Source organism: Taudactylus pleione, unplaced genomic scaffold, assembly GCF_031769625.1.
Source record: "Taudactylus pleione unplaced genomic scaffold, aTauple2 ptg001965l, whole genome shotgun sequence".
Lineage (NCBI taxonomy): Eukaryota > Metazoa > Chordata > Amphibia > Anura > Myobatrachidae > Taudactylus > Taudactylus pleione.
In genome coordinates, this window is record NW_028286361.1 from 592802 (window position 1) to 736980 (window position 144179).

A 144179-nucleotide genomic window follows, 5' to 3' on the forward strand; every position below is an offset into this window, starting at 1 on the left:
GTAGGACACAGTAATGTATGACACAAGTGAGCAGAGCAGTGATGATATTTGTGATACAGCTGTCACTAGTGTATAGAGCATGTGTGGAGGAAAAATTAAGTGTAGGACACAGTAATGTATGACACAAGGGAGCAGAGCAGTGATGATATTAGTGATGTAGCTGTCACTAGTGTATAGAGCATGTGTGGAGGAAGGATTAGGTGTAGGACACAGTAATTTATGACACAAGGGATCAGAGCAGTGATGATATTAGTGATGTAGATATATCTAATGTATAGAGTATGTGTGGAGGAAGGATTAGGTGTATGACACAGTAATGTATGACACAAGGAAGCAGAGTAGTGATGATATTAGTGATGTAGCTGTCACTAGTGTATAGAGCATGTGTGGAGGAAGGATTAGGTGTAGGACACAGTAATATATGACACAAGGGAGCAGAGCAGTGATGATATTAGTGATACAGCTGTCACTAGTGTATAGAGCATGTTTGGAGGAAGGATTAGGTGTAGGACACAGTAATGTATGACACAAGGGAGCAGAGCAGTGATGATATTAGTGATGTAGCTGTCACTAGTGTATAGAGAATGTGTGGAGGAAGGATTAGGTGTAGGACACAGTAATGTAAGACACCAGGGAGCAGAGCAGTGATGATAGTGATGTATCTGTCACTAGTGTTTAGAGCATGTCTGGAGGAAGGATTAGGTGTATGACAGTAATGTATGACACAAGGGAGCTGAGCGGTGATGATATTAGTGATGTAGCTGTCACTAGTGTATAGAGCATGTGTGGAGGAAGGATTAGGTGTAGGACACAGTAATATATGACACAAGGGAGCAGAGCAGTGATGATATTAGTGATACAGCTGTCACTAGTGTATAGAGCATGTTTGGAGGAAGGATTAGGTGTATGACACCATAATGTATGACACAAGGAAGCAGAGTAGTGATGATATTAGTGATGTAGCTGTCACTAGTGTATAGAGCATGTGTGGAGGAAGGATTAGGTGTAGGACACAGTAATATATGACACAAGGGAGCAGAGCAGTGATGATATTAGTGATACAGCTGTCACTAGTGTATAGAGCATGTTTGGAGGAAGGATTAGGTGTAGGACACAGTAATGTATGACACAAGGGAGCAGAGCAGTGATGATATTAGTGATGTAGCTGTCACTAGTGTATAGAGCATGTGTGGAGGAAGGATTAGGTGTAGGACACAGTAATGTAAGACACCAGGGAGCAGAGCAGTGATGATAGTGATGTATCTGTCACTAGTGTTTAGAGCATGTCTGGAGGAAGGATTAGGTGTATGACAGTAATGTATGACACAAGGGAGCTGAGCGGTGATGATATTAGTGATGTAGCTGTCACTAGTGTATAGAGCATGTGTGGAGGAAGGATTAGGTGTGGGACACAGTAATGTATGACACAAGGGAGCAGAGCAGTGCTGATATTAGTGATGTAGCTGTCACTAGTGTATAGAGCATGTGTGGGGGAAGGATTACGTGTAGGACACAGTAATGTATGACACAAGGGAGCAGAGCAGTGATGATATTAGTGATACAGCTGTCACTAGTGTATAGAACATGTGTGGAGGAAGGATTAGGTGTAGGACACAGTAATATATGACACAAGGGAGCAGAGCAGTGATGATATTAGTGATACAGCTGTCACTAGTGTATAGAGCATGTTTGGAGGAAGGATTAGGTGTAGGACACAGTAATGTATGACACAAGGGAGCAGAGCAGTGATGATATTAGTGATGTAGCTGTCACTAGTGTATAGAGCATGTGTGGAGGAAGGATTAGGTGTAGGACACAGTAATGGAAGACACCAGGGAGCAGAGCTGTGATGATAGTGATGTATCTGTCACTAGTGTTTACAGCATGTCTGGAGGAAGGATTAGGTGTATGACAGTAATGTATGACACAAGGGAGCTGAGGGGTGATGATATTAGTGATGTAGCTGTCACTAGTGTATAGAGCATGTGTGGAGGAAGGATTAGGTGTAGGACACAGTAATATATGACACAAGGGAGCAGAGCAGTGATGATATTAGTGATAGAGCTGTCACTAGTGTATAGAGCATGTTTGGAGGAAGGATTAGGTGTATGACACAGTAATGTATGACACAAGGAAGCAGAGTAGTGATGATATTAGTGATGTAGCTGTCACTAGTGTATAGAGCATGTGTGGAGGGAGGATTAGGTGTAGGATACAGTAATATATGACACAAGGGAGCAGAGCAGTGATGATATTAGTGATACAGCTGTCACTAGTGTATAGAGCATGTTTGGAGGAAGGATTAGGTGTAGGACACAGTAATGTATGACACAAGGGAGCAGAGCAGTGATGATATTAGTGATGTAGCTGTCACTAGTGTATAGAGCATGTGTGGAGGAAGGATTAGGTGTAGGACACAGTAATGTAAGACACCAGGGAGCAGAGCAGTGATGATAGTGATGTATCTGTCACTAGTGTTTAGAGCATGTGTGGGGGAAGGATTACGTGTAGGACACAGTAATGTATGACACAAGGGAGCAGAGCAGTGATGATATTAGTGATACAGCTGTCACTAGTGTATAGAGCATGTTTGGAGGAAGGATTAGGTGTATGACAATAATGTATGACACAAGGGAGCTGAGCGGTGATGATATTAGTGATGTAGCTGTCACTAGTGTATAGAGCATGTGTGGAGGAAGGATTAGGTGTAGGACACAGTAATGTATGACACAAGGGAGCAGAGCAGTGCTGATATTAGTGATGTAGCTGTCACTAGTGTATAGAGCATGTGTGGGGGAAGGATTACGTGTAGGACACAGTAATGTATGACACAAGGGAGCAGAGCAGTGATGATATTAGTGATACAGCTGTCACTAGTGTATAGAACATGTGTGGAGGAAGGATTAGATGTAGGACACAGTAATGTATCACACAAGGGAGCAGAGCAGTGATGATATTAGTGATGTAGCTGTCAGTATTGCATAGAGCATGTGTGGAGGAAAGATTAGGTGTAGGACACAGTAATGTATGACAATAGGGAGCAGAGCAGTGATGATATTAGTGATGTAGCTGTCTCTAGTATATAGAGCATGTGTGGAGGAAGGATTAGGTGTAGGACACAGTAATGTATGACACAAGGGACCAGAGCAGTGATGATATTAGTGATACAGCTGTCACTAGTGTATAGAGCATGTGTGGGGGAAGGATTAGGTGTAGGACACAGTAATGTATGACAATAGGGAGCAGAGCAGTGATGATATTAGTGATGTAGCTGTCACTAGTATATAGAGCATGTGTGGAGGAAGGATTAGGTGTAGGACACAGTAATGTATGACACGAGGGACCAGAGCAGTGATGATATTAGTGATACAGCTGTCACTAGTGTATAGAGCATGTGTGGAGGAAGGATTAGGTGTAGGACACAGTAATGTATGACAATAGGGAGCAGAGCAGTGATGATATTAGTGATGTAGCTGTCACTAGTATATAGAGCATGTGTGGAGGAAGGATTAGGTGTAGGACACAGTAATGTATGACACAAGGGACCAGAGCAGTGATGATATTAGTGATACAGCTGTCACTAGTGTATAGAGCATGTGTGGGGGAAGGATTAGGTGTAGGACACAGTAATGTATGACACAAGGGAGCAGAGCAGTGATGATATTAGTGATGTAGATGACACTAGTGTATAGAGCATGTGTGGAGGAAGGATTAGGTGTATGACATAGTAATGTATGACACAAGGGAGCAGAGCAGTGATGATATTAGTGATGTAGCTGTAATTAGTGTATAGAGCATGTGTGGAGGAAGGATTAGGTGTAGGACACTAATGTATGACACAAGGGAGCAGAGCAGTGATGATATTAGTGATGTAGCTGTCACTAGTGTATAGAGCATGTGTGGAGGAAGGATTAGGTGTAGGACACAGTAATGTATGACACAAGGGAGCAGAGCAGTGATGATATTAGTGATATAGACGACACTAGTGTATAGAGCATGTGTGGAGGAAGGATTAGGTGTAGGACACTAATGTATGACACAAGGGAGCAGAGCAGTGATGATATTAGTGATGTAGCTGTCACTAGTGTATAGAGAATGTGTGGAGGAAGGATTAGGTGTAGGACACAGTAATGTATGACACAAGGGAGCAGAGCAGTGATGATATTAGTGATATTGCCTGACACTAGTGTATAGAGCATGTGTGGAGGAAGGATTAGGTGTAGGACACAGTAATGTATGACACAAGGGAGCAGAGCAGTGATGATATTAGTCATACAGCTGTCACTAGTGTATAGAGCATGTGTGGAGGAAGGATTAGGTGTAGGACACAGTAATGTAGGACACAAGGGAGCAGAGCAGTGATGATATTAGTGATGTAGCTGTCACTAGTGTATAGAGCATGTGTCGAGGAAGGATTAGGTGTAGGACACAGTAATGTAGGACAAAAGGGAGCAGAGCAGAGATTATATTAGTGATACAGCTGTCACTAGTATATAGAGCATGTGTGGAGGAAGGATTAGGTGTAGGACACAGTAATGTATGACACAAGGGAGCAGAGCAGAGATGATATTAGTGATACAGCGATTAACTAGTGAAAAGAGCCTGTGCAGGTGAAGGATTAGGTGTAGGACACAGTAATGTATGACACAAGGGAGCAGGGCAGTGATGATATTAGTGATGTAGCTGTCACCAGTGTATAGAGCATGTGTGGAGGAAGGATTAGGTGTAGGACACAGTAATGTATGACACAAGGGAGCAGAGCAGTGATGATATTAGTGATACAGCTATCACTAGTGTATAGAGCATGAGTGGAGGAAGGATTAGGTGTAGAACACAAGGTAGCAGAGCAGTGATGATATTAGTGATGTAGCTGTCACTAGTGTATAGAGCATGTGTGGAGGAAGGATTAGCTGCAGGACACAGTAATGTATGACACAAGGGAGCAGAGCAGTGATGATATTAGTGATTCAGAGATTAACTAGTGAAAAGAGCCTGTGCAGGTGAAGGATTAGGTGTAGGACACAGTAATGTATGACACAAGGGAGCAGGGCAGTGATGATATTAGTGATGTAGCTGTCACCAGTGTATAGAGCATGTGTGGAGGAAGGATTAGGTGTAGGACACAGTAATGTATGACACAAGGGAGCAGAGCAGTGATGATATTAGTGATACAGCTGTCACTAGTGTATAGAGCATGAGTGGAGGAAGGATTAGGTGTAGAACACAAGGGAGCAGAGCAGTGATGATATTAGTGATACAGCTGTCACTAGTGTATAGAGCATGTGTGAAGGAAGGACTAGGTGTAGGACACAGTAATGTATGACACAAGGGAGCAGAGCAGTGATGATATTAGTGATGTAGCTGTCACTAGTGTATAGAGCACGTGTGGAGGAAGGGTTAGGTGTATGACACAATAATGTATGACACAAGGGAGCAGAGCAGTTATATTAGTGATGTAGGTGTCACTAGTGTATACATCATGTGTGGAGGAAGGATTAGGTGTAGGACACAGTAATGTATGACACAAGGGAGCAGAGCAGTGATGATATTAGTGATGGAGCTGTCACTAGTATATAGAGCATGTGTGGAGGAAGGATTAGGTGTAGTACACAGTAATGTATGACACAAGGGAGCAGAGCAGTGATGATATTAGTGATGTAGCTGTCACTAGTGTATAGAGCATGTGTGGAGTAAGTATTAGGTGTATGACACAGTAATGTCTGACACAACGGAGCAGAGCAGTGATGATATTAGTGATACAGCTGTCACTAGTGTATAGAGCATGTGTGGGGGAAAAATTAAGTGTAGGACACAGTAATGTATGACACAAGGGAGCAGAGCAGTGATGATATTAGTGATGTAACTGTCACTAGTGTATAGAGCATGTGTGGAGGACGGATTAGGTGTAGGCCACAGTAATGTATGACACAAGTGAGCAGAGCAGTGATGATATTTGTGATACAGCTGTCACTATTGTATAGAGCTTGTGTGGAGGAAAAATTAAGTGTAGGACACAGTAATGTATGACACAAGGGAGCAGAGCAGTGATGATATTAGTGATGTTGCTGTCACTAGTGTATAGAGCATGTGTGGAGGAAGGATTAGGTGTAGGACACAGTAATGTATGACACAAGGGAGCAGAGCAGTGATGATATTAGTGATGTACCTGTCACTAGTGTATAGAGCATGTGTGGAGGAAGGATTAGGTGTAGGACACAGTAATGTATGACACAAGGGAGCAGAGCAGTGATGATATTAGTCATACAGCTGTCACTAGTGTATAGAGCATGTGTGGAGGAAGGATTAGGTGTAGGACACAGTAATGTAGGACACAAGGGAGCAGAGCAGTGATGATATTAGTGATGTAGCTGTCACTAGTGTATAGAGCATGTGTCGAGGAAGGATTAGGTGTAGGACACAGTAATGTAGGACAAAAGGGAGCAGAGCAGAGATTATATTAGTGATACAGCTGTCACTAGTATATAGAGCATGTGTGGAGGAAGGATTAGGTGTAGGATACAGTAATGTATGACACAAGGGAGCAGAGCAGAGATGATATTAGTGATACAGCTGTCACTAGTGTATAGAGCATGTGTGGAGGAAGGATTAGCTGTAGGACACAGTAATGTATGACACAAGGGAGCAGAGCAGTGATGATATTAGTGATTCAGCGATTAACTAGTGAAAAGAGCCTGTGCAGGTGAAGGATTAGGTGTAGGACACAGTAATGTATGACACAAGGGAGCAGGGCAGTGATGATATTAGTGATGTAGCTGTCACCAGTGTATAGAGCATGTGTGGAGGAAGGATTAGGTGTAGGACACAGTAATGTATGACACAAGGGAGCAGAGCAGTGATGATATTAGTGATACAGCTGTCACTAGTGTATAGAGCATGAGAGGAGGAAGGATTAGGTGTAGAACACAAGGGAGCAGAGCAGTGATGATATTAGTGATACAGCTGTCACTAGTGTATAGAGCATGTGTGAAGGAAGGACTAGGTGTAGGACACAGTAATGTATGACACAAGGGAGCAGAGCAGTGATGATATTAGTGATGTAGCTGTCACTAGTGTATAGAGCACGTGTGGAGGAAGGGTTAGGTGTATGACACAGTAATGTATGACACAAGGGAGCAGAGCAGTTATATTAGTGATGTAGGTGTCACTAGTGTATACATCATGTGTGGAGGAAGGATTAGGTGTAGGACACAGTAATGTATGACACAAGGGAGCAGAGCAGTGATGATATTAGTGATGGAGCTGTCACTAGTGTATAGAGCATGTGTGGAGGAAGGATTAGGTGTAGTACACAGTAATGTATGACACAAGGGAGCAGAGCAGTGATGATATTAGTGATGTAGCTGTCACTAGTGTATAGAGCATGTGAGGAGGAAGGATTAGGTGTAGGACACAGTAATGTAGGACACAAGGGAGCAGAGCGTTGATGATATTACTGATGTAGCTGTCACTAGTGTATAGAGCATGTGTCGAGGAAGGATTAGGTGTAGGACACAGTAATGTAGGACAAAAGGGAGCAGAGCAGAGATTATATTAGTGATACAGCTGTCACTAGTATATAGAGCATGTGTGGAAGAAGGATTAGGTGTAGGACACAGTAATGTATGACACAAGGGAGCAGAGCAGTGATGATATTAGTGATGTAGATGTCACAAGTGTACAGAGCATGTGTGGAGGAAGGATTAGGTGTAGGACACAGTAATGTATGACATAAGGGAGCAGAGCAGTGATGATATTAGTGATGTAGCTGTCACTAGTGTATAGAGCATGTGTGGAGGAAGGATTAGGTGTAGGACACAGTAATGTATGACACAAGGGAGCAGGGCAGTGATGATATTAGTGATGTAGCTGTCACTAGTGTATAGAGCATGTGTGGAGGAAGGATTATGTGTAGGACACAGTAATGTATGACACAAGGGAGCAGAGCAGAGATGATATTAGTGATACAGCTGTCACTAGTGTATAGAGCATGTGTAGGAAGGATTAGGTGTAGGACACAGTAATGTATGACACAAGGGAGCAGAGCAGAGATTATATTAGTGATACAGCTGTCACTAGTATATAGAGCATGTGTGGAAGAAGGATTTGGTGTAGGACACAGTAATGTATGACACAAGGGAGCAGAGCAGTGATGATATTAGTGATGTAGATGTCACTAGTGTACAGAGCATGTGTGGAGGAAGGATTAGGTGTAGGACACAGTAATGTATGACACAAGGGAGCAGAGCAGTGATGATATTAGTGATATAGACGACACTAGTGTATAGAGCATGTGTGGAGGAAGGATTAGGTGTAGGACACTAATGTATGACACAAGGGAGCAGAGCAGTGATGATATTAGTGATGTAGCTGTCACTAGTGTATAGAGAATGTGTGGAGGAAGGATTAGGTGTATGACACATTAATGTATGACACAAGGGAGCAGAGCAGTGATGATATTAGTGATATTGCTGTCACTAGTGTATAGAGCATGTGTGGAGGAAGGATTAGGTGTAGGACACAGTAATGTATGACACAAGGGAGCAGAGCAGTGATGATATTAGTCATACAGCTGTCACTAGTGTATAGAGCATGTGTGGAGGAAGGATTAGGTGTAGGACACAGTAATGTAGGACACAAGGGAGCAGAGCAGTGATGATATTAGTGATGTAGCTGTCACTAGTGTATAGAGCATGTGTCGAGGAAGGATTAGGTGTAGGACACAGTAATGTAGGACAAAAGGGAGCAGAGCAGAGATTATATTAGTGATACAGCTGTCACTAGTATATAGAGCATGTGTGGAGGAAGGATTAGGTGTAGGACACAGTAATGTATGACACAAGGGAGCAGAGCAGAGATGATATTAGTGATACAGTGATTAACTAGTGAAAAGAGCCTGTGCAGGTGAAGGATTAGGTGTAGGACACAGTAATGTATGACACAAGGGAGCAGGGCAGTGATGATATTAGTGATGTAGCTGTCACCAGTGTATAGAGCATGTGTGGAGGAAGGATTAGGTGTAGGACACAGTAATGTATGACACAAGGGAGCAGAGCAGTGATGATATTAGTGATACAGCTATCACTAGTGTATAGAGCATGAGTGGAGGAAGGATTAGGTGTAGAACACAAGGGAGCAGAGCAGTGATGATATTAGTGATGTAGCTGTCACTAGTGTATAGAGCATGTGTGGAGGAAGGATTAGCTGCAGGACACAGTAATGTATGACACAAGGGAGCAGAGCAGTGATGATATTAGTGATTCAGAGATTAACTAGTGAAAAGAGCCTGTGCAGGTGAAGGATTAGGTGTAGGACACAGTAATGTATGACACAAGGGAGCAGGGCAGTGATGATATTAGTGATGTAGCTGTCACCAGTGTATAGAGCATGTGTGGAGGAAGGATTAGGTGTAGGACACAGTAATGTATGACACAAGGGAGCAGAGCAGTGATGATATTAGTGATACAGCTGTCACTAGTGTATAGAGCATGAGTGGAGGAAGGATTAGGTGTAGAACACAAGGGAGCAGAGCAGTGATGATATTAGTGATACAGCTGTCACTAGTGTATAGAGCATGTGTGAAGGAAGGACTAGGTGTAGGACACAGTAATGTATGACACATGGGAGCAGAGCAGTGATGATATTAGTGATGTAGCTGTCACTAGTGTATAGAGCACGTGTGGAGGAAGGGTTAGGTGTATGACACAGTAATGTATGACACAAGGGAGCAGAGCAGTTATATTAGTGATGTAGGTGTCACTAGTGTATACATCATGTGTGGAGGAAGGATTAGGTGTAGGACACAGTAATGTATGACACAAGGGAGCAGAGCAGTGATGATATTAGTGATGGAGCTGTCACTAGTGTATAGAGCATGTGTGGAGGAAGGATTAGGTGTAGTACACAGTAATGTATGACACAAGGGAGCAGAGCAGTGATGATATTAGTGATGTAGCTGTCACTAGTGTATAGAGCATGTGTGGAGTAAGTATTAGGTGTATGACACAGTAATGTCTGACACAACGGAGCAGAGCAGTGATGATATTAGTGATACAGCTGTCACTAGTGTATAGAGCATGTGTGGGGGAAGGATTAGGTGTTGGACACAGTAATGTATGAAACAAGGGAGCAGAGCAGTGATGATATTAGTGATGTAACTGTCACTAGTGTATAGAGCATGTGTGGAGGACGGATTAGGTGTAGGCCACAGTAATGTATGACACAAGTGAGCAGAGCAGTGATGATATTTGTGATACAGCTGTCACTATTGTATAGAGCTTGTGTGGAGGAAAAATTAAGTGTAGGACACAGTAATGTATGACACAAGGGAGCAGAGCAGTGATGATATTAGTGATGTTGCTGTCACTAGTGTATAGAGCATGTGTGGAGGAAGGATTAGGTGTAGGACACAGTAATGTATGACACAAGGGAGCAGAGCAGTGATGATATTAGTGATGTACCTGTCACTAGTGTATAGAGCATGTGTGGAGGAAGGATTAGGTGTAGGACACAGTAATGTATGACACAAGGGAGCAGAGCAGTGATGATATTAGTGATGTAGCTGTCACTAGTGTATAGAGAATGTGTGGAGGAAGGATTAGGTGTATGACACATTAATGTATGACACAAGGGAGCAGAGCAGTGATGATATTAGTGATATTGCTGTCACTAGTGTATAGAGCATGTGTGGAGGAAGGATTAGGTGTAGGACACAGTAATGTATGACACAAGGGAGCAGAGCAGTGATGATATTAGTCATACAGCTGTCACTAGTGTATAGAGCATGTGTGGAGGAAGGATTAGGTGTAGGACACAGTAATGTAGGACACAAGGGAGCAGAGCAGTGATGATATTAGTGATGTAGCTGTCACTAGTGTATAGAGCATGTGTCGAGGAAGGATTAGGTGTAGGACACAGTAATGTAGGACAAAAGGGAGCAGAGCAGAGATTATATTAGTGATACAGCTGTCACTAGTATATAGAGCATGTGTGGAGGAAGGATTAGGTGTAGGACACAGTAATGTATGACACAAGGGAGCAGAGCAGAGATGATATTAGTGATACAGTGATTAACTAGTGAAAAGAGCCTGTGCAGGTGAAGGATTAGGTGTAGGACACAGTAATGTATGACACAAGGGAGCAGGGCAGTGATGATATTAGTGATGTAGCTGTCACCAGTGTATAGAGCATGTGTGGAGGAAGGATTAGGTGTAGGACACAGTAATGTATGACACAAGGGAGCAGAGCAGTGATGATATTAGTGATACAGCTATCACTAGTGTATAGAGCATGAGTGGAGGAAGGATTAGGTGTAGAACACAAGGGAGCAGAGCAGTGATGATATTAGTGATGTAGCTGTCACTAGTGTATAGAGCATGTGTGGAGGAAGGATTAGCTGCAGGACACAGTAATGTATGACACAAGGGAGCAGAGCAGTGATGATATTAGTGATTCAGAGATTAACTAGTGAAAAGAGCCTGTGCAGGTGAAGGATTAGGTGTAGGACACAGTAATGTATGACACAAGGGAGCAGGGCAGTGATGATATTAGTGATGTAGCTGTCACCAGTGTATAGAGCATGTGTGGAGGAAGGATTAGGTGTAGGACACAGTAATGTATGACACAAGGTAGCAGAGCAGTGATGATATTAGTGATACAGCTGTCACTAGTGTATAGAGCATGAGTGGAGGAAGGATTAGGTGTAGAACACAAGGGAGCAGAGCAGTGATGATATTAGTGATACAGCTGTCACTAGTGTATAGAGCATGTGTGAAGGAAGGACTAGGTGTAGGACACAGTAATGTATGACACAAGGGAGCAGAGCAGTGATGATATTAGTGATGTAGCTGTCACTAGTGTATAGAGCACGTGTGGAGGAAGGGTTAGGTGTATGACACAGTAATGTATGACACAAGGGAGCAGAGCAGTTATATTAGTGATGTAGGTGTCACTAGTGTATACATCATGTGTGGAGGAAGGATTAGGTGTAGGACACAGTAATGTATGACACAAGGGAGCAGAGCAGTGATGATATTAGTGATGGAGCTGTCACTAGTGTATAGAGCATGTGTGAAGGAAGGATTAGGTGTAGTACACAGTAATGTATGACACAAGGGAGCAGAGCAGTGATGATATTAGTGATGTAGCTGTCACTAGTGTATAGAGCATGTGTGGAGTAAGTATTAGGTGTATGACACAGTAATGTCTGACACAACGGAGCAGAGCAGTGATGATATTAGTGATACAGCTGTCACTAGTGTATAGAGCATGTGTGGGGGAAGGATTAGGTGTTGGACACAGTAATGTATGAAACAAGGGAGCAGAGCAGTGATGATATTAGTGATGTAACTGTCACTAGTGTATAGAGCATGTGTGGAGTAAGTATTAGGTGTATGACACAGTAATGTCTGACACAACGGAGCAGAGCAGTGATGATATTAGTGATACAGCTGTCACTAGTGTATAGAGCATGTGTGGGGGAAGGATTAGGTGTAGGACACAGTAATGTATGACACAAGGGAGCAGAGCAGTGATGATATTAGTGATGTAGCTGTCACTAGTGTATAGAGCATGTGTGGAGGACGGATTAGGTGTAGGCCACAGTAATGTATGACACAAGTGAGCAGAGCAGTGATGATATTTGTGATACAGCTGTCACTATTGTATAGAGCTTGTGTGGAGGAAAAATTAAGTGTAGGACACAGTAATGTATGACACAAGGGAGCAGAGCAGTGATGATATTAGTGATGTTGCTGTCACTAGTGTATAGAGCATGTGTGGAGGAAGGATTAGGTGTAGGACACAGTAATGTATGACACAAGGGAGCAGAGCAGTGATGATATTAGTGATGTACCTGTCACTAGTGTATAGAGCATGTGTGGAGGAAGGATTAGGTGTAGGACACAGTAATGTATGACACAAGGGATCAGAGCAGTGATGATATTAGTCATACAGCTGTCACTAGTGTATAGAGCATGTGTGGAGGAAGGATTAGGTGTAGGACACAGTAATGTAGGACACAAGGGAGCAGAGCAGTGATGATATTAGTGATGTAGATGTCACTAGTGTATAGAGCATGTGTGGGGGAAGGATTAGGTGTAGGACACAGTAATGTAGGACACAAGGGAGCAGAGCAGAGATTATATTAGTGATACAGCTGTCACTAGTATATAGAGCATGTGTGGAGGAAGGATTAGGTGTAGGATACAGTAATGTATGACACAAGGGAGCAGAGCAGAGATGATATTAGTGATACAGCTGTCACTAGTGTATAGAGCATGTGTGGAGGAAGGATTAGCTGTAGGACACAGTAATGTATGACACAAGGGAGCAGAGCAGTGATGATATTAGTGATTCAGCGATTAACTAGTGAAAAGAGCCTGTGCAGGTGAAGGATTAGGTGTAGGACACAGTAATGTATGACACAAGGGAGCAGAGCAGTGATGATATTAGAGATGTAGATGTCACTAGTGTATAGAGCATGTGTGGGGGAAGGATTAGGTGTAGGACACAGTAATGTATGACACAATGGAGCAGAGCAGTGATGATATTAGTGATGTAGCTGTCACTAGTGTATAGAGCATGTGTGGGGGAAGGATCAGGTGTAGGACACAGTAATGTATGACACAAGGGAGCAGAGCAGTGATGATATTAGTGATGTAGCTGTCACTAGTGTATAGAGCATGTGTGGAGGAAGGATTAGGTGTAGGACACAGTAATGTATGACACAAGGGAGCAGAGCAGTGATGATATTAGTGATACAGCTGTCACTAGTGTATAGAGCATGAGTGGAGGAAGGATTAGGTGTAGAACACAAGGGAGCAGAGCAGTGATGATATTAGTGATACAGCTGTCACTAGTGTATAGAGCATGTGTGAAGGAAGGACTAGGTGTAGGACACAGTAATGTATGACACAAGGGAGCAGAGCAGTGATGATATTAGTGATGTAGCTGTCACTAGTGTATAGAGCACGTGTGGAGGAAGGGTTAGGTGTATGACACAGTAATGTATGACACAAGGGAGCAGAGCAGTTATATTAGTGATGTAGGTGTCACTAGTGTATACATCATGTGTGGAGGAAGGATTAGGTGTAGGACACAGTAATGTATGACACAAGGGAGCAGAGCAGTGATGATATTAGTGATGGAGCTGTCACTAGTGTATAGAGCATGTGTGGAGGAAGGATTAGGTGTAGTACACAGTAATGTATGACACAAGGGAGCAGAGCAGTGATGATATTAGTGATGTAGCTGTCACTAGTGTATAGAGCATGTGAGGAGGAAGGATTAGGTGTAGGACACAGTAATGTAGGACACAAGGGAGCAGAGCGTTGATGATATTACTGATGTAGCTGTCACTAGTGTATAGAGCATGTGTCGAGGAAGGATTAGGTGTAGGACACAGTAATGTAGGACAAAAGGGAGCAGAGCAGAGATTATATTAGTGATACAGCTGTCACTAGTATATAGAGCATGTGTGGAAGAAGGATTAGGTGTAGGACACAGTAATGTATGACACAAGGGAGCAGAGCAGTGATGATATTAGTGATGTAGATGTCACTAGTGTACAGAGCATGTGTGGAGGAAGGATTAGGTGTAGGACACAGTAATGTATGACACAAGGGAGCAGGGCAGTGATGATATTAGTGATGTAGCTGTCACTAGTGTATAGAGCATGTGTGGAGGAAGGATTATGTGTAGGACACAGTAATGTATGACACAAGGGAGCAGAGCAGAGATGATATTAGTGATACAGCTGTCACTAGTGTATAGAGCATGTGTAGGAAGGATTAGGTGTAGGACACAGTAATGTATGACACAAGGGAGCAGAGCAGTGATGATATTAGTGATACAGCTATCACTAGTGTATAGAGCATGTGTGGAGGAAGGATTAGGTGTAGGACACAGTGATGTATGACACAAGGGAGCAGAGCAGTGATGATATTAGTGATGTAGCTGTCACTATTGTATAGAGCATGTGTGGAGGAAGGATTAGGTGTAGGACACAGTAATGTATGACACAAGGGAGCAGAGCACTGATTATATTAGTGATGTAGCTGTCACTCGTGTATAGAGCATGTGTGGAGTAAGTATTAGGTGTATGACACAGTAATGTCTGACACAACGGAGCAGAGCAGTGATGATATTAGTGATACAGCTGTCACTAGTGTATAGAGCATGTGTGGGGGAAGGATTAGGTGTTGGACACAGTAATGTATGAAACAAGGGAGCAGAGCAGTGATGATATTAGTGATGTAACTGTCACTAGTGTATAGAGCATGTGTGGGGGAAGGATTAGGTGTAGGACACAGTAATGTATGACACAAGGGAGCAGAGCAGTGATGATATTAGTGATGTAGATGCACTAGTGTATAGAGCATGTGTGGAGGAAGGATTAGGTGTAGGACACAGTAATGTATGACACAAGTGAGCAGAGCAGTGATGATATTTGTGATACAGCTGTCACTAGTGTATAGAGCATGTGTGGAGGAAAAATTAAGTGTAGGACACAGTAATGTATGACACAAGGGAGCAGAGCAGTGATGATATTAGTGATGTAGCTGTCACTAGTGTATAGAGCATGTGTGGAGGAAGGATTAGGTGTAGGACACAGTAATTTATGACACAAGGGATCAGAGCAGTGATGATATTAGTGATGTAGATATATCTAATGTATAGAGTATGTGTCGAGGAAGGATTAGGTGTATGACACAGTAATGTATGACACAAGGAAGCAGAGTAGTGATGATATTAGTGATGTAGCTGTCACTAGTGTATAGAGCATGTGTGGAGGAAGGATTAGGTGTAGGACACAGTAATATATGACACAAGGGAGCAGAGCAGTGATGATATTAGTGATACAGCTGTCACTAGTGTATAGAGCATGTTTGGAGGAAGGATTAGGTGTAGGACACAGTAATGTATGACACAAGGGAGCAGAGCAGTGATGATATTAGTGATGTAGCTGTCACTAGTGTATAGAGCATGTGTGGAGGAAGGATTAGGTGTAGGACACAGTAATGTAAGACACCAGGGAGCAGAGCAGTGATGATAGTGATGTATCTGTCACTAGTGTTTAGAGCATGTCTGGAGGAAGGATTAGGTGTATGACAGTAATGTATGACACAAGGGAGCTGAGCGGTGATGATATTAGTGATGTAGCTGTCACTAGTGTATAGAGCATGTGTGGAGGAAGGATTAGGTGTAGGACACAGTAATATATGACACAAGGGAGCAGAGCAGTGATGATATTAGTGATACAGCTGTCACTAGTGTATAGAGCATGTTTGGAGGAAGGATTAGGTGTATGACACCGTAATGTATGACACAAGGAAGCAGAGTAGTGATGATATTAGTGATGTAGCTGTCACTAGTGTATAGAGCATGTGTGGAGGAAGGATTAGGTGTAGGACACAGTAATATATGACACAAGGGAGCAGAGCAGTGATGATATTAGTGATACAGCTGTCACTAGTGTATAGAGCATGTTTGGAGGAAGGATTAGGTGTAGGACACAGTAATGTATGACACAAGGGAGCAGAGCAGTGATGATATTAGTGATGTAGCTGTCACTAGTGTATAGAGCATGTGTGGAGGAAGGATTAGGTGTAGGACACAGTAATGTAAGACACCAGGGAGCAGAGCAGTGATGATAGTGATGTATCTGTCACTAGTGTTTAGAGCATGTCTGGAGGAAGGATTAGGTGTATGACAGTAATGTATGACACAAGGGAGCTGAGCGGTGATGATATTAGTGATGTAGCTGTCACTAGTGTATAGAGCATGTGTGGAGGAAGGATTAGGTGTGGGACACAGTAATGTATGACACAAGGGAGCAGAGCAGTGCTGATATTAGTGATGTAGCTGTCACTAGTGTATAGAGCATGTGTGGGGGAAGGATTACGTGTAGGACACAGTAATGTATGACACAAGGGAGCAGAGCAGTGATGATATTAGTGATACAGCTGTCACTAGTGTATAGAACATGTGTGGAGGAAGGATTAGGTGTAGGACACAGTAATATATGACACAAGGGAGCAGAGCAGTGATGATATTAGTGATACAGCTGTCACTAGTGTATAGAGCATGTTTGGAGGAAGGATTAGGTGTAGGACACAGTAATGTATGACACAAGGGAGCAGAGCAGTGATGATATTAGTGATGTAGCTGTCACTAGTGTATAGAGCATGTGTGGAGGAAGGATTAGGTGTAGGACACAGTAATGTAAGACACCAGGGAGCAGAGCAGTGATGATAGTGATGTATCTGTCACTAGTGTTTAGAGGATGTCTGGAGGAAGGATTAGGTGTATGACAGTAATGTATGACACAAGGGAGCTGAGGGGTGATGATATTAGTGATGTAGCTGTCACTAGTGTATAGAGCATGTGTGGAGGAAGGATTAGGTGTAGGACACAGTAATGTATGACACAATGGAGCAGAGCAGTGATGATATTAGTGATGTAGCTGTCACTAGTGTATAGAGCATGTGTGGGGGAAGGATCAGGTGTAGGACACAGTAATGTATGACACAGGGGAGCAGAGCAGTGATGATATTAGTGATGTAGCTGTCACTAGTGTATAGAGCATGTGTGGAGGAAGGATCAGGTGTAGGACACAGTAATGTATGACACAAGGGAGCAGAGCAGTGATGATATTAGTGATGTAACTGTCACTAGTGTATAGAGCATGTGTGGAGGAAGGATCAGGTGTAGGACACAGTAATGTATGACACAAGGGAGCAGAGCAGTGATGATATTAGTGATGTAGCTGTCACTAGTGTATAGAGCATGTGTGGAGGAAGGATTAGGTGTAGGACACAGTAATGTATGACACAAGGGAGCAGAGCAGTGATGATATTAGAGATGTAGATGTCACTAGTGTATAGAGCATGTGTGGGGGAAGGATTAGGTGTAGGACACAGTAATGTATGACACAAGGGAGCAGAGCAGTGATGACAATAGTGATGTAGCTGTCACTAGTGTATAGAGCATGTGTGGAGGAAGGATTAGGTGTAGGACACAGTAATGTATGACACAAGGGAGCAGAGCAGTGATGATATTAGTGATGTAGCTGTCACTAGTGTATAGAGCATGTGTGGGGGAAGGATTAGGTGTAGGACACAGTAATGTATGACACAAGGGAGCAGAGCAGTGATGATATTAGTGATGTAGCTGTCACTAGTGTATAGAGCATGTGTGGGGGAAGGATTAGGTGTAGGACACAGTAATGTATGACACAAGGGAGCAGAGCAGTGATAATAATAGTGATGTAGGTGTCACTAGTGTATAGAGCATGTGTGGAGGAAGGATTAGGTGTAGGACACAGTAATGTATGACACAAGGGAGCAGAGCAGTGATGATATTAGAGATGTAGATGTCACTAGTGTATAGAGCATGTGTGGGGGAAGGATTAGGTGTAGGACACAGTAATGTATGACACAATGGAGCAGAGCAGTGATGATATTAGTGATGTAGCTGTCACTAGTGTATAGAGCATGTGTGGGGGAAGGATCAGGTGTAGGACACAGTAATGTATGACACAAGGGAGCAGAGCAGTGATGATATTAGTGATGTAGCTGTCACTAGTGTATAGAGCATGTGTGGGGGAAGGATCAGGTGTAGGACACAGTAATGTATGACACAAGGGAGCAGAGCAGTGATGATATTAGTGATGTAGCTGTCACTAGTGTATAGAGCATGTGTGGAGGAAGGATTAGGTGTAGGACACAGTAATGTATGACACAAGGGAGCAGAGCAGTGATGATATTAGTGATACAGCTGTCACTAGTGTATAGAGCATGTGTGTAGGAAGGATTAGGTGTATTACACAGTAATGTATGACACAAGGGAGCAGAGCAGTGATGATATTAGAGATGTAGATGTCACTAGTGTATAGAGCATGTGTGGGGGAAGGATTAGGTGTAGGACACAGTAATGTATGACAGAAGGGAGCAGAGCAGTGATGATATTAGTGATGTAGCTGTCACTAGTGTATAGAGCATGTGTGGAGGAAGGATTAGGTGTAGGACACAGTAATGTATGACACAAGGGAGCAGAGCAGTGATGATATTAGTGATGTAGCTGTCACTAGTGTATAGAGCATGTGTGGGGGAAGGATTAGGTGTAGGACACAGTAATGTAAGACACAAGGGAGCAGAGCAGTGATGATATTAGTGATACAGCTGTCACTAGTGTATAGAGCATGTGTGGGGGAAGGATTAGGTGTAGGACACAGTAATGTAAGACACAAGGGAGCAGAGCAGTGATGATATTAGTGATGTAGCTGTCACTAGTATATAGAGCATGTGTGGAGGAAGGATTAGGTGTAGTACACAGTAATCTATGACACAAGGGAGCAGAGCAGTGATGATATTAGTGATGTAGCTGTCACTAGTGTGTAGAGCATGTGTGGAGGAAGGATTAGGTGTAGGACACAGTAATGTATGACACAAGGGAGCAGAGCAGTGATGATATTAGTGATGTAGCTGTCACTAGTGTATAGAGCATGTGTGGGGGAAGGATTAGGTGTAGGACACAGTAATGTATGACACAAGGGAGCAGAGCAGTGATGATATTAGTGATGTAGCTGTCACTAGTGTATAGAGCATGTGTGGAGGAAGGATTAGGTGTAGGACACAGTAATGTATGACACAAGGGAGCAGAGCAGCGATGATATTAGTGATGTAGATGTCACTAGTGTATAGAGCATGTGTGGAGGAAGGATTAGGTGTAGGACACAGTCATGTATGACACAAGGGAGCAGAGCAGTGATGATATTAGTGATGGAGCTGTCACTAGTATATAGAGCATGTGTGGAGGAAGGATTAGGTGTAGGACACAGTAATGTATGACAATAGGGAGCAGAGCAGTGATGATATTAGTGATGTAGCTGTCACTAGTGTATAGAACATGTGTGGAGGAAGGATTAGGTGTAGGACACAGTAATGTATGACACAAGGGAGCAGAGCAGTGATGATATTAGAGATGTAGATGTCACTAGTGTATAGAGCATGTGTGGGGGAAGGATTAGGTGTAGGACACAGTAATGTATGACACAAGGGAGCAGAGCAGTGATGATATTAGAGATGTAGATGTCACTAGTGTATAGAGCATGTGTGGGGGAAGGATTAGGTGTAGGACACAATAATGCAGCTGCTCCTAACTATCTCTTTCACAGTGCACTTTTCTTACTATGGTGGTGCCTGGGGCGGCTTAGCTGGGCCGGTTGTGGGGTGTCCTGCACTCTGGATTTGAACCTTAGTATGTTTGGGACCTACCCGAAAGAGGTTACCTGGATATGGTGGGTAGGCCCATAACCTTGGCCATGATTATGCTAAAAACCTCTATTGATTGCAAAATGTTATTGCATTTATATATATTATTAATAATTTGGAGTTGTGCACCTGCAAATTTGTCTGTTTCTGTGCCTGCAATTAGTCTCATCAGGTAGCACCTCCCATCATATATATAGTCAGGTTGTGCAGTCCAGAAATCTTTTCCATATACTCCATTTAATGTGCTTTATTGCACAACTGAGGGAAAGGAGATGCCCTCATTCTGGACTAGCACCCTTCCTTATTGGTTTAAAAGCATGGAGTATGGTAATGTATATGCACACTGTATTAGGCACAATTCTAGGTAAGTCCTACAAGTTATATACTGTAGTGCAATTTTGGTTCATTTTTGGGGCGTGGGTCCCCCCTGGATTGCGTTGGTTGGTCTGTCTCAGGGCACTGCATTATAACACATTTTCCTTTATAACACATTTCAACCCTTCACTGTGTGTTAAATATATATGTATTTCACCCTTTTTTTATTTTCATTCCTTATATGAAGCTGTAGCTTCTCCTAACTATCTCTTTACACTGCACTTTTCTTACTATGCTGGTCCCCTTGGGCGGCTTAGCTGGGCCGGTTTTAGGGGGTCCTGCGCTCTGGATTTGAACTTTAGTATGTTAGGGACCTACCCGAAAGAGGTTACCTGGATATGGTGGATAGGCCCATAACCTTGGCCATGATTATGCTAAAAACCTCTATTGATTGCAAAATTTTATTGCATTTATTTATATTACTAATAATTTGGAGTTGTGCACCTGAGAATTTGTCTGTTTCTGTCCATGTATGTGGACACATCTTTAGGCCACAACTGACACCTGAAATCTTGCATAACACACTACTGAATTGATAGAATTTATACGATGCTTCCAATGCACCTTTAAGTTAATTAACTAGACTTATTGTAGGTGATCTCAGAGTAAATAGAATAGAAGTCACCAGTTATTGGTTTCTTAACCACTCTAAATAAAAAATAATCACCAATTCTCTCCTCCTAATATTTCAAAAAGTCTTACTTATAATACAGTGTGAACGTAGCCCTGGATTTGTTGGTGCACATGAATGACGGATAATGTTATCCCTAACCCATGGGAGCTCTTACCTCTTGGTCTTGAAAGGACCAGTCGTTACTCCCCTGAGCAGCACCGTGAGTGACATGTAGGGAAAGAAGAAATAAGAATCACGTATGCGCAGAACCCTGGCATAAAGGGGCTGCATTGGCACATTACGGCAAAACATCCACGTCTCCCCTGCGGTGCCTAGGGACTGCATCAGCTGCAGCCCCTAGAAGCATATTAAAGCTGGCAGGAAGACAAGGGAGACACTTCCCATTGGTAGGTATGCAGTCGGGAAGCCGGCGGACCTAATCACGACAGCGGCTTCCTGACTGTCATATCCCGGCAAGGGTCTAAAGACAGGCATCGATATGCTGATGCCTGTCATTAGATATACGCCAGGAGCCCGACGCCCAGCATCCCGATCGAAGGGATGCTGGGCGCCGAGCGCGGGAGGGGAGGGTTAGGTTTAGGGTTCGGCACCCCCCCGTGAGGTTAGGGTTAGGCTAGGGGAAGGGGAGGTTAGGGTTAGGCACTGGGGGGAAAAGGTCAGGGATAGGCACCCCCCCGGGGGATTTAGGATTAGGCGGCAGGGAAGGGGGGGTTAGGTTTAGGCAAAAGGAGGAGGGATTAGGGTTAGGCACTGGAGGGGATGTTAGACACCCCTAAGGGAGGGTTAGGGGGTAGAAATAGGTTAGTATATACTTACCATAAAATTACCAGGATTTCCTCCTCTGACGGGATGCCACTGTCGGGATTCCAAACGCCGGGCATGGGTCTGGTAGTAAATCATACCGATTCCTATTGGTAGAACTATCTGCCAAATGCAATCCTATCCAGCATGTGATTAGCAGACAGTCCTTACAATGGGACTGCAGCCTCTGCAATTACTATGGAATCACTGGTGGTGGTGCATTATTACTGGGGGGACTGCAGCCACTGCAATTACTGGGGATTCACTGCTGGTGGAGGATTATTACTGTGGGGACTGCAGCCACTGCAATTACTGGGGATTCACTGGTGGTGGTGCATTATTACTGGGGGGACTGCAGCCACTGCAATTACTGGGGAATCACTGGTGGTAATGCATTATTACTGGGGGGACTGCAGCCACTGCAATTACTGGGGAATCACTGGTGGTAATGCATTATTACTGGGGGGACTGCCGCCACTGCAATTACTGGGGATTCACTGGTGGTGGTGGATTATTACTGGGGGGACTGCAGCCACTGCAATTACTGGGGATTCACTGGTGCTGGTGGATTATTACAGGGGGGCTGCAGCCACTGCAATTACTGGGGAATCACTGGTGGTGGTGCATTATTACTGGGGGGACTGCAGCCACTGCAATTACTGGGGAATCACTGATGGTGGTGGATTATTACTGGGGTGACTGCAGCCACTGCAATTACTGGGGATTCACTGGTGGTGGTGGTGGATTATTACAGGGGGGGCTGCAGCCTCTGCAATTACTGGGGAATCACTGCTGGTGGTGGTGCATTATTACTGGGGGGACTGCAGCCACTGCAATTACTGGGGATTCACTGGTGGTGGTGCATTATTACTGGGGGCTGCAGCCACTGCAATTACTGGGGAATCACTGGTGGTGGTGCATTATTACTGGGGGGACTGCAGCCACTGTAATTACTGGGGAATCACTGGTGGTGGTGGATTATTACTGGGGGGACTGCAGCCACTGCTATTACTGGGGAATCACTGGTGGTGGTGGATTATTACAGGGGGGTTGCAGCCTCTGCAATTACTGGGGAATCACTGGTGGTGGTGGATTATTACTGGGGGGCTGCAGCCACTGCAATTACTGGGGAATCACTGGTGGTGATGGATTATTACTGGGGGACTGCTGCCACTGCAATTACTGGGGATTCACTGGTGGTGGTGGATTATTACTAGGGGGACTGCAGCCACTGCAATTACTGGGGATTCACTGGTGGTGGTGGATTATTACTGGGGGACTGCAGCCACTGCAATTACTGGGGAATCACTGGTGGTGGTGGATTATTACTTGGGGGACTGCAGCCACTGCAATTACTGGGGATTCACTGGTGGTGGAGGATTACTACTGGGGGGCTGCAGCCACTGCAATTACTGGGGAATCACAGGGTGGTGCATTATTACTGGGGGGACTGCAGCCACTGCGATTACTGGGGAATCACAGGGTGGTGCATTATTACTGGGGGGTCTGCAGCCACTGCAATTACTGGGGAATCACTGGTGGTGGTGGATTATTACTGGGGGGACTGCAGCCACTGCAATTACTGGGGATTCACTGGTGGTGGTGGATTATTACTGGGGGGGCTGCAGCCTCTGCAATTACTGGGGAATCACTGCTGGTGGTGGTGCATTATTACTGGGGGACTGCAGCCACTGCAATTACTGGGGATTCACTGGTGGTGGTGCATTATTACTGGGGTGCTGCAGCCACTGCAATTACTGGGGAATCACTGGTGGTGGTGCATTATTACTGGGGGGACTGCAGCCACTGCAATTACTTGGGAATCACTGGTGGTGGTGGATTATTACTGGGGGGACTGCAGCCACTGCTATTACTGGGGAATCACTGGTGGTGGTGGATTATTACTGCGGGGTTGCAGCCTCTGCAATTACTGGGGAATCACTGGTGGTGGTGGATTATTACTGGGGGGCTGCAGCATCTGCAATTACTGGGGAATAACTGGTGGTGGTGGATTATTACTTGGAGGACAGCAGCCTCTGCAATTACTGGGGATTCACTGGTGGTGGTGGATTATTACTGGGGGGTTGCAGCCTCTGCAATTACTGGGGAATCACTGGTGGTGGTGGATTATTACTGGGGGGCTGCAGCCACTGCAATTACTGGGGAATCACTGGTGGTGATGGATTATTACTGGGGGACTGCTGCCACTGCAATTACTGGGGATTCACTGTTGGTGGTGGATTATTACTAGGGGGACTGCAGCCACTGCAATTACTGGGGATTACCTGGTGGTGGTGGATTATTACTGGGGAGACTGAAGCCACTGCAATTACTGGGGAATCACTGCTGGTGGTGGATTTTTACAGGGGGGGCTGCAGCCTCTGCAATTACTGGGGATTCACTGGTGGTGGTGGATTATTACTGGGGGGGCTGCAGCGACTGCTATTACTGGGGAATCACTGGTGGTGGTGGATTTTTACTGGGGGACTGCAGCCAATGCAATCACTGGGGATTCACTGGTGGTGGTGGATAATTACTGGGGGGCTGCAGCCACTGCAATTACTGGGGATTCTCTGCTGGTGGTGGTGGATTATTACTGGGGGGACTGCAGCCACTGCAATTACTGGGGATTCATTGGTGGTGGTGGATTATTACTGGGGGGACTGCAGCCACTGCATTTACTGGGGAATCACTGGTGGTAATGCATTATTACTGGGGGGACTGCCGCCACTGCAATTACTGGGGATTCACTGGTGGTGGTGGATTATTACTGGGGGGACTGCAGCCACTGCAATTACTGGGGATTCACTGGTGCTGGTGGATTATTACAGGGGGGCTGCAGCCACTGCAATTACTGGGGAATCACTGGTGGTGGTGCGTTATTACTGGGGGGACTGCAGCCACTGCAATTACTGGGGAATCACTGATGGTGGTGGATTATTACTGGGGGGACTGCAGCCACTGCAATTACTGGGGATTCACTGGTGGTGGTGGATTATTACAGGGGGGGGCTGCAGCCTCTGCAATTACTGGGGAATAACTGCTGGTGGTGGTGCATTATTACTGGGGGGACTGCAGCCACTGCAATTACTGGGGATTCACTGGTGGTGGTGCATTATTACTGGGGGCTGCAGCCACTGCAATTACTGGGGAATCACTGGTGGTGGTGCATTATTACTGGGGGGACAGCAGCCACTGTAATTACTGGGGAATCACTGGTGGTGGTGGATTATTACTGGGGGGACTGCAGCCACTGCTATTACTGGGGAATCACTGGTGGTGGTGGATTATTACAGGGGGGTTGCAGCCTCTGCAATTACTGGGGAATCACTGGTGGTGGTGGATTATTACTGGGGGGCTGCAGCCACTGCAATTACTGGGGAATCACTGGTGGTGATGGATTATTACTCAGGGACTGCTGCCACTGCAATTACTGGGGATTCACTGGTGGTGGTGGATTATTACTAGGGGGACTGCAGCCACTGCAATTACTGGGGATTCACTGGTGGTGGTGGATTATTACTGGGGGACTGCAGCCACTGCAATTACTGGGGATTAACTGGTGGTGGTGGATTATTACTGGGGGGACTGAAGCCACTGCAATTACTGGGGAATCACTGGTGGTGGTGGATTATTACTTGGGGGACTGCAGCCACTGCAATTACTGGGGATTCACTGGTGGTGGTGGATTATTACTGGGGGGCTGCAGCCACTGCAATTACTGGGGAATCCCTGGTGGGGGTGCATTATTACTGGGGGGACTGCAGCCACTGCAATTACTGGGGAATCACTGGTGGTGGTGCATTATTACTGGGGGGACTGCAGCCGCTGCAATTACTGGGGATTCACAGGTGGTGGTGCATTATTACTGGGGGGCTGCAGCCGCTGCAATTACTGGGGATTCACTGGTGGTGGTGGATTATTACTGGGGGGTTGCAGCCTCTGCAATTACTGGGGTATCACTGGTGGTGGTGGATTATTACTGGGGGGCTGCAGACACTGCAATTACTGGGGAATCACTTGTGGTGATGGATTATTACTGGGGGACTGCTGCCACTGCAATTGCTGGGGATTCACTGGTGGTGGTGGAATATTACTGGGTGGACTGCAGCCACTGCAATAACTGGGGATTAACTGGAGGTGGTGGATTATTACTGGGAGGACTGAAGCCACTGCAATTACTGGGGAATCACTGGTGGTGGTGGATTATAACTGGGGGGGCTGCAGCCTCTGCGATTACTGGGGATTCACTGGTGGTGGTGGATTATTACTGGGGGGCTGCAGCCACTGCAATTACTGTGGAATCACTGGTGGTGGTGGATTATTACTGGGGGGCTGCAGCCACTGCAATTACTGCGGAATCACTGGTGGTGGTGGATTTTTACTGGGAGGGCTGCAGCTACTGCAATTACTGGGGATTCACTGGTGGTGGTGGATTATGACTGGGGGGACTGCAGCCACTGCTATTACTGGGGAATCACTGGTGGTAATGCATTATTACTGGGAGGACTGCAGCCACTGCAATTACTGAGGAATCCCTGGTGGTGGTAGATTATTACTGGGGGGACTGCAGCCACTGCAATTACTGGGGATTCACTGGTGGTGGAGGATTATTACTGGGCGGCTGCAGCCACTGCAATTACTGGGGAATCACAGGGTGGTGCATTATTACTGGGGGGTCTGCAGCCACTGCAATTACTGGGGAATCACTGGTGGTGGTGGATTATTACAGGGGGGACTGCAGCCACTGCAATTACTGGGGATTCACTGGTGGTGGTGGATTATTACTGGGGGGGCTGCAGCCTCTGCAATTATTGGGGAATCACTGCTGGTGGTGGTGCATTATTACTGGGGGACTGCAGCCACTGCAATTACTGGGGATTCACTGGTGGTGGTGCATTATTACAGGGGTGCTGCAGCCACTGCAATTACTGGGGAATCACTGGTGGTGGTGCATTATTACTGGGGGGACTGCAGCCACTGCAATTACTTGGGAATCACTGGTGGTGGTGGATTATTACTTGGGGGACTGCAGCCACTGCTATTACTGGGGAATCACTGGTGGTGGTGGATTATTACTGCGGGGTTGCAGCCTCTGCAATTACTGGGGAATCACTGGTGGTGGTGGATTATTACTGGGGGGCTGCAGCCACTGCAATTACTGGGGAATCACTGGTGGTGGTGGATTATTACTGGGAGGACTGCAGCCTCTGCAATTACTGGGGATTCACTGGTGGTGGTGGATTATTACTGGGGGGTTGCAGCCTCTGCAATTACTGGGGAATCACTGGTGGTGGTGGATTATTACTGGGGGGCTGTAGCCACTGCAATTACTGGGGAATCACTGGTGTTGATGGATTATTACTGGGGGACTGCTGCCACTGCAATTACTGGGGATTCACTGGTGGTGGTGGATTATTACTAGGGGGACTGCAGCCACTGCAATTACTGGGGAATCACTGCTGGTGGTGGATTATTACAGGGGGGGCTGCAGCCTCTGCAATTACTGGGGAATCACTGGTGGTAGTGGATTATTACTGGGGGGCTGCAGCCACTGCTATTACTGGGGAATCACTGTTGGTGGTGGATTTTTACTGGGAGGGCTGCAGCTACTGCAATTACTGGGGATTCACTGGTGGTGGTGGATTATTACTGGGGGGCTGCAGCCACTGCAATTACTGGGGAATCACTGGTGGTGGTTGATTATTACTGGGGGACTGCAGCCACTGCAATCACTGGGGATTCACTGGTGGTGGCGGATAATTACTGGGGGGCTGCAGCCACTGCAATTACTGGGGATTCTCTGCTGGTGGTGGTGGATTATTACTGGGGGGCTGCAGCCACTGCAATTACTGGGGAATCACTGGTGGTGGTGGATTTTTACTGGGGGGACTGCAGCCTCCGCAATTACTGGGGATTCTCTGCTGGTGGTGGTGCATTATTACTGGGGGGCTGCAGCCACTGCAATTACTGGGGAATCACTGGTGGTGGTGGATTATTACTGGGGGGACTGCAGCCTCCGCAATTACTGGGGATTCACTGCTGGTGGTATTGCATTATTACTGGGGGGCTGAAGCCACTGCAATTACTGGGGAATCACTGGTGGTGATGGATTATATCTGGGGGGCTGCAGCCACTGCAATTACTGTGGATTCACTGGTGGTGGTGGATTATTACTGGGGGGACTGCAGCCACTGCAATTACTGGGGATTAACTGGTGGTGGTGGATTATTACTGGGGGGACTGAAGCCACTGCAATTACTGGGGAATCACTGGTGGTGGTGGATTATTACTGGGGGGGCTGCAGCCTCTGCAATTACTGGGGATTCACTGGTGGTGGTGGATTTTTACTGGTGGGGCTGCAGCTACTGCAATTACTGGGGATTCACTGGTGGTGGTGGATTATTACTGGGGGGACTGCAGCCTCCACAATTATTGGGGATTCACTGCTGGTGGCTGTGCATTATTACTGGGGGGCTGCAGACACTGCAATTACTGGGGATTCACTGCTGGTGGTGGATTATTACTGGGGGGCTGCAGCCACTGCTATTACTGGGGAATCACAGGTGGTGGTGGATTATTACTGGGGGGACTGCAGCCACTGTAATTACTGGGGATTCACTGCTGGTGGTGGATTATTACTGGGGGGACTGCAGCCTCTGCAATTACTGAGGATTCACTGGTGGTGGTGGATTATAACTGGGGGACTGCAGCAACTGTAATTACTGGGGAATCACTGGTGGTGGTGGTGGATTATTACTGGGAGGACTGCAGCCTCTGCAATTACTGGGGAATCACTGATGGTGGTGGTGCATTATTACTGGGGGGCTGCAGCCACTGTAATTACTGGGGAATCACTGGTGGTTGTGTTGGATTATTACTGGGAGGACTGCAGCCACTGTAATTACTGGGGAATCACTGGTGGTGGTGGTGGATTATTACTGGGAGGACTGCAGCCTCTGCTATTACTGGGGAATCATTGGTGGTGGTGGATTATTACTGGGGGGGCTGCAGCCTCTGCAATTACTGGGGAATCACTGGTGGTGGTGGATTATTACTGGGGGGGACTGCAGCCTCTGCAATTACTGGGGATTCACTGGTGGTGGTGGATTATTACTGGGGGGGCTGCAGCCAGTAGGTAAATCCACCTCTAACCCTTATTGAGATATACAGTAACTTCTGCTTATAAATATTTCTTAAAATAGTATAAAGAAATGTCCTCCGTTTCTGAATAAGATATACTTCTATTATAGGATTTTGTCTCTATGACTTATATTACTTGCAGCATATTGCCCTAGATGTTTTCCTTGGTGAATATGACTTTATTGTTAAGATATAAATGGGCATTTATTAACGTTCATATGCTATTATGCAATGGGACATCACTAACATAAAACAAAGTGTCATTCTACAGTTCATAATAAACATAAATCAGGGCTCTAATCCTATCTCAGGGCTCTAATCCTATCTCAGGGCTCTAATCCGATGTCAGCGCTCTAATCCTGTGAGGTCACGTATATCCATCAATGTGCCCTAAGTTCATCGGTGGCATCGGTTCTCACCGCTAAGCCCACGTCCTCTGCCTTTGGGTTGCTGAAGTACTGTATCATATTAATGAGGACAGTATATAAGATTTTACATGAACAGAATTGTATATTGTATTGTTTTAATGTCTGCACATATTAACTGTTGCATACAAAGTATCTTTTTGATGTGCACAAGTTGAAAGTTATATTGTTAACATATTATTCTATTACATCTAAGTTGTTATTGGAAGAATTTATACTGTACAAACCTATTCAGCGCCACTACCATAAAAATGAAGGGGCATATTTACTAATTATGGGGTCTTAGACCCGATAATTTTAATTTCTTATCACCGCTATTTGTGGCAATAAGAAATGAAAGGAGACCGTCCCTGCGGTGTATAGAAAGTTAATTGAACCCTAATGCGATATAGGGACCCCGCAGAGCTACTCTGCGTGTGTGGCGGCCATTGCTGGGGAGGGTCACCTGCTGGGGCTAAGCTTTGCAATACTTGATAAATCCAGCAGCCTAGCCCATGACTCCCACCATTCAGGACATACTTCACCTTTATTCACAAACCCCCCAGAACATAGAACAATTACTACCCCTTTCACAAAGGGAATGGACCACTCCTCTCCCGACACTCCCATAAGACAGACCATCTCCGTGCGCCTGAATAGTCACCTTCCAGTCACCGCCCAGTCACTTCCCAGTCACCTCCCAGTCATCGCCCAGTCACCTCCCAGCCACTTCCCAGTCACCTCCCAGTCATCACCCAGGAACTTCCAGAACATTTTTGATATACAATAATTCTGTATTTAACTCACCACTGTGCCCAGCTAGTGATTAGTGATGTGTGTACATGCACCCAGCTAGTGATTAGTGATATGTGCACATGCGCCCAGCTAGTGATTAGTGATATGTGTACATGTGCCCAGCTAGTGATTAGGGATATGTGTACATGCGCCCAGCTAGTGATTAGGGATCTGTGTACATGCGCCCAGCTAGTGATTAGGGATATGTGCACATGCGCCCAGCTACTGATTAGTGATATGTGTACATGAGCCCAGCTAGTGATTAGTGATATGTGCACATGCGCCCAGCTACTGATTAGTGATATGTGTACATGTGCCCAGATAGTGATTAGTGATATGTGCACATGCGCCCAGCTACTGATTAGTGATATGTGTACATGCGCCCAGCTACTGATTAGGGATATGTGTACATGTGCCCAGCTAGTGATTAGGTATATGTGTACATGCGCCCAGCTAGTGATTAGGGATATGTGCACATGCGCCCAGCTACTAATTAGTGATATGTGTACATGTGCCCAGCTAGTGATTAGTGATATGTGCACATGCGCCCAGCTACTGATTAGTGATATGTGTACATGTGCCCAGATAGTGATTAGTGATATGTGCACATGCGCCCAGCTACTGATTAGTGATATGTGTACATGCGCCCAGCTACTGATTAGGGATATGTGTACATGTGCCCAGCTAGTGATTAGGTATATGTGTACATGCGCCCAGCTACTGATTAGTGATATGTGTACATGCGCCCAGCTAGTGAGTAGGGATATGTGCACATGCGCCCAGCTAGTGATTAGTGATATGTGTACATGCGCCCAGCTAGTGATAAGTGATATGTGCACATGCGCCCAGCTAGTGATTAGTGATATGTGCACATGCGCCCAGCTAGTGATTAGTGATATGTGCACATGCGCCCAGATAGTGATTAGTGATATGTGCACATGCGCCCAGCTACTCTTTAGTGATATGTGTACATGCGCCCAGCTAGTGATTAGTGATATGTGCACATGCACCCAGCTAGTGATTAGGGATATGTGCACATGCACCCTGCTCGTGATTAATGATATGTGCACATGTGCCCAGCTACTGATTAGTGATATGTGTACATGTGCCCAGCTAGTGATTAGGGATATGTGCACATGCGCCCAGCTAGTGATTAGTGATATGTCCACATGCGCCCAGCTAGTGATTAGTGATATGTGCACATGCGCCCAGCTCGTGACTAGTGATATGTGCACATGTGCCCAGCTAATGATTAGGGATATGTGCACATGCGCCCAGCTCGTGACTAATGATATGTGCACATGTGCCCAGCTAGTGATTAGTGATATGTGTACATGTGCCCAGCTAGTGATTAGTGATATGTGTACATGCGCCCAGCTAGTGATTAGGGATATGTGCACATGCGCCCAGCTAGTGATTAGGGATATGTGCACATGCGCCCAGCTAGTGATTAGGGATATGTGCAAATGCGCCCAGCTAGTGATTAATGATATGTGTACATGCACCCAGCTAGTGATTAGGGATATGTGCACATGCGCCCAGCTAGTGATTAGGGATATGTGCACATGTGCTCAGCTACTGATTAGTGATATGTGTACATGCGCCCAGCTAGTGATTAGGGATATGTGCACATGCGCCCAGCTAGTGATTAGGGATATGCGCACATGTGCTCAGCTACTGATTAGTGATATGTGTACATGCGCCCAGCTAGTGATTAGGGATATGTGCACATGCGCCCAGCTAGTGATTAGTGATATATGCACATGTGCCCAGCTAGTGATTAGGGATATGTGTACATGCGCCCAGCTAGTGATTAGGGATATGTGCACATGTGCCCAGCTAGTGATTAGGGATATGTGTACATGCACCCAGCTAGTGAATAGTGATATGTGCACATGCTCCCAGCTAGTGATTAGGGATATGTGCACATGCACCCAGCTTGTGATTAATGATATGTGCACATGTGCCCAGCTACTGATTAGTGATATGTGTACATGTGCCCAGCTAGTGATTAGGGATATGTGCACATATGCCCAGCTAGTGATTAGTGATATGTGCACATGCGCCCAGCTAGTGATTAGTGATATGTGCACATGCGCCCAGCTAGTGATTAGTGATATGTGCACATGCGCCCAGCTAGTGATTAGTGATATGTGCACATGCGCCCAGCTAGTGATTAGTGATATGTGCACATGCGCCCAGCTAGTGATTAGGGTTATGTGCAAATGCGCCCAGCTAGTGATTAGGGATATACATGTACCCAGCTAGTGATTAGGGATATGTGTACATGCGCCCAGCTAGTGATTAGAGATTATGTGCACATGTACCCAGCTAGTGATTAGTGATATGTGTACATGCGCCCAGCTAGTGATTAGGGAAAAGTGCACATGATTAGGGATATGTGCACATGTTCCCAGCTACTGATTAGTGATATGTGTACATGAGCCAGCTAGTGCTTAGTGATATGTGCACATGCACCCAGCTAGTGATTAGTGATATGTGCACATGCGCCCAGCTAGTGATTAGGGATATGTGCACATGCGCCCAGCTAGTGATTAGTGATATGTGGACATGTGCCCAGCTAGTGATTAGTGATATTGTGCACATGCGCCCAGCTAGTGATTAGCGATATGTGCACATGCGCCCAACTAGTGATTAGTGATATGTGCACATGTGCCCAGCTAGTGATTAGGGATATGCACCCAGCTAGTGATTAGGGATATGTGCACATGCGCCCAGCTAGGGATTAGGGATATGTGCACATGCACCCTGCTAGTGATTAGGGATAAGTGCACATGCGCCCAGCTAGTGATTAGTGATTTGTGCACAAGCTCCCAGATAGTGATTAGGGATATGTGCACATGCTCCCAGCTAGTGATTAGGGATATACATGCGCCCAGCTAGTGATTAGGGATATGTGCACATGCGCCCAGCTACTGATTAGGGATATGTGCACATGCGCCCAGCTAGTGATTAGGGATATGTGCACATGCGCCCAGGTAGTGATTAGTAATATGTGCACATGCGTCCAGCTGCTAGTGATTAGGGATATGTGCACATGCGCCCAGCTAGTGATTAGGGATATGTGCACATGCACCCAGCTAGTGATTAGGGATATGTGCACATGCGCCCAGCTAGTGATCATTAATATGTGCACATGCACCCAGCTAGTGATTAGGGATATGTGCACATTTACCCAGCTAGTGATTAGGGATATGTTTACATGTGCCCAGCTAGTGATTAATGATATGTGCTCATGCGGCCAGCTAGTGATTAGTGATATGTGCGCATGTGCCCAGCTAGTGATTAGGGATATGTGCACAAGAGCCCAGCTAGTGATTAGGGATATGTGCACATGCGCCCAGCTAGTGATTAGGGATATGTGCACAAGCGCTAGTGATTAGTGATATGTGCACATGCGCCCAGCTAGTGATTAGTGATATGTGCACATGCGCCCAGCTAGTGATTAGGGATATCTGCACATGCACCCAGCTAGTGATTAGTGATATGTGCGCATGTGCCCAGCTAGTGATTAGGGATATGTGCACAAGAGCCCAGCTAGTGATTAGGGATATGTGCACATGCGCCCAGCTAGTGATTAGGGATATGTGCACAAGCGCTAGTGATTAGTGATATGTGCACATGCGCCCAGCTAGTGATTAGTGATATGTGCACATGCGCCCAGCTAGTGATTAGGGATATCTGCACATGCACCCAGCTAGTGATTAGGTATATGTGCACATGTGCCCAGCTAGTGATTAGGGATATGCACCCAGCTAGTGTTTAGGGATATGTGCACATGCGCCCAGCTAGTGATTAGGGATATGTGCACATGCGCCCAGCTAGTGATTAGGGATATGTGCACATGCGCCCAGCTAGTGATTAGTGATATGTGCACATGCTCCCAGCTAGTGATTAGGGATATGTGCACATGCGCTAGTGATTAGTGATATGTGCACATGCACCCAGCTAGTGATTAGGGATATGTGCACATGCACCCTTCTAATGATTAGGGCTATGTGCACAGCTAGTGATTAGGGATATGTGCACATGCGCCCAGCTAGTGATTAGTGATATGTGCACATGCACCCAGCTACTGATTAGTGATATGTGTACATGCACCCAGCTAGTGATTAATGATATGTGCACATGCGCCCTGCTAGTGATTAGGGATATGTGCACATGCTCCCAGCTAGTGATTAGGGATATGTACACATGCACCCAGCTAGTGATTAATGATATGTGCACATGCGCCCAGCTAGTGATTAGGGATATGTGTACATATGCCCAGCTAGTGATTAGGGATATGGCACATGCGCCCAGCTAGTGATTAGGGATATGTGTACATGTGCCCAGCTAGTGATTAATGATATGTGCACATGCGCCCAGCTAGTGATTAGTGATATGTGCACATGCGCCCAGCTAGTGATTAGTGATATGTGCACATGTGCCCAGCTAGTGGTTAGGGATATGCACCCAGCTAGTTATTAGGGATATGTGCACATGTGCCCAGCTAGTGATTAGGGATATGTGCACATGCGCCCAGCTAGTGAGTAGGGATATGTGCACATGCGCCCAGCTAGTGATTAGGGATATGTGCACATGCGCCCAGCTAGTGATTAGGGATATGTGTACATGCGCCCAGCTAGTGATTAGGGATATGTGTACATGTGCCCAGCTAATGATTAGGGATATGTGCACATGCGCCCAGCTAGTGATTAGGGATATGTGTACATGCGCCCAGCTAGTGATTAGTGATATGTGCACATGCGCCCAGCTAGTGATTAGGGATATGTGTACATGTACTCAGCTAGTGATTAGGGATATGTGCACATGCGTCCAGCTAGTGATTAGGGATATGTGCACATGTGCAGTAGCAAAAAAAAATCTCTCAACTCTGTGAAGATCGCACTGAGGGCCTGATTCAGACCTGCTCGCGAGCGCTATGAGCTCGCCAGCGGGTTGATGATGGCCCAGTGCGCATGCACGAGACCCGGATAGAGACGGGCAAACTGTTGCTCCGGGTCTCGTACCAAAGGGGGCGTGCTGTCGATGTTGAGTGACAGCAGGCCCCCTTTGGGCGTGCTGGGGGAGTGGCTGCCCAAACGGAGGCGTTCCTATGTGAACGGTCAGAGCCGAAATCTCTCTGGGGCTTGCGGCAACGAGACCCTACCAGGGTCTCGTCGCAAGCCCGATGGTCTCAATGGTCTTGACCATCGTGACCATCTTCCTGGCCGCTTGCTGTAGCTGTGAGTGGTCACCCACAGCTATGCGAGCGGCCCAGAGGCCGCTCTAAAAAACAAGAAGGCCGGCCCTAATTCAGAGCGAGCGCTCTGTCAGAGCGTCCGGCTCTGAATCAGGGCCTGAGTGTGACTGTAATCTTGCCCATCATCTGCAGAGATCATCCACACAAAGCTGGAGTTGGGCATCACTGGTGGCAATCATATTTTTTGCAATGAGCTCTTAAATTGTACCTATAACAGATCCCCCTCCCCCCGCCAGGCTGATCATTCCTGATGGGAAAAGGCTCATTCTACCAGCAGAATGAATATACTGTAGGTTGGGGGAATATTGTATTACAAATAATAGATAGTGAATAGTTGAATACTGTATTTAGTACATGCAAGGTGTGAATACTAGTGTAACCAGTGGTGAAAGATATCGCCCACCTCTGACACTATGGGTAGAGGGAAAGTCAGCACAACAGCCAGAAAGTGCCTTCGACATGGATAGGTGCAGGCATGTCATGGACAGTAATATCGCTGCTTTGTCTGTTCCCCATACAGGTGTGCAGGAAGATTAGAGATGTCTGGTAACCATATTTAGAGGTACTGTGTGCACACGGACATCTCAATGGCATTTTGTGCTGAAATGTATTCTCCCGTGTTAGTCAAAGACAATAATATGTGATACTTTGCTGATCATGTTAGATCACTCCTTACCCTCGCCAGTGACACAATAATGTACGTCACATCTGTTTCCTACTTTCCTGCAATCTACTTTTTATTTCAAATTGTCTTTATATCAGACTCTACATAAAGCACAGCACCAGCCCTGCACTTTACCCTTCTCCAATCCTTCTGTATGCAGTTCCCTACCATAGAACCCCTCCCAGGACACAGCAGTGCCATAGGACACCTCACAAGACACAGCAGTGCCATAGGACACCTCCCAGGACACAGCAGTGACATAGAACCCCTCCCAGGACACAGCAGTGCCATAGGACACCTCATAGGACACAGCAGTGACATAGAACCCCTCACAGGATACAACAGTGCCATAGAACCCCTCACAGGACACAACAGTGCCATAGGACCCCTCCCAGGACACAGCAGTGCCATAGAACCCCTCCCAGGACACAGCAGTGCCATAGGACACCTACCAGGACACAGCAGTGCCATAGGACACCTCCCAGGACACAGCAGTGACATAAAACCCCTCATAGGACACAACAGTGCCATAGGACCCCTCCCAGGACACAGCAGTGCCATAGGACCCCTCCCAGGACACAGCAGTGCCATAGGACACCTCCCAGGACACAGCAGTGCCATAGGACACCTCCCAGGACACAGCAGTGCCATAGGACACCTCCCAGGACACAGCAGTGCCATAGGACACCTCCCAGGACACAGCAGTGCCATAGGACCACTCCCAGGACACAGCTGTGCCATAGGACACCTCCCAGGACACAGCAGTGCCATAGGACCCCTCCCAGGACACAGCAGTGCCATAGGACCCCTCACAGGACATAGCAGTGCCATAGGACCCCTCACAGGATACAGCAGTGCCATAGGACCCCTCCCAGGACACAGCAGTGCCATAGGACCCCACACAGGACACAGCAGTGCCATAGGACCCCTCACAGGATACAGCAGTGCCATAGGACACCTCCCAGGACACAGCAGTGCCATAGGACACCTCCCAGGACACAGCAGTGCCATAGGACCTCTCCCAGGACACAGCAGTGCCATAGAAACCCTCCCAGGACACAGCAGTACCATAGAACCCCTCCCAGGATACAGCAATGCCATAGAACACCTCCCTGGACACAGCAGTGCCAAAGGACCCCTCACAGTACACAGAAGTGCCATAGAACTCCTCCCAGGACACAGCAGTACCATAGGTCACCACATAGAACACAGCAGTGCCATAGAACCCCTCACAGACACAGTAGTGCCATAAGACCCCTCACAGGACACAGCAGTGCCATAGGACCATTCACAGTACACAGCAGTGCCATAGAACCCCTCCCAGGACACAGCAGTGCCATAAGACACCTCACAGGACACAGCAGTGCCATATAACCCCTCCCAGGACAGAGCAGTGCCATCGGGCACCTCACAAAAAACAGCAGTGCCATAGAACCCCTCCCAGGACACAGCAGTGCCATATAACCCCTCCCAGGACACAGCAGTGCCATAGGACCCCTCACAGGACACAGATCTCTATATGAAATCATCATTTAACAAAATGGTGTTTGAATAAAATAAAACATGTTAGGACTTGCCATAACACTACTACCATACTTGCCTACTTTTGAAAACTAGTTTCAGGGAGATTATAGTCGGTCGCAGCGTGCGCAGCGTGACACGATGTTGAGCTGTGTGCCATGCCGGCTGCCCAGCAGCATACCACCTGTACTAGTGTGTCCTTACATATACATATGTTAAAATGGATAATTACTTTAATATATAGTACAGTGGCTGTTCTTGTATAATTTTTATATATACTGTGTTTTGTCCCTGTGCTGAGCCCCCTTCTTTTGTGCAATTTCTCCCCACCCCCGAAGGGGTCAATGATTTTCCCCAGCCAGACTGTTCAGTGTTAATGGGGCTTGTGGAGCAGGGACTCCCTCACCGGACTCAAGATGGGGAGCCCTGTCTGCCCATGAGAGTGGCTGGAGGATGACAGACCATAAGGGGTGAGTGACAGTAGCACGTGGATCTGGCGTGAATAGAGCCAGCGCGCGCCGGGAGCTAAGAGGAAACTGTAAAGGGGACTGCACTGCAGACCTATAGGGAGTCCTGTGGTAATGTTTAGAAAGGGGCGACCTGCACTGAGGGATTGACGGCGGCTGTTTTCGGAGGCAACAGCGGAGCAGTGTGAGGGACCTTCTTCAGAGTTTGAGTGACAGCAGCTGGTGTAGGAGGAGCCGGAGGCAGTTCAGCAGAGGCCAGTGCCAGCCATTCCTTCAATACCTCTATTGGAAGCAGGCAGTGTGTAGGTGGCGCAGGTCATGGCGGACTTTAGGCGGTGGGGGAGACAAGCGGCTGTCTTCACTTCATACCCCTCGGTGCCAGTGGGAGATCCGGAGGCAGAAGCGGAGGTGGAACTAGGCGGACTTCTCCTCTCAGGAGGCGGGGCGGCTTGTATTCAGATTCCAGACGTCACGCATCGTGACGTCCTCTCATCCAGTTCCTGCACCATCCCGACTTGCGCATGCGCAGTCCGGATTCCCTACGGGACAGTAGGGAATCCGGGGTTTTGTTAAACATTCCGGGGTAGCGGGAGATTCTGCAGTGAAGCGTGAGTCTCCCGCAGGAATCGGGAGGGTAGGCAACTCTGCTACTACTCATTTATTACAATGAATAACCCTGTGAAATATAAGAATAGTATTATACCTGCCAACTTTTTAAGCTGGGGAATCAGGACAAATGCTGGGAAGGATCAGATGTGTGGTCAGGTGCCACTGTGGCCAGGCCACATCCCCAGGGGCGTGTCCAGCCACTGCCCATATATAGAAATCGTGTGCACCAGTCAGGGCCGGATTATAGGAGGGGCGAATGGGGCGATCGTCCAGGGGCCCCCACACCTTGGGGGCCCCCACACTGAGGAATATAATGACTGTAACCTGGCCACCCACCCTGGCTGGGTACCGGTCCCAGCAGCATCACAGCAGTCCACTGCCTCAGGCTCTGATTCACCCGACAGTGTCTGTCTAAGGAAGCCCTGTCCCCTTGTTGACAATGCCGCGATTCGCGGTTGCATGGATAGGGGGCGGGGCTTAATGCAGAGAAATGCCTGCCCCATTAGGAGGCTGATGGGTTGCCTGCTGCAGCTGCAAGAGGTTAGTGTGTGCGCTCCCTTCCTCCGTCTTTCTCCCTCTCTGTCCCTTCCTGTCTCTCCCTGTCTTCCTCTATTTCCCTCTTTGTCTCTCACCCCATCCCTCTCTCCTTCCCTCCCCCCTCCCTTTCTCTTTCTCCTAATTCTTTCTCCCCTTCCTCCCTCTCTGTCTCTCTTCCTTCTCTCTCCCTGTCCCTTCCTCCCCCCCACTCTCTATCTATACTGTATATCTATCTAAATCTCAATCTTTATCTATAAATATGTTTATATATATATATATATATATATAAATAATTATATATCTATCCTATCAATCTATATATATCTCCCCACTCTAAATCCTGCGTTTTACCCTGGCAGTGGCCATTTTTTTTAAGGGGCCCCCACAATTTAGTTGCCCTGGGGCCCCCACAATCCTTAACCCGGCCCTGGCACCAGTGGCAGGGGGCGTGGCCGGCTCCATCCACAGCTGCTGTACACAAGGTGCCGACACTACAGACAGCTGCTCCCTTAGGGCTCTATTTACTACAATCTGCATTTACAATGTGGTTGTAGTGTGATATTTCCAACTAAATTCACATTGCGAATGTAGGAAATATCACAGGGATTTATCCCGATCCCCCTGCAGGGACGGAGCTGGCGATAAAGCTCTGACCCTGCGAATCCCCTCCGCACACTTCTCCCAGGGATCCTGTGTCTGCGCATGCACCCGCCACCAGGTACTGAGACCCCCCCAGCTCAGTCACAGATAAACTGATTACTTCACTACTAGGTTATTAACCTGTTAACTGCTAGATTATCCTTTTAACCTGATAATTACTAGAATGATTCTAACATACAATCCAGGTAATATTATATATCTCTCTCAATTTGTTGTCTCATGAAGGACCTTATATTTACCCCAGCAAGTGTATTTGAGCCGTCAGGATACTGACCTGGAGCAGAACTATGGGGGACAATGGAGGCGCCGGGCACCAGCTCTGAAGGGGGCACCTCCTTCATTGTCCACGACATAGTTGTGGTAAGCACTTTTTACTAACGACCCCAAGTGTGGTGTGATACAAAGGGTACCTTACCCGTCTGGTTTATCCCCTGGTTCTTGTCAGTCGTCAGGCATTATTACAGGCAACAAAAGTATTTTCCAAAGGAATTCACAGACAATGCAAGAATTTATTGTCCAATAACAATGTAAATATCAAGTTTTATGACAATTATTATGGTTCAGCAATTAGAAATACAATTCTTATTATACACTTTGAACAAGCAAATGACCTTTGGATCCATAAAGTTTTATTTGAGCGGGAATGCTGGAACTTCAGATCAGACTGCAAAACAAGGGGTTAAATGCAGGCGTACATATCACATAACATTCACACATAGCGGCAAGTGTGACGCAAGAATAACCCTCAGTTAGTTTGTGCACAAACAAGGACAATTGTGCCTACCCTTCTGCTGCATGCAAGAGATTGTCTAATAGAAGTCAATGTTTGCAAACGGTGCCCGGGGTAATTACTGTGGTTGCAGGTTATGAATTCTCCTAGCAGTGCTGCAATTGGACTGTACCAAGTGACAAAGTTCATGTCTCCTGTCTTTTATCTGTCCTTAATGAACTTAGTTGTAGATACTTGAATAAATGGCTGCTGTTTATTCCTGACTCCCTCCAAAAGTCTCACGGATGCTTTACACTGGATTGTGGGTTATAAATGCTTGAACAGCAGCAAAAGATATATACGGACTCTGTGTGTGCTGATATGGGGAGGATGAGTTACTCACTGCAAGGCTTCATATCACCATTATAATCTCTATTGCCTGCAAGGTGTGGTTCAGGGTGCAGTGATCCAAGATTCTGACAGACCTGCTCTACACTTCAGCCATCCGGATAGCAGGCTCAGACTCCTTCAAGTCCCTCCAGGATTGCTGCTATTTCCTATGTGGCTAAAGGACCTCTGTGACGTATCCACCACGTGACCGCTGCAGGAGGCTGGACCGCTCCTGCATTACCATCCACTAGGGCATAGAGGGGGAATAAATATTTGTGCCGAGCGCAGCGAGCCCGCAAGGGGACACTTTTGGACTCCTCTTCATCCCTCATTATCTGCCGTCTCTGACTCCTCTTCATCCCTCATTATCTGCCGTCTCTGACTCCTATTCATCCCTCATTATCTGCCGTCTCTGACTCCTCTTCATCCCTCATTATCCTGCCGTCTCTGACTCCTCTTCATCCCTCATTATCTGCCGTCTCAGACTCCTCTTCATCCCTCATTATCTGCCGTCTCTGACTCCTCTTCATCCCTCATTATCTGCCATCTGAGACTCCTCTTCATGCCACATTATCTGCCGTCTGTGACTCCTCTTCATCCCTCATTATCCTGCCATCTCTGACACCTCTTCATCCCTAATTATCTGTCATCTCTGACACCTCTTCATCCCTCATTATCTGCCGTCTCTGACTCCTCTTCATCCCTCATTATCCTGCCGTCTCTGACTCCTCCTCATCCCTCATTATCCTACCATTTCTGACTCCTCTTCATCCCTCATTACCTGCCGTCTCTGACTCCTCTTCATCCCTCATTATCTGCCGTCTCTGACTCCTATTCATCCCTCATTATCTGCCGTCTCTGACTCCTCTTCATCCCTCATTATCCTGCCGTCTCTGACTCCTCTTCATCCCTCATTATCTGCCGTCTCTGACTCCTATTCATCCCTCATTATCTGCCGTCTCTGACTCCTCTTCATCCCTCATTATCCTGCCGTCTCTGACTCCTCTTCATCCCTCATTATCTGCCGTCTCAGACTCCTCTTCATCCCTCATTATCTGCCATCTTTGACTCCTCTTCTTCCCTCATTATCTGCCATCTCTGACTCCTCTTCATCCCTGATTATCCTGCCGTCTCTGACTCCTCTTCATCCGTCATTATCGGCTGTCTCTGACTCCTCTTCATCCCTCATTATCCGCCGTCTCTGAGTCCTCTTCATCCCTCATTATCTGCCGGTTCTGAGTCCTCTTCATCCCTCATTATCTGCCATTTCTAACTCCTCTTCATCCCTCATTATCTGCCGTCTCTGACTCCTCTTCTTCCCTCATTATCTGCCGTCTCTGAGTCCTCTTCATCCCTCATTATCTGCCGTCTCTGACTCCTCTTCATCCCTCATTATCTGGCTTCTCTGACTCCTCTTCATCCCTCATTATCTGCCGTCTCTAAGTCCTCTTCATCCCTCATTACCTGCCGTCTCTGACTCCTCTTCATCCCACATTATCTGCCGTCTCTGACTCCTCTTCATCCCTCATTATCTGCCGTCTCTGACTCCTCTTCATCCCTCATTATCTGCCTTCTCTGACTCCTCTTCATCCCTCATTTTCCTGCCGTCTCTGACTCCTCTTCATCCCTCATTATCTGCCGTCTCTGACTCCTCTTCATCCCTCATTATCTGCCGTCTCTGACTCCACTTCATCCCTTATTATCTGCCGTCTCTGACTCCTCTTCATCCCTCATTATCTGCCGTCTCTTACTTCTCTTCATCCCTCATTATCCTGCCGTCTCTGACTCCTCTTCAACCCTCATTATCTGCCGTCTCTGACTCCTCTTCATCCCTCATTATCTGCCGTCTCTGACTCCTCTTCATCCCTCATTATCTGCCGACTCTGACTCCTCTTCATCCCTCATTATCTGCCGCCTCTGACTCCTCTTCATCCCTCATTATCTGCCGCCTCTGACTCCTCTTCATCCCTCATTATCTGCCGTCTCTGACTCTTCTTCATCCCTCATTATCTGTCGTCTCTGACTCCTCTTCATCCCTCATTATCTGCCGTCTCTGACTCCTCTTCATCCCTCATTATCTGTCGTCTCTGACTCCTCTTCATCCCTCATTATCTGCCGTCTCTGACTACTCTTCATCCAGCATTATCTGCCGTCTCTGACTCCTCTTCATCCCTCATTATCTGCCGTCTCTGACTCCTCTTCATCCCTCATTATCTGCCGTCTCTGACTCCTCTTCATCCCTCATTATCTGCCGTCTCTGACTCCTCTTCATCCCTCATTATCTGCCGTCTCTGACTCCTCTTCATCCCTCATTATCTGCCGTCTCTGACTCCTCTTCATCCCTCATTATCCTGCTGTCTCTCACTACTCTTCATCCCTCATTATCCTGCCGTCTCTCACTACTCTTCATCCCTCATCATCTGCCGTCCCTCACTCCTCTTCATCCCTCATCATCTGCTGTCTCTGACTCCTCTTCATCCCTCATCATCTGCCGTCTCTGACTCCTCTTCTTCCCTCATTATCTGCCGTCTCTCACTCCTCTTCATCCCTCATTATCTGCCGTCTCTCACTCCTCTTCATCCATCATTATCTGCCATCTCTGACTCCTCTTCATCCCTCATTATCTGCCGTCTCTGACTCCTCTTCATCCCTCATTATCCTGCTGTCTCTCACTACTCTTCATCCCTCATTATCCTGCTGTCTCTCACTACTCTTCATCCCTCATCATCTGCCGTCCCTCACTCCTCTTCATCCCTCATTACCTGCCGTCTCTGACTCCTCTTCATCCCTCATTATCTGCCGTCTCTGACTCCTCTTCTTCCCTCATTATCTGCCGTCTCTCACTCCTCTTCATCCCTCATTATCTGCCATCTCTCACTCCTCTTCATCCCTCATTATCTGCCGTCTCTGACTCCTCTTCATCCCTCATTATCTGCCGTCTCTGACTCCTCTTCATCCCTCATTATCCTGCCGTCTCTGACTCCTCTTCATCCCACATTATCTGCCATCTTTGACTCCTCTTCTTCCCTCATTATCTGCCATCTCTGACTCCTCTTCATCCCTCATTATCGGCTGTCTCTGACTCCTCTTCATCCCTCATTATCCGCCGTCTCTGAGTCCTCTTCATCCCTCATTATCTGCCGGTTCTGAGTCCTCTTCATCCCTCATTATCTGCCGTTTCTAACTCCTCTTCATCCCTCATTATCTGCCGTCTCTGACTCCTCTTCTTCCCTCATTATCTGCCGTCTCTGAGTCCTCTTCATCCCTCATTATCTGCCGTCTCTGACTCCTCTTCATCCCTCATTATCTGGCTTCTCTGACTCCTCTTCATCCCTCATTATCTGCCGTCTCTAAGTCCTCTTCATCCCTCATTATCTGCCGTCTCTCACTCCTCTTCATCCCTCATTATCTGCCGTCTCTCACTCCTCTTCATCCATCATTATCTGCCGTCTCTGACTCCTCTTCATCCCTCATTATCTGCCGTCTCTGACTCCTCTTCATCCCTCATTATCCTGCTGTCTCTCACTACTCTTCATCCCTCATTATCCTGCCGTCTCTCACTACTCTTCATCCCTCATCATCTGCCGTCCCTCACTCCTCTTCATCCCTCATTACCTGCCGTCTCTGACTCCTCTTCATCCCTCATTATCTGCCGTCTCTGACTCCTCTTCTTCCCTCATTATCTGCCGTCTCTCACTCCTCTTCATCCCTCATTATCTGCCATCTCTCACTCCTCTTCATCCCTCATTATCTGCCGTCTCTGACTCCTCTTCATCCCTCATTATCTGCCGTCTCTGACTCCTCTTCATCCCTCATTATCCTGCCGTCTCTGACTCCTCTTCATCCCACATTATCTGCCATCTTTGACTCCTCTTCTTCCCTCATTATCTGCCATCTCTGACTCCTCTTCATCCCTCATTATCGGCTGTCTCTGACTCCTCTTCATCCCTCATTATCCGCCGTCTCTGAGTCCTCTTCATCCCTCATTATCTGCCGGTTCTGAGTCCTCTTCATCCCTCATTATCTGCCGTTTCTAACTCCTCTTCATCCCTCATTATCTGCCGTCTCTGACTCCTCTTCTTCCCTCATTATCTGCCGTCTCTGAGTCCTCTTCATCCCTCATTATCTGCCGTCTCTGACTCCTCTTCATCCCTCATTATCTGGCTTCTCTGACTCCTCTTCATCCCTCATTATCTGCCGTCTCTAAGTCCTCTTCATCCCTCATTACCTGCCGTCTCTGACTCCTCTTCATCCCACATTATCTGCCGTCTCTGACTCCTCTTCATCCCTCATTATCTGCCGTCTCTGATTCCTCTTCATCCTGCATTATCTGCCGTCTCTGACTCCTCTTCATCCCTCATTATCTGCCTTCTCTGACTCCTCTTCATCCCTCATTTTCCTGCCGTCTCTGACTCCTCTTCATCCCTCATTATCTGCCGTCTCTGACTCCTCTTCATCCCTCATTATCTGCCGTCTCTGACTCCACTTCATCCCTTATTATCTGCCGTCTCTGACTCCTCTTCATCCCTCATTATCTGCCGTCTCTTACTCCTCTTCATCCCTCATTATCCTGCCGTCTCTGACTCCTCTTCATCCCTCATTATCTGCCATCTCTGACTCCTCTTCATCCCTCATTATCTGCCGTCTCTGACACCTCTTCATCCCTCATTAGCTGCCGTCTATGACTCCTCTTCATCCCTCATTATCTGCCGTCTCTGACTCCTCTTCATCCCTCATTATCTGCCGTCTCTGACTCCTCTTCATCCCTCATTATCTGCCGACTCTGACTCCTCTTCATCCCTCATTATCTGCCGCCTCTGACTCCTCTTCATCCCTCATTATCTGCCGCCTCTGACTCCTCTTCATCCCTCATTATCTGCCGTCTCTGACTCTTCTTCATCCCTCGTTATCTGCCATCTCTGACTCCTCTTCATCCCTCATTATCTGTCGTCTCTGACTCCTCTTCATCCCTCATTATCTGCCGTCTCTGACTCCTCTTCATCCCTCATTATCTGTCGTCTCTGACTCCTCTTCATCCCTCATTATCTGCCGTCTCTGACTACTCTTCATCCAGCATTATCTGCCGTCTCTGACTCCTCTTCTTCCCTCATTATCTGCCGTCTCTGAGTCCTCTTCATCCCTCATTATCTGCCGTCTCTGACTCCTCTTCATCCCTCATTATCTGGCTTCTCTGACTCCTCTTCATCCCTCATTATCTGCCGTCTCTAAGTCCTCTTCATCCCTCATTACCTGCCGTCTCTGACTCCTCTTCATCCCACATTATCTGCCGTCTCTGACTCCTCTTCATCCCTCATTATCTGCCGTCTCTTACTCCTCTTCATCCCTCATCTGCCGTCTCTGACTCCTCTTCATCCCTCATTATCTGCCGTCTCTGACTCCTCTTCATCCCTCATTATCCTGCTGTCTCTCACTACTCTTCATCCCTCATTATCCTGCCGTCTCTCACTACTCTTCATCCCTCATCATCTGCCGTCCCTCACTCCTCTTCATCCCTCATCATCTGCCGTCTCTGACTCCTCTTCATCCCTCATCATCTGCCGTCTCTGACTCCTCTTCATCCCTCATCATCTGCCGTCTCTGACTCCTCTTCATCCCTCATTATCTGCCGTCTCTGACTCCTCTTCATCCCTCATTATCTGCCGTCTCTTACTCCTCTTCATCCCTCATTATCTGCCGTCTCTCACTCCTCTTCATCCCTCATTATCTGCCGTCTCTCACTCCTCTTCATCCCTCATTATCTGCCGTCTCTGACTCCTCTTCATCCCTCATTATCTGCCATCTCTGACTCCTCTTCATCCCTCATTATCTGCCGTCTCTGACTCCTCTTCATCCCTCATTATCTGCCGTCTCTGACTCCTCTTCATCCCTCATTATCCTGCCGTCTCTGACTCCACTTCATCCCTCATTATCTGCCGTCTCTGACTCCTCTTCATCCCTCATTATCCTGCCATCTTTGACTCCTCTTCATCCCTCATTATCTGCCGTCTCTGACTCCTCTTCATTCCTCATTATCTGCCATTTCTGACACCTCTTCATCCCTCATCATCTGCCGTCTCTGACTCCTCTTCATCCCTCATCATCTGCCGTCTCTGACTCCTCTTCATCCCTCATTGTCCTGCATCTCTGACTCCTCTTCATCCCTCATTATCTGCCATCTCTGACTCCTCTTCATCCCTCATTATCCTGCCGTCTCTGACTCCTCTTCATCCCTCATTATCCTGCCATCTCTGACTCCTCTTCATCCCTCATTATCTGCCGTCTCTGACTCCTCTTCATCCCTCATTATCTGCCGTCTTTGACTCCTCTTCATCCCTCATCATCTGCCGTCTCTGACTCCTCTTCATCCCACATTATCTGCCGTCTTTGACTCCTCTTCTTCCCTCATTATCTGCCATCTTTGACTCCTCTTCTTCCCTCATTATCTGCCATCTCTGACTCCTCTTCATCCCTGATTATCCTGCCGTCTCTGACTCCTCTTCATCCCTCATTATCGGCTGTCTCTGACTCCTCTTCATCCCTCATTATCCGCCATCTCTGAGTCCTCTTCATCCCTCATTATCTGCCGGTTCTGAGTCCTCTTCATCCCTCATTATCTGCCGTTTCTAACTCCTCTTCATCCCTCATTATCTGCCGTCTCTGACTCCTCTTCTTCCCTCATTATCTGCCGTCTCTGAGTCCTCTTCATCCCTCATTATCTGCCGTCTCTGACTCCTCTTCATCCCTCATTATCTGGCTTCTCTGACTCCTCTTCATCCCTCATTATCTGCCGTCTCTAAGTCCTCTTCATCCCTCATTACCTGCCGTCTCTGACTCCTCTTCATCCCACATTATCTGCCGTCTCTGACTCCTCTTCATCCCTCATTATCTGCCGTCTCTGATTCCTCTTCATCCTGCATTATCTGCCGTCTCTGACTCCTCTTCATCCCTCATTATCTGCCTTCTCTGACTCCTCTTCATCCCTCGTTATCTGCCATCTCTGACTCCTCTTCATCCCTCGTTATCTGTCGTCTCTGACTCCTCTTCATCCCTCATTATCTGTCGTCTCTGACTCCTCTTCATCCCTCATTATCTGTCGTCTCTGACTCCTCTTCATCCCTCATTATCTGCCGTCTCTGACTACTCTTCATCCAGCATTATCTGCCGTCTCTGACTCCTCTTCATCCCTCATTATCTGCCGTCTCTGACTCCTCTTCATCCCTCATTATCTGCCGTCTCTGACTCCTCTTCATCCCTCATTATCTGCCGTCTCTGACTCCTCTTCATCCCTCATTATCTGCCGTCTCTGACTCCTCTTCATCCCTCATTATCTGCCGTCTCTGACTCCTCTTCATCCCTCATTATCCTGCTGTCTCTCACTACTCTTCATCCCTCATTATCCTGCCGTCTCTCACTACTCTTCATCCCTCATCATCTGCCGTCCCTCACTCCTCTTCATCCCTCATCATCTGCCGTCTCTGACTCCTCTTCATCCCTCATCATCTGCCGTCTCTGACTCCTCTTCATCCCTCATCATCTGCCGTCTCTGACTCCTCTTCATCCCTCATCATCTGCCGTCTCTGACTCCTCTTCATCCCTCATTATCTGCCGTCTCTTACTCCTCTTCATCCCTCATTATCTGCCGTCTCTCACTCCTCTTCATCCCTCATTATCTGCCGTCTCTCACTCCTCTTCATCCCTCATTATCTGCCGTCTCTGACTCCTCTTCATCCCTCATTATCTGCCGTCTCTGACTCCTCTTCATCCCTCATTATCTGCCGTCTCTGACTCCTCTTCATCCCTCATTATCTGCCGTCTCTGACTCCTCTTCATCCCTCATTATCCTGCCGTCTCTGACTCCACTTCATCCCTCATTATCTGCCGTCTCTGACTCCTCTTCATCCCTCATTATCCTGCCATCTCTGACTCCTCTTCATCCCTCATTATCTGCCGTCTCTGACTCCTCTTCATCCCTCATTATCTGCCATTTCTGACACCTCTTCATCCCTCATCATCTGCCGTCTCTGACTCCTCTTCATCCCTCATCATCTGCCGTCTCTGACTCCTCTTCATCCCTCATTGTCCTGCATCTCTGACTCCTCTTCATCCCTCATTATCTGCCGTCTCTGACTCCTCTTCATCCCTCATTATCCTGCCGTCTCTGACTCCTCTTCATCCCTCATTATCCTGCCATCTCTGACTCCTCTTCATCCCTCATTATCTGCCGTCTCTGACTCCTCTTCATCCCTCATTATCTGCCGTCTTTGACTCCTCTTCATCCCTCATCATCTGCCGTCTCTGACTCCTCTTCATCCCACATTATCTGCCGTCTTTGACTCCTCTTCTTCCCTCATTATCTGCCGTGTCTGACTCCTCTTCATCCCTGATTATCCTGCCGTCTCTGACTCCTCTTCATCCCTCATTATCTGCCATCTCTGACTCCTCTTCATCCCTCATTATCGGCTGTCTCTGACTCCTCTTCATCCCTCATTATCCGCCGTCTCTGAGTCCTCTTCATCCCTCATTATCTGCCGGTTCTGAGTCCTCTTCATCCCTCATTATCTGCCGTTTCTGACTCCTCTTCTTCCCTCATTATCTGCCGTCTCTGAGTCCTCTTCATCCCTCATTATCTGCCATCTCTGACTCCTCTTCATCCCTCATTATCTGCCGTCTCTGACTCTTCTTCATCCCTCGTTATCTGCCTTCTCTGACTCCTCTTCATCCCTCATTATCTGCTGTCTCTAAGTCCTCTTCATCCCTCATTATCCTGCCGTCTCTTACTCCTCTTCATCCCACATTATCTGCCGTCTCTGACACCTCTTCATCCCTCATTATCTGCCGTCTCTGATTCCTCTTCATCCTGCATTATCTGCCGTCTCTGACTCCTCTTCATCCCTCATTATCTGCCTTCTCTGACTCCTCTTCATCCCTCATTATCCTGCCGTCTCTGACTCCTCTTCATCCCTCATTATCTGCCGTCTCTGACTCCTCTTCATCCCTCATTATCTGCCGTCTCTGACTCCTCTTCATCCCTAATTATCTTCCGTCTCTGACTCCTCTTCATCCCTCATTATCTGCCATCTTTGACTCCTCTTCATCCCTCATTATCCTGCCGTCTCTGACTCCTCTTCATCCCTCATTATCTGCCGTCTCTGACTCCTCTTCATCCCTCATTATCTGCCGTCTCTGACTCCTCTTCATCCCTCATTATCCTGCCATCTCTTACTCCTCTTCATCCCTTGTGACCCCTCCTCTCAGGACTAAGGGCTGGGTGTGGGGAGTCTATGCCATTTGGTTCCAGTGACGCCATGTCGTGAGGAAGTCGTGTTTTATAAATGTACTTGTTCACTTTGTTAGTTACCCCCAAGACACCGTGGCTCTGAAGATGAATATAATAAACTGAGGAGTGTAAACCAGTATATATTTCATCACCTTTAGGACAGCAAATGAATGTCTCCAAAATGCAACATGTTAGTAACATACCAATAACCACTAACCACTAATAAAGAAGAGTACAGCAGCAGTGCTGCCAGCTGGCCAAGGGAGCGTCCTTCTGTACCTGCTGGCTGTGTATAAGAATATGCAGGATTATGCGGTACCACAGTACAGCTACAGGGTTATGCGGTTCCGCAGTACAGCTGCAGGGTTATGCGGTGCTGCAGTACAGCTGCAGGGTTATGCGGTGCCGCAGTACAGCTGCAGGGTTATGCGGTCCCGCAGTACAGCTGCAAGGTTATGCGGTGCCACAGTACAGCTGCAGGGTTATGCGGTACCACAGTACAGCTGCAGGGTTATGCAGTCCCGCAGTACAGCTGCAAGGTTATGCGGTGCCACAGTACAGCTGCAGGGTTATGCGGTACCACAGTACAGCTGCAGGGTTATGCGGTGCCACAGTACAGCTGCAGGGTTATGCGGTGCCACAGTACAGCTGCAGGGTTATGCGGTGCCACAGTACAGCTGCAGAGTTAGCGTATATGGTACCACAGTACAGCTGCAGGGTTATGCGGTACCACAGTACAGCTGCAGGGTTATGCGGTACCACAGTACAGCTGCAGGGTTATGCGGTACCACAGTACAGCTGAAGGGTTTTGTGGTACAGTAAAACCCTTAGAATGTAAGCTCCTATGAGCAGGGCCCTCTACCCTCTTGTGCTTCTCTTACTCTACCTTCATCCACTTCTTACTCACCACCAGGGCACCTAACACTTGGTTGCTTTGCATTGTTGCTTATCTGGGTGTTATGGTCGTGAATTTAGCAATGTATATTATCCATGTCCTGTATTGTATTGTATTGTATTGTATTGTACCGTAAGTCACTTTTTAATCAATCTATTTGTTTATGTACTGTGTAAGGCACTGCGGAACACTTGTGGCGCCATATAAATAAATGATAATAATAATAAAGCTGCAGGGTGTTATAATAATACATTCATGAACTTTGTAAATTCCAAACTTACTAATGGATCTGAAGGTTATAAATGACGGATGAACATATGTGTATATAATGCTCCACAGCGCAGTGCTGCCAAACTGAGTTCTTTTCACAGTGTCATAAAGATCTTTATTGCATATATTTAATATAGTTGTTTATGTTTGAGCAGAGGAGAAGGAATCTCAGGGGCTGGGAGCTGACTATGGTACTTGTCAGTGACCTGATCTGTGTTTGTACATAATATATCAGGCGTTCTTGCTGCAGGGATAAGATTCGTCCTATCACAGTAACACGGTAACACGGTCCCCTCAGGGAAACCCGGCATGAAAACAACAACATTCTGCTTATACTACAGAAGATACCTTAGTAAGAGAACGATCGGCTGTAGTAATGTTCTGTTACTATGAGGGCCGCTCACTATGTGAATTACATGCAGCAGAGAAAATAAGGTTTTCATTTGAATTTTAGAAATAATACTTTAATTGAAACTCTTGTTATCACAGTGACACATAAGGGAATGAATCCACCAAAAGTAGAAATCTATTGATCGTCTCTCACTGAATGGAAATCATTCTACTCCCAACAACCTTTCTGGTTTTATGTTCCATTAGTTACTTATCATAGTTATTATTAGCGCACACAACATCAGCCTGGCAATGAGACTACCAGCGGGTTATGAGGGGACTGCCACCGCCGAGAGACACTCACCCTGGCAATGAGACTACCAGCAGGGTATGAGGGGTCCTGCCACCGCCGAGAAACACTCACCCTGGCAATGAGACTACCAGCGGGGTATGAGGGGCCCTGCCACCGCCGAGAGTCACTCACCCTCTCAATGAGACTACCAGCAGGGTATGAGGGATCCTGCTACCGCCGAGAGTCACTCACCCTGGCAATGAGACTACCAGCGGGGTATGAGGGGTCCTGCCACCGCCGAGAGTCACTCACCCTGGCAATGAGACAAACAGCAGGGTATGAGGGGTCCTGCCACCGCCGAGAGTCACTCACCCTGGCAATGAGACTACCAGCGGGGTATGAGGGGTCCTGCCACCGCCGGGAGTCACTCACTCTGGCAATGAGACTACCAGTGGGGTATGAGGGGTCCTGCCACCGTCGAGAGTCACTCACCCTGGAAATGAGACACCAGTGGGGTATGAGGGGGCTGCCACCGCAGAGAGTCACTCACCCTGGCAATGAGAATACCAGCGGGGTATGAGGGGTCCTGCCACCGTCGAGAGTCACTCACCCTGGAAATGAGACACCAGTGGGGTATGAGGGGGCTGCCACCGCAGAGAGTCACTCACTCTGGCAATGAGACTACCAGCGGGGTATGAGGGGGCTGCCACCGTCGAGAGTCACTCACCCTGGCAATGAGATTACCAGCATGGTATGAGGGGTCCTGCCTCCGCCGAGAGTCACTCACCCTGGCAATGAGGCTACCAGCGGGTATGATGGGTCCTGGCACCGCCGAGAGTCACTCACCCTGGCAATGAGACTACCAGCGGGGTATGAGGGGTCCTGCCACTGCTGAGAATCACTCACCCTGGCAATGAGAATACCAGCGGGGTATGAGGGGACTGATACCACCGAGAGTCACTCACCCTGGCAATGAGACTACCAGCAGGGTATGAGGGGTCTGCAAGCACCGAGAATCACTCACCGTGGCAATGAGACTACCAGCAGGGAATGAGGGAGCTGCCACCACCGAGAGTCACTCATCCTGGCAATGAGACTACCAGCAGGGTATGAGGGGACTGCCAAAACAGAGAGTCACTCACCCTGGCACTGAGACTACCAGCAGGGTATGAGGGGTCCTGCCAGCGCCGAGAGTCACTCACTCTGGCAATGAGACTACCAGCAGGGTATGAGGGGTCCTGCCACCGTCGAGAGTCACTCACCCTGGAAATGAGACACCAGTGGGGAATGAGGGGGCTGCCACCGCAGATAGTCACTCACCCTGGCAATGAGATTACCAGCATGGTATGAGGGGTCCTGCCACCGCCGAGAATCACTCTCACCCTGGCAATGAGTCGACCAGCGGGGTGTGAGGGGTCCTGCCAGCACCGAGAGTCACTGACCGTGGCAATGAGACTACTAGCGGAGTATGAAGGTTCCTGCCACCACCAAGAGTCACTCACCCTGGCAATGAGACTCCAGCAGGGTATGAGGGGGCTTCCACCACCGAGAGTCACTCACCCTGGCAACGAGACTAGAAGCTAGGTATGAAAGGTCCGGCCACCGCCGAGAATCACTCACCCTGGCAATGAGACTACCAGCGGGGTATGAGGGGGCTGCCACTGCCTAGAGGTACTCACCCTGGCATTGAGACTACCATCAGGGTATGAGGGGCCCTTACACCGCCGAGAGTCACTCACCCTGGCAATGAGACTACCAGCGGAGTATGAGGGGTCCAACCACCACCGAGAATCACTCTCACCCTGGCAATGAGACTACCAGCGGGGTGTGAGGGGTCCTGCCACCACCAAAAGTCACTCACCCTGGCAATGAGACTAGCAGCAGGGTATGAGGGGTCCTGCCACCACCGAGAATCACTCACCCTGGCAATGAGACTACCAGCAGGGTATGAGGGGTCCTGCCACTGCCAAGAGTCACTCACCCTGGCAATGAGACTACCAGCAGGGTAAGAGGGGTCTGCAAGCGCCGAGAATCACTCACCCTGGCAATGAGACTACCAGTGGGGCATGAGGGGGCTGCACTGCTGAGAATCACTCACCCTGGCAATGAGACTACCAGCAGGGTATGAGGGGGCTGCCACCACTGAGAGTCACTCATCCTGGCAATGAGACTACCAGCAGGGTATGAGGGGTCATGCCAGCGCTGAGAGTCACTCAACCTGGCAATGAGACTACCAGCAGGGTATGAGTGGTGCTGCCACCGCCGAGAGTCACTCAGCATGGCAATGAGACAACCAGCAGGGTATGAAAGGGGCTTCCACCACCGAGAGTCACTCTCCCTTGCAATGAGACTTCCAGCGGGGTATGAGTGGTCCTGCCACCACCGAGAATCACTCACCCTGGCAATGAGACCACCAGTGGGGTAAGAGGGGTCCTGCCACTGCCGGGAGTCACTCAACCTGGCAATGAGACTACCAGCGGGGTGTGAGGGGTCCTGCCACCGCCGAGAGTCACTCATCCTGGCAATGAGACACCAGCAGGGTATGAGGGGTCCTGCCACCACTGAGAGTCACTCTCCCTGGCAATGAGACTACCAGCAGGGTATGAGGGGGCTGCCACCGCTGAGAATCACTCACCCTGGCAATGAGACTACAAGCGGGGTATGAAGGGTCCTGCCACCGCCGAGAGTCACTCATCCTGGCAAAGAGACTACCAGTGGGGCATGAGGGGTCCTGCCACAGCCGAGAGTCACTCACCCTGGCAATGAGTCTACCAACAGGGTATGAGAGGTCCTGCCACCACCAAGAGTCACTGACCCTGGCAATGAGACTACTAGCGGAGTATGAAGGTTCCTGCCACCACCAAGAGTCACTCACCCTGGCAATGAGACTCCAGCAGGGTATGAGGGGGCTTCCACCAATGAGAGTCACTCACCCTGGCAACGAGACTACCAGCTGGGTATGAAAGGTCCTGCCTCCGCCGAGAATCACTCACCCTAGCAATGAGACTACCAGCGGGGTATGAGGGGTCCTGCCACCACCGAGAATCACTCTCCCCCTGGCAATGAGACTACCAGCGGGGTATGAGGGGTCCTGCCACTGCCGAGAGTCACTCACCCTGGCAATGAGAACAGCAGCAGGGTATGAGGGGTCCTGCCACCGCAGAGAGTCACTCACCCTGGAAATGAGACTACCAGCGGGGTATGAGGGGTCCTGCCACTGCCGAGAGTCACTCACCCTGGCAATGAGACTACCAGCAGGGAATGAGGGGTCCTCCCACCACCGAGAGTCACTCACCTTGGAAATGAGACTACCAGCGGGGTATGAGGGGGCTGCCACCGCCGAGAGTCACTCACCCTGGCAATGAGACTACCAGCAGGGTATGAGGGGTCCTGCCACTGCTGAGAGTCACTCACCCTGGCAATGAGACTACCAGCGGGGTATGAGGGGACTGCCAAAACAGAGAGTCACTCACCCTGGCACTGAGACTACCAGCAGGGTATGAAGGGTCCTGCCAGTGCCGAGAGTCACTCACTCTGGCAATGAGACTACCAGCGGGGTATGAGGGGTCCTGCCACCATCGAGAGTCACTCACCCTGGAAATGAGACACCAGTGTGGTATGAGGGGGCTGCCACCGCAGAGAGTCACTCACCCTGGCAATGAGACTACTAGCGGAGTATGAAGGTTCCTGCCACCACCAAGAGTCACTCACCCTGGCAATGAGACTCCAGCAGGGTATGAGGGGGCTTCCACCACCGAGAGTCACTCACCCTGGCAACGAGACTAGAAGCTGGGTATGAAAGGTCCTGCCACCGCCGAGAATCACTCACCCTGGCAATGAGACTACCAGCGGAGTATGAGGGGTCCAGCCACCACCGAGAATCACTCTCACCCTGGCAATGAGACCACCAGCGGGGTGTGAGGGGTCCTGCCACCACCGAAAGTCACTCACCCTGGCAATGAGACTACCAGCGGGGTATGAGGGGTCCTGCCACCACCGAGAATCACTCACCCTGGCAATGAGACTACCAGCAGGGTATGAGGGGTCCTGCCACTGCCAAGAGACACTCACCCTGGCAATGAGACTACCAGCACTGTATGAGGGGTCCTGCCACCCTGGCAATGAGGCTACCAGCAGGGTATGAGGGGTCTGCAAGCGCCGAGAATCACTCACCCTGGCAATGAGACTACCAGTGGGGCATGAGGGGGCTGCACTGCTGAGAATCACTCACCCTGGCAATGAGACTACCAGCAGGGTATGAGGAGTCCTGCCACTGCTGAGAGTCACTCACCCTGGCAATGAGACTACCAGCGGGGTATGAGGGGACTGCCAAAACAGAGAGTCACTCACCCTGGCACTAAGACTACCAGCAGGGTATGAGGGGTCATGCCAGCGCCGAGAGTCTCTCAACCTGGCAATGAGACTACCAGCAGGGTATGAGTGGTGCTGCCTCCGCCGAGAGTCACTTAGCATGGCAATGAGACAACCAGCAGGGTATGAAAGGGGATTCCACCACCGAGAATCACTCTCACCCTGGCAATGAGACCACCAGCGGGGTGTGAGGGGTCCTGCCACCACCGAAAGTCACTCACCCTGGCAATGAGACTACCAGCGGTGTATGAGGGGTCCTGCCACCACCGAGAATCACTCACCCTGGCAATGAGACTACCAGCAGGGTATGAGGGGTCCTGCCACTGCCAAGAGACACTCACCCTGGCAATGAGACTAGCAGCACTGTATGAGGGGTCCTGCCACCACCGAGAGTCACTCACCCTGGCAATGAGACTACCAGCAGGGTATGAGGGGTCTGCAAGCGCCAAGAATCACTCTCCCTGGCAATGAGACTACCAGTGGGGCATGAGGGGGCTGCACTGCTGAGAATCACTCACCCTGGCAATGAGACTACCAGCAGGGAATGAGGAGTCCTGCCACTGCTGAGAGTCACTCACCCTGGCAATGAGACTACCAGCGGGGTATGAGGGGACTGCCAAAACAGAGAGTCACTCACCCTGGCACTGAGACTACCAGCAGGGTATGAGGGGTCCTGCCACCGCCGAGAGTCATTCAGCAAGGCAATGAGACAACCAGCAGGGTATGAAAGGGGATTCCACCACCGAGAGTTACTCTCCCTTGCAATGAGACTTCCAGCGGGGTATGAGGGGCCCTGCCACCGCCGAGAGTCACTCACCCTCTCAATGAGACTACCAGCAGGGTATGAGGGATCCTGCTACCGCCGAGAGTCACTCACCCTGGCAATGAGACTACCAGCGGGGTATGAGGGGTCCTGCCACCGCCGAGAGTCACTCACCCTGGCAATGAGACAAACAGCAGGGTATGAGGGGTCCTGCCACCGCCGAGAGTCACTCACCCTGGCAATGAGACTACCAGCGGGGAATGAGGGGTCCTGCCACCGCCGGGAGTCACTCACTCTGGCAATGAGACTACCAGCGGGGTATGGGGGGTCCTGCCACCGTCGAGAGTCACTCACCCTGGAAATGAGACACCAGTGGGGTATGAGGGGGCTGCCACCGCAGAGAGTCACTCACTCTGGCAATGAGAATACCAGCGGGGTATGAGGGGTCCTGCCACCATCGAGAGTCACTCACCCTGGAAATGAGACACCAGTGGGGTAAGAGGGGGCTGCCACCGCAGAGAGTCACTCACTCTGGCAATGAGATTACCAGCGGGGTATGAGGGGGCTGCCACCGTCGAGAGTCACTCACCCTGGCAATGAGAATACCAGCAAGGTATGAGGGGTCCTGCCACCGCAGAGAGTCACTCACCCTGGCAATGAGGCTACCAGCGGGTGTGATGGGTCCTGCCACCGCCGAGAGTCACCCTGGCAATGAGACTACCAGCGGGTATGATGGGTCCTGCCACCGCCGAGAGTCACTCACCCTGGCAATGAGACTACCAGCGGGGTATGAGGGGTACTGCCACTGCTGAGAATCACTCACCCTGGCAATGAGAATACCAGCGGGGTATGAGGGGACTGATACCACTGAGAGTCACTCACCCTGGCAATGAGACTACCAGCAGGGTATGAGGGGTCTGCAAGCACCGAGAATCACTCACCCTGGCAATGAGACTACCAGCGGGGCATGAGGGGGCTGCACTGCTGAGAATCACTCACCCTGGCAATGAGACTACCAGCAGGGAATGAGGGGGCTGCCACCAGCGAGAGTCACTCACTCTGGCAATGAGACTACCAGCAGGGTATGAGGGGTCCTGCCACCGTCGAGAGTCACTCACCCTGGAAATGAGACACCAGTGGGGAATGAGGGGGCTGCCACCACAGATAGTCACTCACCCTGGCAATGAGATTACCAGCATGGTATGAGGGGTCCTGCCACCGCCGAGAATCACTCTCACCCTGGCAATGAGTCGACCAGCGGGGTGTGAGGGGACCTGCCAGCACCGAGAGTCACTGACCGTGGCAATGAGACTACTAGCGGAGTATGAAGGTTCCTGCCACCACCAAGAGTCACTCACCCTGGCAATGAGACTCCAGCAGGGTATGAGGGGGCTTCCACCACCGAGAGTCACTCACCCTGGCAACGAGACTAGAAGCTGGGTATGAAAGGTCCTGCCACCGCCGAGTATCACTCACCCTGGCAATGAGACTACCAGCGGGGTATGAGGGGGCTGCCACTGCCTAGAGGTACTCACCCTGGCAATGAGACTACCAGCAGGGTAAGAGGGGTCTGCAAGCGCCGAGAATCACTCACCCTGGCAATGAGACTACCAGTGGGGCATGAGGGGGCTGCAATGCTGAGAATCACTCACCCTGGCAATGAGACTACCAGCAGGGTATGAGGGGGCTGCCACCACTGAGAGTCACTCATCCTGGCAATGAGACTACCAGCAGGGTATGAGGGGTCCTGCCACTGCTGAGTGTCACTCACCCTGGCAATGAGACTACCAGCGGGGTATGAGGGGACTGCCACCACCGAGAGTCACTCACCCTGGCACTGAGACTACCAGCAGGGTATGAGGGGTCATGCCAGCGCCGAGAGTCACTCAACCTGGCAATGAGACTACCAGCAGGGTATGAGTGGTGCTGCCACCGCCGAGAGTCACTCAGCATGGCAATGAGACAACCAGCAGGGTATGAAAGGGGCTTCCACCACCGAGAGTCACTCTCCCTTGCAATGAGACTTCCAGCGGGGTATGAGTGGTCCTGCAACCACAGAGAATCACTCACCCTGGCAATGAGACTACCAGCGGGTATAAGGGGGCTGCCACCTCTGAGAATCTCTCACCCTGGCAATGAGACCACCAGTGGGGTAAGAGGGGTCCTGCCACTGCCGGGAGTCACTCAACCTGGCAATGAGACTACCAGCGGGGTGTGCGGGGTCCTGCCACTCCCGAGAGTCACTCATCCTGGCAATGAGACACCAGCAGGGTATGAGGGGTCCTGCCACCACCGAGAGTCACTCACCCTGGCAATGAGACTACCAGCGGGGTATGAGGGGCTGCCACCGCTGAGAATCACTCACCCTGGCAATGAGACTACAAGCGGGGTATGAAGGGTCCTGCCACCGCCGAGTGTCACTCATCCTGGCAAAGAGACTACCAGTGGGGCATGAGGGGTCCTGCCACAGCCGAGAGTCACTCACCCTGGCAATGAGACTACCAGCAGGGTATGAGAGGTCCTGCCACCAGCGAGAGTCACTGACCCTGGCAATGAGACTACTAGCGGAGTATGAAGGTTCCTACCACCACCAAGAGTCACTCACCCTGGCAATGAGACTCCAGCAGGGTATGAGGGGGCTTCCACCAATGAGAGTCACTCACCCTGGCAACGAGACTACAAGCTGGGTATGAAAGGTCCTGCCTCCGCCGAGAATCACTCACCCTAGCAATGAGACTACCTGCGGGGTATGAGGGGTCCTGCCACCACCGAGAATCACTCTCCCCCTGGCAATGAGACTACCAGCGGGGTATGAGGGGTCCTGCCACCGCCGAGAGTCACTCACCCTGGCAATGAGAACACCAGCAGGGTATGAGGGGTCCTGCCACCACAGAGAGTCACTCACCCTGGAAATGAGACTACCAGCAGGGTATGAGGGGTCCTGCCACTGCCGAGAGTCACTCACCCTGGCAATGAGACTACCAGCAGGGAATGAGGGGTCCTCCCACCACCGAGAGTCACTCACCTTGGAAATGAGACTACCAGCGGGGTATGAGGGGGCTGCCACCGCCGAGAGTCACTCACCCTGGCAATGAGACTACCAGCAGGGTATGAGGGGTCCTGCCACTGCTGAGAGTCACTCACCCTGGCAATGAGACTACCAGCGGGGTAGGAGGGGACTGCCAAAACAGAGAGTCACTCACCCTGGCACTGAGACTACCAGCAGGGAATGAGGGGTCCTCCCACCACCGAGAGTCACTCACCCTGGCAATGAGACTACCAGCAGGGTATGAGGGGTCCTGCCAGCGCCGAGAGTCACTCACTCTGGCAATGAGACTACCAGCGGGGTATGAGGGGTCCTGCCACCATCGAGAGTCACTCACCCTGGAAATGAGACACCAGTGTGGTATGAGGGGGCTGCCACTGCCGAGAGTCACTCACCCTGGCAATGAGACTACCAGCAGGGAATGAGGGGTCCTCCCACCACCGAGAGTCACTCACCCTGGCAATGAGACTACCAGCAGGGTATGAGGGGTCCTGCCAGCGCCGAGAGTCACTCACTCTGGCAATGAGACTACCAGCGGGGTATGAGGGGTCCTGCCACCATCGAGAGTCACTCACCCTGGAAATGAGACACCAGTGTGGTATGAGGGGGCTGCCACCGCAGAGAGTCACTCACCCTGGCAATGAGATTACCAGCATGGTATGAGGGGTCCTGCCACCACAGAGAATCACTCTCACCCTGGCAATGAGACTACCTGCGGGGTGTGAGGGGTCCTGCCACCACCGAGAGTCACTGACCCTGGCAATGAGACTACTAGCGGAGTATGAAGGTTCCTGCCACCACCAAGAGTCACTCACCCTGGCAATGAGACTCCAGCAGGGTATGAGGGGGCTTCCACCACCGAGAGTCACTCACCCTGGCAACGAGACTAGAAGCTGGTATGAAAGGTCCTGCCACCGCCGAGAATCACTCACCCTGGCAATGAGACTACCAGCGGAGAATGAGGGGTCCAGCCACCACCGAGAATCACTCTCACCCTGGCAATGAGACCACCAGCGGGGTGTGAGGGGTCCTGCCACCACCGAAAGTCACTCACCCTGGCAATGAGACTACCAGCGGGGTATGAGGGGTCCTGCCACCACCGAGAATCACTCACCCTGGCAATGAGACTACCAGCAGGGTATGAGGGGTCCTGCCACTGCCAAGAGACACTCACCCTGGCAATGAGACTACCAGCACTGTATGAGGGGTCCTGCCACCCTGGCAATGAGGCTACCAGCAGGGTATGAGGGGTCTGCAAGCGCCGAGAATCACTCACCCTGGCAATGAGACTACCAGTGGGGCATGAGGGGGCTGCACTGCTGAGAATCACTCACCCTGGCAATGAGACTACCAGCAGGGTATGAGGAGTCCTGCCACTGCTGAGAGTCACTCACCCTGGCAATGAGACTACCAGCGGGGTATGAAAGGACTGCCAAAACAGAGAGTCACTCACCCTGGCACCGAGACTACCAGCAGGGTATGAGGGGTCATGCCAGCGCCGAGAGTCACTCAACCTGGCAATGAGACTACCAGCAGGGTAATAGTGGTGCTGCCACCGCCGAGCGTCACTCAGCATGGCAATGAGACAACCAGCAGGGTATGAAAGGTGATTCCTCCACCGAGAGTCACTCACCCTAGCAATGAGACTACCAGCGGAGTATGAGGGGTCCAGCCACCAACGAGAATCACTCTCACCCTGGCAATGAGACCACCAGCGGGGTGTGAGGGGTCCTGCCACCACCGAAAGTCACTCACCCTGGCAATGAGACTACCAGCGGGGTATGAGGGGTCCTGCCACCACCGAGAATCACTCACCCTGGCAATGAGACTACCAGCAGGGTAAGAGGGGTCCTGCCACTGCCAAGAGACACTCACCCTGGCAATGAGACTACCAGCACTGTATGAGGGGTCCTGCCACCGCCGAGAGTCACTCACCCTGGCAATGAGACTACCAGCAGGGTATGAGGGGTCTGCAAGCGCCGAGAATCACTCACCCTGGCAATGAGACTACCAGTGGGGCATGAGGGGGATGCACTGCTGAGAATCACTCACCCTGGCAATGAGACTACCAGCAGGGTATGAGGAGTCCTGCCACTGCTGAGAGTCACTCACCCTGGCAATGAGACTACCAGCGGGGTATGAGGGGACTGCCAAAACAGAGAATCACTCACCCTGGCACTGAGACTACAAGCAGGGTATGAGGGGTCCTGCCACCGCTGAGAGTCATTCAGCATGGCAATGAGACAACCAGCAGGGTATGAAAGGGGATTCCTCCACCGAGAGTCACTCTCCCTTGCAAAGAGACTTCCAGCGGGGTATGAGGGGTCCTGCCACCACTGAGAATCACTCACCCTGGCAATGAGACTACCAGCGGGTATGAGGGGGCTGCCACCGCTGAGAATCACTCACCCTGGCAATGAGACTACCAGCAGTGTGTGAGGGGTCCTGCCACTGCCGGGAGTCACTCAACCTGGCAATGAGACTACCAGCGGGGTGTGAGCGGTCCTGCCACCGCCGAGAGTCACTCATCCTGGCAATGAGACACCAGCAGGGTATGAGAGGTCCTGCCACCACCGAGAGTCACTCACCCTGGCAATGAGGCTACCAGTGGGGTATGAAGGGGCTGCCACCGCTGAGAATCACTCACCCTGGCAATGAGACTACCAGCGGGGTATGAAGGGTCCTGCCACCGCCGAGAGTCACTCATCCTGGCAATGAGACTACCAGTGGGGCATGAGGGGTCCAGCCACAGCCGAGAGTCACTCACCCTGGCAATGAGACTACCAGCAGGGTATGAGAGGTCCTGCCACCAGCGAGAGTCACTGACCCTTTCAATGAGACTACTAGCGGAGTATGAAGGTTCCTGCCACCACCAAGAGTCACTCACCCTGGCAATGAGACTCCAGCAGGGTATGAGGGGGCTTCCACCACCGAGAGTCACTCACCCTGGCAACGAGACTACAAGCTGGGTATGAAAGGTCCTGCCACCGCCGAGAATCACTCACCCTAGCAATGAGACTACCAGCGGGGTATGAGGGGTCCTGCCACCGCCGAGAATCACTCTCCCCCTGTCAATGAGACTACCAGCGGGGTATGAGGGGTCCTGCCACTGCCGAGAGTCACTCACCCAGGCAATGAGAACACCAGCAGGGTATGAGGGGTCCTGCCACCGCAGAGAGTCACTCACCCTGGAAATGAGACTACCAGCGGGGTATGAGGGGTCCTGCCACCACCGAGAATCATTCACCCTGGCAATGAGACTACCAGCGGGGTATGAGGGGGCTACCACTGCCGTGAATAAATCACGCTGGCAATGAGACTACCAGCGGGGTATGAGGGGTCCTGCCACCACCGAGAGTCACTCACCCTGGCAATGAGACTACCAGCGGGGTATGAGGGGTCTGCCACCGCCGAGAATCACTCACCCTGGCAATGAGACTACCAGCAGCGGGGTATGAGGGGACTGCTACCACCGAGAGTCACTCATCCTGGCAATGAGACTACCAGCAGGGTATGAGGGGTCCTGCTACCACCGAGAGTCGCTCACCCCTGCAATGAGAGTTCCAGCAGGTTTTGAGGGGGCTGTCATCACTGAAAGTCACTCATCCTGGCAATGAGACTACCAGCAGGGTATGAGGGGTCCTGCCACCGCCGAGAGTCACTCACCCTGGCAATGAGACTACCAGCGGGGTATGAGGGGACTGCTACCACCGAGAGTCACTCATCCTGGCAATGAGACTACCAGCAGGGTATGAGGGGTCCTGCCACCGCCGAGAGTCACTCACCCTGGCAATGAGACTACCAGCGGGGTATGAGGGGACTGCCACCACCGAGAGTCACTCACCCTGGCATTGAGACTACCAGCAGGGTAAGAGGGGTCCTGCCACCGCCGAGAGTCACTCAACCTGGCAATGAGACTACCAGCAGGGTGAGGTGTCCTGCCACCACCGAGAGTCACTCACCATGGCAATGAGACAACCAGCAGGTATGAGGGGGCTTACACCACCGATTGTCACTCTCCCTGGCAATTAGACTAACAGCAGGGTATGAGGGTTCCTGCCACCGCCGAGAGTCACTCACCCTGACAATGAGACTACCAGCAGGGTAAGAGGGGTCCTGCCACCGCCGAGAGTCACTCACCCCGGCAATGAGACTACCAGCGGGGTATGAAGGGACTGCCACCACCGAGAGTCACTCACCCTGGCATTGAGACTACCAGCAGGGTATGAGGGGTCCTGCCACCACCAAGAGTCACTCACCCTGGCTCTGAGACTACCAGCAGGGTATGAGGGGTCCTGCCACCGCCGAGAGTCACTCACTCTGGCAATGAGACTACCAGCAGGGAATGAGGGGTCCTGCCACCGCCGAGAGTCACTCACCCTGGCAATGAGACTACCAGCAGGGTATGATGGGTCCTGCCACCACCGAGAGCCACTCACCCTGGCAATGAGACAACCAGCAGTGTATGAGGGGGCTTCCACCACCAAGCATCACTCTCCCTGGTAATGAGACTACCAGCAGGGTATGAGGAGTCCTACCTCCACCGAGAATCATTCACCCTGGCAATATGACTACCAGCGGGGTATGATGGGGCTGCCACCACAGAGAATAAATCACGCTGGCAATGAGACTACCAGCGGGGTATGAGGGGTCCTGCCACCACCGGGAGTCACTCACCCTGGCAATGAGACTACCAGAGGGGTATGAGGGGTCCTGCCACCACCAAGAGTCACTCACCCTGCAATAAGACTACCAGCAGGGAATGAGGGGTCCTGCCACCACCTTGAGTCACTCACCCTGGCAATGAGACTACCAGCGGGGTATGAGGGGGCTGCCACCGCCAAGAATTACTCACCCTGGCAATGAGACTACCAGTGGGGTATGAGGGGTCCTGCCACCACCGAGAGTCACTCACCCTGGAAATGAGACTACCAGCGGGGTATGAGGGGACTGCTACCACCGAGAGTCACTCATCCTGGCAATGAGACTACCTGCAGGGTATGAGGGGTCCTGCTACCACCGAGAGTCGCTCACCCTGGCAATGAGAGTACCAGCAGGGTAAGAGGGGTCCTGCCACCGCCGAGAGTCACTCAACCTGGCAATGAGACTACCAGCAGGGTGAGGGGTCCTGCCACCACCGAGAGTCACTCACCATGGCAAAGAGACAACCAGCAGGTATGAGGGGACTTACACCACTGAGTGTCACTCTCCCTGGCAATTAGACTACCAGCAGGGTATGAGGGGTCCTGCCACCGCCGAGAGTCACTCACCCTGACAATGAGACTAACAGCAGGGTATGAGGGGTCCTGCCACCGCCGAGAGTCACTCACCCCGGCAATGAGACTACCAGCGGGGTATGAGGGGACTGCCACCACCGAGAGTCACTCACCCTGGCATTGAGACTACCAGCAGGGTATGAGGGGTCCTGCCACCACCGAGAGTCACTCACCCTGGCTCTGAGACTACCAGCAGGGTATGAGGGGTCCTGCCACCGCCGAGAGTCACTCACTCTGGCAATGAGACTACCAGCGGGGTATGAGGGGTCCTGCCACCGCCGAGAGTCACTCACCCTGGCAATGAGACTACCAGCAGGGTATGATGGGTCCTGCCACCACCGAGAGTCACTCACCCTGGCAATGAGACAACCAGCAGTGTATGAGGGGGCTTCCACCACCGAGCGTCACTCTCCCTGGTAATGAGACTACCAGCGGGGTATGAGGGGTCCTACCTCCACCGAGAATCATTCACCCTGGCAATATGACAACCAGCGGGGTATGATGGGGCTGCCACCACCGAGAATAAATCACGCTGGCAATGAGACTACCAGCGGGGTATGAGGGGTCCTGCCACCACCGGGAGTCACTCACCCTGGCAATGAGACTACCAGAGGGTATGAGGGGTCCTGCCACCACCAAGAGTCACTCACCCTGCAATGAGACTACCAGCAGGGAATGAGGGGTCCTGCCACCACCGAGAGTCACTCACCCTGGCAATGAGACTACCAGCGGGGTATGAGGGGGGCTGCCACCGCCAAGTATTACTCACCCTGGCAATGAGATTACCAGTGGGGTATGAGGGGTCCTGCCACCACCGAGAGTCACTCACCCTGGCAATGAGACTACCAGCGGGGTATGAGGGGTCCTGCCACCGCCGAGAGTTACTCACCCTGGCAATGAGACTACCAGCAGGGTATGAGGTGGCTGCCACCACTGAGAGTCACACACCCTGGCAACGAGACTACCAGTGGGGTATGAGGGGTCCTGCCACTGCCGAGAGTCACTCACCCTGGCAATGAGACTACCAGCGGGGTATGTGGGGTCCTGCCATTGCCTAGAGTCACTCACCCTGGCAATGAGACTACCAGCGGGGTATGAGGGGTCCTGCCACCGCCGAGAGTCACTCACCCTGGCAATGAGACTACCAGCAGGGTATGAGGGGTCCTGCCATTGCCTAGAGTCACTCACCCTGGCAATGAGACTTCCAGCGGGGTATGAGGGGGCTGCCACCGCCGAGAGTCACTCACCCTGGCAACGAGACTACCAGCAGGGTATGAGGGGTCCTGCCACCACCAAGAGTCTCTCACCCTGGCAATGAGACTACCAGCGGGGTATGAGGGGGCTGCCACCACCGAGAGTCACTCACCCTGGCAATGAGACAACCAGCGGGGTATGTGAGGGCTGCCACCGCCGAGAGTCACTCACCCTGGCAACGAGACTACCAGTGGGGTATGAGGGATCCTGCCTCCGCCGAGAGTCACTCACCCTGGCAATGAGACTACCAGCGGGGTATGAGGGGGCTACCACCGCCGAGAGTCACTCACCCTGGCAACGAGACTACCAGCGCGGTATGAGGGGTCCTGCCACCGCCGAGAGTCACTCACCATGGCAATGAGACTACCAGCAGGGTATGAGGGGGCTGCCACCACCGATAGTCACTCACCCTGGCAATGAGACTACCAGCGGGGTATGAGTGGGCTTCCACCACCAAGAGTCACTCACCCTGGCAATGAGACTAGCAGCAGGGTATGAGGGGGCTGCCACCACCGAGAGTCACTCACCCTAGCCTGGTCCCAGCGCCTGCTGTGTAATCGATCTGACAGGCGCTGGGACCTGTGCATGCGCAGTAACGGGTTGGGTCGCGCTCCGTGCATGCTGATATCACCGGCTACCAGAGGGCGATGTCTGCAGCCCCAAGGAGACGGATTGGCTGGCGGTAATGCAGGGAAGCGGCTATACGAACGGCCCCCTTATAAACCATAAATATCTTCTTTATATTATTCTAATCATTTTTATAGTGAAAGCTCTTCTGTCTGACAGTCAGGCCGAGATGTACTAAATAGGGAAATGCGGTAACACCCACAAAAATAACGTTTTCGGGGGTTTTACCACATTCCCCATATATACAAAGCACCGAAATGCATCGTCCTGCTTGGTAACATCACCTTCAGGTGGCCTATGGGCTTCTTCCTGGGATGCTCCCCCTTGGATCCCTCCCATGAGCCCCTGTGGCCTTCTGTGCGGATGCGCTGAATGACGCCAGAGGGCCTTCTGGGTGTTAAACATTGCAAAGGACAGATCTTATCGGGAGGGCACTTATCGGGAGGGTGCTTATCGGGAGGGCGCTTATCGGGAGGGCTCTTATCGGGAGGGCTCTTATCGGGAGGGCTCTTATCGGGAGGGCAGCGCTTATTGGGAGGGCTGTTATCGGGAGGGCAGTGCTTACCAGGAGAGCACTTATCGGCAGGGCGCTTATCAGGAGGGCTGTTATCGGGAGGGCGCTTATCGAGAGGGCGCTTATTGGGAGGGCAGCACTTATCGGGAGGACACTTATAGGGAGGGCTCTTATTGGGAGGGCTGTTTTCCTCAGGAGGGCTGTTATCCTCAGGAGGGCTGTTATCCTCGGGAGGGCTGTTATCGGGAGGGAGCTTACAGGGAGGGCTCTTATCGGAAGGGCTGCTATCAGGAGGGCTGTTATTGGGGGGACACTTATTGGGAGGGCTATTATTGGGAGGGCTGTTATCGGGAGGGCTGTTATCAGGAGGGCTGTTATCGTGAGGACTCTTATCGAGAGGGCTGTCATCGGGAGGGCTGTTATCGGGAGGACTCTTATCGGGAGGGTTGTTATCGGGAGGACTCTTATAGGGAGGGCACTTATCAGGAGGGCTCTTATCGGGAGTGCTGTTATCGGGAGTGCTGTTATCAGGAGGGCTCTTATCGGGAGGGCTGTTATTGGGAGGGCTGTTATCCTCAGGAGGGCTGTTATCCTCGGGAGGGCTGTTATCGGGAGGGAGCTTATAGGGAGGGCTCTTATCGGGAGAGCTCTTATCGGAAGGGCTGCTATCAGGAGGGCTGTTATCGGGAGGGCTCTTATCGGGAGGGCTGTTATCGGGGGGACACTTATTGGGAGGGCTATTGTTGGGAGGGCTGTTATCGGGAGGACTCTTATCAGGAGGGCTGTTATCAGGAGGGCTGTTATCGTGAGGACTCTTATCGAGAGGGCTGTCATCGGGAGTGCTGTTATCGGGAGGACTCTTATCGGGAGGGTTGTTATTGTGAGGACTCTTATAGGGAGGGTACTTATCAGGAGGGCTCTTATCGGGAGGGCTGTTATCGGGAGTGCTGTTATCGGGAGTGCTGTTATCGGGAAGGCTCTTATCGGGAGTGCTGTTATCGGGAGGGCTCTTATCGGGAGGGCTCTTATCGGGAGGGCTGTTATTGGGAGGGCGCTTATCGGGAGGGCTGTTATCAGGAGGGCAGAATCCCTCTGTGCAGGACACTGGTGAGGCGTGCAGAAGCCCTCTGTGCAGGACACTGGTGAGGCGTGCAGAAGGCGTTCTCTTTATAGTTATTACTCTGTGCTCTCTTTATAGTTATTACTCTGTGCTATATTTATTACTCTGTGCTCTCTTTATAGTTATTACTCTGTGCTTTCTTTATAGTTATTACTCTGTGCTCTCTTTATAGTTATTACTCTGTGCTCTCTTTATAGTTATTACTTTGAGCTCTCTTTATAGTTATTACTCTGTGCTCTCTTTATAGTTATTACTCTGCTATATTTATTACTCTGTGATCTCTTTATAGTTATTACTCTGTGCTTTCTTTATAGTTATTACTCTGTTCTTTCTTTATAGTTATTACTCTGTGCTCTCTTTATAGTTTTTACTCTGTGCTTTCTTTATAGTTATTACTCTGTTCTTTATTTATAGTTATTACTGTGCTTTCTTTATAGTTATTACTCTGTTCTTTCTTTATAGTTATTACTCCGTGCTCTCTTTATAGTTATTACTCTGTGCTATATTTATTGCTCTGTGCTCTCTTTATAGTTATTAGTCTGTGCTATAATTATTACTCTGTGCTCTCTTTATAGTTATTACTCTGTGCTCTCTTTATAATTATTACTCTGTGCTATAGTTATTACTCTGTGCTCTCTTTATAGTTATTACTCTGAGCTCTCTTTATAGTTATTACTCTGAGCTCTCTTTATAGTTATTACTCTGTGCTCTCTGTATAGTTGTTACTCTGTGCTATAGTTATTACTCTGTGCTATAGTTATTACTCTGTGCTCTCTTTATAGTTATTACTCTGTGCTCCCTTTATAGTTATTACTCTCTGCTCTATTTATAGTTATTACTCTGTGCTCTCTTTATAGTTATTACACTGTGCTATAGTTATTACTCTGAGCTCTCTTTATAGTTATTACTCTGTGTTCTCTTTATAGTTATTACTCTATGCTGTCTTTATAGTTATTACTCTGTGCTCTCTATATAGTTATTACTCTGAGCTCTCTTTATAGTTATTACTCTGAGCTCTCTTTATAGTTATTACTCTATGCTCTCTTTATAGTTATTACTCTGTGCTATATTTATTACTCTGTGCTCTCTTTATAGTTATTACTCTGTGCTTTCTTTATAGTTATTACTCTGTTCTTTCTTTATAGTTATTACTCTGTGCTCTATTTATAGTTATTACTCTGTGCTCTCTTTATAGTTATTACTCTGTGCTATATTTATTACTCTGTGCTCTCTTTATAGTTATTACTCTGTGCTATATTTATTACTCTGTGCTCTCTTTATACTTATTACTCTGTGCTATATTTATTACTCTGTGCTCTCTTTATAGTTATTGCTCTGTGCTCTCTTTATACTTATTACTCTGTGCTATAGTTATTACTCTGTGCTCTCTTTATAGTTATTACTCTGAGCTCTCTTTATAGTTATTACTCTGAGCTCTCTTTATAGTTATTACTCTGTGCTCTCTGTATAGTTATTACTCTGTGCTATAGTTATTACTCTGTGCTATAGTTATTACTCTGAGCTCTCTTTATAGTTATGACTCTGAGCTCTCTTTATAGTTATTACTCTGTGTTCTCTGTATAGTTATTACTCTATGCTGTCTTTATAGTTATTACTCTGTGCTCTCTATATAGTTATTACTCTGAGCTCTCTTTATAGTTATTACTCTGAGCTCTCTTTATAGTTATTACTCTGAGCTCTCTTTATAGTTATTACTCTGTGCTATAGTTATTACTCTGAGCTCTCTTTATAGTTATTACTCTGCGTTCTCTTTATAGTTATTACTCTATGCTGTCTTTATAGTTATTACTCTGTGCTCTCTATGTAGTTGTTACTCTGAGCTCTCTTTATAGTTATTACTCTGAGCTCTCTTTATAGTTATTACTCTATGCTCTCTTTATAGTTATTACTCTGTGCTATATTTATTACTCTGTGCTCTCTTTATAGTTATTACTCTGTGCTTTCTTTATAGTTATTACTCTGTTCTTTCTTTATAGTTATTACTCTGTGCTCTATTTATAGTTATTACTCTGTGCTCTCTTTATAGTTATTACTCTGTGCTATATTTATTACTCTGTGCTCTCTTTATAGTTATTACTCTGTGCTATATTTATTACTCTGTGCTCTCTTTATACTTATTACTCTGTGCTATATTTATTACTCTGTGCTCTCTTTATAGTTATTGCTCTGTGCTCTCTTTATACTTATTACTCTGTGCTATAGTTATTACTCTGTGCTCTCTTTATAGTTATTACTCTGAGCTCTCTTTATAGTTATTACTCTGAGCTCTCTTTATAGTTATTACTCTGTGCTCTCTGTATAGTTATTACTCTGTGCTATAGTTATTACTCTGTGCTATAGTTATTACTCTGAGCTCTCTTTATAGTTATTACTCTGTGCTCTCTTTATAGTTATTACTCTGTGCTATAGTTATGACTCTGAGCTCTCTTTATAGTTATTACTCTGTGTTCTCTTTATAGTTATTACTCTATGCTGTCTTTATAGTTATTACTCTGTGCTCTCTATATAGTTATTACTCTGAGCTCTCTTTATAGTTATTACTCTGAGCACTCTTTATAGTTATTACTCTGAGCTCTCTTTATAGTTATTACTCTGTGCTATAGTTATTACTCTGAGCTCTCTTTATAGTTATTACTCTGCGTTCTCTTTATAGTTATTACTCTATGCTGTCTTTATAGTTATTACTCTGTGCTCTCTATATAGTTATTACTCTGAGCTCTCTTTATAGTTATTACTCTATGCTCTCTTTATAGTTATTACTCTGTGCTATATTTATTACTCTGTGCTCTCTTTATAGTTATTACTCTGTGCTTTCTTTATAGTTATTACTCTGTTCTTTCTTTATAGTTATTAGTCTGTGCTCTCTTTATAGTTATTACTCTGTGCTCTCTTTATAGTTATTACTCTGTGCTATATTTATTACTCTGTGCTCTCTTTATAGTTATTACTCTGTGCTTTCTTTATAGTTATTACTCTATTCTTTCTTTATAATTATTACTCTGTGCTCTCTTTATAGTTATTACTCTGTGCTCTCATTATAGTTATTACTCTGTGCTATATTTATTACTCTTTGCTCTCTTTATAGTTATTACTCTAAGCTCTCTTTATAGTTATTATTCTGTTCTTTCTTTATAGTTATTACTCTGAGCTCTCTTTATAGTTATTACTCTGAGCTCTCTTTATAGTTATTACTCTGTGTTCTCTTTATAGTTATTACTCTATGCTGTCTTTATAGTTATTACTCTGTGCTCTCTATATAGTTATTACTCTGAGCTCTCTTTCTAGTTATTACTCTGAGATCTCTTTATAGTTATTACTCTGAGCTCTCTTTATAGTTATTACTCTGTGCTATAGTTATTACTCTGAGCGCTCTTTATAGATATTACTCTGTGTTCTCTTTATAGTTATTACTCTATGCTGTCTTTATAGTTATTACTCTGTGCTCTCTATATAGTTATTACTCTGAGCTCTCTTTCTAGTTATTACTCTGAGATCTCTTTATAGTTATTACTCTGAGCTCTCTTTATAGTTATTACTCTGTGCTATAGTTATTACTCTGAGCTCTCTTTATAGTTATTACTCTGTGTTCTCTTTATAGTTATTACTCTATGCTGTCTTTATAGTTATTACTCTGTGCTCTCTATATAGTTATTACTCTGAGCTCTCTTTATAGTTATTACTCTAAGCTCTCTTTATAGTTATTACTCTATGCTCTCTTTATAGTTATTACTCTGTGCTATATTTATTACTCTGTGCTCTCTTTATAGTTATTACTCTGTGCTTTTTTTATAGTTATTACTCTGTTCTTTCTTTATAGTTATTAGTCTGTGCTCTCTTTATAGTTATTCCTCTGTGCTCTCTTTATAGTTATTACTCTGTGATATATTTATTACTCTGTGCTCTCTTTATAGTTATTTCTCTGTGCTTTCTTTAAAGTTATTACTCTGTTCTTTCTTTATAGTTATTACTCTGTGCTCTCTTTATAGTTATTACTCTGTGCTATATTTATTACTCTGTGCTCTCTTTATAGTTATTACTCTGTGCTTTCTTTATAGTTATTACTCTGTTCTTTCTTTATAGTTATTACTCTGTGCTCTCTTTATAGTTATTACTCTGTGCTCTCTTTATAGTTATTACTCTGTGCTCTCTTTATAGTTATTACTCTGTGCTATAGTTATTACTCTGTGCTCTCTTTATAGTTATTACTCTGAGTTCTCTTTATAGTTATTACTCTATGCTCTCTTTATAGTTATTACTCTGTGCCCTCTGTATAGTTATTACTCTGTGCTATAGTTTTTACTCTGTGCTCTCTTTATAGTTATTACTCTGTGCTCCCTTTATAGTTATTACTCTCTGCTCTATTTATAGTTATTACTCTGTGCTCTCTTTATAGTTATCACTCTGTGTTCTCTTTATAGTTATTACTCTATGCTGTCTTTATAGTTATTACTCTGTGCTCTCTATATTGTTATTACTCTGAGCTCTCTTTATAGTTATTACTCTGAGCTCTCTTTATCGTTATTACTCTGAGCTCTTTTTAAAGTTATTACTCTGTGCTATAGTTATTATTCTGAGCTCTCTTTATAGTTATTACTCTGTGTTCTCTTTATAGTTATTACTCTATGCTGTCTTTATAGTTATTACTCTGTGCTCTCTATATAGTTGTTACTCTGTGCTCTCTTTATAGTTATTACTCTGAGCTCTCTTTATAGTTATTACTCTAAGCTCTCTTTATAGTTATTACTCTAAGCTCTCTTTATAGTTATTACTCTGTGCTATAGTTATTACTCTGAGCTCTCTTTATAGTTATTACTCTGTGCTCTCTTTATAGTTATTACTCTGTGCTATAGTTATTACTCTGTGCTCTCTTTATAGTTATTACTCTGAGCTCTCTTTATAGTTATTACTCTATGCTCTCTTTATAGTTATTACTCTGTGCTATAGTTATTACTCTGTGGTATAGTTATTACTCTGTGCTCTCTTTATAGTTATTACTCTATGCTGTCTTTATAGTTATTACTCTGTGCTCTCTATGTAGTTGTTACTCTGAGCTCTCTTTATAGTTATTACTCTGAGCTCTCTTTATAGTTATTACTCTATGCTCTCTTTATAGTTATTACTCTGTGCTATATTTATTACTCTGTGCTCTCTTTATAGTTATTACTCTGTGCTTTCTTTATAGTTATTACTCTGTTCTTTCTTTATAGTTATTACTCTGTGCTCTATTTATAGTTATTACTCTGTGCTCTCTTTATAGTTATTACTCTGTGCTATATTTATTACTCTGTGCTCTCTTTATAGTTATTACTCTGTGCTATATTTATTACTCTGTGCTCTCTTTATACTTATTACTCTGTGCTATATTTATTACTCTGTGCTCTCTTTATAGTTATTGCTCTGTGCTCTCTTTATACTTATTACTCTGTGCTATAGTTATTACTCTGTGCTCTCTTTATAGTTATTACTCTGAGCTCTCTTTATAGTTATTACTCTGAGCTCTCTTTATAGTTATTACTCTGTGCTCTCTGTATAGTTATTACTCTGTGCTATAGTTATTACTCTGTGCTATAGTTATTACTCTGAGCTCTCTTTATAGTTATTACTCTGTGCTCTCTTTATAGTTATTACTCTGTGCTATAGTTATGACTCTGAGCTCTCTTTATAGTTATTACTCTGTGTTCTCTTTATAGTTATTACTCTATGCTGTCTTTATAGTTATTACTCTGTGCTCTCTATATAGTTATTACTCTGAGCTCTCTTTATAGTTAATACTCTGAGCACTCTTTATAGTTATTACTCTGAGCTCTCTTTATAGTTATTACTCTGTGCTATAGTTATTACTCTGAGCTCTCTTTATAGTTATTACTCTGCGTTCTCTTTATAGTTATTACTCTATGCTGTCTTTATAGTTATTACTCTGTGCTCTCTATATAGTTATTACTCTGAGCTCTCTTTATAGTTATTACTCTATGCTCTCTTTATAGTTATTACTCTGTGCTATATTTATTACTCTGTGCTCTCTTTATAGTTATTACTCTGTGCTTTCTTTATAGTTATTACTCTGTTCTTTCTTTATAGTTATTAGTCTGTGCTCTCTTTATAGTTATTACTCTGTGCTCTCTTTATAGTTATTACTCTGTGCTATATTTATTACTCTGTGCTCTCTTTATAGTTATTACTCTTTGCTTTCTTTATAGTTATTACTCTATTCTTTCTTTATAATTATTACTCTGTGCTCTCTTTATAGTTATTACTCTGTGCTCTCATTATAGTTTTTACTCTGTGCTATATTTATTACTCTTTGCTCTCTTTATAGTTATTACTCTAAGCTCTCTTTATAGTTATTATTCTGTTCTTTCTTTATAGTTATTACTCTGAGCTCTCTTTATAGTTATTACTCTGAGCTCTCTTTATAGTTATTACTCTAAGCTCTCTTTATAGTTATTACTCTGTGCTATAGTTATTACTCTGAGCGCTCTTTATAGATATTACTCTGTGTTCTCTTTATAGTTATTACTCTATGCTGTCTTTATAGTTATTACTCTGTGCTCTCTATATAGTTATTACTCTGAGCTCTCTTTCTAGTTATTACTCTGAGATCTCTTTATAGTTATTACTCTGGGCTCTCTTTATAGTTATTACTCTGTGCTATAGTTATTACTCTGAGCTCTCTTTATAGTTATTACTCTGTGTTCTCTTTATAGTTATTACTCTATGCTGTCTTTATAGTTATTACTCTGTGCTCTCTATATAGTTATTACTCTGAGCTCTCTTTATAGTTATTACTCTAAGCTCTCTTTATAGTTATTACTCTATGCTCTCTTTATAGTTATTACTCTGTGCTATATTTATTACTCTGTGCTCTCTTTATAGTTATTACTCTGTGCTTTTTTTATAGTTATTACTCTGTTCTTTCTTTATAGTTATTAGTCTGTGCTCTCTTTATAGTTATTCCTCTGTGCTCTCTTTATAGTTATTACTCTGTGATATATTTATTACTCTGTGCTCTCTTTATAGTTATTTCTCTGTGCTTTCTTTAAAGTTATTACTCTGTTCTTTCTTTATAGTTATTACTCTGTGCTCTCTTTATAGTTATTACTCTGTGCTATATTTATTACTCTGTGCTCTCTTTATAGTTATTACTCTGTGCTTTCTTTATAGTTATTACTCTGTTCTTTCTTTATAGTTATTACTCTGTGCTCTCTTTATAGTTATTACTCTGTGCTCTCTTTATAGTTATTACTCTGTGCTCTCTTTATAGTTATTACTCTGTGCTATAGTTATTACTCTGTGCTCTCTTTATAGTTATTACTCTGAGTTCTCTTTATAGTTATTACTCTATGCTCTCTTTATAGTTATTACTCTGTGCCCTCTGTATAGTTATTACTCTGTGCTATAGTTTTTACTCTGTGCTCTCTTTATAGTTATTACTCTGTGCTCCCTTTATAGTTATTACTCTCTGCTCTATTTATAGTTATTACTCTGTGCTCTCTTTATAGTTATCACTCTGTGTTCTCTTTATAGTTATTACTCTATGCTGTCTTTATAGTTATTACTCTGTGCTCTCTATATTGTTATTACTCTGAGCTCTCTTTATAGTTATTACTCTGAGCTCTCTTTATAGTTATTACTCTGAGCTCTTTTTAAAGTTATTACTCTGTGCTATAGTTATTATTCTGAGCTCTCTTTATAGTTATTACTCTGTGTTCTCTTTATAGTTATTACTCTATGCTGTCTTTATAGTTATTACTCTGTGCTCTCTATATAGTTGTTACTCTGTGCTCTCTTTATAGTTATTACTCTGAGCTCTCTTTATAGTTATTACTCTAAGCTCTCTTTATAGTTATTACTCTAAGCTCTCTTTATAGTTATTACTCTGTGCTATAGTTATTACTCTGAGCTCTCTTTATAGTTATTACTCTGTGCTCTCTTTATAGTTATTACTCTGTGCTATAGTTATTACTCTGTGCTCTCTTTATAGTTATTACTCTGAGCTCTCTTTATAGTTAATACTCTATGCTCTCTTTATAGTTATTACTCTGTGCTATAGTTATTACTCTGTGCTATAGTTATTACTCTGTGCTCTCTTTATAGTTATTACTCTGTGCTCCCTTTATAGTTATTACTCTGTGCTCTATTTATAGTTATTACTCTGTGCTCTCTTTATAGTTATCACTCTGTGTTCTCTTTATAGTTATTACTCTATGCTGTCTTTATAGTTATTACTCTGTGCTCTCTATATAGTTATTACTCTGAGCTCTCTTTATAGTTATTACTCTGAGCTCTCTTTATAGTTATTACTCTGTGCTATAGTTATTAGTCTGAGCTCTCTTTATAGTTATTACTCTGTGTTCTCTTTATAGTTATTACTCTATGCTGTCTTTTTAGTTATTACTCTGTGCTCTCTATATAGTTATTACTCTGAGCTCTCTTTATAGTTATTACTCTGAGCTCTCTTTATAGTTATTACTCTAAGCTCTCTTTATAGTTATTACTCTAAGCTCTCTTTATAGTTATTACTCTATGCTCTCTTTATAGTTATTACTCTATGTTCTCTTTATAGTTATTACTCTGAGCTCTCTTTATAGTTATTACTATGTGCTCTCTATATAGTTATTACTCTGTGCTCTCTATATAGTTATTACTCTGTGCTCTCTTTATAGTTATTACTCTATGCTCTCTTTATAGTTATTACTCCGTGCTCTCTATATAGTTATTACGCTGTGCTCTCTTTATAGTTATTACTCTGTGCTCTCTATATAGTTATTACTCTGAGCTCTCTTTATAGTTATTACTCTGTGCTCTCTATATAGTTATTACTCTGTGCTATCGTTATTACTCTATGCTCTCTTTATAGTTATTACTCTGAGCTCTATTTATAGTTATTACTCTGAGCTCTCTTTATAGTTATTGCTCTGAGCTCTCTTTATAGTTATTACTCTGTGCTCTCTTTATAGTTATTACTCTGAGCTCTCTTTATAGTTATTACTCTGTGCTCTCTTTATAGTTATTACTCTGCGCTCTCTTTATAGTTATTACTCTGAGCTCTCTTTATAGTTATTACTCTGAGCTCTCTTTATAGTTATTTCTCTGAGCTCTCTTTATAGTTATTACTCTATGCTCTCTTTATAGTTATTACTCTGAGCTCTCTTTATAGTTATTACTCTGTGCTCTCTTTATAGTTATTACTCTGTGCTCCCTTTATAGTTATTACTCTCTGCTCTATTTATAGTTATTACTCTGTGCTCTCTTTATAGTTATTACTCTGTGCTATAGTTATTACTCTGAGAGCTCTTTATAGTTATGACTCTGTGTTCTCTTTATAGTTATTACTCTATGCTGTCTTTATAGTTATTACTCTGTGCTCTCTATATAGTTATTACTCTGAGCTCTCTTTATAGTTATTACTCTGAGATCTCTTTATATTTATTACTCTGAGCTCTCTTTATAGTTATTACTCTGTGCTATAGTTATTACTCTGAGCTCTCTTTATAGTTATTACTCTGTGTTCTCTTTATAGTTATTACTCTATGCTGTCTTTATAGTTATTACTCTGTGCTCTCTATATAGTTATTACTCTGAGCTCTCTTTATAGTTATTACTCTGAGCTCTCTTTATAGTTATTACTCTGAGCTCTCTTTATAGTTATTACTCTAAGCTCTCTTTATAGTTATTACTCTATGCTCTCTTTATAGTTATTACTCTGTGCTATATTTATTAGTCTGTGCTCTCTTTATAGTTATTACTCTGTGCTTTCTTTATAGTTATTACTCTGTTCTTTCTTTATAGTTATTAGTCTGTGCTCTCTTTATAGTTATTACTCTGTGCTCTCTTTATAGTTATTACTCTGTTCTATATTTATTACTCTGTGCTCTCTTTATAGTTATTACTCTGAGCTCTCTTTATAGTTATTACTCTGTGCTCTCTTTATAGTTATTACTCTGTGCTTTCTTTATAGTTATTACTCTGTTCTTTCTTTATAGTTATTACTCTGTGCTCTCTTTATAGTTATTACTCTGTGCTCTCATTATAGTTATTACTCTGTGCTATATTTATTACTCTGTGCTCTCTTTATAGTTATTACTCTGTGCTTTCTTTATAGTTATTACTCTGTTCTTTCTTTATAGTTATTACTCTGAGCTCTCTTTATAGTTATTACTCTGAGCTCTCTTTATAGTTATTACTCTGAGCTCTCTTTATAGTTATTACTCTAAGCTCTCTTTATAGTTATTACTCTGTGCTATAGTTATTACTCTGAGCGCTCTTTATAGTTATTACTCTGTGTTCTCTTTATAGTTACTACTCTATGCTGTCTTTATAGTTATTACTCTGTGCTCTCTATATAGTTATTACTCTGAGCTCTCTTTATAGTTATTACTCTGAGATCTCTTTATAGTTATTTCTCTGAGCTCTCTTTATAGTTATTACTCTGTGCTATGGTTATTACTCTGAGCTCTCTTTATAGTTATTACTCTGTGTTCTCTTTATAGTTATTACTCTATGCTGTCTTTATAGTTATTACTCTGTGCTCTCTATATAGTTATTACTCTGAGCTCTCTTTATAGTTATTACTCTGAGCTCTCTTTATAGTTATTACTCTAAGCTCTCTTTATAGTTATTACTCTAAGCTCTCTTTATAGTTATTACTCTGTGCTATAGTTATTACTCTGAGCTCTCTTTATAGTTATTACTCTGTGCTCTCTTTATAGTTATTACTCTATGCTGTCTTTATAGTTATTACTCTGTGCTCTCTATATAGTTATTACTCTGTGCTCTCTTTATAGTTATTACTCTGAGCTCTCTTTATAGTTATTACTCTAAGCTCTCTTTATAGTTATTACTCTAAGCTCTCTTTATAGTTATTACTCTGTGCTATAGTTATTACTCTGAGCTCTCTTTATAGTTATTACTCTGTGCTCTCTTTATAGTTATTACTCTATGCTCTCTTTATAGTTATTACTCTGTTCTTTCTTTATAGTTATTAGTCTGTGCTCTCTTTATAGTTATTACTCTGTGCTCTCTTTATAGTTATTACTCTGTGCTATATTTATTACTCTGTGCTCTCTTTATAGTTATTACTCTGTGCTTTCTTTAAAGTTATTACTCTGTTCTTTCTTTATAGTTATTACTCTGTGCTCTCTTTATAGTTATTACTCTGTGCTCTCATTATAGTTATTACTCTGTGCTATATTTATTACTCTGTGCTCTCTTTATAGTTATTACTCTGTGCTTTCTTTATAGTTATTACTCTGTTCTTTCTTTATAGTTATTACTCTGTGCTCTCTTTATAGTTATTACTCTGTGCTCTCTTTATAGTTATTACTCTGTGCTATAGTTATTACTCTGTGCTCTCTTTATAGTTATTACTCTGAGCTCTCTTTATAGTTATTACTCTATGCTCTCTTTATAGTTATTACTCTGTGCTTTCTGTATAGTTATTACTCTGTGCTATAGTTATTACTCTGTGCTCTCTTTATAGTTATTACTCTGTGCTCCCTTTATAGTTATTACTCTCTGCTCTATTTATAGTTATTACTCTGTGCTCTCTTTATAGTTATCACTCTGTGTTCTCTTTATAGTTATTACTCTATGCTGTCTTTATAGTTATTACTCTGTGCTCTCTATATTGTTATTACTCTGAGCTCTCTTTATAGTTATTACTCTGTGCTCTCTTTATAGTTATTACTCTGCGCTCTCTTTATAGTTATTACTCTGAGCTCTCTTTATAGTTATTACTCTGAGCTCTCTTTATAGTTATTTCTCTGAGCTCTCTTTATAGTTATTACTCTATGCTCTCTTTATAGTTATTACTCTGAGCTCTCTTTATAGTTATTACTCTGTGCTCTCTTTATAGTTATTACTCTGTGCTCCCTTTATAGTTATTACTCTCTGCTCTATTTATAGTTATTACTCTGTGCTCTCTTTATAGTTATTACTCTGTGCTATAGTTATTACTCTGAGCGCTCTTTATAGTTATTACTCTGTGTTCTCTTTATAGTTATTACTCTATGCTGTCTTTATAGTTATTACTCTGTGCTCTCTATATAGTTATTACTCTGAGCTCTCTTTATAGTTATTACTCTGAGATCTCTTTATATTTATTACTCTGAGCTCTCTTTATAGTTATTACTCTGTGCTATAGTTATTACTCTGAGCTCTCTTTATAGTTATTACTCTGTGTTCTCTTTATAGTTATTACTCTATCCTGTCTTTATAGTTATTACTCTGTGCTCTCTATATAGTTATTACTCTGAGCTCTCTTTATAGTTATTACTCTGAGCTCTCTTTATAGTTATTACTCTGAGCTCTCTTTATAGTTATTACTCTAAGCTCTCTTTATAGTTATTACTCTATGCTCTCTTTATAGTTATTACTCTGTGCTATATTTATTAGTCTGTGCTCTTTATAGTTATTACTCTGTGCTTTCGTTATAGTTATTACTCTGTTCTTTCTTTATAGTTATTAGTCTGTGCTCTCTTTATAGTTATTACTCTGTGCTCTCTTTATAGTTATTACTCTGTGCTATATTTATTACTCTGTGCTCTCTTTATAGTTATTACTCTGAGCTCTCTTTATAGTTATTACTCTGTGCTCTCTTTATAGTTATTACTCTGTGCTTTCTTTATAGTTATTACTCTGTTCTTTCTTTATAGTTATTACTCTGTGCTCTCTTTATAGTTATTACTCTGTGCTCTCATTATAGTTATTACTCTGTGCTATATTTATTACTCTGTGCTCTCTTTATAGTTATTACTCTGTGCTTTCTTTATAGTTATTACTCTGTTCTTTCTTTATAGTTATTACTCTGAGCTCTCTTTATAGTTATTACTCTGAGCTCTCTTTATAGTTATTACTCTGAGCTCTCTTTATAGTTATTACTCTAAGCTCTCTTTATAGTTATTACTCTGTGCTATAGTTATTACTCTGAGCGCTCTTTATAGTTATTACTCTGTGTTCTCTTTATAGTTACTACTCTATGCTGTCTTTATAGTTATTACTCAGTGCTCTCTATATAGTTATTACTCTGAGCTCTCTTTATAGTTATTACTCTGTGATCTCTTTATAGTTATTTCTCTGAGCTCTCTTTATAGTTATTACTCTGTGCTATGGTTATTACTCTGAGCTCTCTTTATAGTTATTACTCTGTGTTCTCTTTATAGTTATTACTCTATGCTGTCTTTATAGTTATTACTCTGTGCTCTCTATATAGTTATTACTCTGAGCTCTCTTTATAGTTATTACTCTGAGCTCTCTTTATAGTTATTACTCTAAGCTCTCTTTATAGTTATTACTCTAAGCTCTCTTTATAGTTATTACTCTGTGCTATAGTTATTACTCTGAGCTCTCTTTATAGTTATTACTCTGTGCTCTCTTTATAGTTATTACTCTATGCTGTCTTTATAGTTATTACTCTGTGCTCTCTATATAGTTATTACTCTGTGCTCTCTTTATAGTTATTACTCTGAGCTCTCTTTATAGTTATTACTCTAAGCTCTCTTTATAGTTATTACTCTAAGCTCTCTTTATAGTTATTACTCTGTGCTATAGTTATTACTCTGAGCTCTCTTTATAGTTATTACTCTGTGCTCTCTTTATAGTTATTACTCTATGCTCTCTTTATAGTTATTACTCTGTGCTATATTTATTACTCTGTGCTCTCTTTATAGTTATTACTCTGTGCTTTCTTTATAGTTATTACTCTGTTCTTTCTTTATAGTTATTAGTCTGTGCTCTCTTTATAGTTATTACTCTGTGCTCTCTTTATAGTTATTACTCTGTGCTATATTTATTACTCTGTGCTCTCTTTATAGTTATTACTCTGTGCTTTCTTTAAAGTTATTACTCTGTTCTTTCTTTATAGTTATTACTCTGTGCTCTCTTTATAGTTATTACTCTGTGCTCTCATTATAGTTATTACTCTGTGCTATATTTATTACTCTGTGCTCTCTTTTTAGTTATTACTCTGTGCTTTCTTTATAGTTATTACTCTGTTCTTTCTTTATAGTTATTACTCTGTGCTCTCTTTATAGTTATTACTCTGTGCTCTCTTTATAGTTATTACTCTGTGCTATAGTTATTACTCTGTGCTCTCTTTATAGTTATTACTCTGAGCTCTCTTTATAGTTATTACTCTATGCTCTCTTTATAGTTATCACTCTGTGCTCTCTGTATAGTTATTACTCTGTGCTATAGTTATTACTCTGTGCTCTCTTTATAGTTATTACTCTGTGCTCCCTTTATAGTTATTACTCTCTGCTCTATTTATAGTTATTACTCTGTGCTCTCTTTATAGTTATCACTCTGTGTTCTCTTTATAGTTATTACTCTATGCTGTCTTTATAGTTATTACTCTGTGCTCTCTATATTGTTATTACTCTGAGCTCTCTTTATACTTATTACTCTGAGCTCTCTTTATAGTTATTACTCTGAGCTCTCTTTATAGTTATTACTCTGTGCTATAGTTATTATTCTGAGCTCTCTTTATAGTTATTCCTCTGTGTTCTCTTTATAGTTATTACTCTATGCTGTCTTTATAGTTATTACTCTGTGCTCTCTATATAGTTATTACTCTGTGCTCTCTTTATAGTTATTCCTCTGAGCTCTCTTTATAGTTATTACTCTAAGCTCTCTTTATAGTTATTACTCTAAGCTCTCTTTATAGTTATTACTCTGTGCTATAGTTATTACTCTAAGCTCTCTTTATAGTTATTACTCTGTGCTCTCTTTATAGTTATTACTCTGTGCTATAGTTATTACTCTGTGCTCTCTTTATAGTTATTACTCTGAGCTCTCTTTATAGTTATTACTCTATGCTCTCTTTATAGTTATTACTCTGTGCTATAGTTATTACTCTGTGCTATAGTTATTACTCTGTGCTCTCTTTATAGTTATTACTCTGTGCTCACTTTATAGTTATTACTCTCTGCTCTATTTATAGTTATTACTCTGTGCTCTCTTTATAGTTATCACTCTGTGTTCTCTTTATAGTTATTACTCTATGCTGTCTTTATAGTTATTACTCTGTGCTCTCTATATAGTTATTACTCTGAACTCTCTTTATAGTTATTACTCTGAGCTCTCTTTATAGTTATTACTCTGAGCTCTCTTTATAGTTATTACTCTGTGCTATAGTTATTAGTCTGAGCTCTCTTTATAGTTATTACTCTGTGTTCTCTTTATAGTTATTACTCTATGCTGTCTTTATAGTTATTACTCTGTGCTCTCTATATAGTTATTACTCTGAGCTCTCTTTATAGTTATTACTCTGAGCTCTCTTTATAGTTATTACTCTAAGCTCTCTTTATAGTTATTACTCTAAGCTCTCTTTATAGTTATTACTCTATGCTCTCTTTATAGTTATTACTCTGAGCTCTCTTTATAGTTATTACTATGTGCTCTCTATATAGTTATTACTCTGTGCTCTCTATATAGTTATTACTCTGTGCTCTCTTTATAGTTATTACTCTATGCTCTCTTTATAGTTATTACTCCGTGCTCTCTATATAGTTATTACTCTGTGCTCTCTTTATAGTTATTACTCTGTGCTCTCTATATAGTTATTACTCTGAGCTCTCTTTATGGTTATTACTATGTGCTCTCTATATAGTTATTACTCTGTGCTATCGATATTACTCTATGCTCTCTTTATTGTTATTACTCTGAGCTCTATTTATAGTTATTACTCTGAGCTCTCTTTATAGTTATTACTCTGAGCTCTCTTTATAGTTATTACTCTGTGCTATCTTTAGAGTTATTACTCTGAGCTCTCTTTGTAGTTATTACTCTGTGCTCTCTTTATAGTTATTACTCTGTGCTCTCTTTATAGTTATTACTCTGAGCTCTCTTTATAGTTATTACACTGAGCTCTCTTTATAGTTATTTCTCTGAGCTCTCTTTATAGTTATTACTCTATGCTCTCTTTATAGTTATTACTCTGAGCTCTCTTTATAGTTATTACTCTGTGCTCTCTTTATAGTTATTACTCTGAGCTCTCTTTATAGTTATTACTCGGTGCTCTCTTTATAGTTATTACTCTATGCTCTCTATATAGTTATTACTCTGAGCTCTCTTTATAGTTATTTCTCCATGCTCTCTATATAGTTAATACTCTGTGCTCTCTTTATAGTTATTACTCTGTGCTCCCTTTATAGTTATTACTCTGTGCTATATTTATTACTCTGTGCTCTCTTTATAGTTATTACTCTGAGCTCTCTTTATAGTTATTACTCTATTTTTTCCCTTTATAGTTATTACTCTATGCTGTCTTTATAGTTATTACTCTGTGCTCTCTATATAGTTATTACTCTGAGCTCTCTTTATAGTTATTACTCTGAGCTTTCTTTATAGTTATTACTCTGAGCTCTCTTTATAGTTATTACTCTGAGCTCTCTTTATAGTTATTACTCTGAGCTCTCTTTATAGTTATTACTCTATTTTTTCCCTTTATAGTTATTACTCTATGCTGTCTTTATAGTTATTACTCTGAGCTCTCTTTATGGTTATTACTATGTGCTCTCTATATAGTTATTACTCTATTTTTTCCCTTTATAGTTATTACTCTATGCTGTCTATATAGTTATTACTCTGAGCTCTCTTTATGGTTATTACTATGTGCTCTCTATATAGTTATTACTCTGTGCTATCGTTATTACTCTATGCTCTCTTTATTGTTATTACTCTGAGCTCTATTTATAGTTATTACTCTGAGCTCTCTTTATAGTTATTACTCTAAGCTCTCTTTATAGTTATTACTCTGTGCTATAGTTATTACTCTGAGCTCTCTTTATAGTTATTACTCTGTGCTCTCTTTATAGTTATTACTCTATGCTGTCTTTATAGTTATTACTCTGTGCTCTCTATATAGTTATTACTCTGTGCTCTCTTTATAGTTATTACTCTGAGCTCTCTTTATAGTTATTACTCTAAGCTCTCTTTATAGTTATTACTCTAAGCTCTCTTTATAGTTATTACTCTGTGCTATAGTTATTACTCTGAGCTCTCTTTATAGTTATTACTCTGTGCTCTCTTTATAGTTATTACTCTATGCTCTCTTTATAGTTATTACTCTGTGCTATATTTATTACTCTGTGCTCTCTTTATAGTTATTACTCTGTGCTTTCTTTATAGTTATTACTCTGTTCTTTCTTTATAGTTATTAGTCTGTGCTCTCTTTATAGTTATTACTCTGTGCTCTCTTTATAGTTATTACTCTGTGCTATATTTATTACTCTGTGCTCTCTTTATAGTTATTACTCTGTGCTTTCTTTAAAGTTATTACTCTGTTCTTTCTTTATAGTTATTACTCTGTGCTCTCTTTATAGTTATTACTCTGTGCTCTCATTATAGTTATTACTCTGTGCTATATTTATTACTCTGTGCTCTCTTTTTAGTTATTACTCTGTGCTTTCTTTATAGTTATTACTCTGTTCTTTCTTTATAGTTATTACTCTGTGCTCTCTTTATAGTTATTACTCTGTGCTCTCTTTATAGTTATTACTCTGTGCTATAGTTATTACTCTGTGCTCTCTTTATAGTTATTACTCTGAGCTCTCTTTATAGTTATTACTCTATGCTCTCTTTATAGTTATCACTCTGTGCTCTCTGTATAGTTATTACTCTGTGCTATAGTTATTACTCTGTGCTCTCTTTATAGTTATTACTCTGTGCTCCCTTTATAGTTATTACTCTCTGCTCTATTTATAGTTATTACTCTGTGCTCTCTTTATAGTTATCACTCTGTGTTCTCTTTATAGTTATTACTCTATGCTGTCTTTATAGTTATTACTCTGTGCTCTCTATATTGTTATTACTCTGAGCTCTCTTTATACTTATTACTCTGAGCTCTCTTTATAGTTATTACTCTGAGCTCTCTTTATAGTTATTACTCTGTGCTATAGTTATTATTCTGAGCTCTCTTTATAGTTATTCCTCTGTGTTCTCTTTATAGTTATTACTCTATGCTGTCTTTATAGTTATTACTCTGTGCTCTCTATATAGTTATTACTCTGTGCTCTCTTTATAGTTATTCCTCTGAGCTCTCTTTATAGTTATTACTCTAAGCTCTCTTTATAGTTATTACTCTAAGCTCTCTTTATAGTTATTACTCTGTGCTATAGTTATTACTCTAAGCTCTCTTTATAGTTATTACTCTGTGCTCTCTTTATAGTTATTACTCTGTGCTATAGTTATTACTCTGTGCTCTCTTTATAGTTATTACTCTGAGCTCTCTTTATAGTTATTACTCTATGCTCTCTTTATAGTTATTACTCTGTGCTATAGTTATTGCTCTGTGCTATAGTTATTACTCTGTGCTCTCTTTATAGTTATTACTCTGTGCTCCCTTTATAGTTATTACTCTCTGCTCTATTTATAGTTATTACTCTGTGCTCTCTTTATAGTTATCACTCTGTGTTCTCTTTATAGTTATTACTCTATGCTGTCTTTATAGTTATTACTCTGTGCTCTCTATATAGTTATTACTCTGAACTCTCTTTATAGTTATTACTCTGAGCTCTCTTTATAGTTATTACTCTGAGCTCTCTTTATAGTTATTACTCTGTGCTATAGTTATTAGTCTGAGCTCTCTTTATAGTTATTACTCTGTGTTCTCTTTATAGTTATTACTCTATGCTGTCTTTATAGTTATTACTCTGTGCTCTCTATATAGTTATTACTCTGAGCTCTCTTTATAGTTATTACTCTGAGCTCTCTTTATAGTTATTACTCTAAGCTCTCTTTATAGTTATTACTCTAAGCTCTCTTTATAGTTATTACTCTATGCTCTCTTTATAGTTATTACTCTGAGCTCTCTTTATAGTTATTACTATGTGCTCTCTATATAGTTATTACTCTGTGCTCTCTATATAGTTATTACTCTGTGCTCTCTTTATAGTTATTACTCTATGCTCTCTTTATAGTTATTACTCCGTGCTCTCTATATAGTTATTACTCTGTGCTCTCTTTATAGTTATTACTCTGTGCTCTCTATATAGTTATTACTCTGAGCTCTCTTTATGGTTATTACTATGTGCTCTCTATATAGTTATTACTCTGTGCTATCGTTATTACTCTATGCTCTCTTTATTGTTATTACTCTGAGCTCTATTTATAGTTATTACTCTGAGCTCTCTTTATAGTTATTACTCTGAGCTCTCTTTATAGTTATTACTCTGTGCTCTCTTTATAGTTATTACTCTGAGCTCTCTTTATAGTTATTACTCTGTGCTCTCTTTATAGTTATTACTCTGCGCTCTCTTTATAGTTATTACTCTGAGCTCTCTTTATAGTTATTACACTGAGCTCTCTTTATAGTTATTTCTCTGAGCTCTCTTTATAGTTATTACTCTATGCTCTCTTTATAGTTATTACTCTGAGCTCTCTTTATAGTTATTACTCTGTGCTCTCTTTATAGTTATTACTCTGAGCTCTCTTTATAGTTATTACTCGGTGCTCTCTTTATAGTTATTACTCTATGCTCTCTATATAGTTATTACTCTGAGCTCTCTTTATAGTTATTTCTCCATGCTCTCTATATAGTTAATACTCTGTGCTCTCTTTATAGTTATTACTCTGTGCTCCCTTTATAGTTATTACTCTGTGCTATATTTATTACTCTGTGCTCTCTTTATAGTTATTACTCTGAGCTCTCTTTATAGTTATTACTCTATTTTTTCCCTTTATAGTTATTACTCTATGCTGTCTTTATAGTTATTACTCTGTGCTCTCTATATAGTTATTACTCTGAGCTTTCTTTATAGTTATTACTCTGAGCTCTCTTTATAGTTATTACTCTGAGCTCTCTTTATAGTTATTACTCTGAGCTCTCTTTATAGTTATTACTCTATTTTTTCCCTTTATAGTTATTACTCTATGCTGTCTTTATAGTTATTACTCTGAGCTCTCTTTATGGTTATTACTATGTGCTCTCTATATAGTTATTACTCTATTTTTTCCCTTTATAGTTATTACTCTATGCTGTCTATATAGTTATTACTCTGAGCTCTCTTTATGGTTATTACTATGTGCTCTCTATATAGTTATTACTCTGTGCTATCGTTATTACTCTATGCTCTCTTTATTGTTATTACTCTGAGCTCTATTTATAGTTATTACTCTGAGCTCTCTTTATAGTTATTACTCTGTGCTCTCTTTATAGTTATTACTCTGAGCTCTCTTTATAGTTATTACTCTGTGCTCTCTTTATAGTTATTACTCTGCGCTCTCTTTATAGTTATTACTCTGAGCTCTCTTTATAGTTATTACACTGAGCTCTCTTTATAGTTATTTCTCTGAGCTCTCTTTATAGTTATTACTCTGTGCTCTCTTTATAGTTATTACTCTGAGCTCTCTTTATAGTTATTACTCTGTGCTCTCTTTATAGTTATTACTCTGTGCTCTCTTTATAGTTATTACTCTGAGCTCTCTTTATAGTTATTACTCTGTGCTCTCTTTATAGTTATTACTCTGAGCTCTCTTTATAGTTATTACTCTGTGCTCTCTTTATAGTTATTACTCTGCGCTCTCTTTATAGTTATTACTCTGAGCTCTCTTTATAGTTATTACACTGAGCTCTCTTTATAGTTATTTCTCTGAGCTCTCTTTATAGTTATTACTCTATGCTCTCTTTATAGTTATTACTCTGAGCTCTCCTTATAGTTATTACTATGTGCTCTCTATATAGTTATTACTCTGTGCTCTCTATATAGTTATTACTCTGTGCTCTCTTTATAGTTATTACTCTATGCTCTCTTTATAGTTATTACTCCGTGCTCTCTATATAGTTATTACTCTGTGCTCTCTTTATAGTTATTACTCTGTGCTCTCTATATAGTTATTACTCTGAGCTCTCTTTATGGTTATTACTATGTGCTCTCTATATAGTTATTACTCTGTGCTATCGTTATTACTCTATGCTCTCTTTATTGTTATTACTCTGAGCTCTATTTATAGTTATTACTCTGAGCTCTCTTTATAGTTATTACTCTGAGCTCTCTTTATAGTTATTACTCTGTGCTCTCTTTATAGTTATTACTCTGAGCTCTCTTTATAGTTATTACTCTGTGCTCTCTTTATAGTTATTACTCTGCGCTCTCTTTATAGTTATTACTCTGAGCTCTCTTTATAGTTATTACACTGAGCTCTCTTTATAGTTATTTCTCTGAGCTCTCTTTATAGTTATTACTCTATGCTCTCTTTATAGTTATTACTCTGAGCTCTCTTTATAGTTATTACTCTGTGCTCTCTTTATAGTTATTACTCTGAGCTCTCTTTATAGTTATTACTCGGTGCTCTCTTTATAGTTATTACTCTATGCTCTCTATATAGTTATTACTCTGAGCTCTCTTTATAGTTATTTCTCCATGCTCTCTATATAGTTAATACTCTGTGCTCTCTTTATAGTTATTACTCTGTGCTCCCTTTATAGTTATTACTCTGTGCTATATTTATTACTCTGTGCTCTCTTTATAGTTATTACTCTGAGCTCTCTTTATAGTTATTACTCTATTTTTTCCCTTTATAGTTATTACTCTATGCTGTCTTTATAGTTATTACTCTGTGCTCTCTATATAGTTATTACTCTGAGCTCTCTTTATAGTTATTACTCTGAGCTTTCTTTATAGTTATTACTCTGAGCTCTCTTTATAGTTATTACTCTGAGCTCTCTTTATAGTTATTACTCTGAGCTCTCTATATAGTTGTTACTCTGTGCTCTCTTTATAGTTATTACTCTGTGCTATCTTTATAGTTATTACTCTGTGCTCTCTTTATAGTTATTACTCTGTGCTCTCTTTATAGTGATTACTCTGTGCTTTCTTTATAGTTATTACTCTGTGTTCTCTTTATAGTTATTACTCTTCGCTGTCTTTATAGTTATTACTCTGTGCTCCCTTTATCGTTATTACTCTGAGCTCTCTTTATAGTTATTACTCTGAGCTCTCTTTATAGTTATTACTTTGTGCTCTCTTTATAGTTATTACTCTAAACTCTCTTTATAGTTATTACTCTGTGCTATATTTATTACTCTGTGCTCTCTTTATAGTTATTACTCTGTGCTTTCTTTATAGTTATTACTCTGTTCTTTCTTTATAGTTATTACTCTGTGCTCTCTTTATAGTTATTACTCTGTGCTCTCATTATAGTTATTACTCTTTGCTATTTTTATTACTCTGTGCTCTCTTTATAGTTATTACTCTGTGCTTTCTTTATAGTTATTACTCTGTTCTTTCTTTATAGTTATTACTCTGTGCTCTCTTTATAGTTATTACTCTGTGCTCTCTTTATAGTTATTACTCTGTGCTATAGTTATTACACTGTGCTCTCTTTATAGTTATTACTCTGAGCTCTCTTTATAGTTATTACTCTATGCTCTCTTTATAGTTATTACTCTGTGCTGTCTGTATAGTTATTACTCTGTGCTATAGTTATTAATCTGTGCTATAGTTATTACTCTGTGCTCTCTTTATAGTTATTACTCTGTGCTCCCTTTATAGTTATTACTTTCTGCTCTATTTATAGTTATTACTCTGTGCTCTCTTTATAGTTATCACTCTGTGTTCTCTTTATAGTTATTACTCTATGCTGTCTTTATAGTTATTACTCTGTGCTCTCTATATAGTTATTACTCTGAGCTCTCTTTATAGTTATTACTCTGTGCTATAGTTATTAGTCTGAGCTCTCTTTATAGTTATTACTCTGTGTTCTCTTTATAGTTATTACTCTATGCTGTCTTTATAGTTATTACTCTGTGCTCTCTATATAGTTATTACTCTGAGCTCTCTTTATAGTTATTACTCTGTGCTGTAGTTATTACTCTGAGCTCTCTTTATAGTTATTACTCTATTTTTTCTCTTTATAGTTATTACTCTATGCTGTCTTTATAGTTATTACTCTGTGCTATCTATATAGTTATTACTCTGAGCTCTCTTTATAGTTATTACTCTGAGCTCTCTTTATAGTTATTACTCTGAGCTCTCTTTATAGTTATTACTCTAAGCTCTCTTTATTGCTATTACTCAATGCTCTCTTTATAGTTATTGCTCTCTGCTATATTTATTACTCTGTGCTCTCTTTATAGTTATTACTCTGTGCTTTCTTTATAGTTATTACTCTGTTCTTTCTTTATAGTTATTACTCTGTGCTCTCTATATAGTTATTACTCTGAGCTCTCTTTATAGTTTTTACTCTGAGCTCTCTTTATAGTTATTACTCTGAGCTCTCTTTATAGTTATTACTCTGTGCTATATTTATTACTCTGTGCTCCCTTTATAGTTATTACTCTGTGCTATATTTATTACTCTGTGCTCTCTTTATAGTTATTACTCTGTGCTATATTTATTACTCTGTGCTCTCTTTATAGTTATTACTCAGTGCTCTCATAATAGTTATTACTCTGTGCTATATTTATTACTCTGTGCTCTCTTTATAGTTATTACTCTGTGCTCTCTTTATAGTTATTACTCTGTGCTATAGTTATTACTCTGTGCTCTCTTTATAGTTATTACTCTGAGCTCTCTTTATAGTTATTACTCTTAGCTCTCTTTATAGTTATTGCTCTGTGCTCTCTGTATAGCTTTACTCTGTGCTAAAGTTATTACTCTGTGCTATAGTTATTTCTCTGTGCTCTCTTTATAGTTATTACTCTGTGCTCCCTTTATAGTTATTACTCTCTGCTCTATTTATAGTTATTACTCTGTGCTCTCTTTTTAGTTATTACTCTGTGCTATAGTTATTACTCTGAGCTCTCTTTATAGTTATTACTCTGTGTCCTCTTTATAGTTATTACTCTGAGCTCTCTTTATAGTTATTACTCTGAGATCTCTATATAGTTATTACTCTGTGCTATCATTATTACTCTATGCTCTCTTTATAGTTATTACTCTGAGCTCTATTTATAGTTATTACTCTGAGCTCTCTTTATAGTTATTGCTCTGAGCTCTCTTTATAGTTATTACTCTGTGCTCTCTTTATAGTTATTACTCTGAGCTCTCTTTATAGTTATTACTCTGTGCTCTCTATATAGTTATTACTCTGAGCTCTCTTTATAGTTATTACTCTGAGATCTCTTTATAGTTATTACTCTGAGCTCTCTTTATAGTTATTACTCTGTGCTATAGTTATTACTCTATGCTCTCTTTATAGTTATTACTCTGTGTTCTCTTTATAGTTATTACTCTATGCTGTCTTTATAGTTATTACTCTGTGCTCCCTATATATTTATTACTCTGAGCTCTCTTTATAGTTATTACTCTGAGCTCTCTTTATAGTTATTACTCTAAGCTCTCTTTATAGTTATTACTCTAAGCTCTCTTTATAGTTGTTACTCTATGCTCTCTTTATAGTTATTACTCTGTGCTATATTTATTCCTTTGTGCTCTCTTTATAGTTATTAATCTGTGCTTTCTTTATAGTTATTACTCTGTTCTTTCTTTATAGTTATTACTCTGTGCTCTCTTTATAGTTATTACTCTGTGCTCTCATTATAGTTATTACTCTGTGCTATATTTATTACTCTGTGCTCTCTTTATAGTTATTACTCTGTGCTTTCTTTATAGTTATTACTCTGTTCTTTCTTTATAGTTATTACTCTGTGCTCTCTTTATAGTTATTACTCTGTGCTCTCTTTATAGTTATTACTCTGTGCTCTCTTTATAGTTATTACTCTGTGCTATAGTTATTACTCTGTGCTCTCTTTATAGTTATTACTCTGAGCTCTCTTTATAGTTATTACTCTATGCTCTCTTTATAGTTATTACTCTGTGCTCTCTGTATAGTTATTACTCTGTGCTATAGATATTACTCTGTGCTATAGTTATTACTCTGTGCTCTCTTTATAGTTATTACTCTGTGCTCCCTTTATAGTTATTACTCTCTGCTCTATTTATAGTTATTACTCTGTGTTCTCTTTATAGTTATTACTCTATGCTGTCTTTATAGTTATTACTCTGTGCTCTCTATATAGTTATTACTCTGAGCTCTCTTTATAGTTATTACTCTGTGTTCTCTTTATAGTTAATACTCTATGCTGTCTTTATAGTTATTGCTCTGTGCTCTCTATATAGTTATTACTCTGAGCTCTCTTTATAGTTATTATTCTGAGCTCTCTTTATAGTTATTACTCTGTGCTATATTTATTAGTCTGAGCTCTCTTTATAGTTATTACTCTGTGTTCTCTTTATAGTTATTACTCTATGCTGTCTTTATAGTTATTACTCTGTGCTCACTATATAGTTATTACTCTGAGCTCTCTTTATAGTTATTTCTCTGAGCTCTCTTTATAGTTATTACTCTAAGCTCTCTTTATAGTTATTACTCTAAGCTCTCTTTATAGTTATTACTCTATGCTCTCTTTATAGTTATTACTCTATGTTCTCTTTATAGTTATTACTCTGAGCTCTCTTTATAGTTATTACTATGTGCTCTCTATATAGTTATTACTCTGTGCTCTCTATATAGTTATTACTCTGTGCTCTCTTTAGAGTTAATACGCTATGCTGTCTTTATAGTTATTACTCCGTACTCTCTATATAGTTATTACTCTGTGCTATCGTTATTACTCTATGCTCTCTTTATAGTTATTACTCTGAGCTCTATTTATAGTTATTACTCTGAGCTCTCTTTATAGTTATTGCTCTGAGCTCTCTTTATAGTTATTACTCTGTGCTCTCTTTATAGTTATTACTCTGTGCTCTCTTTATAGTTATTACTCTGCGCTCTCTTTATAGTTATTACTCTGAGCTCTCTTTATAGTTATTACTCTGAGCTCTCTTTATAGTTATTACTCTATGCTCTCTTTATAGTTATTACTCTGAGCTCTCTTTATCGTTATTACTCTGTGCTCTCTTTATAGTTATTACTCTGAGCTCTCTTTATAGTTATTACTCGGTGCTCTCTTTATAGTTATTACTCTATGCTCTCTATATAGCTATTACTCTGAGCTCTCTTTATAGTTATTTCTCCATGCTCTCTATATAGTTAATACTCTGTGCTCTCTTTATAGTTATTACTCTGTGCTTACTTTATAGTTATTACTCTGTGCTCTCTTTATAGTTATTACTCTGAGCTCTCTTTATAGTTATTACTCTGAGCTCTCTATATAGTGTTTACTCTGTGCTCTCTTTATAGTTATTACTCTGTGCTATCTTTATAGTTATTACTCTGTGCTCTCTTTATAGTGATTACTCTGTGCTTTCTTTATAGTTATTACTCTGTGCTCTCTTTATAGTTATTACTCTGTGCTATCTTTAAAGTTATTACTCCGAGTTCTCTTTATAGTTATTACTCCGTGCTCTCTTTATAGTTATTACTCCGTGCTCTCTATATAGTTTTTACTCTGTGCTCTCTTTATAGTTATTACTCTGTGCTCTCTTTATAGTTATTACTCTGAGCTCTCTTTATAGTTATTACTCTGTGCTCTCTATATAGTTATTACTCTGTGCTCTCTTTATAGTTATTACTCTGTGCTCTCTTTATAGTTATTACTCCGTGCTCTCTATATAGTTATTACTCTGAGCTCTCTTTATAGTTATTACTCTGTGTTCTCTTTATAGTTATTACTCTATGCTGTCTTTATAGTTATTACTCTGTGCTCTCTATATAGTTATTACTCTGAGCTCTCTTTATAGTTTTTACTCTGAGCTCTCTTTATAGTTATTACTCTGAGCTCTCTTTATAGTTATTACTCTGTGCTATAGTTATTACTCTGAGCTCTCTTTATAGTTATTACTCTGTGTTCTCTTTATAGTTATTACTCTATGCTGTCTTTATAGTTATTACTCTGTGCTCTCTATATAGTTATTACTCTGAGCTCTCTTTATAGTTATTCCTCTGAGCTCTCTTTATAGTTATTACTCTGAGCTCTCTTTATAGTTATTACTCTAAGCTCTCTTTATAGTTATTACTCTATGCTCGCTTTATAGTTATTACTCTATGTTTTCTTTATAGTTATTACTCTGAGCTCTCTTTATAGTTATTACTATGTGCTCTCTATATATTTATTACTCTGTGCTATAGTTATTACTCTGAGCTCTCTTTATAGTTATTACTCTGTGTCCTCTTTATAGTTATTACTCTATGCTGTCTTTATAGTTATTACTCTGTGCTCTCTATATAGTTATTACTCTGAGCTCTCTTTATAGTTATTACTCTGAGATCTCTTTATAGTTATTACTCTGAGCTCTCTTTATAGTTATTACTCTGTGCTATAGTTATTACTCTGTGCTCTCTTTATAGTTATTACTCTGTGTTCTCTTTATAGTTATTACTCTATGCTGTCTTTATAGTTATTACTCTGTGCTCCCTATATATTTATTACTCTGAGCTCTCTTTATAGTTATTACTCTGAGCTCTCTTTATAGTTATTACTCTAAGCTCTCTTTATAGTTATTACTCTAAGCTCTCTTTATAGTTATTACTCTATGCTCTCTTTATAGTTATTACTCTGTGCTATATTTATTCCTATGTGCTCTCTTTATAGTTATTAATCTGTGCTTTCTTTATAGTTATTACTCTGTTCTTTCTTTATAGTTATTACTCTGTGCTCTCTTTATAGTTATTACTCTGTGCTCACATTATAGTTATTACTCTGTGCTATATTTATTACTCTGTTCTTTCTTTATAGTTATTACTCTGTGCTCTCTTTATAGTTATTACTCTGTACTCTCTTTATAGTTATTACTCTGTGCTATAGTTATTACTCTGTGCTCTCTTTATAGTTATTACTCTGAGCTCTCTTTATAGTTATTACTCTTTGCTCTCTTTATAGTTATTACTCTGTGCTCTCTATATAGTTATTACTCTGTGTTCTCTTTATAGTTAATACTCTATGCTGTCTTTATAGTTATTACTCTGTGCTCTCTATATAGTTATTACTCTGAGCTCTCTTTATAGTTATTACTCTGAGCTCTCTTTATAGTTATTACTCTGTGCTATATTTATTAGTCTGAGCTCTCTTTATAGTTATTACTCTGTGTTCTCTTTATAGTTATTACTCTATGCTGTCTTTATAGTTATTACTCTGTGCTCACTATATAGTTATTACTCTGAGCTCTCTTTATAGTTATTTCTCTGAGCTCTCTTTATAGTTATTACTCTAAGCTCTCTTTATAGTTATTACTCTATGCTCTCTTTATAGTTATTACTCTATGTTCTCTTTATAGTTATTACTCTGAGCTCTCTTTATAGTTATTACTATGTGCTCTCTATATAGTTATTACTCTGTGCTCTCTATATAGTTATTACTCTGTGCTCTCTTTAGAGTTATTACGCTATGCTCTCTTTATAGTTATTACTCCGTACTTCTATATAGTTATTACTCTGTGCTCTCTTTATAGTTATTACTCTGTGCTCTCTATATAGTTATTACTCTGAGCTCTCTTTATAGTTATTACTCTGTGCTCTCTATATAGTTATTACTCTGTGCTATCGTTATTACTCTATGCTCTCTTTATAGTTATTACTCTGAGCTCTATTTATAGTTATTACTCTGAGCTCAATTTATAGTTATTGCTCTGAGCTCTCTTTATAGTTATTACTCTGTGCTCTCTTTATAGTTATTACTCTGTGCTCTCTTTATAGTTATTACTCTGCGCTCTCTTTATAGTTATTACTCTGAGCTCTCTTTATAGTTATTACTCTGAGCTCTCTTTATAGTTATTACTCTATGCTCTCTTTATAGTTATTACTCTGAGCTCTCTTTATCGTTATTACTCTGTGCTCTCTTTATAGTTATTACTCTGAGCTCTCTTTATAGTTATTACTCGGTGCTCTCTTTATAATTATTTTTCTATGCTCTCTATATAGTTATTACTCTGAGCTCTCTTTATAGTTATTTCTCCATGCTCTCTATATAGTTAATACTCTGTGCTCTCTTTATAGTTATTACTCTGTGCTTACTTTATAGTTATTACTCTGTGCTCTCTTTATAGTTATTACTCTGAGCTCTCTTTATAGTTATTACTCTGAGCTCTCTATATAGTTGTTACTCTGTGCTCTCTTTATAGTTATTACTCTGTGCTATCTTTATAGTTATTACTCTGTGCTCTCTTTATAGTGATTACTCTGTGCTTTCTTTATAGTTATTACTCTGTGCTCTCTTTATAGTTATTACTCTGTGTTATCTTTAAAGTTATTACTCCGAGTTCTCTTTATAGTTATTACTCCGTGCTCTCTTTATAGTTATTACTCCGTGCTCTCTATATAGTTTTTACTCTGTGCTCTCTTTATAGTTATTACTCTGTGCTCTCTTTATAGTTATTACTCTGAGCTCTCTTTATAGTTATTACTCTGTGCTCTCTATATAGTTATTACTCTGTGCTCTCTTTATAGTTATTACTCTGTGCTCTCTTTATAGTTATTACTCCATGCTCTCTATATAGTTATTACTCTGAGCTCTCTTTATAGTTATTACTCTGTGTTCTCTTTATAGTTATTACTCTATGCTGTCTTTATAGTTATTACTCTGTGCTCTCTATATAGTTATTACTCTGAGCTCTCTTTATAGTTTTTACTCTGAGCTCTCTTTATAGTTATTACTCTGAGCTCTCTTTATAGTTATTACTCTGTGCTATAGTTATTACTCTGAGCTCTCTTTATAGTTATTACTCTGTGTTCTCTTTATAGTTATTACTCTATGCTGTCTTTATAGTTATTACTCTGAGCTCTCTTTATAGTTATTCCTCTGAGCTCTCTTTATAGTTATTACTCTGAGCTCTCTTTATAGTTATTACTCTAAGCTCTCTTTATAGTTATTACTCTATGCTCGCTTTATAGTTATTACTCTATGTTCTCTTTATAGTTATTACTCTGAGCTCTCTTTATAGTTATTACTATGTGCTCTCTATATAGTTATTACTCTGTGCTCTCTATATAGTTATTACTCTGTTCTCTCTTTATAGTTATTACTCTATGCTCTCTTTATAGATATTACTCCGTGCTCTCTATATAGTTATTACTCTGTGCTCTCTTTATAGTTATTACTCTGTGCTCTCTATATAGTTATTACTCTGAGCTCTCTTTATAGTTATTACTCTGTGCTCTCTATATAGTTGTTACTCTGTGCTATAGTTATTACTCTATGCTCTCTTTATAGTTATTACTCTGTGCTCTATTTATAGTTATTGCTCTGAGCTCTCTTTATAGTTATTACTCTGTGCTCTCTTTATAGTTATTACTCTGAGCTCTCTTTATAGTTATTACTCTGAGCTCTCTTTATAGTTATTACTCTGTGCTCTCTTTATAGTTATTACTCTGAGCTCTCTTTATAGTTATTACTCTGAGCTCTCTTTATAGTTATTACTCTGAGCTCTCTTTATAGTTATTACTCTGTGCTCTCTTTATAGTTATTACTCTGTGCTCTCTTTATAGTTATTACTCTGAGCTCTCTTTATAGTTATTACTCTATGCTCTCTTTATAGTTATTACTCTGAGCTCTCTTTATAGTTATTACTCTGTGCTCTCTTTATAGTTATTACTCTGTCCTCTCTTTATAGTTATTACTCTGAGCTCTCTTTATAGTTATTACTCGGTGCTCTCTTTATAGTTATTACTCTATGCTCTCTATATAGTTATTACTCTGAGCTCTCTTTATAGTTATTTCTCCATGCTCTCTATATAGTTAATACTCTGTGCTCTCTTTATAGTTATTACTCTGTGCTTTCTTTATAGTTATTACTCTGTGCTCTCTTTGTAGTTATTACTCTGTGCTCTCTTTATAGTTATTACTCTGAGCTCTCTTTATAGTTATTACTCTGAGTTCACTTTATAGTTATTACTTTGAGCTCTCTTTATAGTTATTACTCTGAGCTCTCTTTATAGTTATTACCCTGAGCTCTCTTTATAGTTATTACTCTATGCTCTCTTTATAGTTATTACTCAGAGCTCTCTTTATAGTTATTACTCTGTGCTCTCTTTATAGTTATTACTCTATGCTCTCTTTATAGTTATTACTCTGAGCTCTCTTTATAGTTATTACTCGGAGCTCTCTTTATAGTTATTACTCTATACTCTCTATATAGTTATTACTCTGAGCTCTCTTGGTAGTTATTACTCCATGCTCTCTATATAGTTAATACTCTGTGCTCTCTTTATATTTATTACTCTGTGCTTTCTTTATAGTTATTACTCTGTGCTCTCTTTATAGTTATTACTCTGAGCTCTCTTTATAGTTATTACTCTGAGCTCTCTTTATAGTTATTACTCTGTGCTATAGTTATTACTCTGAGCTCTCTTTATAGTTATTACTCTGTTTTTTCTCTTTATAGTTATTACTCTATGCTGTCTTTATAGTTATTACTCTGTGCTCTCTATATAGTTATTACTCTGAGCTCTCTTTATAGTTATTACTCTGAGCTCTCTTTATAGTTATTACTCTGAGCTCTCTTTATAGGTATTACTCTATGCTCTCTTTATAGTTATTACTCTATGCTCTCTTTATAGTTATTACTCTGTGCTATATTTATTACTCTGTGCTCTCTTTATAGTTATTACTCTGTGCTTTCTTTATAGTTTTTACTCTGTTCTTTCTTTATAGTTATTACTCTGTGCTCTCTTTATAGTTATTACTCTGTGCTCTCTTGAAAGTTATTACTCTGTGCTATATTTATTACTCTGTGCTCTCTTTATAGTTATTACTCTGTGCTATAGTTATTACTCTGAGCTCTCTTTATAGTTATTACTCTGTGCTAAAGTTATTACTCTGAGCTCTCTTTATAGTTATTACTCTGTGCTATATTTATTACTCTGTGCTCTCTTTATAGTTATTACTCTGAGATCTCTTTATATTTATTACTCTGAGCTCTCTTTATAGTTATTACTCTGTGCTATACTTATTACTCTGAGCTCTCTTTATAGTTATTACTCTGTGTTCTCTTTATAGTTATTACTCTATGCTGTCTTTATAGTTATTACTCTGTGCTCTCTATATAGTTATTACTCTGAGCTCTCTTTATAGTTATTACTCTGAGCTCTCTTTATAGTTATTACTCTGTGTTCTCTTTATAGTTATTACTCTATGCTGTCTTTATAGTTATTACTCTGTGCTCTCTATATAGTTATTACTCTGAGCTCTCTTTATAGTTATTACTCTGAGCTCTCTTTATAGTTATTACTCTGAGCTCTCTTTATAGTTATTACTCTAAGCTCTCTTTATAGTTATTACTCTATGCTCTCTTTATAGTTATTACTCTGTGCTATATTTATTACTCTGTGCTCTCTTTATAGTTATTACTCTGTGCTTTCTTTATAGTTATTACTCTGTTCTTTCTTTATAGTTATTAGTCTGTGCTCTCTTTATAGTTATTACTCTGTGCTCTCTTTATAGTTATTACTCTGTGCTATATTTATTACTCTGTGCTCTCTTTATAGTTTTTACTCTGTGCTTTCTTTATAGTTATTACTCTGTTCTTTCTTTATAGTTATTACTCTGTGCTCTCTTTATAGTTATTACTCTGTGCTCTCATTATAGTTATTACTCTGTGCTATATTTATTACTCTGTGCTCTCTTTATAGTTATTACTCTGTGCTTTCTTTATAGTTATTACTCTGTTCTTTCTTTATAGTTATTACTCTGAGCTCCCTTTATAGTTATTACTCTATTTTTTCTCTTTATAGTTATTACTCTATGCTGTCTTTATAGTTATTACTCTGTGCTCTCTATATAGTTATTACTCTGAGCTCTCTTTATAGTTATTACTCTGAGCTCTCTTTATAGTTATTACTCTGTGCTCTCTGTATAGCTTTACTCTGTGCTATAGTTATTACTCTGTGCTATAGTTATTACTCTGTGCTCTCTTTTTAGTTATTACTCTGTGCTATAGTTATTACTCTGAGCTCTCTTTATAGTTATTACTCTGTTTTTTCTCTTTATAGTTATTACTCTATGCTGTCTTTATAGTTATTACTCTGTGCTCTCTATATAGTTATTACTCTGAGCTCTCTTTATAGTTATTACTCTGAGCTCTCTTTATAGTTATTACTCTATGCTCTCTTTATAGTTATTACTCTATGCTCTCTTTATAGTTATTACTCTGTGCTATATTTATTACTCTGTGCTCTCTTTATAGTTATTACTCTGTGCTATATTTATTACTCTGTGCTCTCTTTATAGTTATTACTCTGTGCTATATTTATTACTATGTGCTCTCTTTATAGTTATTACTCTGTGCTATAGTTATTACTCTGTGCTCTCTTTATAGTTATTACTCTGAGCTCTCTTTATAGTTATTACTCTGAGCTCTCTTTATAGTTATTACTCTGTGCTCTCTGTATAGCTTTACTCTGTGCTATAGTTATTACTCTGTGCTATAGTTATTACTCTGTGCTCTCTTTATAGTTATTACTCTGTGCTCCCTTTATAGTTATTACTCTCTGCTCTATTTATAGTTATTACTCTGTGCTCTCTTTATAGTTATTACTCTGTGCTATAGTTATTACTCTGAGCGCTCGTTATAGTTATTACTTTGTGTTCTCTTTATAGTTATTACTCTATGCTGTCTTTATAGTTATTACTCTGTGCTCTCTATATAGTTATTACTCTGAGCTCTCTTTATAGTTATTACTCTGAGATCTCTTTATATTTATTACTCTGAGCTCTCTTTATAGTTATTACTCTGTGCTATACTTATTACTCTGAGCTCTCTTTATAGTTATTACTCTGTGTTCTCTTTATAGTTATTACTCTATGCTGTCTTTATAGTTATTACTCTGTGCTCTCTATATAGTTATTACTCTGAGCTCTCTTTATAGTTATTACTCTGAGCTCTCTTTATAGTTATTACTCTGTGTTCTCTTTATAGTTATTACTCTATGCTGTCTTTATAGTTATTACTCTGTGCTCTCTATATAGTTATTACTCTGAGCTCTCTTTATAGTTATTACTCTGAGCTCTCTTTATAGTTATTACTCTGAGCTCTCTTTATAGTTATTACTCTAAGCTCTCTTTATAGTTATTACTCTATGCTCTCTTTATAGTTATTACTCTGTGCAATATTTATTACTCTGTGCTCTCTTTATAGTTATTACTCTGTGCTTTCTTTATAGTTATTACTCTGTTCTTTCTTTATAGTTATTAGTCTGTGCTCTCTTTATAGTTATTACTCTGTGCTCTCTTTATAGTTATTACTCTGTGCTATATTTATTACTCTGTGCTCTCTTTATAGTTATTACTCTGTGCTTTCTTTATAGTTATTACTCTGTTCTTTCTTTATAGTTATTACTCTGTGCTCTCTTTATAGTTATTACTCTGTGCTCTCATTATAGTTATTACTCTGTGCTATATTTATTACTCTGTGCTCTCTTTATAGTTATTACTCTGTGCTTTCTTTATAGTTATTACTCTGTTCTTTCTTTATAGTTATTACTCTGAGCTCTCTTTATAGTTATTACTCTGAGCTCTCTTTATAGTTATTACTCTGAGCTCTCTTTATAGTTATTACTCTAAGCTCTCTTTATAGTTCTTACTCTGTGCTATAGTTATTACTCTGAGCGCTCTTTATAGTTATTACTCTGTGTTCTCTTTATAGTTATTACTCTATGCTGTCTTTATAGTTATTACTCTGTGCTCTCTATATAGTTATTACTCTGAGCTCTCTTTATAGTTATTACTCTGAGCTCTCTTTATAGTTATTACTCTGAGCTCTCTTTATAGTTATTACTCTAAGCTCTCTTTATAGTTATTACTCTATGCTCTCTTTATAGTTATTACTCTGTGCTATATTTATTACTCTGTGCTCTCTTTATAGTTATTACTCTGTGCTTTCTTTATAGTTATTACTCTGTTCTTTCTTTATAGTTATTACTCTGTGCTCTCTTTATAGTTATTACTCTGTGCTCTCTTGAAAGTTATTACTCTGTGCTATATTTATTACTCTGTGCTCTCTTTATAGTTATTACTCTGTGCTATATTTATTACTCTGTGCTCTCTTTATAGATATTACTCTGTGCTATATTTATTACTCTGTGCTCTCTTTATAGTTATTACTCTGTGCTATAGTTATTACTCTGTGCTCTCTTTATAGTTATTACTCTGTGCTATAGTTATTACTCTGTGCTCTCTTTATAGTTATTACTCTGAGCTCTCTTTATAGTTATTACTCTGAGGTCTCTTTATAGTTATTACTCTGTGCTCTGTGTATAGCTTTACTCTGTGCTATAGTTATTACTCTGTGCTATAGTTATTACTCTGTGCTCTCTTTATAGTTATTACTCTGTGCTATAGTTATTACTCTGAGCTCTCTTTATAGTTATTTCTCTGTTTTTTCTCTTTATAGTTATTACTCTATGCTGTCTTTATAGTTATTACTCTGTGCTCTCTATATAGTTATTACTCTGAGCTCTCTTTATAGTTATTACTCTGAGCTCTCTTTATAGTTATTACTCTGAGCTCTCTTTATAGTTATTACTCTATGCTCTCTTTATAGTTATTACTCTATGCTCTCTTTATAGTTATTACTCTGTGCTATATTTATTACTCTATGCTCTCTTTATAGTTATTACTCTGTGCTTTCTTTATAGTTTTTACTCTGTTCTTTCTTTATAGTTATTACTCTGTGCTCTCTTTATAGTTATTACTCTGTGCTCTCTTTAAAGTTATTACTCTGTGCTATATTTATTACTCTGTGCTCTCTTTATAGTTATTACTCTGTTCTATATTTATTACTCTGTGCTCTCTTTATAGTTATTACTCTGTGCTATATTTATTACTCTGTGCTCTCTTTATAGTTATTACTCTGTGCTATAGTTATTACTCTGTGCTCTCTTTATAGTTATTACTCTGAGCTCTCTTTATAGTTATTACTCTGAGCTCTCTTTATAGTTATTACTCTGTGCTCTCTGTATAGCTTTACTCTGTGCTATAGTTATTACTCTGTGCTATAGTTATTACTCTGTGCTCTCTTTATAGTTATTACTCTGTGCTCCCTTTATAGTTATTACTCTCTGCTCTATTTATAGTTATTACTCTGTGCTCTCTTTATAGTTATTACTCTGTGGTATAGTTTTTTCTCTGAGTGCTCTTTATAGTTATTACTCTGTGTTCTCTTTATAGTTATTACTCAATGCTGTCTTTATAGTTATTACTCTGTGCTCTCTATATAGTTATTACTCTGAGCTCTCTTTATAGTTATTACTCTGAGATCTCTTTATATTTATTACTCTGAGCTCTCTTTATAGTTATTACTCTGTGCTATAGTTATTACTCTGAGCTCTCTTTATAGTTATTACTCTGTGTTCTCTTTATAGTTATTACTCTATGCTGTCTTTATAGTTATTACTCTGTGCTCTCTATATAGTTATTACTCTGAGCTCTCTTTATAGTTATTACTCTGAGCTCTCTTTATAGTTATTACTCTGTGTTCTCTTTATAGTTATTACTCTATGCTGTCTTTATAGTTATTACTCTGTGCTCTCTATATAGTTATTACTCTGAGCTCTCTTTATAGTTATTACTCTGAGCTCTCTTTATAGTTATTACTCTGAGCTCTCTTTATAGTTATTACTCTAAGCTCTCTTTATAGTTATTACTCTATGCTATCTTTATAGTTATTACTCTGTGCTATATTTATTACTCTGTGCTCTCTTTATAGTTATTACTCTGTGCTTTCTTTATAGTTATTACTCTGTTCTTTCTTTATAGTTATTAGTCTGTGCTCTCTTTATAGTTATTACTCTGTGCTCTCTTTATAGTTATTACTCTGTGCTATATTTATTACTCTGTGCTCTCTTTATAGTTATTACTCTGTGCTTTCTTTATAGTTATTACTCTGTTCTTTCTTTATAGTTATTACTCTGTGCTCTCTTTATAGTTATTACTCTGTGCTCTCATTATAGTTATTACTCTGTGCTATATTTATTACTCTGTGCTCTCTTTATAGTTATTACTCTGTGCTTTCTTTATAGTTATTACTCTGTTCTTTCTTTATAGTTATTACTCTGAGCTCTCTTTATAGTTATTACTCTGAGCTCTCTTTATAGTTATAACTCTGAGCTCTCTTTATAGTTATTACTCTAAGCTCTCTTTATAGTTATTACTCTGTGCTATAGTTATTACTCTGAGCGCTCTTTAAAGTTATTACTATGTGTTCTCTTTATAGTTATTACTCTATGCTGTCTTTATAGTTATTACTCTGTGCTCTCTATATAGTTATTACTCTGAGCTCTCTTTATAGTTATTACTCTGAGCTCTCTTTATAGTTATTACTCTGAGCTCTCTTTATAGTTATTACTCTAAGCTCTCTTTATAGTTATTACTCTATGCTCTCTTTATAGTTATTACTCTGTGCTATATTTATTACTCTGTGCTCTCTTTATAGTTATTACTCTGTGCTTTCTTTATAGTTATTACTCTGTTCTTTCTTTATAGTTATTACTCTGTGCTCTCTTTATAGTTATTACTCTGTGCTCTCTTGAAAGTTATTACTCTGTGCTATATTTATTACTCTGTGCTCTCTTTATAGTTATTACTCTGTGCTATATTTATTACTCTGTGCTCTCTTTATAGTTATTACTCTGTGCTATATTTATTACTCTGTGCTCTCTTTATAGTTATTACTCTGTGCTATAGTTATTACTCTGTGCTCTCTTTATAGTTATTACTCTGAGCTCTCTTTATAGTTATTACTCTGAGCTCTCTTTATAGTTATTACTCTGAGCTCTCTTTATAGTTATTACTCTGTGCTCTGTGTATAGCTTTACTCTGTGCTATAGTTATTACTCTGTGCTATAGTTATTACTCTGTGCTCTCTTTATAGTTATTACTCTGTGCTATAGTTATTACTCTGAGCTCTCTTTATAGTTATTACTCTGTTTTTTCTCTTTATAGTTATTACTCTATGCTGTCTTTATAGTTATTACTCTGTGCTCTCTATATAGTTATTACTCTGAGCTCTCTTTATAGTTATTACTCTGAGCTCTCTTTATAGTTATTACTCTGAGCTCTCTTTATAGTTATTACTCTATGCTCTCTTTATAGTTATTACTCTATGCTCTCTTTATAGTTATTACTCTGTGCTATATTTATTACTCTGTGCTCTCTTTATAGTTATTACTCTGTGCTTTCTTTATAGTTTTTACTCTGTTCTTTCTTTATAGTTATTACTCTGTGCTCTCTTTATAGTTATTACTCTGTGCTCTCTTTAAAGTTATTACTCTGTGCTATATTTATTACTCTGTGCTCTCTTTATAGTTATTACTCTGTGCTATATTTATTACTCTGTGCTCTCTTTATAGTTATTACTCTGTGCTATATTTATTACTCTGTGCTCTCTTTATAGTTATTACTCTGTGCTATAGTTATTACTCTGTGCTCTCTTTATAGTTATTACTCTGAGCTCTCTTTATAGTTATTACTCTGAGCTCTCTTTATAGTTATTACTCTGTGCTCTCTGTATAGCTTTACTCTGTGCTATAGTTATTACTCTGTGCTATAGTTATTACTCTGTGCTCTCTTTATAGTTATTACTCTGTGCTCCCTTTATAGTTATTACTCTCTGCTCTATTTATAGTTATTACTCTGTGCTCTCTTGATAGTTATTACTCTGTGCTATAGTTATTTCTCTGAGCGCTCTTTATAGTTATTACTCTGTGTTCTCTTTATAGTTATTACTCTATGCTGTCTATATAGTTATTACTCTGTGCTCTCTATATAGTTATTACTCTGAGCTCTCTTTATAGTTATTACTCTGAGATCTCTTTATATTTATTACTCTGAGCTCTCTTTATAGTTATTACTCTGTGCTATAGTTATTACTCTGAGCTCTCTTTATAGTTATTACTCTGTGTTCTCTTTATAGTTATTACTCTATGCTGTCTTTATAGTTATTACTCTGTGCTCTCTATATAGTTATTACTCTGAGCTCTCTTTATAGTTATTACTCTGAGCTCTCTTTATAGTTATTACTCTGTGTTCTCTTTATAGTTATTACTCTATGCTGTCTTTATAGTTATTACTCTGTGCTCTCTATATAGTTATTACTCTGAGCTCTCTTTATAGTTATTACTCTGAGCTCTCTTTATAGTTATTACTCTGAGCTCTCTTTATAGTTATTACTCTAAGCTCTCTTTATAGTTATTACTCTATGCTCTCTTTATAGTTATTACTCTGTGCTATATTTATTACTCTGTGCTCTCTTTATAGTTATTACTCTGTGCTTTCTTTATAGTTATTACTCTGTTCATTCTTTATAGTTATTAGTCTGTGCTCTCTTTATAGTTATTACTCTGTGCTCTCTTTATAGTTATTACTCTGTGCTATATTTATTACTGTGTGCTCTCTTTATAGTTATTACTCTGTGCTTTCTTTATAGTTATTACTCTGTTCTTTCTTTATAGTTATTACTCTGTGCTCTCTTTATAGTTATTACTCTGTGCTCTCATTATAGTTATTACTCTGTGCTATATTAATTACTCTGTGCTCTCTTTATAGTTATTACTCTGTGCTTTCTTTATAGTTATTACTCTGTTCTTTCTTTATAGTTATTACTCTGAGCTCTCTTTATAGTTATTACTCTGAGCTCTCTTTATAGTTATTACTCTGAGCTCTCTTTATAGTTATTACTCTAAGCTCTCTTTATAGTTATTACTCTGTGCTATAGTTATTACTCTGAGCGCTCTTTATAGTTATTACTCTGTGTTCTCTTTATAGTTATTACTCTATGCTGTCTTTATAGTTATTACTCTGTGCTCTCTATATAGTTATTACTCTGAGCTCTCTTTATAGTTATTACTCTGAGATCTCTTTATAGTTATTACTCTGAGCTCTCTTTATAGTTATAACTCTGTGCTATAGTTATTACTCTGAGCTCTCTTTATAGTTATTACTCTGTGTTCTCTTTATAGTTATTACTCTATGCTGTCTTTATAGTTATTACTCTGTGCTCTCTATATAGTTATTACTCTGAGCTCTCTTTATAGTTAATACTCTGTGCTCTCTTTATAGTTATTACTCTGAGCTCTCTTTATAGTTATTACTCTAAGCTCTCTTTATAGTTATTACTCTATGCTCTCTTTATAGTTATTACTCTGTGCTATATTTATTACTCTGTGCTCTCTTTATAGTTATTACTCTGTGCTTTCTTTATAGTTATTACTCTGTTCTTTCTTTATAGTTATTAGTCTGTGCTCTCTTTATAGTTATTACTCTGTGCTCTCTTTATAGTTATTACTCTGTGCTATATTTATTACTCTGTGCTCTCTTTATAGTTATTACTCTGTGCTTTCTTTAAAGTTATTACTCTGTTCTTTCTTTATAGTTATTACTCTGTGCTCTCTTTATAGTTATTACTCTGTGCTCTCATTATAGTTATTACTCTGTGCTATATTTATTACTCTGTGCTCTCTTTATAGTTATTACTCAGTGCTTTCTTTATAGTTATTACTCTGTTCTTTCTTTATAGTTATTACTCTGTGCTCTCTTTATAGTTATTACTCTGTGCTCTCTTTATAGTTATTACTCTGTGCTCTCTTTATAGTTATTACTCTGTGCTATAGTTATTACTCTGTGCTCTCTTTATAGTTATTACTCTGAGCTCTCTTTATAGTTATTACTCTATGCTCTCTTTATAGTTATTACTCTGTGCTCTCTGTATAGTTATTACTCTGTGCTATAGTTATTACTCTGTGCTCTCTTTATAGTTATTACTCTGTGCTCCCTTTATAGTTATTACTCTCTGCTCTATTTATAGTTATTACTCTGTGCTCTCTTTATAGTTATCACTCTGTGTTCTCTTTATAGTTATTATTCTATGCTGTCTTTATAGTTATTACTCTGTGCTCTCTATATTGTTATTACTCTGAGCTCTCTTTATAGTTATTACTCTGCGCTCTTTATATTTATTACTCTGAGCTCTCTTTATAGTTATTACTCTGTGCTTTCTTTATAGTTATTACTCTGTTCTTTCTTTATAGTTATTAGTCTGTGCTCTCTTTATAGTTATTACTCTGTGCTCTCTTTATAGTTATAACTCTGTGCTATATTTATTACTCTGTGCTCTCTTTATAGTTATTACTCTGTGCTTTCTTTAAAGTTATTACTCTGTTCTTTCTTTATAGTTATTACTCTGTGCTCTCATTATAGTTATTACTCTGTGCTATATTTATTACTCTGTGCTCTCTTTATAGTTATTACTCTGTGCTTTCTTTATAGTTATTACTCTGTTCTTTCTTTATAGTTATTACTCTGTGCTCTCTTTATAGTTATTACTCTGTGCTCTCTTTATAGTTATTACTCTGTGCTCTCTTTATAGTTATTACTCTGTGCTATAGTTATTACTCTGTGCTCTCTTTATAGTTATTACTCTGAGCTCTCTTTATAGTTATTACTCTATGCTCTCTTTATAGTTATTACTCTGTGCTCTCTGTATAGTTATTACTCTGTGCTCCCTTTATAGTAATTACTCTCTGCTCTATTTGTAGTTATTACTCTGTGCTCTCTTTATAGTTATCACTCTGTGTTCTCTTTATAGTTATTACTCTATGCTGTCTTTATAGTTATTACTCTGTGCTCTCTATATTGTTATTACTCTGAGCTCTATTTATAGTTATTACTCTGAGCTCTCTTTATAGTTATTACTCTGAGCTCTCTTTATAGTTATTACTCTGTGCTATAGTTATTAGTCTGAGCTCTCTTTATAGTTATTACTCTGTGTTCTCTTTATAGTTATTACTCTATGCTGTCTTTATAGTTATTACTCTGTGCTCTCTATGTAGTTATTACTCTGTGCTCTCTTTATAGTTATTACTCTGAGCTCTCTTTATAGTTATTACTCTAAGCTCTCTTTATAGTTATTACTCTAAGCTCTCTTTATAGTTATTACTCTGTGCTATAGTTATTACTCTGAGCTCTCTTTATAGTTATTACTCTGTGCTCTCTTTATAGTTATTACTCTGTGCTCTCTTTATAGTTATTACTCTGTGCTATAGTTATTACTCTGTGCTCTCTTTATAGTTATTACTCTGAGCTCTCTTTATAGTTATTACTCTGTGCTATAGTTATTACTCTGTGCTATAGTTATTACTCTGTGCTCTCTTTATAGTTATTACTCTGTGCTCCCTTTATAGTTATTACTCTCTGCTCTATTTATAGTTATTACTCTGTTCTCTCTTTATAGTTATCACTCTGTGTTCTCTTTATAGTTATTACTCTATACTGTCTTTATAGTTATTACTCTGTGCTCTCTATATAGTTATTACTCTGAGCTCTCTTTATAGTTATTACTCCGAGCTCTCTTTATAGTTATTACTCTGAGCTCTCTTTATAGTTATTACTCTGTGCTATAGTTATTAGTCTGAGCTCTCTTTATAGTTATTACTCTGTGTTCTCTTTATAGTTATTACTCTATGCTGTCTTTATAGTTATTACTCTGTGCTCTCTATATAGTTATTACTCTGAGCTCTCTTTATAGTTATTACTCTGAGCTCTCTTTATAGTTATTACTCTAAGCTCTCTTTATAGTTATTACTCTAAGCTCTCTTTATAGTTATTACTCTAAGCTCTCTTTATAGTTATTACTCTATGCTCTCTTTATAGTTATTACTCTATGTTCTCTTTATAGTTATTACTCTGAGCTTTCTTTATAGTTATTACTATGTGCTCTCTATATAGTTATTACTCTGTGCTCTCTATATAGTTATTACTCTGTGCTCTCTTTATAGTTATTACTCTATGCTCTCTTTATAGTTATTACTCCGTGCTCTCTATATAGTTATTACTCTGTGCTTTCTTTATAGTTATTACTCTGTGCTCTCTATATAGTTATTACTCTGAGCTCTCTTTATAGTTATTACTCTGTGCTCTCTATATAGTTATTACTCTGTACTATCGTTATTACTCTATGCTCTCTTTATAGTTATTACTCTGAGCTCTATTTATAGTTATTACTCTGAGCTCTCTTTATAGTTATTGCTCTGAGCTCTCTTTATAGTTATTACTCTGTGCTCTCTTTATAGTTATTACTCTGAGCTCTCTTTATAGTTATTACTCTGTGCTCTCTTTATAGTTATTACTCTGCGCTCTCTTTATAGTTATTACTCTGAGCTCTCTTTATAGTTATTACTCTGAGCTCTCTTTATAGTTATTTCTCTGAGCTCTCTTTATAGTTATTACTCTATGCTCTCTTTATAGTTATTACTCTGAGCTCTCTTTATAGTTATAACTCTGTGCTCTCTTTATAGTTATTACTCTGAGCTCTCTTTATAGTTATTACTCGGTGCTCTCTTTATAGTTATTACTCTATGCTCTCTATATAGTTATTACTCTGAGCTCTCTTTATAGTTATTACTCTGAGCTCTCTTTATAGTTATTATTCTGTGCTATAGTTATTACTCTGTGCTATAGTTATTACTCTGTGCTCTCTTTATAGTTATTACTCTGTGCTCCCTTTATAGTTATTACTCTCTGCTATAGTTATTACTCTGTGCTCTCTTTATAGTTATTACTCTGAGCTCTCTTTATAGTTATTACTCTGTGCTATAGTTATTACTCTGTGCTATAGTTATTACTCTGAGCTCTCTTTATAGTTATTACTCTGTGCTCTCTTTATAGTTATTACTCTGTGCTCTCTTTATAGTTATTACTCTGTGCTATAGTTATTACTCTGTGCTCTCTTTATAGTTATTACTCTGAGCTCTCTTTATAGTTATTACTCTGTGCTATAGTTATTACTCTGTGCTATAGTTATTACTCTGTGCTCTCTTTATAGTTATTACTCTGTGCTCCCTTTATAGTTATTACTCTCTGCTCTATTTATAGTTATTACTCTGTTCTCTCTTTATAGTTATCACTCTGTGTTCTCTTTATAGTTATTACTCTATGCTGTCTTTATAGTTATTACTCTGTGCTCTCTATATAGTTATTACTCTGAGCTCTCTTTATAGTTATTACTCTGAGCTCTCTTTATAGTTATTACTCTGTGCTCTGTGTATAGCTTTACTCTGTGCTATAGTTATTACTCTGTGCTATAGTTATTACTCTGTGCTCTCTTTATAGTTATTACTCTGTGCTATAGTTATTACTCTGAGCTCTCTTTATAGTTATTACTCTGTTTTTTCTTTTTATAGTTATTACTCTATGCTGTCTTTATAGTTATTACTCTGTGCTCTCTATATAGTTATTACTCTGAGCTCTCTTTATAGTTATTACTCTGAGCTCTCTTTATAGTTATTACTCTGAGCTCTCTTTATAGTTATTACTCTATGCTCTCTTTATAGTTATTACTCTATGCTCTCTTTATAGTTATTACTCTGTGCTATATTTATTACTCTGTGCTCTCTTTATAGTTATTACTCTGTGCTTTCTTTATAGTTTTTACTCTGTTCTTTCTTTATAGTTATTACTCTGTGCTCTCTTTATAGTTATTACTCTGTGCTCTCTTTAAAGTTATTACTCTGTGCTATATTTATTACTCTGTGCTCTCTTTATAGTTATTACTCTGTGCTATATTTATTACTCTGTGCTCTCTTTATAGTTATTACTCTGTGCTATATTTATTACTCTGTGCTCTCTTTATAGTTATTACTCTGTGCTATAGTTATTACTCTGTGCTCTCTTTATAGTTATTACTCTGAGCTCTCTTTATAGTTATTACTCTGAGCTCTCTTTATAGTTATTACTCTGTGCTCTCTGTATAGCTTTACTCTGTGCTATAGTTATTACTCTGTGCTATAGTTATTACTCTGTGCTCTCTTCATAGTTATTACTCTGTGCTCCCTTTATAGTTATTACTCTCTGCTCTATTTATAGTTATTACTCTGTGCTCTCTTTATAGTTATTACTCTGTGCTATAGTTATTTCTCTGAGCGCTCTTTATAGTTATTACTCTGTGTTCTCTTTATAGTTATTACTCTATGCTGTCTATATAGTTATTACTCTGTGCTCTCTATATAGTTATTACTCTGAGCTCTCTTTATAGTTATTACTCTGAGATCTCTTTATATTTATTACTCTGAGCTCTCTTTATAGTTATTACTCTGTGCTATAGTTATTACTCTGAGCTCTCTTTATAGTTATTACTCTGTGTTCTCTTTATAGTTATTACTCTATGCTGTCTTTATAGTTATTACTCTGTGCTCTCTATATAGTTATTACTCTGAGCTCTCTTTATAGTTATTACTCTGAGCTCTCTTTATAGTTATTACTCTGTGTTCTCTTTATAGTTATTACTCTATGCTGTCTTTATAGTTATTACTCTGTGCTCTCTATATAGTTATTACTCTGAGCTCTCTTTATAGTTATTACTCTGAGCTCTCTTTATAGTTATTACTCTGAGCTCTCTTTATAGTTATTACTCTAAGCTCTCTTTATAGTTATTACTCTATGCTCTCTTTATAGTTATTACTCTGTGCTATATTTATTACTCTGTGCTCTCTTTATAGTTATTACTCTGTGCTTTCTTTATAGTTATTACTCTGTTCATTCTTTATAGTTATTAGTCTGTGCTCTCTTTATAGTTATTACTCTGTGCTCTCTTTATAGTTATTACTCTGTGCTATATTTATTACTGTGTGCTCTCTTTATAGTTATTACTCTGTGCTTTCTTTATAGTTATTACTCTGTTCTTTCTTTATAGTTATTACTCTGTGCTCTCTTTATAGTTATTACTCTGTGCTCTCATTATAGTTATTACTCTGTGCTATATTAATTACTCTGTGCTCTCTTTATAGTTATTACTCTGTGCTTTCTTTATAGTTATTACTCTGTTCTTTCTTTATAGTTATTACTCTGAGCTCTCTTTATAGTTATTACTCTGAGCTCTCTTTATAGTTATTACTCTGTGCTCCCTTTATAGTTATTACTCTCTGCTCTATTTATAGTTATTACTCTGTGCTCTCTTTATAGTTATTACTCTGTGCTATAGTTATTTCTCTGAGCGCTCTTTATAGTTATTACTCTGTGTTCTCTTTATAGTTATTACTCTATGCTGTCTTTATAGTTATTACTCTGTGCTCTCTATATAGTTATTACTCTGAGCTCTCTTTATAGTTATTACTCTGAGATCTCTTTATATTTATTACTCTGAGCTCTCTTTATAGTTATTACTCTGTGCTATAGTTATTACTCTGAGCTCTCTTTATAGTTATTACTCTGTGTTCTCTTTATAGTTATTACTCTATGCTGTCTTTATAGTTATTACTCTGTGCTCTCTATATAGTTATTACTCTGAGCTCTCTTTATAGTTATTACTCTGAGCTCTCTTTATAGTTATTACTCTGTGTTCTCTTTATAGTTATTACTCTATGCTGTCTTTATAGTTATTACTCTGTGCTCTCTATATAGTTATTACTCTGAGCTCTCTTTATAGTTATTACTCTGAGCTCTCTTTATAGTTATTACTCTGAGCTCTCTTTATAGTTATTACTCTAAGCTCTCTTTATAGTTATTACTCTATGCTCTCTTTATAGTTATTACTCTGTGCTATATTTATTACTCTGTGCTCTCTTTATAGTTATTACTCTGTGCTTTCTTTATAGTTATTACTCTGTTCATTCTTTATAGTTATTAGTCTGTGCTCTCTTTATAGTTATTACTCTGTGCTCTCTTTATAGTTATTACTCTGTGCTATATTTATTACTGTGTGCTCTCTTTATAGTTATTACTCTGTGCTTTCTTTATAGTTATTACTCTGTTCTTTCTTTATAGTTATTACTCTGTGCTCTCTTTATAGTTATTACTCTGTGCTCTCATTATAGTTATTACTCTGTGCTATATTAATTACTCTGTGCTCTCTTTATAGTTATTACTCTGTGCTTTCTTTATAGTTATTACTCTGTTCTTTCTTTATAGTTATTACTCTGAGCTCTCTTTATAGTTATTACTCTGAGCTCTCTTTATAGTTATTACTCTGAGCTCTCTTTATAGTTATTACTCTAAGCTCTCTTTATAGTTATTACTCTGTGCTATAGTTATTACTCTGAGCGCTCTTTATAGTTATTACTCTGTGTTCTCTTTATAGTTATTACTCTATGCTGTCTTTATAGTTATTACTCTGTGCTCTCTATATAGTTATTACTCTGAGCTCTCTTTATAGTTATTACTCTGAGATCTCTTTATAGTTATTACTCTGAGCTCTCTTTATAGTTATAACTCTGTGCTATAGTTATTACTCTGAGCTCTCTTTATAGTTATTACTCTGTGTTCTCTTTATAGTTATTACTCTATGCTGTCTTTATAGTTATTACTCTGTGCTCTCTATATAGTTATTACTCTGAGCTCTCTTTATAGTTATTACTCTGTGCTCTCTTTATAGTTATTACTCTGAGCTCTCTTTATAGTTATTACTCTAAGCTCTCTTTATAGTTATTACTCTATGCTCTCTTTATAGTTATTACTCTGTGCTATATTTATTACTCTGTGCTCTCTTTATAGTTATTACTCTGTGCTTTCTTTATAGTTATTACTCTGTTCTTTCTTTATAGTTATTAGTCTGTGCTCTCTTTATAGTTATTACTCTGTGCTCTCTTTATAGTTATTACTCTGTGCTATATTTATTACTCTGTGCTCTCTTTATAGTTATTACTCTGTGCTTTCTTTAAAGTTATTACTCTGTTCTTTCTTTATAGTTATTACTCTGTGCTCTCTTTATAGTTATTACTCTGTGCTCTCATTATAGTTATTACTCTGTGCTATATTTATTACTCTGTGCTCTCTTTATAGTTATTACTCAGTGCTTTCTTTATAGTTATTACTCTGTTCTTTCTTTATAGTTATTACTCTGTGCTCTCTTTATAGTTATTACTCTGTGCTCTCTTTATAGTTATTACTCTGTGCTCTCTTTATAGTTATTACTCTGTGCTATAGTTATTACTCTGTGCTCTCTTTATAGTTATTACTCTGAGCTCTCTTTATAGTTATTACTCTATGCTCTCTTTATAGTTATTACTCTGTGCTCTCTGTATAGTTATTACTCTGTGCTATAGTTATTACTCTGTGCTCTCTTTATAGTTATTACTCTGTGCTCCCTTTATAGTTATTACTCTCTGCTCTATTTATAGTTATTACTCTGTGCTCTCTTTATAGTTATCACTCTGTGTTCTCTTTATAGTTATTATTCTATGCTGTCTTTATAGTTATTACTCTGTGCTCTCTATATTGTTATTACTCTGAGCTCTCTTTATAGTTATTACTCTGCGCTCTTTATATTTATTACTCTGAGCTCTCTTTATAGTTATTACTCTGTGCTTTCTTTATAGTTATTACTCTGTTCTTTCTTTATAGTTATTAGTCTGTGCTCTCTTTATAGTTATTACTCTGTGCTCTCTTTATAGTTATAACTCTGTGCTATATTTATTACTCTGTGCTCTCTTTATAGTTATTACTCTGTGCTTTCTTTAAAGTTATTACTCTGTTCTTTCTTTATAGTTATTACTCTGTGCTCTCTTTATAGTTATTACTCTGTGCTCTCATTATAGTTATTACTCTGTGCTATATTTATTACTCTGTGCTCTCTTTATAGTTATTACTCTGTGCTTTCTTTATAGTTATTACTCTGTTCTTTCTTTATAGTTATTACTCTGTGCTCTCTTTATAGTTATTACTCTGTGCTCTCTTTATAGTTATTACTCTGTGCTATAGTTATTACTCTGTGCTCTCTTTATAGTTATTACTCTGAGCTCTCTTTATAGTTATTACTCTATGCTCTCTTTATAGTTATTACTCTGTGCTCTCTGTATAGTTATTACTCTGTGCTCCCTTTATAGTAATTACTCTCTGCTCTATTTGTAGTTATTACTCTGTGCTCTCTTTATAGTTATCACTCTGTGTTCTCTTTATAGTTATTACTCTATGCTGTCTTTATAGTTATTACTCTGTGCTCTCTATATTGTTATTACTCTGAGCTCTATTTATAGTTATTACTCTGAGCTCTCTTTATAGTTATTACTCTGAGCTCTCTTTATAGTTATTACTCTGTGCTATAGTTATTAGTCTGAGCTCTCTTTATAGTTATTACTCTGTGTTCTCTTTATAGTTATTACTCTATGCTGTCTTTATAGTTATTACTCTGTGCTCTCTATGTACTTATTACTCTGTGCTCTCTTTATAGTTATTACTCTGAGCTCTCTTTATAGTTATTACTCTAAGCTCTCTTTATAGTTATTACTCTAAGCTCTCTTTATAGTTATTACTCTGTGCTATAGTTATTACTCTGAGCTCTCTTTATAGTTATTACTCTGTGCTCTCTTTATAGTTATTACTCTGTGCTCTCTTTATAGTTATTACTCTGTGCTATAGTTATTACTCTGTGCTCTCTTTATAGTTATTACTCTGAGCTCTCTTTATAGTTATTACTCTGTGCTATAGTTATTACTCTGTGCTATAGTTATTACTCTGTGCTCTCTTTATAGTTATTACTCTGTGCTCCCTTTATAGTTATTACTCTCTGCTCTATTTATAGTTATTACTCTGTTCTCTCTTTATAGTTATCACTCTGTGTTCTCTTTATAGTTATTACTCTATACTGTCTTTATAGTTATTACTCTGTGCTCTCTATATAGTTATTACTCTGAGCTCTCTTTATAATTATTACTCCGAGCTCTCTTTATAGTTATTACTCTGTGCTATAGTTATTAGTCTGAGCTCTCTTTATAGTTATTACTCTGTGTTCTCTTTATAGTTATTACTCTATGCTGTCTTTATAGTTATTACTCTGTGCTCTCTATATAGTTATTACTCTGAGCTCTCTTTATAGTTATTACTCTGAGCTCTCTTTATAGTTATTACTCTAAGCTCTCTTTATAGTTATTACTCTAAGCTCTCTTTATAGTTATTACTCTAAGCTCTCTTTATAGTTATTACTCTATGCTCTCTTTATAGTTATTACTCTATGTTCTCTTTATAGTTATTACTCTGAGCTTTCTTTATAGTTATTACTATGTGCTCTCTATATAGTTATTACTCTGTGCTCTCTATATAGTTATTACTCTGTGCTCTCTTTATAGTTATTACTCTATGCTCTCTTTATAGTTATTACTCCGTGCTCTCTATATAGTTATTACTCTGTGCTTTCTTTATAGTTATTACTCTGTGCTCTCTATATAGTTATTACTCTGAGCTCTCTTTATAGTTATTACTCTGTGCTCTCTATATAGTTATTACTCTGTACTATCGTTATTACTCTATGCTCTCTTTATAGTTATTACTCTGAGCTCTATTTATAGTTATTACTCTGAGCTCTCTTTATAGTTATTGCTCTGAGCTCTCTTTATAGTTATTACTCTGTGCTCTCTTTATAGTTATTACTCTGAGCTCTCTTTATAGTTATTACTCTGTGCTCTCTTTATAGTTATTACTCTGCGCTCTCTTTATAGTTATTACTCTGAGCTCTCTTTATAGTTATTACTCTGAGCTCTCTTTATAGTTATTTCTCTGAGCTCTCTTTATAGTTATTACTCTATGCTCTCTTTATAGTTATTACTCTGAGCTCTCTTTATAGTTATAACTCTGTGCTCTCTTTATAGTTATTACTCTGAGCTCTCTTTATAGTTATTACTCGGTGCTCTCTTTATAGTTATTACTCTATGCTCTCTATATAGTTATTACTCTGAGCTCTCTTTATAGTTTTTACTCTGAGCTCTCTTTATAGTTATTACTCTGTGCTATAGTTATTACTCTGTGCTATAGTTATTACTCTGTGCTCTCTTTATAGTTATTACTCTGTGCTCCCTTTATAGTTATTACTCTCTGCTATAGTTATTACTCTGTGCTCTCTTTATAGTTATTACTCTGAGCTCTCTTTATAGTTATTACTCTGTGCTATAGTTATTACTCTGTGCTATAGTTATTACTCTGAGCTCTCTTTATAGTTATTACTCTGTGCTCTCTTTATAGTTATTACTCTGTGCTCTCTTTATAGTTATTACTCTGTGCTATAGTTATTACTCTGTGCTCTCTTTATAGTTATTACTCTGAGCTCTCTTTATAGTTATTACTCTGTGCTATAGTTATTACTCTGTGCTATAGTTATTACTCTGTGCTCTCTTTATAGTTATTACTCTGTGCTCCCTTTATAGTTATTACTCTCTGCTCTATTTATAGTTATTACTCTGTTCTCTCTTTATAGTTATCACTCTGTGTTCTCTTTATAGTTATTACTCTATGCTGTCTTTATAGTTATTACTCTGTGCTCTCTATATAGTTATTACTCTGAGCTCTCTTTATAGTTATTACTCCGAGCTCTCTTTATAGTTATTACTCTGAGCTCTCTTTATAGTTATTACTCTGTGCTATAGTTATTAGTCTGAGCTCTCTTTATAGTTATTACTCTGTGTTCTCTTTATAGTTATTACTCTATGCTGTCTTTATAGTTATTACTCTGTGCTCTCTATATAGTTATTACTCTGAGCTCTCTTTATAGTTATTACTCTAAGCTCTCTTTATAGTTATTACTCTAAGCTCTCTTTATAGTTATTACTCTAAGCTCTCTTTATAGTTATTACTCTGTGCTCTCTTTATAGTTATTACTCTATGTTCTCTTTATAGTTATTACTCTGAGCTTTCTTTATAGTTATTACTATGTGCTCTCTATATAGTTATTACTCTGTGCTCTCTATATAGTTATTACTCTGTGCTCTCTTTATAGTTATTACTCTATGCTCTCTTTATAGTTATTACTCCGTGCTCTCTATATAGTTATTACTCTGTGCTCTCTTTATAGTTATTACTCTGTGCTCTCTATATAGTTATTACTCTGAGCTCTCTTTATAGTTATTACTCTGTGCTCTCTATATAGTTATTACTCTGTGCTATCATTATTACTCTATGCTCTCTTTATAGTTATTACTCTGAGCTCTATTTATAGTTATTACTCTGAGCTCTCTTTATAGTTATTGCTCTGAGCTCTCTTTATAGTTATTACTCTGTGCTCTCTTTATAGTTATTACTCTGAGCTCTCTTTATAGTTATTACTCTGTGCTCTCTTTATAGTTATTACTCTGCGCTCTCTTTATAGTTATTACTCTGAGCTCTCTTTATAGTTATTACTCTGAGCTCTCTTTATAGTTATTTCTCTGAGCTCTCTTTATAGTTATTACTCTATGCTCTCTTTATAGTTATTACTCTGAGCTCTCTTTATAGTTATTACTCTGTGCTCTCTTTATAGTTATTACTCTGAGCTCTCTTTATAGTTATTACTCGGTGCTCTCTTTATAGTTATTACTCTATGCTCTCTATATAGTTATTACTCTGAGCTCTCTTTATAGTTATTTCTCCATGATCTCTATATAGTTAATACTCTGTGCTCTCTTTATAGTTATTACTCTGTGCTCCCTTTATAGTTTTTACTCTGTGCTATATTTATTACTCTGTGCTCTCTTTATAGTTATTACTCTGTGCTATATTTATTACTCTGTGCTCTCTTTATAGTTATTACTCTGAGCTCTCTTTATAGTTATTACTCTATTTTTTCCCTTTATAGTTATTACTCTATGCTGTCTTTATAGTTATTACTCTGTGCTCTCTATATAGTTATTACTCTGAGCTCTCTTTATAGTTATTACTCTGAGGTCTCTTTATAGTTATTACTCTGAGCTCTCTTTATAGTTATTACTCTGAGCTCTCTTTATAGTTATTACTCTGAGCTCTCAATATAGTTGTTACTCTGTGCTCTCTTTATAGTTATTACTCTGTGCTATCTTTATAGTTATTACTCTGTGCTCTCTTTATAGTTAATACTCTGTGCTCTCTTTATAGTGATTACTCTGTGCTTTCTTTATAGTTATTACTCTGTGTTCTCTTTATAGTTATTACTCTTCGCTGTCTTTATAGTTATTACTCTGTGCTCCCTATATAGTTATTACTCTGAGCTCTCTTTATAGTTATTACTCTGAGCTCTCTTTATAGTTATTACTCTGTGCTCTCTTTATAGTTATTACTCTAAGCTCTCTTTATAGTTATTACTCTATGCTCTCTTTATAGTTATTACTCTGTGCTATATTTATTACTCTGTGCTCTCTTTATAGTTATTACTCTGTGCTTTCTTTATAGTTATTACTCTGTTTTTTCTTTATAGTTATTACTCTGTGCTCTCTTTATAGTTATTACTCTGTGCTCTCTTTATAGTTATTACTCTGTGCTATAGTTATTACTCTGTGCTCTCTTTATAGTTATTACTCTGTTCTTTCTTTATAGTTATTACTCTGTGCTCTCTTTATAGTTATTACTCTGTGCTCTCTTTATAGTTATTACTCTGTGCTATAGTTATTACTCTGTGCTCTCTTTATAGTTATTACTCTGAGCTCTCTTTATAGTTATTACTCTATGCTCTCTTTATAGTTATTACTCTGTGCTCTCTTTATAGTTATTACTCTGTGCTATAGTTATTACTCTGTGCTCCCTATATAGTTATTACTCTGAGCTCTCTTTATAGTTATTACTCTGAGCTCTCTTTATAGTTATTACTCTGTGCTCTCTTTATAGTTATTACTCTAAGCTCTCTTTATAGTTATTACTCTATGCTCTCTTTATAGTTATTACTCTGTGCTATATTTATTACTCTGTGCTCTCTTTATAGTTATTACTCTGTGCTTTCTTTATAGTTATTACTCTGTTCTTTCTTTATAGTTATTACTCTGTGCTCTCTTTATAGTTATTACTCTGTGCTCTCTTTATAGTTATTACTCTGTGCTATAGTTATTACTCTGTGCTCTCTTTATAGTTATTACTCTGTGCTATAGTTATTACTCTGTGCTCTCTTTATAGTTATTACTCTGAGCTCTCTTTATAGTTATTACTCTATGCTCTCTTTATAGTTATTACTCTGAGCTCTCTTTATAGTTATTACTCTATGCTCTCTTTATAGTTATTACTCTGTGCTCTCTGTATAGTTATTACTCTGTGCTATAGTTATTACTCTGTGCTCTCTTTATAGTTATTACTCTGTGCTCCCTTTATAGTTATTACTCTCTGCTCTATTTATAGTTATTACTCTGTGCTCTCTTTATAGTTATCACTCTGTGTTCTCTTTATAGTTATTATTCTATGCTGTCTTTATAGTTATTACTCTGTGCTCTCTATATTGTTATTACTCTGAGCTCTCTTTATAGTTATTACTCTGCGCTCTTTATATTTATTACTCTGAGCTCTCTTTATAGTTATTACTCTGTGCTTTCTTTATAGTTATTACTCTGTTCTTTCTTTATAGTTATTAGTCTGTGCTCTCTTTATAGTTATTACTCTGTGCTCTCTTTATAGTTATAACTCTGTGCTATATTTATTACTCTGTGCTCTCTTTATAGTTATTACTCTGTGCTTTCTTTAAAGTTATTACTCTGTTCTTTCTTTATAGTTATTACTCTGTGCTCTCTTTATAGTTATTACTCTGTGCTCTCATTATAGTTATTACTCTGTGCTATATTTATTACTCTGTGCTCTCTTTATAGTTATTACTCTGTGCTTTCTTTATAGTTATTACTCTGTTCTTTCTTTATAGTTATTACTCTGTGCTCTCTTTATAGTTATTACTCTGTGCTCTCTTTATAGTTATTACTCTGTGCTATAGTTATTACTCTGTGCTCTCTTTATAGTTATTACTCTGAGCTCTCTTTATAGTTATTACTCTATGCTCTCTTTATAGTTATTACTCTGTGCTCTCTGTATAGTTATTACTCTGTGCTCCCTTTATAGTAATTACTCTCTGCTCTATTTGTAGTTATTACTCTGTGCTCTCTTTATAGTTATCACTCTGTGTTCTCTTTATAGTTATTACTCTATGCTGTCTTTATAGTTATTACTCTGTGCTCTCTATATTGTTATTACTCTGAGCTCTATTTATAGTTATTACTCTGAGCTCTCTTTATAGTTATTACTCTGAGCTCTCTTTATAGTTATTACTCTGTGCTATAGTTATTAGTCTGAGCTCTCTTTATAGTTATTACTCTGTGTTCTCTTTATAGTTATTACTCTATGCTGTCTTTATAGTTATTACTCTGTGCTCTCTATGTACTTATTACTCTGTGCTCTCTTTATAGTTATTACTCTGAGCTCTCTTTATAGTTATTACTCTAAGCTCTCTTTATAGTTATTACTCTAAGCTCTCTTTATAGTTATTACTCTGTGCTATAGTTATTACTCTGAGCTCTCTTTATAGTTATTACTCTGTGCTCTCTTTATAGTTATTACTCTGTGCTCTCTTTATAGTTATTACTCTGTGCTATAGTTATTACTCTGTGCTCTCTTTATAGTTATTACTCTGAGCTCTCTTTATAGTTATTACTCTGTGCTATAGTTATTACTCTGTGCTATAGTTATTACTCTGTGCTCTCTTTATAGTTATTACTCTGTGCTCCCTTTATAGTTATTACTCTCTGCTCTATTTATAGTTATTACTCTGTTCTCTCTTTATAGTTATCACTCTGTGTTCTCTTTATAGTTATTACTCTATACTGTCTTTATAGTTATTACTCTGTGCTCTCTATATAGTTATTACTCTGAGCTCTCTTTATAGTTATTACTCCGAGCTCTCTTTATAGTTATTACTCTGTGCTATAGTTATTAGTCTGAGCTCTCTTTATAGTTATTACTCTGTGTTCTCTTTATAGTTATTACTCTATGCTGTCTTTATAGTTATTACTCTGTGCTCTCTATATAGTTATTACTCTGAGCTCTCTTTATAGTTATTACTCTGAGCTCTCTTTATAGTTATTACTCTAAGCTCTCTTTATAGTTATTACTCTAAGCTCTCTTTATAGTTATTACTCTAAGCTCTCTTTATAGTTATTACTCTATGCTCTCTTTATAGTTATTACTCTATGTTCTCTTTATAGTTATTACTCTGAGCTTTCTTTATAGTTATTACTATGTGCTCTCTATATAGTTATTACTCTGTGCTCTCTATATAGTTATTACTCTGTGCTCTCTTTATAGTTATTACTCTATGCTCTCTTTATAGTTATTACTCCGTGCTCTCTATATAGTTATTACTCTGTGCTTTCTTTATAGTTATTACTCTGTGCTCTCTATATAGTTATTACTCTGAGCTCTCTTTATAGTTATTACTCTGTGCTCTCTATATAGTTATTACTCTGTACTATCGTTATTACTCTATGCTCTCTTTATAGTTATTACTCTGAGCTCTATTTATAGTTATTACTCTGAGCTCTCTTTATAGTTATTGCTCTGAGCTCTCTTTATAGTTATTACTCTGTGCTCTCTTTATAGTTATTACTCTGAGCTCTCTTTATAGTTATTACTCTGTGCTCTCTTTATAGTTATTACTCTGCGCTCTCTTTATAGTTATTACTCTGAGCTCTCTTTATAGTTATTACTCTGAGCTCTCTTTATAGTTATTTCTCTGAGCTCTCTTTATAGTTATTACTCTATGCTCTCTTTATAGTTATTACTCTGAGCTCTCTTTATAGTTATAACTCTGTGCTCTCTTTATAGTTATTACTCTGAGCTCTCTTTATAGTTATTACTCGGTGCTCTCTTTATAGTTATTACTCTATGCTCTCTATATAGTTATTACTCTGAGCTCTCTTTATAGTTTTTACTCTGAGCTCTCTTTATAGTTATTACTCTGTGCTATAGTTATTACTCTGTGCTATAGTTATTACTCTGTGCTCTCTTTATAGTTATTACTCTGTGCTCCCTTTATAGTTATTACTGTCTGCTATAGTTATTACTCTGTGCTCTCTTTATAGTTATTACTCTGAGCTCTCTTTATAGTTATTACTCTGTGCTATAGTTATTACTCTGTGCTATAGTTATTACTCTGAGCTCTCTTTATAGTTATTACTCTGTGCTCTCTTTATAGTTATTACTCTGTGCTCTCTTTATAGTTATTACTCTGTGCTATAGTTATTACTCTGTGCTCTCTTTATAGTTATTACTCTGAGCTCTCTTTATAGTTATTACTCTGTGCTATAGTTATTACTCTGTGCTATAGTTATTACTCTGTGCTCTCTTTATAGTTATTACTCTGTGCTCCCTTTATAGTTATTACTCTCTGCTCTATTTATAGTTATTACTCTGTTCTCTCTTTATAGTTATCACTCTGTGTTCTCTTTATAGTTATTACTCTATGCTGTCTTTATAGTTATTACTCTGTGCTCTCTATATAGTTATTACTCTGAGCTCTCTTTATAGTTATTACTCCGAGCTCTCTTTATAGTTATTACTCTGAGCTCTCTTTATAGTTATTACTCTGTGCTATAGTTATTAGTCTGAGCTCTCTTTATAGTTATTACTCTGTGTTCTCTTTATAGTTATTACTCTATGCTGTCTTTATAGTTATTACTCTGTGCTCTCTATATAGTTATTACTCTGAGCTCTCTTTATAGTTATTACTCTAAGCTCTCTTTATAGTTATTACTCTAAGCTCTCTTTATAGTTATTACTCTAAGCTCTCTTTATAGTTATTACTCTATGCTCTCTTTATAGTTATTACTCTATGTTCTCTTTATAGTTATTACTCTGAGCTTTCTTTATAGTTATTACTATGTGCTCTCTATATAGTTATTACTCTGTGCTCTCTATATAGTTATTACTCTGTGCTCTCTTTATAGTTATTACTCTATGCTCTCTTTATAGTTATTACTCCGTGCTCTCTATATAGTTATTACTCTGTGCTCTCTTTATAGTTATTACTCTGTGCTCTCTATATAGTTATTACTCTGAGCTCTCTTTATAGTTATTACTCTGTGCTCTCTATATAGTTATTACTCTGTGCTATCATTATTACTCTATGCTCTCTTTATAGTTATTACTCTGAGCTCTATTTATAGTTATTACTCTGAGCTCTCTTTATAGTTATTGCTCTGAGCTCTCTTTATAGTTATTACTCTGTGCTCTCTTTATAGTTATTACTCTGAGCTCTCTTTATAGTTATTACTCTGCGCTCTCTTTATAGTTATTACTCTGAGCTCTCTTTATAGTTATTACTCTGAGCTCTCTTTATAGTTATTTCTCTGAGCTCTCTTTATAGTTATTACTCTATGCTCTCTTTATAGTTATTACTCTGAGCTCTCTTTATAGTTATTACTCTGTGCTCTCTTTATAGTTATTACTCTGAGCTCTCTTTATAGTTATTACTCGGTGCTCTCTTTATAGTTATTACTCTATGCTCTCTATATAGTTATTACTCTGAGCTCTCTTTATAGTTATTTCTCCATGATCTCTATATAGTTAATACTCTGTGCTCTCTTTATAGTTATTACTCTGTGCTCCCTTTATAGTTTTTACTCTGTGCTATATTTATTACTCTGTGCTCTCTTTATAGTTATTACTCTGTGCTATATTTATTACTCTGTGCTCTCTTTATAGTTATTACTCTGAGCTCTCTTTATAGTTATTACTCTATTTTTTCCCTTTATAGTTATTACTCTATGCTGTCTTTATAGTTATTACTCTGTGCTCTCTATATAGTTATTACTCTGAGCTCTCTTTATAGTTATTACTCTGAGGTCTCTTTATAGTTATTACTCTGAGCTCTCTTTATAGTTATTACTCTGAGCTCTCTTTATAGTTATTACTCTGAGCTCTCAATATAGTTGTTACTCTGTGCTCTCTTTATAGTTATTACTCTGTGCTATCTTTATAGTTATTACTCTGTGCTCTCTTTATAGTTATTACTCTGTGCTCTCTTTATAGTGATTACTCTGTGCTTTCTTTATAGTTATTACTCTGTGTTCTCTTTATAGTTATTACTCTTCGCTGTCTTTATAGTTATTACTCTGTGCTCCCTATATAGTTATTACTCTGAGCTCTCTTTATAGTTATTACTCTGAGCTCTCTTTATAGTTATTACTCTGTGCTCTCTTTATAGTTATTACTCTAAGCTCTCTTTATAGTTATTACTCTATGCTCTCTTTATAGTTATTACTCTGTGCTATATTTATTACTCTGTGCTCTCTTTATAGTTATTACTCTGTGCTTTCTTTATAGTTATTACTCTGTTCTTTCTTTATAGTTATTACTCTGTGCTCTCTTTATAGTTATTACTCTGTGCTCTCTTTATAGTTATTACTCTGTGCTATAGTTATTACTCTGTGCTCTCTTTATAGTTATTACTCTGAGCTCTCTTTATAGTTATTACTCTATGCTCTCTTTATAGTTATTACTCTGTGCTGTCTGTATAGTTATTACTCTGTGCTATAGTTATTACTCTGTGCTATAGTTATTACTCTGTGCTCTCTTTATAGTTATTACTCTGTGCTCCCTTTATAGTTATTACTCTCTGCTCTATTTATAGTTATTACTCTGTGCTCTCTTTATAGTTATCACTCTGTGTTCTCTTTATAGTTATTACTCTATGCTGTCTTTATAGTTATTACTCTGTGCTCTCTATATAGTTTTTACTCTGAGCTCTCTTTATAGTTATTACTCTGTGCTATAGTTATTAGTCTGAGCTCTCTTTATAGTTATTACTCTGTGTTCTCTTTATAGTTATTACTCTATGCTGTCTTTATAGTTATTACTCTGTGCTCTCTATATAGTTATTACTCTGAGCTCTTTTTATAGTTATTACTCTGAGCTCTCTTTATAGTTATTACTCTAAGCTCTCTTTATAGTTATTACTCTAAGCTCTCTTTATAGTTATTACTCTATGCTCTCTTTATAGTTATTACTCTATGTTCTCTTTATAGTTATTACTCTGAGCTCTCTTTATAGTTATTACTATGTGCTCTCTATATAGTTATTACTCTGTGCTCTCTTTATAGTTATTACTCTGTGCTCTCTATATAGTTATTACTCTGTGCTCTCTTTATAGTTATTACTCTGAGCTCTCTTTATAGTTTTTACTCTGAGCTCTCTTTATAGTTATTACTCTGTGCTGTAGTTATTACTCTGAGCTCTCTTTATAGTTATTACTCTATTTTTTCTCTTTATAGTTATTACTCTATGCTGTCTTTATAGTTATTACTCTGTGCTCTCTATATTGTTATTACTCTGAGCTCTCTTTATAGTTATTACTCTGAGCTCTCTTTTTAGTTATTACTCTGAGCTCTCTTTATAGTTATTACTCTAAGCTCTCTTTATAGTTATTACTCTATGCTCTCTTTATAGTTATTGCTCTGTGCTATATTTATTACTCTGTGCTCTCTTTATAGTTATTACTCTGTGCTTTCTTTATAGTTATTACTCTGTTCTTTCTTTATAGTTATTACTCTGTGCTCTCTTTATAGTTATTACTCTGTGTTCTCTTTATAGTTATTACTCTGTGCTATATTTATTACTCCGTGCTCCCTTTATAGTTATTACTCTGTGCTATATTTATTACTCTGTGCTCTCTTTATAGTTATTACTCTGTGCTATATTTATTACTCTGTGCTCTCTTTATAGTTATTACTCTGTGCTCTCTTTATAGTTATTACTCTGTGCTATATTTATTACTCTGTGCTCTCTTTATAGTTATTACTCTGTGCTCTCTTTATAGTTATTACTCTGTGCTATAGTTATTACTCTGTGCTCTCTTTATAGTTATTACTCTGTGCTCCCTTTATAGTTATTACTCTCTGCTCTATTTATAGTTATTACTCTGTGCTCTCTTTATAGTTATTACTCTGTGCTATAGTTATTACTCTGAGCTCTCTTTATAGTTATTACTCTGTGTCCTCTTTATAGTTATTACTCTATGCTGTCTTTATAGTTATTACTCTGTGCTCTCTATATAGTTATTACTCTGAGCTCTCTTTATAGTTATTACTCTGAGCTCTCTTTATAGTTATTACTCTGTGCTATAGTTATTACTCTGTGCTCTCTTTATAGTTATTACTCTGTGTTCTCTTTATAGTTTTTACTCTGAGCTCTCTTTATAGTTATTACTCTGAGCTCTCTTTATAGTTATTACTCTGAGCTCTCTTTATAGTTATTACTCTAAGCTCTCTTTATAGTAATTACTCTATGCTCTCTTTATAGTTATTACTCTGTGCTATATTTATTACTCTGTGCTCTCTTTATAGTTATTACTCTGTGCTTTCTTTATAGTTATTACTCTGTTCTTTCTTTATAGTTATTAGTCTGTGCTCTCTTTATAGTTATTACTCTGTGCTCTCTTTATAGTTATTACTCTGTGCTATATTTATTACTCTGTGCTCTCTTTATAGTTACTACTCTGTGCTTTCTTTAAAGTTATTACTCTGTTCTTTCTTTATAGTTATTACTCTGTGCTCTCTTTATAGTTATTACTCTGTGCTCTCATTATAGTTATTACTCTGTGCTATATTTATTACTCTGTGCTCTTTTTATAGTTATTACTCTGTGCTTTCTTTATAGTTATTACTCTGTTCTTTCTTTATAGTTATTACTCTGTGCTCTCTTTATAGTTATTACTCTGTGCTCTCTTTATAGTTATTACTCTGTGCTCTCTTTATAGTTATTACTCTGTGCTATAGTTATTACTCTGTGCTCTCTTTATAGTTATTACTCTGAGCTCTCTTTATAGTTATTACTCTATGCTCTCTTTATAGTTATTACTCTGTGCTCTCTGTATAGTTATTACTCTGTGCTATATTTATTACTCTGTGCTCTCTTTATAGTTATTACTCTGTGCTCCCTTTATAGTTATTACTCTCTGCTCTATTTATAGTTATTACTCTGTGCTCTCTTTATAGTTATCACTCTGTGTTCTCTTTATAGTTATTACTCTATGCTGTCTTTATAGTTATTACTCTGTGCTCTCTATATTGTTATTACTCTGAGCTCTCTTTATAGTTATTACTCTGAGCTCTCTTTATAGTTATTACTCTGAGCTCTCTTTATAGTTATTACTCTAAGCTCTCTTTATAGTTATTACTCTAAGCTCTCTTTATAGTTATTACTCTGAGCTCTCTTTATAGTTATTACTCTGTGCTCTCTTTATAGTTATTACTCTGAGCTCTCTTTATAGTTATTACTCGGTGCTCTCTTTATAGTTATTACTCTATGCTCTCTATATAGTTATTACTCTGAGCTCTCTTTATAGTTATTTCTCCATGCTCTCTATATAGTTAATACTCTGTGCTCTCTTTATAGTTATTACTCTGTGCTCCCTTTATAGTTTTTACTCTGTGCTATATTTATTACTCTGTGCTCTCTTTATAGTTATTACTCTGTGCTATATTTATTACTCTGTGCTCTCTTTATAGTTATTACTCTGAGCTCTCTTTATAGTTATTACTCTATTTTTTCCCTTTATAGTTATTACTCTATGCTGTCTTTATAGTTATTACTCTGTGCTCTCTATATAGTTATTACTCTGAGCTCTCTTTATAGTTATTACTCTGAGCTCTCTTTATAGTTATTACTCTGAGCTCTCTTTATAGTTATTACTCTGAGCTCTCTTTATAGTTATTACTCTGAGCTCTCTTTATAGTTATTACTCTGTGCTCCCTATATAGTTATTACTCTGAGCTCTCTTTATAGTTATTACTCTGAGCTCTCTTTATAGTTATTACTCTGTGCTCTCTTTATAGTTATTACTCTAAGCTCTCTTTATAGTTATTACTCTATGCTCTCTTTATAGTTATTACTCTGTGCTATATTTATTACTCTGTGCTCTCTTTATAGTTATTCCTCTGTGCTTTCTTTATAGTTATTACTCTGTGCTCTCTTTATAGTTATTACTCTGTGCTATATTTATTACTCTGTGCTCTCTTTATAGTTATTACTCTGTGCTTTCTTTATAGTTATTACTCTGTGCTTTCTTTATAGTTATTACTCTGTGCTCTCTTTATAGTTATTACTCTGTGCTCTCATTATAGTTATTACTCTGTGCTATATTTATTACTCTGTGCTCTCTTTATAGTTATTACTCTGTGCTTTCTTTATAGTTATTACTCTGTTCTTTCTTTATAGTTATTACTCTGTGCTCTCTTTATAGTTATTACTCTGTGCTCTCTTTATAGTTATTACTCTGTGCTCTCTTTATAGTTATTACTCTGTGCTATAGTTATTACTCTGTGCTCTCTTTATAGTTATTACTCTGAGCTCTCTTTATAGTTATTACTCTATGCTCTCTTTATAGTTATTACTCTGTGCTGTCTGTATAGTTATTACTCTGTGCTATAGTTATTACTCTGTGCTCTCTTTATAGTTATTACTCTGCGCTCTCTTTATATTTATTACTCTGAGCTCTCTTTATAGTTATTACTCTGTGCTTTCTTTATAGTTATTACTCTGTTCTTTCTTTATAGTTATTAGTCTGTGCTCTCTTTATAGTTATTACTCTGTGCTCTCTTTATAGTTATAACTCTGTGCTATATTTATTACTCTGTGCTCTCTTTATAGTTATTACTCTGTGCTTTCTTTAAAGTTATTACTCTGTTCTTTCTTTATAGTTATTACTCTGTGCTCTCTTTATAGTTATTACTCTGTGCTCTCATTATAGTTATTACTCTGTGCTATATTTATTACTCTGTGCTCTCTTTATAGTTATTACTCTGTGCTTTCTTTATAGTTATTACTCTGTTCTTTCTTTATAGTTATTACTCTGTGCTCTCTTTATAGTTATTACTCTGTGCTCTCTTTATAGTTATTACTCTGTGCTCTCTTTATAGTTATTACTCTGTGCTATAGTTATTACTCTGTGCTCTCTTTATAGTTATTACTCTGAGCTCTCTTTATAGTTATTACTCTATGCTCTCTTTATAGTTATTACTCTGTGCTCTCTGTATAGTTATTACTCTGTGCTATAGTTATTACTCTGTGCTCTCTTTATAGTTATTACTCTGTGCTCCCTTTATAGTTATTACTCTCTGCTCTATTTATAGTTATTACTCTGTGCTCTCTTTATAGTTATCACTCTGTGTTCTCTTTATAGTTATTACTCTATGCTGTCTTTATAGTTATTACTCTGTGCTCTCTATATTGTTATTACTCTGAGCTCTCTTTATAGTTATTACTCTGAGCTCTCTTTATAGTTATTAATCTGAGCTCTCTTTATAGTTATTACTCTGTGCTATAGTTATTAGTCTGAGCTCTCTTTATAGTTATTACTCTGTGTTCTCTTTATAGTTATTACTCTATGCTGTCTTTATAGTTATTACTCTGTGCTCTCTATATAGTTATTACTCTGTGCTCTCTTTATAGTTATTACTCTGAGCTCTCTTTATAGTTATTACTCTAAGCTCTCTTTATAGTTATTACTCTAAGCTCTCTTTATAGTTATTACTCTGTGCTATAGTTATTACTCTGAGCTCTCTTTATAGTTATTACTCTGTGCTCTCTTTATAGTTATTACTCTGTGCTATAGTTATTACTCTGTGCTCTCTTTATAGTTATTACTCTGAGCTCTCTTTATAGTTATTACTCTGTGCTATAGTTATTACTCTGTGCTATAGTTATTACTCTGTGCTCTCTTTATAGTTATTACTCTGTGCTCCCTTTATAGTTATTACTCTCTGCTCTATTTATAGTTATTACTCTGTGCTCTCTTTATAGTTATCACTCTGTGTTCTCTTTATAGTTATTACTCTATGCTGTCTTTATAGTTATTACTCTGTGCTCTCTATATAGTTATTACTCTGAGCTCTCTTTATAGTTATTACTCTGAGCTCTCTTTATAGTTATTACTCTGAGCTCTCTTTATAGTTATTACTCTGTGCTATAGTTATTACTCTGAGCTCTCTTTATAGTTATTACTCTGTGTTCTCTTTATAGTTATTACTCTATGCTGTCTTTATAGTTATTACTCTGTGCTCTCTATATAGTTATTACTCTGAGCTCTCTTTATAGTTATTACTCTGAGCTCTCTTTATAGTTATTACTCTAAGCTCTCTTTATAGTTATTACTCTAAGCTCTCTTTATAGTTATTACTCTAAGCTCTCTTTATAGTTATTACTCTATTTTCTCTTTATAGTTATTACTCTGAGCTTTCTTTATAGTTATTACTATGTGCTCTCTATATAGTTATTACTCTGTGCTCTCTATATAGTTATTACTCTGTGCTCTCTTTATAGTTATTACTCTATGCTCTCTTTATAGTTATTACTCCGTGCTCTCTATATAGTTATTACTCTGTGCTCTCTTTATAGTTATTACTCTGTGCTCTCTATATAGTTATTACTCTGAGCTCTCTTTATAGTTATTACTCTGTGCTCTCTATATAGTTATTACTCTGTGCTATCGTTATTACTCTATACTCTCTTTATAGTTATTACTCTGAGCTCTATTTATAGTTATTACTCTGAGCTCTCTTTATAGTTATTGCTCTGAGCTCTCTTTATACTTATTACTCTGTGCTCTCTTTATAGTTATTACTCTGTGCTTTCTTTATAGTTATTACTCTGTTCTTTCTTTATAGTTATTACTCTGTGCTCTCTTTATAGTTATTACTCTGTGTTCTCTTTATAGTTATTACTCTGTGCTATATTTATTACTCCGTGCTACCTTTATAGTTATTACTCTGTGCTATATTTATTACTCTGTGCTCTCTTTATAGTTATTACTCTGTGCTATATTTATTACTCTGTGCTCTCTTTATAGTTATTACTCTGTGCTCTCTTTATAGTTATTACTCTGTGCTATATTTATTACTCTGTGCTCTCTTTATAGTTATTACTCTGTGCTCTCTTTATAGTTATTACTCTGTGCTATAGTTATTACTCTGTGCTCTCTTTATAGTTATTACTCTGTGCTCCCTTTATAGTTATTACTCTCTGCTCTATTTATAGTTATTACTCTGTGCTCTCTTTATAGTTATTACTCTGTGCTATAGTTATTACTCTGAGCTCTCTTTATAGTTATTACTCAGTGTCCTCTTTATAGTTATTACTCTATGCTGTCTTTATAGTTATTACTCTGTGCTCTCTATATAGTTATTACTCTGAGCTCTCTTTATAGTTATTACTCTGAGATCTCTTTATAGTTAGTACTCTGAGCTCTCTTTATAGTTATTACTCTGTGCTATAGTTATTACTCTGTGCTCTCTTTATAGTTTTTACTCTATGCTGTCTTTATAGTTATTACTCTGTGCTCTCTTTATAGTTATTACTCTGTGCTCTCATTATAGTTATTACTCTGTGCTATATTTATTACTCTGTGCTCTCTTTATAGTTATTACTCTGTGCTTTCTTTATAGTTATTACTCTGTTCTTTCTTTATAGTTATTACTCTGTGCTCTCTTTATAGTTATTACTCTGTGCTCTCTTTATAGTTATTACTCTGTGCTATAGTTATTACTCTGTGCTCTCTTTATAGTTATTGCTCTGAGCTCTCTTTATAGTTATTACTCTATGCTCTCTTTATAGTTATTACTCTGTGCTCTCTGTATAGTTATTACTCTGTGCTATAGTTATTACTCTGTGCTATAGTTATTACTCTGTGCTCTCTTTATAGTTATTACTCTGTGCTCCCTTTATAGTTATTACTCTCTGCTCTATTTATAGTTATTACTCTGTGCTCTCTTTATAGTTATCTCTCTGTGTTCTCTTTATAGTTAATACTCTATGCTGTCTTTATAGTTATTACTCTGTGCTCTCTATATAGTTATTACTCTGAGCTCTCTTTATAGTTATTACTCTGAGCTCTCTTTATAGTTATTACTCTGTGCTATATTTATTAGTCTGAGCTCTCTTTATAGTTATTACTCTGTGTTCTCTTTATAGTTATTACTCTATGCTGTCTATATAGTTATTACACTGTGCTCACTATATAGTTATTACTCTGAGCTCTCTTTATAGTTATTACTCTGAGCTCTCTTTATAGTTATTACTCTAAGCTCTCTTTATAGTTATTACTCTAAGCTCTCTTTATAGTTATTACTCTATGCTCTCTTTATAGTTATTACTCTATGTTCTCTTTATAGTTATTACTCTGAGCTCTCTTTATAGTTATTACTATGTGCTCTCTATATAGTTATTACTCTGTGCTCTCTATATAGTTATTACTCTGTGCTCTCTTTAGAGTTATTACTCTATGCTCTCTTTATAGTTATTACTCCGTACTCTCTATATAGTTATTACTCTGAGCTCTCTTTATAGTTATTACTCTGTGCTCTCTATATAGTTATTACTCTGTGCTATCGTTATTACTCTATGCTCTCTTTATAGTTATTACTCCGTACTCTCTATATAGTTATTACTCTGTGCTCTCTATATAGTTATTACTCTGAGCTCTCTTTATAGTTATTACTCTATGCTCTCTATATAGTTATTACTCTGAGCTCTCTTTATAGTTATTTCTCCATGCTCTCTATATAGTTAATACTCTGTGCTCTCTTTATAGTTATTACTCTGTGCTTACTTTATAGTTATTACTCTGTGCTCTCTTTATAGTTATTACTCTGAGCTCTCTTTATAGTTTTTACTCTGAGCTCTCTAAATAGTTGTTACTCTGTGCTCTCTTTATAGTTATTACTCTGTGCTATCTTTATAGTTATTACTCTTTGCTCTCTTTATAGTTATTACTCTGTGCTCTCTTTATAGTGATTACTCTGTGCTTTCTTTATAGTTATTACTCTGTGCTCTCTTTATAGTTATTACTCTGTGCTATCTTTAAAGTTATTACTCTGAGCTCTCTTTATAGTTATTACTCCGTGCTCTCTTTATAGTTATTACTCCGTGCTCTCTATATAGTTATTACTCTGTGCTCTCTTTATAGTTATTACTCTGTGCTCTCTTTATAGTTATTACTCTGAGCTCTCTTTATAGTTATTACCCTGTGCTCTCTATATAGTTATTACTCTGTGCTCTCTTTATAGTTATTACTCTGTGCTCTCTTTATAGTTATTACTCCATGCTCTCTATATAGTTATTACTCTGAGCTCTCTTTATAGTTATTACTCTGTGTTCTCTTTATAGTTATTACTCTATACTGTCTTTATAGTTATTACTCTATGCTCTCTATATAGTTATTACTCTGAGCTCTCTTTATAGTTTTTACTCTGAGCTCTCTTTATAGTTATTACTCTGAGCTCTCTTTATAGTTATTACTCTGTGCTATAGTTATTACTCTGAGCTCTCTTTATAGTTATTACTCTGTGTTCTCTATATAGTTATTCTTCTGTGCTCTCTTTATAGTTATTACTCTGTGCTCTCTATATAGTTATTACTCTGAGCTCTCTTTATAGTTATTACTCTGTGCTCTCTATATAGTTGTTACTCTGTGCTATAGTTATTACTCTATGTTCTCTTTATAGTTATTACTCTGTGCTCTATTTATAGTTATTACTCTGAGCTCTCTTTATAGTTATTGCACTGAGCTCTCTTTATAGTTATTACTCTGTGCTCTCTTTATAGTTATTACTCTGAGCTCTCTTTATAGTTATTACTCTGAGCTCTCTTTATAGTTATTACTCTGTGCTCTCTTTATAGTTATTACTCTGAGCTCTCTTTATAGGTATTACTCTGAGCTCTCTTTATAGTTATTACTCTGAGCTCTCTTTATAGTTATTACTCTGTGCTCTCTTTATAGTTATTACTCTGTGCTCTCTTTATAGTTATTACTCTGAGCTCTCTTTATAGTTATTACTCTATGCTCTCTTTATAGTTATTACTCTGAGCTCTCTTTATAGTTATTACTCTGTGCTCTCTTTATAGTTATTACTCTGTCCTCTCTTTATAGTTATTACTCTGAGCTCTCTTTATAGTTATTACTCGGTGCTCTCTTTATAGTTATTACTCTATGCTCTCTATATAGTTATTACTCTGAGCTCTCTTTATAGTTATTTCTCCATGCTCTCTATATAGTTAATATTCTGTGCTCTCTTTATAGTTATTACTCTGTGCTTTCTTTATAGTTATTACTCTGTGCTCTCTTTGTAGTTATTACTCTGTGCTCTCTTTATAGTTATTACTCTGAGCTCTCTTTATAGTTATTACTCTGAGTTCACTTTATAGTTATTACTTTGAGCTCTCTTTATAGTTATTACTCTGAGCTCTCTTTATAGTTATTACCCTGAGCTCTCTTTATAGTTATTACTCTATGCTCTCTTTATAGTTATTACTCAGAGCTCTCTTTATAGTTATTACTCTGTGCTCTCTTTATAGTTATTACTCTATGCTCTCTTTATAGTTATTACTCTGAGCTCTCTTTATACTTATTACTCGGAGCTCTCTTTATAGTTATTACTCTATACTCTCTATATAGTTATTACTCTGAGCTCTCTTGGTAGTTATTACTCCATGCTCTCTATATAGTTAATACTCTGTGCTCTCTTTATATTTATTACTCTGTGCTTTCTTTATAGTTATTACTCTGTGCTCTCTTTATAGTTATGACTCTGAGCTCTCTTTATAGTTATTAATCTGAGCTCTCTTTATAGTTATTACGATGTGCTATAGTTATTACTCTGAGCTCTCTTTATAGTTATTACTCTGTTTTTTCTCTTTATAGTTATTAATCTATGCTGTCTTTATAGTTATTACTCTGTGCTCTCTATATAGTTATTACTCTGAGCTCTCTTTATAGTTATTACTCTGAGCTCTCTTTATAGTTATTACTCTGAGCTCTCTTTATAGTTATTACTCTATGCTCTCTTTATAGTTATTACTCTATGCTCTCTTTATAGTTATTACTCTGTGCTATATTTATTACTCTGTGCTCTCTTTATAGTTATTACTCTGTGCTTTCTTTATAGTTTTTACTCTGTTCTTTCTTTATAGTTATTACTCTGTGCTCTCTTTATAGTTATTACTATGTGCTCTCTTTAAAGTTATAACTCTGTGCTATATTTATTACTCTGTGCTCTCTTTATAGTTATTACTCTGTGCTTTATTTATTACTCTGTGCTCTCTTTATAGTTATAACTCTGTGCTATAGTTATTACTCTGAGCTCTCTTTATAGTTATTACTCTGTGTTCTCTTTATAGTTATTACTCTATGCTGTCTTTATAGTTATTACTCTGTGCTCTCTATATAGTTATTACTCTGAGCTCTCTTTATAGTTATTACTCTGAGCTCTCTTTATAGTTATTACTCTAAGCTCTCTTTATAGTTATTACTCTATGCTCTCTTTATAGTTATTACTCTGTGCTATATTTATTACTCTGTGCTCTCTTTATAGTTATTACTCTGTGCTTTCTTTATAGTTATTACTCTGTTCTTTCTTTATAGTTATTAGTCTGTGCTCTCTTTATAGTTATTACTCTGTGCTCTCTTTATAGTTATTACTCTGTGCTATATTTATTACTCTGTGCTCTCTTTATAGTTATTACTCTGTGCTTTCTTTAAAGTTATTACTCTGTTCTTTCTTTATAGTTATTACTCTGTGCTCTCTTTATAGTTATTACTCTGTGCTCTCATTATAGTTATTACTCTGTGCTATATTTATTACTCTGTGCTCTTTTTATAGTTATTACTCTGTGCTTTCTTTATAGTTATTACTCTGTGCTCTCTTTATAGTTATTACTCTGTGCTCTCTTTATAGTTATTACTCTGTGCTCTCTTTATAGTTATTACTCTGTGCTATAGTTATTACTCTGTGCTCTCTTTATAGTTATTACTCTGAGCTCTCTTTATAGTTATTACTCTATGCTCTCTTTATAGTTATTACTCTGTGCTCTCTGTATAGTTATTACTCTGTGCTATAGTTATTACTCTGTGCTCTCTTTATAGTTATTACTCTGTGCTCCCTTTATAGTTATTACTCTCTGCTCTATTTATAGTTATTACTCTGTGCTCTCTTTATAGTTATCACTCTGTGTTCTCTTTATAGTTATTACTCTATGCTGTCTTTATAGTTATTACTCTGTGCTCTCTATATTGTTATTACTCTGAGCTCTCTTTATAGTTATTACTCCGAGCTCTCTTTATAGTTATTACTCTGAGCTCTCTTTATAGTTATTACTCTGTGCTATAGTTATTAGTCTGAGCTCTCTTTATAGTTATTATTCTGTGTTCTCTTTATAGTTATTACTCTATGCTGTCTTTATAGTTATTACTCTGTGCTCTCTATATAGTTATTACTCTGTGCTCTCTTTATAGTTATTACTCTGAGCTCTCTTTATAGTTATTACTCTAAGCTCTCTTTATAGTTATTACTCTAAGCTCTCTTTATAGTTATTACTCTGAGCTCTCTTTATAGTTATTACTCTGTGCTCTCTTTATAGTTATTACTCTGAGCTCTCTTTATAGTTATTTCTCCATGCTCTCTATATAGTTAATACTCTGTGCTCTTTTTATAGTTATTACTCTGTGCTCCCTTTATAGTTTTTACTCTGTGCTATATTTATTACTCTGTGCTCTCTTTATAGTTATTACTCTGTGCTATATTTATTACTCTGTGCTCTCTTTATAGTTATTACTCTGAGCTCTCTTTATAGTTATTACTCTATTTTTTCCCTTTATAGTTATTACTCTATGCTGTCTTTATAGTTATTACTCTGTGCTCTCTTTATAGTTATTACTCTGAGCTCTCTTTATAGTTATTACTCTGAGCTCTCTTTATAGTTATTACTCTGAGCTCTCTTTATAGTTATTACTCTGAGCTCTCTATATAGTTGTTACTCTGTGCTCTCTTTATAGTTATTACTCTGTGCTATCTTTATAGTTATTACTCTGTGCTCTCTTTATAGTTATTACTCTGTGCTCTCTTTATAGTGATTACTCTGTGCTTTCTTTATAGTTATTACTCTGTGTTCTCTTTATAGTTATTACTCTTCGCTGTCTTTATAGTTATTACTCTGTGCTCCCTATATAGTTATTACTCTGAGCTCTCTTTATAGTTATTACTCTGTGCTCTCTTTATAGTTATTACTCTAAGCTCTCTTTATAGTTATTACTCTATGCTCTCTTTATAGTTATTACTCTGTGCTATATTTATTACTCTGTGCTCTCTTTATAGTTATTACTCTGTGCTTTCTTTATAGTTATTACTCTGTTCTTTCTTTATAGTTATTACTCTGTGCTCTCTTTATAGTTATTACTCTGTGCTCTCATTATAGTTATTACTCTGTGCTATATTTATTACTCTGTGCTCTCTTTATAGTTATTACTCTGTGCTTTCTTTATAGTTATTACTCTGTTCTTTCTTTATAGTTATTACTCTGTGCTCTCTTTAAAGTTATTACTCTGTGCTCTCTTTATAGTTATTACTCTGTGCTCTCTTTATAGTTATTACTCTGTGCTATAGTTATTACTCTGTGCTCTCTTTATAGTTATTACTCTGAGCTCTCTTTATAGTTATTACTCTATGCTCTCTTTATAGTTATTACTCTGTGCTGTCTGTATAGTTATTACTCTGTGCTATAGTTATTACTCTGTGCTCTCTTTATAGTTATTACTCTGCGCTCTCTTTTTATTTATTACTCTGAGCTCTCTTTATAGTTATTACTCTGTGCTTTCTTTATAGTTATTACTCTGTTCTTTTTTTATAGTTATTAGTCTGTGCTCTCTTTATAGATATTACTCTGTGCTCTCTTTATAGTTATTACTCTGTGCTATATTTATTACTCTGTGCTCTCTTTATAGTTATTACTCTGTGCTTTCTTTAAAGTTATTACTCTGTTCTTTCTTTATAGTTATTACTCTGTGCTCTCTTTATAGTTATTACTCTGTGCTCTCATTATATTTATTACTCTGTGCTATATTTATTACTCTGTGCTCTCTTTATAGTTATTACTCTGTGCTTTCTTTATAGTTATTACTCTCTTCTTTCTTTATAGTTATTACTCTGTGCTCTCTTTATAGTTATTACTCTGTGCTCTCTTTATAGTTATTACTCTGTGCTCTCTTTATAGTTATTACTCTGTGCTATAGTTATTACTCTGTGCTCTCTTTATAGTTATTACTCTGAGCTCTCTTTATAGTTATTACTCTATGCTCTCTTTATAGTTATTACTCTGTGCTCTCTGTATAGTTATTACTCTGAGCTCTCTTTATAGTTATTACTCTGAGCTCTCTTTATAGTTATTACTCTGAGCTCTCTTTATAGTTATTACTCTGAGCTCTCTTTATAGTTATTACTCTGAGCTCTCTATATAATTGTTACTCTGTGCTCTCTTTATAGTTATTACTCTGTGCTATCTTTATAGTTATTACTCTGTGCTCTCTTTATAGTTATTACTCTGTGCTCTCTTTATAGTGATTACTCTGTGCTTTCTTTATAGTTATTACTCTGTGTTCTCTTTATAGTTATTACTCTTCGCTGTCTTTATAGTTATTACTCTGTGCTCCCTATATAGTTATTACTCTGAGCTCTCTTTATAGTTATTACTCTGTGCTCTCTTTATAGTTATTACTCTAAGCTCTCTTTATAGTTATTACACTATGCTCTCTTTATAGTTATTACTCTGTGCTATATTTATTACTCTGTGCTCTCTTTATAGTTATTACTCTGTGCTTTCTTTATAGTTATTACTCTGTTCTTTCTTTATAGTTATTACTCTGTGCTCTCTTTATAGTTATTACTCTGTGCTCTCATTATAGTTATTACTCTGTGCTATATTTATTACTCTGTGCTCTCTTTATAGTTATTACTCTGTGCTTTCTTTATAGTTATTACTCTGTTCTTTCTTTATAGTTATTACTCTGTGCTCTCTTTATAGTTATTACTCTGTGCTCTCTTTATAGTTATTACTCTGTGCTCTCTTTATAGTTATTACTCTGTGCTATAGTTATTACTCTGTGCTCTCTTTATAGTTATTACTCTGAGCTCTCTTTATAGTTATTACTCTATGCTCTCTTTATAGTTATTACTCTGTGCTGTCTGTATAGTTATTACTCTGTGCTATAGTTATTACTCTGTGCTCTCTTTATAGTTATTACTCTGCGCTCTCTTTTTATTTATTACTCTGAGCTCTCTTTATAGTTATTACTCTGTGCTTTCTTTATAGTTATTACTCTGTTCTTTCTTTATAGTTATTAGTCTGTGCTCTCTTTATAGTTATTACTCTGTGCTCTCTTTATAGTTATTACTCTGTGCTATATTTATTACTCTGTGCTCTCTTTATAGTTATTACTCTGTGCTTTCTTTAAAGTTATTACTCTGTTCTTTCTTTATAGTTATTACTCTGTGCTCTCTTTATAGTTATTACTCTGTGCTCTCATTATAGTTATTACTCTGTGCTATATTTATTAATCTGTGCTCTCTTTATAGTTATTACTCTGTGCTTTATTTATAGTTATTACTCTGTTCTTTCTTTATAGTTATTACTCTGTGCTCTCTTTATAGTTATTACTCTGTGCTCTCTTTATAGTTATTACTCTGTGCTCTCTTTATAGTTATTACTCTGTGCTATAGTTATTACTCTGTGCTCTCTTTATAGTTATTACTCTGAGCTCTCTTTATAGTTATTACTCTATGCTCTCTTTATAGTTATTACTCTGTGCTCTCTGTATAGTTATTACTCTGTGCTATAGTTATTACTCTGTGCTCTCTTTATAGTTATTACTCTGTGCTCCCTTTATAGTTATTACTCTCTGCTCTATTTATAGTTATTACTCTGTGCTCTCTTTATAGTTATCACTCTGTGTTCTCTTTATAGTTATTACTCTATGCTGTCTTTATAGTTATTACTCTGTGCTATAGTTATTACTCTGTGCTCTCTTTATAGTTATTACTCTGAGCTCTCTTTATAGTTATTACTCTATGCTCTCTTTATAGTTATTACTCTGTGCTCTCTGTATAGTTATTACTCTGAGCTCTCTTTATAGTTATTACTCTGAGCTCTCTTTATAGTTATTACTCTGAGCTCTCTTTATAGTTATTACTCTGAGCTCTCTTTATAGTTATTACTCTGAGCTCTCTATATAATTGTTACTCTGTGCTCTCTTTATAGTTATTACTCTGTGCTATCTTTATAGTTATTACTCTGTGCTCTCTTTATAGTTATTACTCTGTGCTCTCTTTATAGTGATTACTCTGTGCTTTCTTTATAGTTATTACTCTGTGTTCTCTTTATAGTTATTACTCTTCGCTGTCTTTATAGTTATTACTCTGTGCTCCCTATATAGTTATTACTCTGAGCTCTCTTTATAGTTATTACTCTGTGCTCTCTTTATAGTTATTACTCTAAGCTCTCTTTATAGTTATTACACTATGCTCTCTT